This window comes from Embiotoca jacksoni, unplaced genomic scaffold (genome assembly GCF_022577435.1).
Source record: "Embiotoca jacksoni isolate LCO1_2020_lvr unplaced genomic scaffold, fEmbJac1.0.p SCAF_6, whole genome shotgun sequence".
In the NCBI taxonomy this organism is placed as follows: Eukaryota; Metazoa; Chordata; class Actinopteri; family Embiotocidae; genus Embiotoca; species Embiotoca jacksoni.
Window position 1 is genome coordinate 4910001 of NW_027185414.1, and position 138206 is coordinate 5048206.

Below are 138206 nucleotides of genomic sequence, written 5' to 3' on the forward strand. Positions count from 1 at the left end.
GAATGATTCATCAAACTTATTCTCACAAATTAGCGATGATAGAATGTCTCCTTTTTGCCACAGGCTGATATCTACAGTGTAGCAGATTTTTCCCTCCTCATTCCCCCTGAGTAATGTCAGGCTGCCAGAGTACCTGCTAAATTGCCAGTTTATCATTGCTTGTCAATACAAGCTGAGGTGAATGGTTTCAGAGTTAACACATAGATGGCGAGGTTGTCTTGACTTACCTGGCGGTTACCTCTCAATGCTAGGTCATCATTCCTTTGTGTTATTGTAAAGCAGCGAGTGTAACTTGTCTTCGTGCTGAAAACGTTCATGCTTTATGCTTTGCTTAAACTAATGCGCTCATTCAAAATGTTGTCTCTCTGTTTCCAGTGTCGATCAGCTAGCCTGCCTTGGAGAGTCGCGCAGCCTTTCCGAGCTCACCCTGGATGGGAATCCCGTAGCCCTGGAGACATGGTACAAGCAGGCCGTCCTGCGCTGTGTGCTTCATCTGAGACAGCTGGACATGAAGCGCATCACAGTAAGATTCAGCTGTTTAACTTTGTGTTTACAAGAGATGAATAGGCCACCGGCTAAATGCTATGAAATATGGCTGCGGCCGCTAAGTTTCTAAGATTTAATTTATTTGCCATTCAGATTTTTTTTTCATGTTTCAACATCATGTGAGGGTTTTTATTAGGCTGTATTTATTTCATCAACATAGATGCACAAAGGATTGAAGGCAGCAAAGAATCAAAGGAAACTTTGGTCCATGTAAGAAGAGGATGACTCAGACAATTATTACCACAACTCACTGCTACACTGCGCTTCACATTCATACAAGCCATGCCATATTATGACATGTTCAGCGAATGGTCCAAAACTTTATGTTGCTCTCTCAACACATGTTCCTGACAACATTGTACATGTTGATTCTTGAGAGTGACTCTGTCTTGACATTCACTTTATTGTGAGTACAGTTCCCACAGTGTCTCATTCACTTGTTCTCTGAACTAAGCATTTATAATACACATAATCTAAATACAATCTAACAAAATTGATATAATTTGTACACTGTGCCAACAATGTGCTAGGTGAAATATCAGTATGCTTTTAGAAGCTGTCAAGCACGGAGCACCCAGGTCTGAGCTTGTACTGTTCAAGGAATCTGTAAGTCACACACACCTTGCCCTCAAAACATACTGCTGATACGGTGAAAAAAAACCTCCAATTTCAACAATTTATTTCAAGTTTTTACTTGAATTTTAAGGCACATGTGGTCCTTAACAGGTTTCAGGTTCAGCAAGTTTCATGATCTGCAGGATTTCATTAAACCTTTTCTGACACAGTCCGGCCCACGGCTGCCAGTCCTGGGAGCAACGCTGCTGTTTTATTTTTTTAGAGAGGTTGCATTTAGGAGATGCAAAATATTTACATGACAACGGAAATGTCAGCATTAAAATTGTATCATGATATTGCTCAGGGGGAAAACCTTGTATTTGCTAATGAAGGTCTAGATTTCTCCTCCAAATGATTTGGAATAACGCCCTACCCTCCGGTGCACTATGCTGTCACTTTGCTGTCAAAATATACGTCTCACTGCTTGTAGGTTGGCTATTATTTATGAATGAAGCTCGAGTTAACACTACAAATGAGGAGAAAGTTCAAGCAACACACATAAAATAGACTGGAGCTTCAGTTCTCGATGAAATATATAATCGGTTGGCTTGGATTAATTGTTAATAAAACACAGTGTATGTGATTGGATTATTTACCTGTAAATACATTTAATATGGCACACAGAGCTTCTTTAAAGCCAACTATTATGTTTCCAGGCAAAAATTTCATTATGTTTGAAATGTGTTGCCTTCAAAGTTGGAGTAATTAATGTAGTTGACTGAATGCTCATCGGCCAAATAAATAACTTAATAGACTTTGTGGCAACAGCCCAAACAACGACTGTGTTGTTGCTGAAAAATAACACTCTTTGCAATCAGTAAGCCTGATTAGTTTAAAAGAGAACTGCTTATGTACTTTGGTATTAACAGCTGTTTGTTTGTTTTTTAGCACAGAATTAGTGCAATATAGTGACATTCAGGTCTAGGATCCCGATCTTTCTCCACTGGCTGAAATCACTGACTTGACTCAGGCTAGCATTTTTACTCTGTTGATCAGAGTGAAGCGTCATCCTCGCTAGCTGAATATCCCCCTGCTCTTAGCCGGCACACTCAGATTGTGTTGTCAGCGTTGCATTCTGGGAGTTTTGGCTTCCCCCAACAGCTGGGCTCAGTTTATCTGAGACTGAAAATCAGACAGATAATCCTGTGATGCAGCCGGCTGGTGTGAGAATTTCTCTGAGCCTCCATAGTGGTCGGTTTCTGTTGTAGAGAGCTGTTTCCCTGACAGCGTCTTTTGTGGTTCCCCTATCTCTTGAATAATTCAGAACTCATGAATGGAGCGACACTCTGATTGCACGAGCTATCTTTTTCAGGACGAGGATCGGCGCATGGCAGGTGTACAGGCTCGAAAAGAGGAGGAGAAGAAGAGGGAGAGTCACAAGCAGACCATTCATAAGGTACCACGCTGATCCGATTTGCTGTTGTCGTCTTTGTCTGTGTGGGTTTAGTGCTTACATTTAGAGCACATCCACATTACGGACTACATTTCAGACAGTAGATTAACAATTGTTCACTGAACGCAGTGCAGCCTTTCTCTTAAACTGGATGTTGTATGGTTCGGAAGAGCATGATCGTGGGGAAGGTTCAAACTACTGAATGCAGCTTTGATAACATCAAGCATTTTAGCATTCAGAAAACACCACATATTAATTAGTGAAGAGCTCTGATTTGTGTTTTACTCATCTGCTGAATGTTGCATATTGTTTAAATACAAAACACATTACAGTATCAGGACATTGAAATGATTAAAGATTCAGAGTTAAGTGTGTATTTGGACAGCAACCAACCTCCTTGGCATCTCTTTTTCTTTCTTTTTGTTCAGCTTGCCCGTCAAAACTAAACCAGCTCCCTCCAACTACATATCACTCACAACTTTAGTCTTTGCTGAAATTACAGTCTAGAAACCTTATTTGCATTAAGGTTTGCTCAGCCACTCTACATCCAAGCCATCCCACCAAGCCAATCAGCCAAGTGCGATCACATTGAAGTAGTTCCAACAATGGCAGCAGTGGTCGAGTTTTGATGCACAAATGACTATGTACGATGGTCAATGCCGATCGGTTAAAGGATGCAACAAGGGAAAACAATCCTCAATGGAACGTGACCAGACCGTCACATGGTGAATCTAAGTCTGATAATAGCAGGCTGCATCAAACCAAATTAAACATGAAAGCTTAAAGATATTAAGGTAATATGTAGGATGTTTTCCTCCAACTTTGTCCCTTCTTTTTATGCGTCTTCTAACTTATGTGTCTTGGGATTGATTGATGAGTCTACTTTAGTCGGTCATTAAATACACTTTTCGGATGCTTTATGGACTGTAATTTTTCTACATGCTACAACAGCCCTTTGGGATGGGGGAGTCCACTGTCCACATGGGTACTGTATTTGTAAATCAGTCCGTAAATTATACATTATTTCTTTAACTGATCTAAGATGCTGTGTCTTGCACATGCATCTGCGTTGCAGTAAATGTGATCTTGTGCATATGCCAAAGCTCCTGCTGTGAGATGAACTCTGTGCAGAACTCAGTAACCTAACTCTCGCTAATCCCCAGTGTTGAGAAAATGTTATATTGAATGGCGCAGCCTCGGGTTCATGAGGGCGAAGGACTCACTATGAATTGATACTGACTCACCCCTGCATCGAGGAGTGGCACATTCCATAGTCGAGCCTATCGAAACTACAGCTTGGCAAAGAGGGAACAATTGAAATACAGCAGAGAGGCAGGAATCTTCTCTCTGGCGGGGACGGATGTCACTTTTTTTCTGCTGCAAGAGCCAAATGAAGTTAAATCACAATGTTGTACTGATGTAACAAAAGCAAATAACTAGAAGTAACACGTGCCTTTACGATATCAGACTTCAGTGAGGTAGTATATCTGCCTCAGTAAAATCAGTGAGTAGTTTCAAAATACACAGTGAGGTTCTATTAGCTGAGTTTCTGCTCCTCTCTGTGTCCTCCTCGGGAGAATTGTCACTTGAAACCCTCTCTGTCTCCACGTGTGTGTATGTGTGTGTGTTCTGTTCACCAAGGAGAAGCGGCGTCTGGCAATCCGTAATGCAGCACAGCAGTGGGAGGGCGTCAGGGCCTCCCTGGAGCTGCCGCCTACAAATGGCACGAAAGAAGAAGTCAGTCCAGAGAACAGCCCGGCTCACAGCCCTGCCCAGACCAGCCCCGCCCAGACCAACGGCCTCGCACAGGAGTCTTCTCCAGATGAACCGAGGTACAAACAAACTCCAATGGTCACTGGTTGATATGACACCAGTGTTTTGTGCGACCTTGGGCTATATTTTAACGATCCAAGCACAGTCTAAAGTGCATGGCTCAAGTGTATGTAGGGTGTGTCTCAATCCACAGATAATCTGAGCGCAAAGGAAGGCGCATGGTTCAAAGGGCTTGTACTTGGTGTCCCAATGAATCGTAGGTGTGTTTTGGGGATATCATGAATTAAATCTATCAGTGTCATCTCCCATTTCTTTTCAAATACAGCTGTGCTTACACCTTGGTGGATTGCTACTATAACGGCAGATTTGTGGACTAGTAGGAAATACTTCTCTGCAGAGGGAACACATCTATTTGTGTGGGTTAGCAGATATCTGCACACAAATATAATCTTTTTATTTTTATTCTTTTGCATTTTTGTGCGCTGCTGTCTGCCTCTGTGTGTGAAACAAGCAGAGTGTGCATGTGTTGTGAACACACATATGGTTTCATATTCATCTTAATATGTGCCTTTAAAATAGCAGTAAAATATCTTTGACTTAAAACCAGAATTTTGCTGGTCATACCATTCTGCTAGTTTGATAGACAGCTGATGGAGAAAAAAAATGACATAGTGTGTGTATGTAAGTGAGAGGGAAGCATATGTGACAGTGAGATGAGTATGTCCATTTCTTTGTAAAATTCTGTGTTGTGTGTGATGCATTTGATTTCTGATCCATCCTGTAATGTGTGTACATTTGTAATTAGAAAGCAAAGACACTATAACATTTATCATTATTTTTGTGAGTCTGGTTATTTTAGAATATTGTTGCATTGTATTTCTGAATCTGAGAGAGCTTTTAAAAGAAAGCTTTTCTCTGTTGCTGAGGACTTTTGTTTATTTTTTCATCAGACGCGTAAGTCCAGGTTCAGGACCAGAGCGACCATCAGGGGGAACAGAGAGCAGACTTCGCACCAACAGCCGTCCAAACAGCCCACGAGATCCCAAGTAAGCCAAAAACTTTCTAATGATTTATTCTATCTGTTAGATCAGAGCTTCTCTCTGCACTTGATGATCATACAGTACCACAATGAACTTGCTTCCACCCCCAACTGCTCAAAAGATCTTTTATTAATGCTGTTGGTTGGCTCTTCCTGTCACTGATATTTCTATGCAATGTCTCTGGCAGCTGCTCTTCCCTCATTTCCTTATTAATGGATAGCAGAATGGCCTAGATAAAACATGGAGAGACAATGTAGGAAATTAAGGGGAAAAATACACTAAAAAATCTCCTTAAAAACTGTCATTGAGGGGCAACATTTTTCCCCAAGATTGTGAAAAATGTATTGCGTTTACAAATTTAGCCGTCTCCTAATCCTACATTAAACCATCATTTTATTTTCATTCATTCCATTTAATTTTGATTTCTCACTGTAACACACACTCAGACAAACAGCGCTGTTGTTCACACTTGGTATGTAAATAACTCCAGGCAATCCCGCATTTGCAGCGATGAAGTTTTCAAGTTATCCATTAACTTATGCATTGTACATACAGGAAGGCTATTAAGAGCTAAATAAAAGCATAAATAGTTCGACTTGTCTCCTGCTTTCTCTCATACAGACAGATGTTATTCTAGACACATCAGGATGATTACACACCTTTCTTTTGAACAGCAATGGTTGTTTTCTTATTTACTCCTGTTGACACAACTTGTTGATTACTGTATATATTTGAATCTGGGCTCATTTTACATTAAAAAACTGCAAAATTATTCACTAATTAGGCCTCTATTTTTTTAAAAGTGCTCCCAAAATTGTGTAAATGCCCCAACTTTTTAGACAGTGGGAGCAAAAGTTGCCCAGAAATATTTTGTATGTATCCTATACTGTGCAGTGAAACCATCTTGGTAAACTTCTTCAGTTGCTGCAACAGCTGCTGCATCAAGCATGACTTGAAATATTCTTGGGAACACAGTGACCCCTTTACTTTCTGCAGTGACATGGGCATTTGCTGCTCCTGAGCTATGTGAGATCTCAGCTGAAATCAGTACATTCATGTTTGAAATGTCTGAAAACAGTTTTGTCCTTCCAGTGTTTACAACACAATGATGGAAGGGTTAATGTGAACGTAGAGGTCTGATAGCCTCTCCCACTCAGACTGCTCCTTGTCTGGATGAGTTATGGGGGGGAGGACTGAGATGGAAGTTTGGGGCTGTGTCGAGGGATATTATTACATGTTTCAAAGATGGCATGTCCTTCCTGCACCAGGAAATGAAAATATCCCCTGAAGCAAAATGCTTCAATGCAAATGGCTTTCCTTTACAGGGTCTATTGTAACTTCAGTCATGTGGCTTAACAGGTTAGAGTGATGAAGAGGACTTGTGCGATTCAGTCAACCACATTTTTATGATTTGGGAGTTGTCTTACATTGGCTTGTATTGAATGACAAAATACCAAAGGAACTTAGAAACCAGGGCAGCACCTCTAACCTGACAGAGAAAAAAACAACTGTTCTCAAATGCTCAAAATGCTTAGAAATATAAACAGTAGGTGGGACATTTAAAAGTCGTTTTGCTCACCAGTGTGTGGGTTTATAGAAGGGTTATAATGCCCACACAGTGTAGTCCAGATTACCTCAGATAGCTGTTGAAGTGCTGCACGCTGAAAAAACATTACACCACCCTCCCCCATAGAGAGCACACAGGGGCAGATGATGGATGAACCTGTCTCTGACTCAACACTCTTACTTACTTCATGACATCACATCATGACATCAGGTCCGAGGGGATGTGAATTCCCAGGAAATCCTAAGAGCAGGAGATTTACCATGAAGAGACAGTTTATGGTTTGTTACAAGTCATCCACAGTGCTGCGACTCCAGAGCTGCCAGGTCGAGGGTTACACCTGCACATCCACACATCTGGATCAGGTCTGTGGGAGGCAGGAGAACAGGGCAACCACTTGGTGTGTGTGTGAGAGTGTGTGTGTCTGTGTGTGTGTCTGTGGGTGCATTTCTTCCTGGGAACTATTTCTTTAACTCCAAACCTGCTGCAGAGAGCTCAAATTTGAGAGAAAGCTTCATGATCAACTTGCAGGTTGTTGACCCCAGTGAATTGTTGTGTAGGAAAATAAAACAGGAACTAGACTTTTGAAAAAATATGTTCATACAGTATATGAACTTTAATAATTTTTTGAGTTGTTTTTGTTTCATAGCTGCCTCAAAAAATGTGGTCTTGACGTGGTCACAAAAGGGAGAGCGGACATGTTTATCAAAAGGAAATATACAGTGCACCCGGAAAGTATTCATAGCGCTTCACTTTTTCCACATTTTGTTATGTTACAGCCTTATTCCAAAATGGATTAAATTAATTTTTCCCCTTCAAAATTCTACACACAGTACCCCATAATGACAAAGTAAAAAAAGTTTGTTTAAAATTTTTGCAAAGCTATTAAAAATAAAGATGGAAGAAAATATAACACGTACATAAGTATTCACAGCCTTTGCTCAATCCTTTGTTGAAGCACCTTTGGCAGCAATTACAGCCTCAAGTCTTTTTGAGTATGATGCTATAAGCTTGGCTCCTATTTTTGGGCAGTTTCTCCCGTTCTTCTTTGCAGGACCTCTCAAGCTCCATCAGGTTGGATGGGGAGCGTCGGTGCACAGACATTTTCAGATCTCTCCAGAGATGTTCAATCTTGTTCAAGTCTGGGCTCTGCTGGGCCTCTCAAAGACATTCACAGAGTTGTCCCGAAGACATTCCTTTGTTATCTTGGCTGTGTGCTTCGGGTCACTGTCCTGTTGGAAGATGAACCTTCGCCCCAGTCTGAGGTCCAGAGCGTTCTGGAGAAGGTTTTCATCAAGGATGTCTCTGTACATTGCTGCATTCATCTTTCCCTCCATCCTGACTAGTCTCCCAGTTCCTGCCACTGAAAAACATCCCCACAGCATGATGCTGCCACCACCATGCTTCACCGTAGAGATGGTGTTGGCCAGGTGATGAGCGGTGCCTGGTTCCCTTCAAACATGACACTTGGCATTCAGACCAAAGAGTTCAATCTTTGTTTCATCAGACCAGAGAATTTAGTTTCTCATGGTCTGACAGTCCTTCAGGTGCCTTTTGGTAAACTCCAGGTGGGCTGTCATGAGCCTTTTACTGAGGAGTGTCTTCCGTCTGGGCACTCTACCATACAGGCCTGCTTGGTGGAGTGCTGCAGAGATGGTTGTCCTTCTGGAAGGTTCTCCTCTCTTCACAGAGCAACGCTGGAGCTCTGTCAGAGTGACCATCGGGTTCTTGGTCACCTCCCTGACTAAGGCCCTTCTCCCCCGATCGCTCAGTTTGGCCGGGCGGCCGACTCTAGGAAGAGTCCTGGTGGTTCAAACTTCTTCCATTTACAGATGATGGAGGCCACTGTGCTCATTGGGACCTTCAATGCTGCAGAAATGTTTCTGTACCCTTCCCCAGATCTGTGCCTAGATACAATCCTGTCTCGGAGGTCTACAGACAATTCTTTGGACTTCATAGCTTGGTTTGTGCTCTGACATACACTGTCAACTGTAGGGCTCCGAGCACCCATACCGTAATACTACGGATAGTCGCGCACTTACAATCCTCGCGGCGGTTTGGTTCTTGCACATGAAGCGGTGCTAAAATCTTAAAAATACATGAGGGTATCGATATATTTTTTTCAGCAGATATCTTACTTACAACAAGATTGAGCGAGCGAAGTAGTTTAGTGTTTCTATGTGCTGTAGTTATTCAGTTTGAGAAATGATATCTGGAAAGCAATAATGCGGACTAGATCTCGTCACTGTTGCTAGGGTCGTTGCTAGGGGTCGGACAACTTCCTGCAGTGGTAAACATTGATACATTACATTCGCTTCTACTGAGGCGACTGATTGTTTTCCAGTTGTTAGTCATTCCCCATGTATTGCCATGGAAACGGAGCTCCCGCTAACAAAAAAGTTTTATATTTTGAGAGCGAATTGCCCTACAATATGAATACATTTAGATTACATATTTTATTTAGATGGTAGCTAGTTGTATAATCGCAATATTACACTGGAGGGTGAGCTTTAACGTGATTATTGGCAATGATGACAATAATCACGTTAAAATACACCCTGGAGTGTAATATTGCTTAAGTCTACAATTTTCGCATTGTTGGAATTCTAAAAATTCCACCTCGACAAATGTCACGTTGTTCAGATACCAGGAAAGAGGGAGACATGCAAACACTGCAAAATATAGTTATGTTCACACATTGTTCAAGGTGTGATTAATGGATTATTTTGTATTTTATTGTGTCATGAATAAACATTATGGCCATATTAAAAAAGAAAAGAAAAAAAGAAAAGGTTACCCAGAGTAACAACAAACATTTCAAGTGATTCAAAACCAAAAGGAACCCCCTGACAAGCTCTGGCAATAACAGTAGCCAACTTATATATGTTAAACCTAAATAACCATTTTGATAAGAACAATACATGAGAAAAAAGGTTATGGTAATATTAATTCTCTATAAACTATATAAACAAAATAATTTGTGTCACAAAGGGGTTAAAAAACATTTACAGCTAAATGTCATAACTCCAGTGCAATGCAGCAGAACATAGTTACATTTTTTGAAAAATGGAGAAAATGCTTTGCATCAATCAGTGTTTTTTAATTAAATCAGTTTTCAGAAAGCTGGAAGTTCAACAGTCTTTCTGAAATAGTGCCACTTACAGTCACACCCTTCAATATTTCACAGGACCTACCATGGCAACGTGATCCTTGGCTAACTTTTAACAACCACACGTAAACCTAAATCCCCTCATAGTCCATAGACTATGAGCGAGAGCTAATGTCACTTTAAAATTGTCTTTTCATGGAGTATGTGATGTATTGACTAGATGGGACCATTTGTCTTTTTATACAAAGAAAACACATGATGTCATCTCTGGTTGACATTAGCAGCCCCAGTTCGGTAACAAATTAGAACGAGAGTGAAATGAATCTTTTAGCTTGATAGTGTCAACATGTGTCTGAAATTTATGGGACAAAAGCTTGTTTCGCTGCCAAACTGTGACTGTGATGCAGCCCCAAGTTTATTCAGTTGTGAGCAATTAAAGATTCACTCAACTTCATTTCCCGTTAGACGTGAAAGAAGGGATGCACGGCAGTAGAGGAGTTATTACCCAGAAATCCAGTAGTGGAGCTGGTCACTATGTGAGGACGTGGAACGGCCTTTGTACTGTTTCATGCTTTTATTTAATAAATAGGTGTTTTTTCAGCCACATAAATCAGTGAGATTTCTGAACAATAGTGAGAAAGAAGTTTAGTTCCGTCCTTGAATGAAACATGAAGTCCGAAACCAGCACACGCTGTAGGAACAGTTTACATTAATAGCCTGCAGGACTCAGCACCCAATAAGTGCAGTTGAACCACTTGTTTTCACTTTTTAACTCAGTGAAATGACAGAATGCTGTGTCGCATCATTACCTCACAATATTTAACAACATGTACAAGCTAGGTGACTTCAGTAGGATTAAGTGGGATAGGCCTAATTGAATAAAATTTTGAGTCTAATTGTCTGGAGCAGGATCCCCTTAATTGTGACAGATTATTCTCTCCTCTCAGCATGTGTTGGTGTCATGAGGGGAATCAGGGCCACCTGGCAACCTCTCAGCCATGATTACGAGGGAACAATATCTGACACTCTGCAGAGTGTGTTGATGGCATGCGTCCAGGCGCACAGAAGTTACTCTCTTATCTACATGTTACGCTCCATCTCCTGCACCACTCTCCAAACTCCATTTGATTTACTGCAGTTGGTGGCTCTAAATTGTGGCTTATCCTTATCCTGATTAATGTTGTTCAATGTTTCTTCCCATGACACACTTGGACTTTGCAGCTTCTTCCCCATCAGTTCTGGTTTGAAATCTTCACACAACATGCCTGCTGTTGTTTCCATTTGAATTAATTTTGAGATTTTTTTTTTTTAATCTGGAAGAGTGTACCCACCACTCTCTCCATTCAAATTTTAAAGAACAAAATGTGTACACTTACATCTGCTTTCGTAGCTGCATTCATTGCCAAAATGCGCTTTTTTGAATCCTTTGTATGTCCGTCAGTGTCCATGTCAGCTCCTGAAGTGCTGAAATGAACCAGCGTAATAACTGACCTTGTGTGTTGTTCAAAGTATGCGGTCAGCTGTTGCGATCATGGCCCTTGAGGATGTGCTTTCTATGGTTTCAGGGGACTTTTTTAAGTTGGAGTTCACTCGTTGGCCACTCGGAAAAAAACTGACAGCAAGAATGACTCTGCCACGCCATATCCATTTCTTTTAGTACATCTGTGGGATCCCCTGCACCATGACCATCCCTTAACATTTGATTAATAAGGGCTTCCATACCGGATTCATGATGGATCGCCTTATCTATACTGGCAGCGTAAACATTTCATGTCGCCTGTTGGAATATTCCACTGTGATTTCTGGTTAGTGATCATCCATCACCACTGTTTTCACCTCTCAAGACAATCAACTGAATACAAAGTAGTCATCTCTCTTGTTATTTATTTCTGAATCCTTTAATGCATTTTATTCAAAAGAAGAATCTTTGGCTCTCAATTGTGGATTCAAGGTTTCTTTGCCTTATGTGATAGTAAATTGATTGCGGTAGCTTTGGGCTATAGACTGCAAGTTAGACAAAGAAATAGTTTTGAAGACACCATTTGGACATAAGAATATAATGAAGGGCAGTTCTTAGTATTTTCTGTCAGTTTTGAAGCAGTGGTTAATAGATGAATCGAGAAAATAAGAAGCAGGTGAATTGATCATGAAATATTTGTTAGTTGCAGACCTAATCAACAGTACATGACTATGATAACCAAACATACATTTAAGCTGTTTATCATAATGAAAAGCTTCAGCACAATTAACATGTAATTTTGTATGTTGTTTTTTTTTTAACTCACAGTCTAAAACAAACGTTTTTGGATCTTAAACTACTCTGAAAATCAGTATAAATACAACCTGTTTACAAAGAATAGCAGTTTTGTCTGCATCACATTTCTTCCCTTCTTTCTTCCTGCTGTTTTTCCCTCTACTTGGTCCTCCTTGTTTATCTGATTGAGACCCCAATCGACTCTCATATATCTCTCATTTACTAATCCAGTTGAAAGATTTGTTCAGTTTACTCCAAGCCTTTGATCGCCTCTTTGCCTCATTTAGGAGAGCTCCTTCTCTGCAGTACAGAGAATTGACATCTCGGCAGGGTTAACCTCACCAGATCCAAATTAATTTCGTGGGTCTGGCTAAGCTCCATTGTTGTTTTTTTTCCAGTCGTTGCATATTATTATGCGTAGACATTTTTTTTTTTTTTTTTTAATCTACTGGAGAAGCCTTTAACCAACCGACATTGATCAGCATATGACGTAATTGTTTTCCAAAACTCACTAAGCTGTAAACAACAGAGGCAAGGACCAATGCTTGAATTTTACAGCTAGCAAACTTTTGGATCATTCTTTAAAGGCAACAAATTCAAAGTGTTTTTGTGTGTGTTTGTGTTCACTTTGCAGATTTGTGGAGACAGGGAGCGGCAGCATTCAGAGCCTGTCCCTATCAGACAGTCACCTGGCGGAGCTGGATGGAGACACCCTGCGTTTGTTTGGACTCGGAGCTCTGGAGGCCCTGGAGAGGGGCTGGGGTGTTCAGACGGCTGGTGCTGTCACTGTAATAACCTTCCGCTACATCAACTTTGATGCCATCATACCAACACTGCCGCGAATAAGGGTCAAGTTCCCAAATCTGTCGGTGAGGCCACATACTATCATAAGCAGTGGTACAGCACTGACATAAATTCCTCAAGAGGAAAAAAAACAAAACTGAATGCTTCCTTTGAGCTTCACATGTGTTTACAGTAAACTCTGAATATCATCTAACTCCAAACTGCCATGACATGACCATGACACAAAGAGGGAGGACTTTGGAGGTCTTGATGGATGGAGATCTGCCCCCTTGCAGCCCGGTAGCACTTCTTTGCTGTCCAATTTTGCCTTCATTTACTGAACCCTTCCCTTTTTTAGGCAATGTACCTTGTAGAACACCACGTTAACCCAAGTGTGTTAACCCAAGTGTTAACCCAATGTACATTTTCCCAGGCTAATCTAACACCATCTTACTTAGGTATCCTCCTGCACAAAAAACAAAGATGTTCTTTCCCTGCATAATCATTAAAAAGTTGCCATAGTGCTTTAGTACAGAGAACTGACACTGAAGAGTTGTTTCAGTAGTCCAGGGTCTCTAATGTCTGATGCATGTGTTTCTTCTACTTCAGCCATACTAGCTCCAGAGCATTCCCGCTGCTGAGCATGAAACAAATTGTTGTACACAAAGAGGCAGGTTTAATCATGAGCGACACGGGTATGTAAGCAGGGTACTCCACACTGAGAAACCAAGACCTAGGGAAATTTAGAAGAATGAAAAACTTTGCCCACGTATGGGCAAGTGGTAAGTGGTTGAACATTTATATCCAAAACACCATTAGGTGTGTTGAAAGCTCGTGTTCTAGATCTATGAAGACAAACAAAGCCCCCTACCTTGTAAATCTTTGCCATATTCAACTTATTAAATTGGAGGCATAACTAACTTATAATTTGACCTGAGACCAACTTCTTTCTGTTTCTGTAGCACCTGATCTTCATGGAAACCAACATCAGCCGTCTGCTGCAGCTGGCCGCCCTGGCTCAGGTGAGGCGTCTAGACCAGTTGACCATCCACCCAGAGGGCAACCCAGTGGTGAGCCTGGCTGTGTGGCGCTCCTTCGTCATCTACCGCCTCTACCACTTCAACCTGCAGAGGATCAATGGCCAGGAGGTAAGGGCTGGCTGGATTTTGATTGCAGTCTTCCTCCTGTATACGATGTAATGAGTCATGTTGTCTTTGTAGGACAGAAATCTAATGACCAATAAAAAATTTTACTCAAAGGTAATTAAATATATTTTTTTTTCTAATGCACAATGAAACAGAATTTGTTTGATATGCCATTTTAAGAGATTTAGATGAGCAGGTTGATACCGCTCTCCTGACTGCAGCAGGTTAGTGTAGAAGCTGGAAACAAGGAAAATGTAACGGAATAAAAAAATCTTCATATTGGCACCTCAAAAAATGTCTCCTTTACATTTTTATATCTTGTATGTTTAATCTGTACAATGTTGTATGTCTTGACAATGATTTGTAACTTCCTGGAGTCTGTTGGTTAAGTGGTAACTTGCAGCCTGGCTCTGCCCAGTTATTGCACACATATTCAGTCTTCACTGTGATAACAGTCTGGAAACTCTGTTTGGATTAAGGTTTGCTCAGCCACTCTGTTATGTGGGCCAATCAGCGACCATTGGGGGTGGCTAAATGTGATAACATTGAAGTAGTTCCAACAATGGCGGCGGTGGTAGAGTTTTGGCTCACAACATTCGGTATATGGTGGTTAATTGGTTAGAGGCTGCTCCAATAATTTTACAATTAACACAAGGTTGACACCAGTTAGGATGTAATGACTGGAAACAGTCCTCAATGGAGCGTTGCCAAGCTCTTATATTTACGCAGTAAATTTTAATATGGTTATACCAGGCTAAATAACTAAATAACTGGATCCAAGAAAGAATCTGACACAAGTTTAGCCCTTAAAACAGCAAACTGTCATTTTCAAACTTCTGTTTTCTTTTGAATTTAACATGTAAGACAGAAGTGTGCTTTGACCGTGCTGGTGTTGATTTTCAACAGAATCATGGGAGCTGTTTCCAGTTTTTTTTTTTTTTTGTAAACTATCTGGTGTCTGGTTGTAGCTTCATATTTAAAGGACAGATATGAGAGTATTGATTTGTTTTTCATCTAACTCTGCACCAGAAAGTGAAAATGTGTACTTCTCAAAATGTCAAAGTATCCCTTTACTCTTGCCACCCTTAAATTATAGGTCTATGTTAGCAGGAATGTCCGACCTGAGGACATTTCCTCTCCAGTGGAACTCCTTTCAGACTTGATTTGATAAACGATCTTTAGATTAGTTTCACCTGCTGCTTGTTTCCATTGTATCAGCTGTTGTTTTTATGTCTTATCCCAGAGTTGAATTATTTAGCCAAAGCAAGAACAAAATTTACAAAATTGCACCACCCATAACAAAAGCTGTAAGTCTTGATTTGTATTGAATTACACAATGAAGTGTCTTGTGTGTTTGTGTGTCGACCTCAGGTGACCATGAATGATGTGATCGCTGCAGAGCGTGTGTTCGGGACACTGGGTCATATAGCAGCCACAGAAACGCCACGTTGCCGGCTGCTCCTGCTGCTCGAGGAGTCCAGGTGAGGATTCAGATGCGTAACCACAACATAACATTAACTGCATTTTAATGACAGGTGTGTGCTGTGTCCTGGATGGTGCATGTTGTTTGTTTAAATATGTCAAGAATGTGTGGATTCTTCAATGTATAAATGTGAGTTACAGCTTCTCAGTGTGTAGACTTCTATACATGTGTGTGCATGCCTGTGCGTATACACTTGTGTGTGTGTGTGTGTGTGTGTGTGTGTGTGTGTGTGTGTGTGTGTGTGTGTGTGTGTGTGCAGGTTTGTGTGAAGTGGGGAGACAGAGCCTGGCACTGAGGAGCCAGGGGAATTAGACTGTGTCTTAGGGTAAGGCTGGGTACTTGGCACTGAGACAGAAACATTCCTCTCTCTCTGCAGCCAAAAAAACCTCTTGAGGTCTGTCACTCTGGGTCAATGAAAAACATCCTTGCAAAGCAAAAATCTGCTCAACTTGTCACGCACAAGAATATTTTTTAATGGTTTTAATAAACTTTTTAGTTAAGTGTAAAGACTAAATTAAGAAAGGTCAAAAGTAAAACTACACACTATATTAGTGTTACTTGTGGAAAACTGTCAGGTCAAATCATCTGACTAAAAACTCTATAACATGTATTTCTTTTCCACTAAACTTCCATCGTATTCATTAAAGTTATTTTGTTATTTCTGTAAGCCGCAGATAGTGACACTAATGTGCAGATCTAAATGTACATTTTGGTGTTGCAGAATAAAGCCAATACATATTAAATAAAATATAAACAAAACTTGCAATACTTTTTGATGAGCAGTAGAGCATAGTGTGAGGTTACTACAGCCAGGAAATATTGACAAAACCAAATAGAACGATATTATTATCAAACATCGATATTGCGACGAGATTGTGGGAATGAATGCAGGTGCGTTCACAAAGTATTTAACCCATGAGATTTTTTTTTAATAAATAATCATCATGAATGTGGATATAATGAATGAGGAAAATAATAAAACGATCTGGTAGGTTCAGAAAATGACATGACTTCACTGTATTATAGCTTTTTAAACCAGGAAAAGACAACATGCCGTATTATGATATTATGACATCCAAAACCTAAGACGATATGAAGTCTCATATCATGTTATCAATCTAATATTGCTATATTGCCCAGCCTTAGAGCCTGGTCAGGAACTTAAGCTCCATGTTTGTCCTCAGTTGTTCTTTTAGAATCATGTTGAAATGAACTCGTAAACTTTACGACAACTGTCTCTTTGCTGCATCTCGCCCCCTGATTCATACTCATCCTGTTTTGGATAGATAGCTCACAACAGCTCAGGGCCAAAGATCATTTTCATATCAGCACTGAAGTCTTAATCACTTTTATCTGCATGCAGCATCTCTTCCCTCTTAGTCAATTGTATGTTTGTTACACTGGCTGCTGTTAGATTTGACTTCTAATTTCTGAAAACCTTACGGCTGTAAATTATATGTTGCATAAAGTGTATGTTTTGGATTAAATTTATTTGCACAAAGTATAAAAAAAATAAAAAATAAAAAAAAAAAAAATACAGGAAAAGGGAATTATGAAGCAAGTAGCCATATCGAGAGAATATGGCAAAGTAATGTTGAGTTCATTTTCCCACATCTTTTTTTATGTTCTTGTGTTGTTCAGTGGGTTGTGGGGTTGATGCAAAACACTGGTGAGGTGTCAAAGCCTTTGTGCGTCTAAGATATTGTAGTCAAAGATCACTTCACCATAAAATGTGGAACTAATGATCTCATTTGAATACATTCCTGCAGTTTGGTAGAGTTCACTGTGTCCTGCAGTGTAAGGAGCGCGAACAGAATTGCCCTGACAATGTAAACCCCACATATGTGGCAACATTGATCTAAAAACTGTATTTGACCCACATGTGATGTCATTTATGTTGCATGTAATCCTTAACTGTGTGGTTTTGGTGACATTTTTCTCTTAAAATTTAGTATTTTGCCAATTTGCAGTCACCCCATAATTATGCTGCTGAGCTAATCTCACTGATGTCTTATTTTCATGCAAAATCGTTACTTTCGTTTGAATCAATGTGGCAGTCCACAGACTTGCCAGGTGAGACTTGTTTTTCATTTTTGTGAAGTGCACTAAAATCTTTCCTCCTTCTCCAGCTCCTCTTGCAGGGTATACAATACTATCAGCATGAAAAGTATCCCAGAAGTCATCACAAAATGAGGTTGCATGTAGAGCCTGATATATCAGCTGGCCAGTTTTTATGGCCGATATTGGTCTTTCACAGATATACTGTATCAGTACCAGCAAATATGTTGGCCCATATCAGACAGCTTAAAAAAAAAAAAAATGCAGGAAAAGATGCCTGGAGTCTATTACAAAATTTAACTTTTTTTAAAAAGTTATCTATAATTATAAAATTCTCAGTGAAGTTTACTAATTCAGTATACTGATCTCAGTGAGGACAATAAATTGTAAAATATATGTATCCATTACATATCTTTGTCACAAGAGTCCAACAGTGTTATATATATATTATATATACTTTATATATATAGTATGTATATATAAAGAATATCAGACAGTATGTTGCTATCAGATGTATTTAACTTGTTTAATATCAATTGAAGACATAGGCCCCCCAAATGCAGTCTCGTTTGAGTTCTAGTTGTATTAGTAAAATGCTGCGGTGTGTAATTCCTTTGCTTTCACTGGCTGTTTATTTACAATGCGGCGTTGGTAACAAGTTGTGTGTGAAAAGTAAAGGCTTTCAACCTTTTTACTAGAAAACGGTTATCATGGCAGCACACATGTATTGGCTGTCGGGGGACTTTGATTTCTGCCTCAGATGATTTCTTGATCTTGACAGTGAGAAGAGCTCATGTTTAGGAAATGTAATCTCTCGGCACTTCACGCACATCAAAGGAAAACTGTTTTAATGTGGAACTAAATGCACTCGCTGCAATGTTTAATGCTGTTGTGTAAAAATCTTACTGCACAGGAGCCGTAAACACACATTATCTGCTTTGTGTTGGTAAAACAGACAGAAACTTAAGGATCATTTTGACTTTTGGCTCAAACCCAAAGTATTGTCACAGGTTTTTGATCAGACGTTATATATTGTTTTTACATGAGCCGCTTCACTCAGCTGGACCTGCTGATCATAACTACTGTTTTATCACAGGATTTTTTTTTACACAACACTTTTCCTGATGACACACACACACCCACATACACACACACACACACACACACACACACACACACACACACACACACACACACACACACACACACACACACACACAAACACACACACAGAAGTACACACACCGGTCCAGCTCCCTGAAGCCTATTTTACCGTGTTACTCTGCAATATGTGTGACTGGTACACATTGATGAGTTTTGGCAAACACACACTCTCCCACACTTTACAAACTATTTTATCTCACAAGAAATATTTGCCTCCAGCCTCTTCTGAATATTTCGGCATCCTGGCACTGACCTGTGGAACATGTCGGTGCAGTCGTGCATCATGAGAGATTTCATACTGATAGACTGCAACATTTGATGGAGCTTACATCACTTTTAATGTGTGTGAATCCTGCTGCTATTAGGGAAATGTATTAAAAAGAAATCTATTAACATTCAAATACATTCAATGTCAGTTTGATTGCTGTCAGCTCATGAATTATGGTGTTTTTACGGTTTATGGTGCTTCATCTGCTGTCAATTCTGATGGATTTCTTAAACGAATACGTTTTTAAATTGTTTCAATTCACTTGTTTCACAGTATTAAGGTGAGAGAGTGCAATTTGATGGACAGGAGCATTACCTTTACTTACTTTGTGCCGCTAACATTTACTGTTTCTCCACTGGTGTGTTTCGTCACGCTGTGTCTGACTCATCCTCCTCTCTTCTCTTTGCTCACCCTGCAGGAAGCGGCAGCTGCAGTTCTTGTTGGAGGGGCGCGGCCGGCGGGCAGGACTGAGTCCAGAAGAGCTGCGAGATAATGGGAAGCTTCTGGGAGAAGGCCTGAGCAGAGCGCTGTTTAACTACCCAAACCGAGACTGCAACGCAGAGAGCCCTGAGGTTAGTTCTGTTTTATGACCTTCATCGAGGAGGTTACCCGTGTTTTTTCTGTCTGTTTGTCTTCAGGATTACAGAAAACCTACCAACCTGATTTTTTTTTTTATTAAACTTGGTGAAATGGTGTAGCATTGGCCAAGGAAGAAGTCATTAATTTTGTATTGAATTCGAAACACAGGGCGGATCCAAAAAATATTTTTCACTTTCATTAACATTGCCAGATTGGACATTTGGCCATCAAAATGCCATACATCCATAAATCCAGCAGATGGCAGTAAAGTTCAATACTGACAAAACATAGGCCATTCTTGAAATACGATGACTCCATATCACAATCCACATGAATGGGTACCAATAATCCTCTGGGTTACACATGCAGCCTATTTCCTCAAACTCTATACAGCAGGTAGTTGTTATGGAGCACTCAGGGACAATGGTTTCGTTTTAGGAGACCTGAACCAGTACAACAACTGAAATGTGAGGCTTCAGCTAGGCACGAGCATATTTTGTTCTAATAGTTTTGAAAATAAATTACTACATGTATAGTGGTTGCAGTAGCTGATTTGCATATCATAGAAGAGTGGACTATAGCCTTGGTGGAGGCCTGCGCACTGTGAGTGTACTTCTAGTTCACAATAGTTTCACAACACCACAAAAACTACTTCAACTCTTGAACGAGATGGAAGTTACTCGTTTGATTGCCACATCAACCATTAACATTTGTCTACTGATAGCTAACAAAGCTTTCTTTAGTTTCAGAGTTGGTGCCCTCTGTACATCAACCTTTCTGTTTTGTTGCCTTCATACAGAATCTAGAATCAGGTGTCAAAAGAGACAAAAATAAAAACACAAGTTGTGACGAGAAAAGGAATCAGTTTCTGGTGTCATTATTGACATTCACACACTGGTCATTAATACAATATGAGATAGGAATTACCATTTGACATGTTGCCTTATGACAGTTTGGATCTCACATGCGTGACCATGTGATCACCTGCCCTTCCACATATTTAGCAAGATGCACCATGTCAACACTGCATGTCATTTTTCCCTTTTACTATATTGTGATTTCAAGTAAAAATAAATCTAAGCAGTGCTTTACTGCAATGTATCCTTAGAACAGTTACATTAAATGTATCATACTGCTATTTTATGTATACAAGTATCTGGCAAAAAGAAAGTGACCTGCCAGAAGTGTGAGATCATCAAAACTAGAGAGTGAATTTCATGAAAGTCATGCTTCTATTTGGGCGGCGAGAATCTATCTCAGAAATGGAATTAGTCCCACAAGTAACACCAGAAACTGCATTGGCTGACATGGCATATAAACCCAGGGATCTCTAAACCACTTTAGAGATCCCAAATACAGCGAACATGATTACACTTGGGCTCAATCCTCGTCTTCAATATACATCTTTACTCACACTAATAGATAAAGGGGATTTGGGATAACAGCCTGCTCAGCAGCTGAGAAGATTCATTCTATAGCTAATAGCCTCTTAAAAGCGGGCAGTCACACTATTGCAGTTTCATCCCATTTTATTTGGGTGCAAACTAACCTTCATTCACGTGGTGAATGTGACATGTTTGTGTAAATTGGGCACTTCTGCCTGCTTTGGCATGATGTTGCTCTTACTTCTAATTCCCCCTGCTCAGGTCACCTCATTCACTTAGTGACCAAATAGGGGATGAACATATTTCATCTAGTACAGATTTTCAACGACATAAAAGGACAACTTTTATTTCAATCAGTGGATCAGGATGTGATTCTTTTGGCTTTTTATCTAATCGCATGATAACATCAACACCAGCAATGAAATTCATTGAATAGCTTATACTACATGATAGCATTTTCAACTCCTGTTGAAACTTATGACAATCTGAGGTTTGCCAAAGAGACACTTCACAGTGCTGATTGGAATGTTTTATGTAGACTGCCGTCATCAAGGGGAAAATAACTTATCAAGATATCTTAGAGGATAACATCAGGGTGGGTGTCTGCGAGCTGAAGCTCAGTGGAAGTTGGATGATGCAGCAGGGCAAGTGTGGCCCAGGGAGAGCCCAGACCATACAACAATAGAGATACTGTGGAATGAGCTTAAGAGAGCTGTTCACACCAGACATCCGAAGAATGTGTCTGCGCTTAAGAGGTTACGCAAGAAAGAATAGTCCCAAATTTCCTCCTGAACATTGTGCAGATTGGACTAATTACTGAATTCGAGGGTTCACTTCCTTTTTTCACCAGCACTGAGGATGTGTAATGGATGTGTTCAGTGAACACATATAGGATTAAAACTGTTTGTCTTTTTAGCTTAAGGTCATTGTGTCTGTCTATACTTGTGATTTAGATGAAGATCAGATCACATTTTGTGACCAGTTCATGCAGGAAATGAGGCAGTTCCCAAGTTATAACGTGTTTTTTCCCTACGAAAATGATATTGTCTTGTTTGTTTGACAGGAGGGCACTGTGGAGTCATCGGAGCGCGCTGCCATGATAGAGCAGTACCTCCAGGAACTGGTCCAAAGGGCGTCAGACACCAATCTGAAGGGCGAGGCTTTACACAAGCTCTGGCCCTCCATGTTCGCGGAGATGGTGAGAGACTGTGTGTTGGAGATGAGGGACCGAACGGCCTTCCGCCAAGCAAGCCTGGCAAAGCTCTCTGAGACCAAGTGAAAAAGGACCAAAGGTTCACTCTTAGACCACACACACACACACACACACACACACACACACACACACACACACACACACACACACACACACACACACACACACACACACACACACGTAGACATAACTCTCTTGGGCACCTCCTTTGCGTGATTTTAAACTCCATCTAGTACACATCATCACTTCTGTCAGTTTTTAAAGTCTTTGGAAACTGAAGAGTGTATTTCTGGAGTTCGATGTATTTTAAAAGATGACAAAGGCATCTTGACTGAATGTAGATTTTCCCTGAAACCACACAAATTGGATTCTTCCGAGCTTGGAGCTGTATCATACTTGGAGAACGTTAAAGAGACTTGATGACTTGTGATGCATTGTGGTCCCTACGGAGAATCCTCTGCACTTTAAAAGCGTTCTGAATGACCCCTCTAAACCTTCGCTATCACTAAAAAAATGACCCGTGTCTCGTTTCTTGAGGCTAGAATGATTTTTTTTCTGTATTAAAAGTTGCATTGCTCTCTCACTTCCTCCTGCCTGACATAAAAAGAAATGGCACAAACAACGACAAAGTGTTTTCTTTGTTTACCACTGATTTTCTGTATTATACTTAGTATTAAAAGATTCTGCATTAACACTGAGCTTGTGTACATGGTTTTCATGGTTCCTAGAAATGTCTCCGAAGGAGTCAGTTCTTCCAGGCATCCAGTCAGATCAGTTTTATTTCAGGTGCAAACCTTCTCCTACAGCATGAATCCACCTGTGAAGCATGTTGTGTCTTCGAGGGAGTCTGCAGTCACTTTGACAGAAAGCATAATCGACACCTTGTAGACCACTGGTCTCAAATGAGGCTCTGTGTGCGTGCTAGGAGGTCCAACAATTGTCTTCTAGGTAGTGTGAGCTCAGACTGAAATGTCCCTGGAGGTGTAGAGGCTTCAGCGATTTCTCACCACCTGTTCATGACCCCCCTCACTAAAACTATCCCACAAAAAAACCCCAACGTATTTAATCAGACATGTCAGCGGAGAACACGGGCCGATCCCTGGAGGAGCAACCGCAGGGCGACGGAAGGTCAACAGCTCCACACACACACCGAGGAACTGACAGCTGCTGCTGTCCTGTGTCATCCGCCCCACTGGAGATCAATGCCCTGCTCGCACGTATTTGACTTGAAGTAGACAACAATGTCAGGTAATATAGTAAAGACTTTTTCTTCTCAGTGGTGGGTGGTTGTTTTCTCTTTTTCCGGCGGCACTCCTGATAAATACCTCTGGAAGCATCATGTTCATCTCAATCCTCCAGGTGGCACACTGTCTCCAAACAGATGACCGCAAACCGCACTTTTATACAGTCTTGTGAACGGCCTCTGTAGTTCAGTACTTTTGAGTTCTCTGTCCAAACATGTAAACATATATTTTTTTAAACAAACATCTAAGCATGTTGTACACAACAGAATAATGTGTTGCTTTTCGGGGCACCTGTCCCCCGAAGACCTCACACGACGGCCTCTTGTTGATATCAAAGATAACCACTCACTGCAAATGTCTGCCATCAGAATGCAGCTACAGCTGGTTTGTCTCGCACAGCTCTGATAAACAGCATCGCTTTGTGCTGACACATTTTGTCAGTTTATGGGAGTACGGCTGTCAACATTGCGAGACGAGTGTAGTCCCAAAGGACTGACAGAGCTCAATGACTAGTGACAGCACGCAGAGACAGACTGTGAGAAACAGTGTCTCAGTCCAGACAGACCAATCTTTCCTGAGGTCCAAGCAGTGAAGGTGGCTCAACACATTAACACAAGTCCATGTGTCATGATGAGGAATAACAATCATCCTGCTGCTCATTAAAAATACTCCAAACTTGTAAAAGGCCAACACAACGTCCCGCTCTACTCTGTCCACTCAGCATACAAGAGTTTCACTGCAGTTTCACTGCTCACACAAGCCTGTGACATGTGTACCGGGCAGATATTATATGAATATCATAATCTGAGACTACATACCGTCTCTGATTTTGGATATTATAATATTGTGGTATGGTCTAAGTCTTCCCCTGATTCTATGGGCTGCATTGCATTAAACTGATGTAACTTTGTCAACTCAGACTGCTCAAGCTACGATCTTTAATATTTTGTGCAAGCACCATGTAGTCCTCCCTACAATATTGTAACAATATCAATAAAGTTATAAAGGTATTTAATTATTACAGTGTTTTGCTGTCTTTTTTTTTTAAAAGACTCTTTGGGCATGCCACGCATGCCACGTCACTAGTGGGCAGTAACGTATAGGTGATCGGTTACGTCACGTAATCAAGTGATAGATAGACGCAGGTGTGTGAGACGCGCTACGTGTCAACGTGTCTACCGCAGAAATGGTACAACATACGCGTATACATTTAACTGACACCAAACAATTGCCCGTTTCCTTAATATTGAACAAATATTAACACAACAATGGAGCTGCAACTGCGGCAGGAAAGAAGTGGCAAGCGACAAAGGACAAACTCCAGGTACGCGCGTTAAGAAACACATTTTGCATTTACAATTCACGACTAATGGATCACAACGAAGATGTTTAAAAACTACAAAAATAGTAAAGTATACAATTTATACGATGTGTACAGCAATGCACATCGGTAAACTGTACTTTTTATGTTTGGTAGTTTATGTTTTCTGAGCTGTTGTCAGAGAAGTAAAACTGCTGTAAGTCTCCAGCTGAGTGCAGCTCCTCCTCCTCCGGTTGTTTCTGACATCAAATGTCAGAACTATCCTCTAAAATCAAGCTGTTTTCATATGAATGTCATATTTAAATACTTATTTGACTTACTGTAGGATTTTTCAAGTTTAAGGTTGGTGTCTATGTAACTTGGACATTATGCATCTGGTTACCTGTTGATAACTGACACTGAAGAACTGAGTGAATACAGAGAGACAGGTTTGTTAGCATTGTCCATATCATCAAAACTGTTGCTGTTATCTAAATTAACAAACTGAACTCTTGAACTGAAATCAAAGCATTGTTTTGTTTCCCCCTCCATCACAACATCACTGTAGGTCTCGGCTGCCAGGGCACAGCGGAGATCGGCCATTTCACTTTGTCAGTTTTTCAAATACTTTTTTTTATTATAACCCCTGGGCTACATGCCTGAACTCAGTCAGCTGTTAGATTTACAGCTGTCTGTTTAACACTGTACTGTTGTAATCATAATTCTGGACATATGGCCAAGTCACTATTTACACACAACATATGTTGGCTAAATTGCTGTACACCATCACTGAATTTAATTGAATATACATAATTCATATTGGTCCAAATCTGGAAATGCCAGTGGAATATAGAGGAGGTTAAACTGATTCCAAAAAGAAGTGAAGTAAAGTGAGAGCATTGCTGTACTGGTGTGGATTTGCTGACTAAAGTCATGCAATATTATCAACATAATCTGTGTTTGGGTGAATGAGAAGCAATAAAGCTAAGCACCGGTTTGGAGGCTGCAGTGTTGATGGGCTCGACCCTCTCATTGACTTTCGTTCCATCTGTAGACATGGCTGCCAACTCGTTCTACCTCACAGGACCAATTATTAGTCTCTCCTGGAATGAACCAAGTGTATTGTTTATTGTGAGCCACTCGCTACAAACAATAATCATCTGAGACTGTGATTTCACTGGTTAGGGAGTCAACAACATTTAATACATCAGTTACCATTACTATTAACTTTTAATCAAATAAACCTTCACTGCAATTTAGTTACATTACAACTTTAACTTTTTTTTATTTTGACAAATGTATACTATATTATATATAAACATAAGGAAAATTAGCACAGTACAGTCCTATATCTTATCGTGCTATTATGTAACTGTAAGGTGGATATTACTTCCAGTGCAGTTTATGTGCAGAGGCAAGTCATGGTGCCTTTTCATCCTGCGTCAGTCAACAGTGACTGCCCTCTAAATCTCGGCCAATGAGGCCATCAATTGGTCATCCGGAACAGTAGTTCATTACAGAGGCCTTAATTGGAGGCCTGTTTGCCTGTGAAAGGTTTGGAAACATTGGGGTTAAAGGCAAATTCCTGAGCAGTATCAACATCTACGCACCAGTGACGAAGGTCAGCGGGGGCAACACCAGCACCAGCTCCCTTGCTGTCCGCACACATACTGTATACATACAATACAGTGCAGTGCAGCAGTACACGGATCACTTGATGGATCTGTCGGTACAGACATGTTTGTTTAGACTTGTTTAAATAGATGTCACAATATTTGCAGACGCGGCTGCCTGCAGTATAATGAAGGTCTTGTCCTTCTAGCATGTTTACAGACAATGGCTATAATGAGCTGCTTTGATATGAACCACTGAACTATGCATAGCTCTGTTTTGTTCTTTCACAAACAAACAGGCCAGAAAGATCATTAAACTGAGCTTTGACGTATAAAGCATACAATGTGAGTAATTTTAGCCCAAAGCAAAAATGTAGCTTCACCACTAGGCTGTATACATGTACAGAAGTGTAAAAAACGTTTTGACCTCCCTCATAAATTAGGAAACTTTTGTCCTTTTTCATCAGGCTTAAAACACTTTAAGTTTTACAGTTTTGTTTATTTGCTTTTGGACGGTAAGTCGTGTGAGAATCCAAGTGTCAAGATTCCTCTTGATGAACTCTGTCTGCCTGGCATCAGAATTGATCGTTAATTGAACTATGGGTTAATTGGAATTTACTAATTGCTGCAGTGGTTCTTGGTAGTAGACTATGATAGAGCACTGTAAATGTTCTTCCATCTGTTTGGTGGATAAGAAAACAATACAGCTGTTTTTAGCTCAGTCGAAGAAAGTTGGTGCTTTCAAGAATGATTTTCTTCAATGCACTTTTGGATTATAAAATGATCAGTAACCCACTTTATCAGCTTATATTTAGAGGCTCATGGATACTGTGGCGAGATAGTTGTATCGAGTAGGAAGAATGGGGGCCGTATATGTACTGTACGTTATCATTTGGGTGAACTGGCCCTTTAATTTTAACAGCAATGAATCAAACGCAACAGAAAAAGAAAAAAAAGTATACCGATTTCTTTTGTCGTATAAAGTTAAACAGCGGAGAAGCTGATTGCAGTTCGTTGAGGTCATATCAGGATTTCTGTTTCATGACTACAGTTTTGTGCCCACTATCAGTGGAGCCGAGCAGCTTTGAGTTTTGGCTTCACTTCATCAGATAAATGAGATCGTTTACCTCGGATGTCACTGTGAGCGAGGAGCGTAAGGGAGAGAGACACTGGGGCTGAGCATTTAAAAACTAATGCTCTCTCTGAAGCGCGCCAAGGCACTCACGGAGTGGGGAGAGGAGGAGACTCTCCTCTTTATATATATATATGACACTACCGCACACGCCAAGACAAAGTAGTAGTCGCGGCAGGGGGCGCAGCAGAGGTTGTTTTCTGTCTGCCGCGGCGTCTTCCAGCTTTCTGTCATTCGGTGTCTTTGTGCGTAAAAGCAGCTACGCCGGACTCACGGCGATGACCAGGGACCGGAGTTTTGCATTTTGCCTGGGTTTGATTTTCAACTCTGAGTAAGGATTAACTGATATCCATGACTCGAGTTGAATCAAGTTTCTGGAGGGAAACCCTGCATTTCTACCTGGATTAATGTTTCAGCCACGAGGATACCTGCGCTTGAATAGGACACACTGGTCAGAAAGTACAGTGAAGTAGCGAATACTTCACCTCCCCCGCATCAATAACCTACAGGTACGCTGTCATAATGATATATGGGTTATTATTGTTCATTATTTTTGCTTTAATAATGACAGTAATACTAATATTTACATGCTAAAAGATTCGATTTTTGTAGAGATTTATTATTAGAAGTCTGCAGGACCTTTTGACCAACTTGTTTGGTTCACTGAACTTAATTTAGACAAGGTGCAGAGTAGGGCTGAGTTATGGTGAGGGGTGAAAGTCCTCACTGAACCTCAGACCTGCTGTCCAAGGGGTTGCAGTTTTTCAGCAGGGGGGCTCCTTCATTAGGAGCCTGGAAGGTCAGAGGTCAACTCACATGGTCAAGTAAGGAGAAGCCTTTTTTTTTTTTTTTTTCCCCCAGAAGACAAATGAAGAAAATAGTCAGGATTTAGACATTTGGATTTGTGACAGATGCTGCTACTAATAAAGTAAAATAATTTCCATTTTTATACAATCACTGTTTGTCACCCTGAGTACATCAGAGTATATAGTTGACTATTTTCTGTCGATGGGTAGTGATCCGACACAGTCTATTCCCATGGAGCCTCTGGACCGTGGCCACACATGCTGCTGTGTTGAAAATGTCACCACCACTCAGGTGTCTGCTAAAGTAAACTTCTCTCTTTACATTTAAGTGTCCAGTTCCAAGAAAACAGGAACTATGCAAGGAGACTGTTTCTGGATTATCAGGTAATTTAATAGTTTCTGCTTTGATCTGTATTGAAATGCAGCTGAATGTCTGCGTTCCCATTCTGTTGTGTGTGGCTGTCTCATTCTCTGATAATCCAGTTCAATAATAGCACTATTTGAAATGCATCTGTAGATTCAAATTTATAAGCCATTTGAGGAAAAGTACTTGTGTGAACAGTAATCACTTTGGGTCTGTTGCCTGCAGAGTTTTGCTGCTGCTGCTGCTTCATCCAGACCCCCTGGACAGCCAGCACACTGCAGACCACAGGAAGGTGAGCAGCAGATGGTGCTGTTACTGAGAAATACATCTGTGTTCTTACATGTGACCTGTTTGATATCCTCACTCTCATGATGGCAGACCATCAATCCCATATTTCCAGGAGTTTTCCTTTTTGTTTTATCTGTCAGTCTAATTGTTGGGTTGGCACAGGTGAGTGGAATGCTTATCTCCAAAGATGGCATGCATGATTATGTCTTGTCAGCACAGCCAAATGCCACCCTGAAGAACAAACGAGAGTCTTGCCAGGGAGAACCTGATTAGGGTGGTAATCTGTGAACTTGTAGCGAGAGAGAGTGAAAACGTCTGTTCATGGCAGTAAAACGGAGACTGTAGAGGGCTGATGTCAGCTGTCAGCCAAGCACCTCCTGAACCCTGCAGCCACACGAGGAGTCACCCTGAAGGAACTTCAAGTGGACCAAGCTGACTGACACATCAACAATCCTGTCAGTCAGTAGGGGGTCATTGTGAGGCGGCTCCACGTGTTTCCGCTGGAGGTCCAGCTGTGTGACCTGTGGCTGACCCGGAGATGACAGTGGCGTTGAGTTTCAAAAGCTGGAGCAGTAGAAGAGGTGGGGTGGGGGGGTCCGTGGTCTCTCTGAATAGCTGCACAGACTGATTGACAGCAGAGGAGCTCCCTGCCAACTCTCTCCACTGCTTCTGTATTCTCTTTCCATCCGCTAAAAGTCAAAGGCAGCTGAGCTTTTATGACGGCCATGTGTTTGCCCAGAGAGGTTGCTGTGAATGGAGACAAAGTGCTCCTTAAAGAGCAGGATTTCCACGCGGCTCCATGGATAAAGCCGGCTTGGCACAGGACTCCTGCTGGCAGGTTCCTCAAACAGAGAGCGCAGTGATCACTGCTAATACGTCGCTGGCACAGTCGCACAGAGGGATAGAGTCAACAGTGAGAAATGCAGGTAGCCAATAGGGGATAGGCCACTAACAGACACCCACTAATCAGCCAAATCAGGGCTTTATAAGTGTGAACAGAGGTCTGTTTCATGAACAGTGGTGGGGGGCAAAAGAGTACGATAGTCATGGTGATGAGATGAGGTCACTGACTTGAGCGTTTATACGAGGCCACGATCTGCAGAGATTAAAGTCTTGTTGATAGATGCTTTCCATCTGTCCTTAGCCTCCATCAGTCTTGTGGCACTCTCACTCTTCTCTGCACTTTGTGATGTTGCTAATCGAGGCCGTTTCATCTCCATACAGGTTCCTCAAAGGGCAGAGCAGCAGGAGTTCAGGGCAGAGCACGGAGAAATTCGGGGCTCCTGGGGCACCTGGGGGCCCTGGTCAACCTGCTCACGGACCTGCGGAAAAGGGGTGCAAGAGCAGACCAGGCCCTGTCTGGCTGTGTACAGTCCATCGCAATACCCCTCCAGAGGAGCTGGAATACAGCCTCAGCAGCCAGGCCATGTCATTTCAGCCCTGCGACCGACAGTTCCACTGCACCGTGACGGTTTCAGAGCCTCCAACAGCAGCAGCCGAGGAGAGCTGAGGACGGAGAAGGAGACCAGGCCTGGTGGACGCAGGTATCATCCTGGCCAGAGGGTGGAATTAGCAATGTGCCAAATCACTGTATTTAAGACTGGAATTTCAAAACTCTCCAAGATCTGTTTTGGGTTTAGTTACGGCTGAGTGACGAAAGAAAAAAACTGATAGTGGATCAAAATAATGAATACAGGGACTTCAATATAGGCCTCAAGGAGTCACTGATGAGGATCAGACTACAGGATGTAATTGGCACTTAGGTCAGGAGCATCATCCTCTGCTCTAGTGGTCTAGGTACTGACGCACCAGGACCACTGCTCAAAAAAGCATTTGTAATTCAGTTGCTGATTTTGATCAAGTGTTGAAACTTAGAAACTTGGTACTAACTCACGAAAGTTATGGCTCCTTTGTGCTCTGTGCATGTCACAGTGCTGTGCACCATTTGCGCGCAACAGGAGCAGTCTCTAAACCTTTTGATTCCACCTCGTACGTTTGCTCTCGGGCAAGACACCAAACAAAAAGACACTCCAGAGTGTAGTGTGCCATGTCTCGTGACTGAGTCACTGCAAAAATGATCACCCCATGATTGTTTAACGTCACACAGTGACCATCAACAAAGACCAACACTCTACTTTGATTTCTTTCCTTTAATCTGTAGTTAATTTTTTGCTTCCTCCAAGCAGAAACGTGTAAACTAATTTGTAATTATCTGTTTAAAATACCATGTCTTTGCCTCTTGCATTTTATTTCACCATAATAATGATCAGTGAAGAACATATTGCAGCTCTTGCCTCCGAGATCTGCACGGCTGTGCTGCATGCTGAGCAGCACAGTCTAAAAGTGACTCTTTGGAGCCATCACTGTGGGCCATCTGACTGCCCTCCAGTGGAAGGCTGCTCTTTTATAGTTAGAGTCAAAGGCTCGGCTTGTGCTTGGCAGCTTTGTGACCTCCTTCCTGTTGTGCTTGCCTTTAAACAAATAGCACTGACAGCTGAGTAGTGGGGGGTCGTTTGAGTTGGAATCTAAGGAGCCAAATAACAACAAAAGCTCCCTGAATTCTGCTACTGGGATCCTGGAGCTTCTCAAAAGTTTTAGTGTCGGATGAAGGGCCATGGTGGTGTCCTCAACAATAGAAAATGACATTTAACTAAAACGTCCGTAAATAAAGAAGAAATGAATCCAAATATACTAGTTGCCCTCAGCATTACACTCCATGGATGTTTTTTGGAAGGTAGGTAGGTAGATGATATTTTCTATATTTAAAGCCAGTGTTGATCTCCTCATGTTTGTGTTTTCAGGAGGGTCCCTCACATTGTCCCAGGGAGGTACGGCTACGGGAGAGCGCCTTATGTTGCTCCCCTGCAGACGGATACAGGGCGGGGCTCTGACACACCTCACCACCACAGACAGAGACGCTCTGCTGCAGCGAATTCCCACCACCCCACTGTTAGAAGCCACGGCGGCCACAGGTCAAACAACCTGGACCGCTCCAAACACCCCCATCGCTACAGCAGACCCCACATGCACCCCAGGGCACAGCATCCCCAAAATAACCAAGTCTGGGCACCGCTTTACCAGCCTAGTTCAGCAAACCAGGCGGAGGTCCAGCAGGGGCTACAACCAGGCAGCCAAACCCCCGGCCCTCAGCAGCATCAAGAGAGACCTTACAACCCACTGCCTTCTTCTTTCTGCACGGGGGAGCCCGCTCACTACAGGATCTGCAACAGTAATGTAAGCAGTTCTTATTCTCAATGTGATCACATGCAAAGTGTCGATTTGTTCTATTGTTTAAGCTTTGCTGATTGAAAATATACATTTACATGAAATCCACTAAATTTTTAGAATAAAAGATAAAAACTTAATGATCTTTCCTTTTGTTATGGCTCAAATTAGCTTTGATAAGAAGAAAGCATTTATTTAAGTTTATCATTACCTGTATTGATTAAGTATTTTAACTGTATTGTAAAGGAAAGAAGGAATTTGAAGGGTATATTTAAATGTCTAAGTGAAGAAGCGAACTGTCAGTCATTTATTTTATAGCTTCCGGAAATGGCTTTTGTTGCAAAGTCTGCACTGCAAATCTCACTAGAAAACAAAGTGTACATTCTGCTGTTGAATTGTTTGTGAAGCTCAGGAATAGATTTGTACTGTAGGTTCTTAACAGATGATTGGGCACAAGGTCTAAATGGATTTGTGTCTCATTTCCAATTCCTGATGTATTTGCAAACAACCTCCATCAGCTGAGTGTGAGGTACACCCTATCCCGTACACTGGGACACATCATCTCTGGTCATTGGGTGTCTCTGAGACCGATTACATAGGAATTGAACAAGCACATGTCTGTGCTGCCCATGCTGCTGCTAAGCTAATAACAATGTTCTGTGATCACTCTTAACATATATTTTGTTTGTAATTAGACAGAAATATTAACTGTTTAAAAACAGCCCTCCCACTTCCCCTGAGTGGAAAAAGAGCAGTTATTATTGCATATATAAAGTCTGTATAGTTACAGAATCTCAGGACAATATGCACACCTGGAATAAAAACATATTGCATGTAGTAAGCTTCTTCCCATGGGCCGCCAATCAAAGAGAATAAGGTGTGCTACAGAATGAAACAATGCTGGCATTGTGTTAAATTCTGATCCTCATGTAAAAGTAATGATACTGTAACATCCAGAAAAGGAAAAACGGTAATTAAAACCCACACAGGTTGTCGCACACTCGACTTGGCATACTTTCTCTCCCTGACATTTTGAGTATTTTACAATTCAACATTTGGTAAATACTGACTCTAAATACGCTCTACTGGCAATGCTGAAGCTATTATCTGAGCTATTATCCAGTTAAACCTCAGGTTTAATGCACAAGTGTGAGGATGAGCTTTGTTTACTGGATGTGAGGTCATTGAATCGATGCCATACGTTATGTAAATTCAATGTCTGGCTCTGTATATTGTCTCTCTGGTGTGCGATGCCACAGGAAATCAAGGACGGTAGAGCAGACCAGAGGCCTGTTTAAACCAAGGTTATATGGAGAGACTTCAGGGAGGTCAGATTTCACTGGAGAGCCTTCACAGTACTGGAACCTAACTACTTTTGTTCGGAAAGACGGAGCTACAAATGGAGAGGGGGCAGACAAAACAGGAGAAGTTTGACATTAGCTGTCGGTCGGTGGCTACAGAGAATGGCAACTACTAAAGGATTTACCTTTAAGACTTTATGTAAAAATGAATGCATGTGTTTGTGTTTCTCTGGTCCATCTTCAGGCCTGTCCTCCATCCAGCAGACACATCAGAGCTGTCCAGTGTTCTTCTTACAACAACCAGCCTTTCATGGGCAGAGTGTACGAGTGGGAACCTTTTAATGAGGGTACGTTGTATATACTGTATGTATGTACAGCAGCCTGTGTGTATATGAATGATTTATTATTTTAACTTTGGATTAAATTCAATGTTTACCTGAGGAACTGAGGAAGAGAAGCTGTTGTGATGGTGAATCTTGCAGGAATCCATGAAATGAGCAAAAATCTTATATGCATCTTGTAATAACATCTTTCTACTGTATCTACTAGCATGTTTGCAATACTTTACATGCTAACATTATCTAAATAATACTAAATACATTGTACAGCTGATGCTTAAGGGAATATTAGTATTTTTACAGGTATTTGACCTGATGATCACACTTAATGAAAAGCTGAGGGTTTGCCAACGGTTCATCCTGAGGGTGAAATTATTGACTGTCTGAACCAAATTTCACAATCATCCAGTATTTAATGTCAATCTCATCGTGGAGGAGTATGAGTCAGGGATCACTAGAGTCAACAGGCTTCATCCTCTGGACGCCTTGAATGTTCAAAATGTTTGACACATTAACTGATCAACAGGCCAACATTGCCAGCCCTAGAGCCAGACTGCTGGCACGGCTTAAAGAAAAAAAAAAAGGAAAAACAAAACTTCAGTGTAAAACAAAATGAAATGTAAATGTAATGTTAAGGTCACACACATTTCACAGGAAACTACATTTTTAGTCTGTTATGTCTTCAGCTGCCTGACCTTTGACCTATATGATGCCGTATGTGCTGTGATGTGAGGACTGCAGTATGTATGCAGTATATTTCCTGTCCTTAGCTCCCTGTTTAGCGCTCACTATACAGACTCGGTGACCTCACTCACCTGCGGTATCTAGGCAACAGTCAAAACACCTGATGCTCTGTCATTTGTCCGAGAACGCTAATGGTAATAACAGCCTCACAATTAATATCCTGTCAAACACATGTAGTTTTGTGCTGCAGCCCTGACTGACGGGTAATGCAGATGTAAGATTAAATAAATGTATGAGGCTGAGTCTGGATCATTTGACACCCATCTTGAACAATACTTAAACACTCTTGTACATGTGTCTAAGAATTGCCTGGCTTTTGGGCTTGTTGTGTATCTAATTGAAAAAGCATATGAACAAAATGGAGAGCAGGGATCAGAATGCATAGTGGCCACTTACTGCCATTTTTGTGACATCAAACAGAATCTTTTATTAGTATTAAAGAGCTTTTTTTCTTTTCTTTTTTTTTAAAAACACTTCACAGTATCCGTTTCCATTCATTGCAGTTTTCAAAACAACCACCAAGGTTAATGGAATACTGTTTGAGTGCTTTGACAGACTGAAATGAGAACAGAATACAGCCGCAGGGTAAAATGGCAGACCTGCATCTTGATTGTATTATTAGCATGTTAACATCATGGTTTACTGTACCGTGTGTGATTTAATTCCTCTTGGGAAGTGAAGTAATTGAAGGTCTGTGCTTGAATATTCCACTTTTATTATGCTACAAAACAGGTTCACTGTTGTCTACATATACAGCTGTTACTTATATTTGACATCATTATTAAGTCATTAGTTTAATGTTAATATGCACAATAAATTTATATATATGACGACAGTATGTGTGAGGCTATTAACTCATGACATGTTTAGATTCAATGATATCATAATGTGTCTATCATGTGTCTGTGATTGTCTTTAAGCTCTTTTAATTTCTTTTGTCACTGTGCATTGTGAAACCAATATATTCTCAAAATTTTGAAATGTATACGTATCACAAGCTCCTAAATCTCCTTTCAGTTCCAGAAGAGCAGCATTGTGAACTCCACTGCCGGGCCATTGGGTTCAGGTTCTACGTACAACAGTCCAACAGAGTGATCGACGGCACGCCATGTGGACAGAACGAGACTTCTCTCTGTGTGGCGGGAAAGTGTACGGTAGGCCAAAACCACAGTTTTGTTTTTAGTTTTTTTTAAATGTCACAAAAGAAAACTATCCTGGAAAGGATTTAGTTTCCTTTATCAAAACCATGTCTACTTTTGGCCACTGCACTGCTCCACTGATGTACAGGGACGGGCAGATTCTCTGCACCCTACAATTGTTCTCATGTAAGATCCATGATGTATCATGTGACCATGTACATACCTTAAAATACTAGAATGATCTTCATCAAGCTGTATTTTTATCATTGTTGCACTGTTGTTGCGTCCTTTATGACCTCATAGTGTATCAGTACTTTCACTTGAATTTTTGGCATGACCTTATTTTCTAAAGAGGATATGGAGGTGAGTAAGATGTTGGACAATTAATTTGTGGTTTGAGCATAATATAAAGCTCAAGACAGTAGATCTGATGTAGTAATGGCTGTGAGCAGCAGAGGGCAGCACAGCACAGCACAAGAGTGAGCTCTACCTTTGGGATGTGCTGAAGGAAGTTTTTACCCTCTTGGGACGGAGCAGGACACTGTCACTGTGCGGGCCTGCTGATGGTTGGCTGTGTATTCAGTGTGCTGGATTCACTTTAACATTCGTTTGATCAAGGTTTAGCTCCAAGAAATGTGTTGGGAGAAAGAGCTCATTTGCAGTTGGTCATGCTGATTACACTCTGTTAACCCTGTGTGTTTCCCATGCACTTTAATCCCACAGAAATCTTTGCAACATTACGATTTAATCAAGACAGAAAGCCCTCTGATCTCTGACTTTGCCCTTGATCACATTTCCATTGAGTCACACGACCCGTGGTCGAAGTGAATTATTATCAACGATGGAAACTAATTGTTATTGATCTTCAAGTGCTAATCATCTATTTTCCAGCCTCAGATTTTTCTAGCTCATTATTTGAAGATTCAAACTCGTGAGCAGTTTCTCAGGAAAGGGAGATTTTTTTCCTCATCTCTTTCCCCTCTGAGATTTTCTCAGCTGGTCCAGCCATCTGAACAGGACATCCCCCCAGCTACAGGCCAGGATATAATGTAAAAACATCTGGATAATTTAATTTAATCCAAACTGTCCTCAGGATTGGAATTAAACATTATTGTATGTTAGCAGTTGGCCCTGCAGGTTTTGCTCTCCTCTCCAGGAAGTAAGAGGACCCTGCAGATACAGATCATGACATATGGAAAATACATAACACTCAAAGCAAGATATGTCATTACAAGTGTATTGTTAAAAAAAAGGGGAGTTCTGGTTCTGGTATAGGGAGTAAGCAGCACAGCCATTCATCTTTAGCAGCAGCAGCAGCATGGAGCAGGAAGGAGCCGTGGGGAAGAATGAGGAGTTGGCAGCTGAAACAGATTGTTTGAAGTGTCAGTCATCATTGGTGCTTGTTTGGATCAGCTGACGGTCAGCTGGTTTGGTGCACTCTGCTTGACCTAACATGATACTTCTTACCTTGTCAAAATATTGTAATAAGTGATGGATCAAAATGTACTGAAACAAAATTTATAAAATCTGTCAAATGAAATTTTTACACTTCAACTTTATCAGAGGTTTAATATATTTTTTATCAATGCCAACACCACAGCTCTATGAGCCACCATCATTCTGACTAAAATATCTGGATTACCATGAAATTTGGTGCAGATATTCTTGATCCACAGACGATGAATCCGTCTGGCCTGAACGTGGTCCTCTGACTTTTCCCTCTTGTATCATAGTGGGATTGATTTTTGTGTTCAAAGACAAATATTTTGACAAATATGATGGATTGATATGAAAGCTGGTCAATATACTCAGGACCCGTAAAGGATAAACTGTAAAACCTTATAACAATGCAGTGGTTTATAACCAAATACATGCAACATCATCATCCTCATCCATCCACCACCCACAAGTGTGTTTTGTGCTCAGTATAGTCTTGCATAGCCAGCTATCTTCACCATGCTGTGACAGTGCTGGAGAATGGTCTGGCAGCTCCGGTATGTCATTCTGCTATGGGGCAAAAAAAATTACTTTTTTGTACTTCTCTAAATCACAATAATCTTGGGCGACATTAAGCCTGTGTGATTCTGTGAAGGTGACTGGGTGAAATGGTGTCGGGGGAACTTTTTTTTTGAAGGAACATTTGCACGTGGGTTGGCGAGCCCTGCCATAAAAACGTCAATATCCCCACAAAAAGCTGAATAGAACCAAGTAGGCCTGCCTTACTGCATGATCCAAATCTTTGTCAAAACTTGCCATTTTCAGGGTGAAGATTTTTGCTCTGACGTTGTTGTGTCCTGTTATGATTGGGTTTTTGAAGTAAGTAACACACATAGCAGAAGGTGAGAACACTGGTGACTGACACAGTCAAGTCAATGGCAGGTTTATGACAACATTTTACATGAGGTGAGTCAGACTATGTTTAGAATGAATTACAAGCAATTCATGTTTTCATTCTTGTGTCTGCAAGGATCCATGTGGGTCTGCGTGACATACATTTTGTCATCTGTCCAAGTCTGCAAAGGTCCACACGGACCTCTCTATGGACGTTCATATGCCGCTCAAAATTTGTGACTGTACACTGTGCAAGCGTGCCGCCTGAGCATGTACCAGGAAAACAACATCTCGAAGAGGCCTGCGTGGAAGGAAATAAAGTATGAACGCCAAATGCTTGCCCATGGAAATTGGATGCAGAGGGTTCATGCCAAGAGCCTGGAGCCTGGAGCTGAAGCCCTCGCCACATTGGGTATTGGGGATAGGTAAAAAGAAAAGCTAGAATCGAAACCACCAGTGCAGCAAAACCTCAAGTTGGCTTTGGCTCAAAAGAATAAAACTGAAGATTCGGAGGAAGCTGGACACACCAAGCGAATTGATCAACCTCTGCTGGGGCACCTGGGTGAGGGAGGAGCTATGATGTTGAAAGACCCAATACTCCAAATGACCCTTGGCACATCACTACAGATGTGTCCATATGGCATAAGATAAATTTGCACACCTGCTAAACATCAGAACGTAACCATTTTCATTGTGTTATTGGCACGGTTGTGTTTTGAGCTACATGTTAATGTCAGCATGCTTTAAGTACAAATGTTACAGAGCCACTCTTATCATAGACTCTACAGTCTATACTAAAGGCTTGTTAAATGATGCCATATTAATGATCAACTGGTAACTATTGTAATGCATTAAACTGACAGGTTGATGCAAATTGTCTAGGTGCATTTTGTAGGTGTAGGTTTGATCACATTTTACACCCACTTTGAGTGATATTGGATCACCACAACTAAAACTTTATTACATCATGCAGTTTTGCTGAAGTTAGCTTGTCAGCTGCTCACCTCCAGGCTGTAGTTTTTGTGGCTGCTGCAGCAGGCAGGTACCATGTGGAATAATTGCTCTGCTGTTGTGATGTGGCCTGCGTGGCTTTCAGTTTGCCCAGGAACCAACCAGCTGCTCTGTGGATGAAGGAGGAGCACTACAGCTCAGTCCACTCTGTGTCTGCTGGGTCTTAAGTATAAAGTTACAACAGGATATCGTATGAATCCTGTGGTCTATGCAGAGTGAGCTTGTTCACTGAAGTCTCTTTGTAATTCAAGCTGCATGAGTGAATGTTACAACTGGGTCATTGTACCAGATTGTATTTTACAATACGTTTCACACATTCATAACTTGGAACTGCTGTTTCCAGTTGTTGCTCCGTGGGAAGGCCAGACTGTTTACTCCTTTTGACCTGACAAATAGTGAAAGGATATTATGTTTTTGTACAACTTGGCATGGAAAAATCAAGTTTGATCTAGTAGTTTGGTTGTTAAAGCAGTACCACCATCCTCTGGTTTTTAAAATTTAAGCTCTCGGCAGCCTCTTTGTCTCATTTCCTTCTAAGTCTGCCAGAGTTTCTTTTCTTTTTTCTTTTTTTTTACCTAAAAGTGGTTATGGTGGTTATTGCCCAGAATGAAAACAGTAACGAAGTCAATACTAATATGCATAATTTTATTGGCTCTATATATCTTAAAGAGCTTAATATGAGTACAAACTACAGCAGTCAAATAACTGTAGTGTGTGTGACTGAGTGCGTGTCTGCAGGGGAATTTTTGTGTGAAGATACAATATTAACCTCATGCTAATGGAGCATGTTATGTCATGAGCATAATTTGACCATTGGACCTACCCACATACAGACACACGTGTCACATACATGTGTTGGGCTTCTTTCTGTATTACCAACGAAAGAGGTGAAAGGTCATGGAAACACTACAGCAGTAAGCTCGCAACTCTTTGGTGTTTCGTCTGAGTTATTGTACTCTGCAGTGATGTCTGGAGATAATTTGAGTTTTGGCTTTCATGCTGGTTCCATTGTGGTTCTCTGCTGTGGCAATGAACTGATTTTTTTTTATTTTTTTTATACTTAATCATAACAAGGAAAAATGAATTCAAAACATTTGGACTGTGTTTTTGTATGAGAGGGAAATGTGTCTCAATCATTATTGTTATTTCATCTTTTTATATTCAAACCATAGAAGTCGTGCGTTCGCCGTGTTGGTAGGTAGGTATTTACTTTATTAATCCCCGAGGGGAAATTTTTTTCTGCACTAATGCACTGCATTTGACGCACTGTAGAGGAAACACTGCCTCCTGCTACATAGCCCACAGTTTGTGTGGTTCCTGGTACTTCTCCCTAAAACCTTTCATGGTTCATCTATAACAACCTACATCTCCCTATTTGACCTTTGTCTTCTGGTGACCGTGCAGTCCTCTTTCATGTTTCCGGATCTTAAGCAGTGGCACCCTCAAATTGGTTTGTTGCAAAACGTGGTAGACGTGCATCTCTTTAACAAGCCAAGGTCAGTTTAGACGAGTGCTTTAAAGTTTTGTGGGATTTCATCTGCCTGCATTGAAACTGCCTGCTATATTGACACTTGACTTCTTATTCTGTGTAACTTTGTTATTCTCAGAAAGCAACCATAGGCTTAGTGGTCAGAGTCCATCAGCATGTTTAAAGCACACAAAACATTTGGAAAATACAGTTAAGATTTCAAGCTAACACTCTTTTTTTGTTTTATTTTGTCTATGTTGGTGCTCAGTTTGCTCACGCACAGTACAAAAGCTTCCCAATGTTCTTTCATCATGTTACAATGCCTGTGCTTACTCCCAGAGCGTCGACAACCCTAGCTGTAGGAGTGTCAACTTTAACAATTGCTCACTGCTCAGGACACTCGGCTGACTTTGAGATATATGTACATACAAGAAGAACAAAATCTATTCTGAGGGATCTGTAGGGCCCGGTTCAGAGTGTTGGACAAAACCATCACAGTAGCTTCAAAGCTGTACTTTATTATAATGTATGGGTGAGTTACTGAGAGCTCATAGAATTTCAAACACTTTTCCCTCACTTTTAGGGTGGCTCTGTTTTAGCACTGTGGCCTCACAGAAAGAGGGTTCTGGGTTTGAACTTCGACCGCAGCCTTTCCGTGTGGAGTTTGCATGTTCTCCCTGTGCCTGCGTGGGTTCCCTCTGGGTTTTCCAGCTTCCTCCCGCCCTCCAAGGTTAATTGATGACTCTTAATTGCCCGTAAGTGTAGCAATAGGTGTGAATGTGAGCGTGCATTGTTCTGTGATGGACTGGGGACCTGTCCAGATTGCACTCCACTTTCGCCCAAAGTAAGCTTTGGGCGAACTTTGACTTTAGCCCCGTGATCCTGTTCAGGATAAAGCAGGTATATATAATGCATGTATTATCAAAACGTATCATTGTGTTGAGAGCAGCAGCCCACCTGCCCTTACCCCTGCATCTGGCAAATCAGAAAAATAACTAATCAGCCTTAAACTTATGTTGTAAATACTTTTTTATTCCATTACGTGACAGTATGTGTATTTTTGCCTCGTCTGTAAGTCTTATTGTGTATAATTTCATTTACATTAAAATTCATTTTCATTGCGTTATATCCTATATTGCATATAAATTAAAAATCAAAGCACTGCATCGTTTTAGTGAAAATATGTTTAAGCATGATTTTTGAAAGTGATGTCCAGTACATTTAGTAGCCTGACACCCTTCGATCATTTTCTTTCGATCACTCTGTGTTTTAAGAACATTGAGCATGATCCACATGTGCACGTTAGAAAAACCAGCTCTGAGCCACTGAAACACTTGAATGCGGTCACTCATTTCAGATGAACGGAGAAAGAAAAATCCCTTTATGGTGAGACTCCCATTCAGCTGTGACTTATACCGGGGAAGTGCACTTGAGAAGGGTGTGTGTATTTTTTTTTAAGGGCGATCACTGACCACACACTGGTGGTGGTGGGCACAGCTGAGGGTAAAAATCAATCTTGCCCAGACTATTATAGACACAGCAGTGTGTTTGCACAATACTTCCTACTGCTCAACGCAGTTAGGTGGGAGGCAGTGATGAAATGACAGGAAATCCAGTGATGAAGGCTGCAGTTTAACTCCTATTGATGTGGACGTTTGATGGGCTGTGAACTGTTTTAATTCAGGCTCTATTCAGAGTAATGCTTGCTGATAAGCATTACAGTGTTGACCTGACCTGATTTCAGCCTGGATTTTGACGTATTGTTCTCTCCTAATGAAGATGACAGAATGAGACCGACCCAGCGCGATGCTGAGATCTCAGCCTCAACCTTCCCAGCCCAGGCCGCTCCTCACTTCTTTCCTCCTGACAGCTGCATCTGCTTTATGCATTCCCTGCTGTGGTGAACAGGCAGACTTGTTAAAAGGGGGATGAGTGCTCTGATATACAGCCTGCCTGGCACAGACTGGTGGAGATACCTCCAACCCATCACTGTCACGACAAGCCCCAGCTGCAAACTCACAGGGTGTTCCCCATCATTACCCACTGCAGATGGTTATGGGTTCATGACAGCAGAGCCTGCCTCCACTCAGAGGACATACAGAAACAGATTTGATGAATGTTTGCTGAAGAAAGATGCGGCCTTTACCACAGAGTTTTAACTCGTGTGACATGCGTGTTGCTTTTCTAATGACATTTTTAGCCATGCTCGGTGTTCAGCTCCAGCTGAGACTCGTCACAAACCTGCAACGTTGGGGTCACGTCACCAGTGGAGACAGCCATCAGAAATAATAGGATATTTTCTGGTTGCTTTTCTACAGTAGCTTGTCTAATCATGTTGTAGAAGAAGATAAACAATGAAGAACATAACACAACAGTTTACAGTTACCACGGTAAAGTTTCTTTGTTTCAATGTAATTCAGTTTTCACTAACTGATTAGAACCACCCAAAGATTTTATTTAATTATAATTTATACAAAGTTATCGTGAGGAAAAAAAACTAACTGAAAATTGCAGCAAGCTAACTTCCCTCCATAACAGGGCATTTTATTCATAATGTTAGTGTTCATGCAGACATAACTCCTACTTTATCAGATTTAGAATATCACATTAAGATTCTGATCTGATTCTGACTTTTTAGTTTGGTGGGTTTCCTGTTTTATTTTTTAAATGAATCAAATCTTTTTTGTTTCACCTCTGCCTCTAGTGTGTGTTTTTCTTCCTATCAGCTGTTGGGCTCATCTTTGCCTCTTTAGTCTGTCAGCACTCGCTGTGTTTAGTTCTGCATCTCCACCTTTTCAGATTTGAAACCGTCACGTCCTTGTTCCTCTGTATTTTATATTACTTCTCCTGTATGACTTGTATCCAATTGTTTTTTTGTTGTTGTTTTTTTTCCATTATACCTGGCACCTGCAGAACTAGGTAGTGCATTTTTTTTTTCCATTACAGAGCTCTCCCTGAAGTTCTCAAGCGTGTGCCACCCACATTATCCCTGCTGAAATCGCTATGTTGACATTGTCATTGTGAGGTGCATAAGGACGTTTGCATTAAGCTCCTAGTTTAGGTACCCTGCAACATTAAACTAGAATATATAATTGAGTTTTAAAACGCTGTGATTTGATTTCTCTTAAAACTTTTAAATCCCTTTTGAAAGACCAGAATATAGACTCTTTGGATATCAATGCTTGGATTGATATTGGAAAAAGAGATTTTTAATTTCAACAGGACCTCGGTCAAAAAAGAAAGCGCAGCCTATCAGAGCTGCTGTCGTGGCTGTCAACTCTTAGTGTTGTTGAATTAAACTTTGATGACGTCGTTGCTAACTTCACGCAACACATCTTTGAAACAAGTGCAAGCAATTTCTTTGACAGTGCCAAATGTAAGAGAAACCAAAATTAATTTTTATGAAAGATGTGATTGAAAGATAGAGAAAGAAAGACAGTGATTCTTGTACCTCTCATACCAGAGGGTCAAAGATCAGGTTCAACCCTTAACCTACTAGATATATAGAGACACACTTGTTAGGGCACTTGTCGCTGTCAAGGGGTCTTGAATACAGGAATTCCAGTTGGAGGACAGTTAAGACAAATGGATGTGAAGACGTGAGGGAGATGACAGATTGATGTCTTCGTTTGGCCTCAACTTCCTGGACCTTGATGGACCCTGCTGCCACCCCCCTTCCTTCCATGGCTCTCAGTGGCCCAAGTTGGCCCTCGCTGGCTCTGTGTGACTTGTGCAACTCCAGTCGGCTGGAGCGCTGCAGGTTGGGGGTCAGACACTTGTTCTGCACTGCCACACCTCTGCTGGGCTCTGCTACAGCTCATAAAGTCTTTCTACAGGAGACAGGGGAGCGTTTAACCTCGTCTGTGTGGAGCGTGCTTCAAGCCGAGTGAAGGCAAGGTGTCTGCAGTTGATGGGATCTTCTTTTGAAGTGTGGTCCTCTGGTCATATCCTGTATTTTACATTTGGTCTCTTCATTTTCTGTAAATAATGGTTGTATTTTCACAAAAGAGTGTCTGTATTGTTGGTTTCTCTTTAGTTATTTTTGCGGATAAACAAAAATTTATGAACTTGTGTAAATAAATTGTTTGAATAACAGTCATTAACTTTTGAAAGTAGGAATTTCCACTGACTTTAGGAAGCTTACTTTTCCTCCAGTGCCACTTTGTGGTTGGCATTTTTGATGTTTTAATCAAAATCTCCTGTTGGCTATCGGACTGACTGCCATGACATTTGATAACGATATCCAGGTTGACCAAAAACTTCTGTGATCCCTGATTAGTGCTGCCCAAAAGTAGACATTTTTGGTTCAGAGTAAAATGTTCAGACAACTATTGCTTGGATTGCCATGACATTTGGGACATAGTCATTTCCCCTCAGGATTGTTTCTAATAACTTTGTTGATTATTTAACTTTCTCATCACGTACCATCGTCAGATCACAATTTCAGTCCAGATTTGTGCCTGAATTTAAATGTACACTAATGACAATGAATCAGCCTCATCTGTACTTTGTGTTTACTGCTATCCAGGTGGAAACCCACCTTGATGTTACCCATAGGTTTGTGAACTGCTGTTTTGAAGCCTCCAGTGTGGCATTTTGGCCGTCGCCATATTCTTTTTTATTTCATGCCAGAAGTGACCATATTTGGACGAGCTGGGGAGGAGCAAGGGGTGGGTCTGACTGAGAACCCGAGGGCACTATACCCGCACACCTATACTGAAAACCTGACTTCATCTCAGGCATGTCAATCAAACCATGCAAGTCACCAAACATACCTCTCTTTGAGGTCTAATATCTAATTAATTACGAGACACCAGAACACTGATCAGATAGAGTAGATTTAACTAATGCACCATCATGACTTGTGGAACAAATCTATTGATGTAGTATTTCAATAGTAAGGTGGACACTTTTTGAATGGGAGACTATTGGAGCCAGCCTCATTGGCATTGCACTTTAAGGGACTTCTGCGTTGGCATCACTTTTCAGACTGAGAGACCACGTCCATTTTGATTTACAGTTTATGCTTCCAACAAGAGAACGTTTGCATTTTAACAGGTCAAACAGAAATGGTGAGTTTGGTAAGCAGCATGCTATCATTGTCACTGTACTTTACAACTTCATAGACACAGACCTGCTCTTGACTCCTGTTGCTATGTTGTTGGGGTTATTTTGGTATGGTACCACACAGGACTGTATGACCACAGGAAGACCAAAAGTGTTTGAACTTCCATTTCCTGATCATAGTCTGGCAGCTCTGCTAAACAACAGCTGGGCCAGCACCTCCAAATGTTGGTGTCAGCACAAATAAAAGATTTTCACAAACAGTTCTCCTCTTAAAACACCCAGTTGCACATGAAGGAAGCAGTTGAAGCCGACTCTGATGACGTCAGCATCATATATGCTACGTTAAATCACATGTAATTATTAGAGTTTTGTCTGTCTGCTGGATCCACTGAACAGTAGATCTCTCATTCTGTGATGTTTTTCCATTGTCAAAGATGCATCGCTCACTGCATGCTGACTCATGATATGATCATGTCACCATCAACGAAGCTGCAGGCTCAACATGTGTGGTCAAGCAGGAGACTGGAGAGAAAACAGAATTTCTCAACAGCTCGATTGAGAACGTTTTGTGTGTGGAGACTGGGCAGGTGGACAGCAAGGCTGACAGATGTTGGTGGTGCAGTGGTTAGCACTGTCACCTCACAGCAAAAAGGTTCCGGGTTCGAATCCGGTCCTGGGCCTTTCTGTGCGGAGTTTGCATGTTCTCCCTGTGCTTGTGTGGGTTCTCTCCGGGTTCTCCGGCTTCCTCCCATCATCCAAAAACATGCACCTCAGGTCAGGTTACCTGGCGCCGCGCTAGTGGCAGCCTGCTGCAGCAGCTCCCCCCTGAGAGCCCCCCTGCTGTAGTGAAGAAATTTCCCCTCGGGGATTAATAAAGTGAATAAAAAAAAATAAAAAATATGTGACTGATCAGATGGATTGATGTTAGTTGGGTTGTAGGTGATGTACAGTGTGTTGGGTGACTGATAAGCACACGTTGAGCTCTTGAATGGAGTGTACTTTGAGAGCAGAGTGCAGCGAGTCCTGGCGTCCGGGCCCTTCAGATTTATGAGGGTATATCCTATACGGATACGAGTTTGTATTTTTAGCACCCAGTGGTCACACAGGTCTTCCTCAGACAGACGGTTGTTGACAGTGATTGGCTGCTATCTGGGTGGCTGTCAATTGAAGAGACAGTTGAGAGCATTTTATGCCTCATCGGTTTGTTTGGTATGTCAGTGATCTGGAGCTCTCTGTGTGGTCAGCGCTCGCTGGACGGCTGGTATTTACGGTCCTGTTTGAGAATAAGATATGAGGTGTGAGTGTTTGTCGGTGGATGTTTCACTTATGCAATAATAATATTTTGTGCTGCTACGTCTGTGTGCACAGTCTTAATTATAAATTACTTTAGAAATGTTTGCGGCTATTTCTGCATTTGTGTGTGTGCTTGTGTGTCAGCAGCTCTCTGCTGCTCAGGGTCAAACCCCGTTGTAAATTAGACTCTTATCTGATGGCGTCAAACAGCTTTATTAACAAAATGGCTCCAGCTGGTGTATAAAGTCATTCAACACCAAAATAAATAAACTAACAGAATTTATCCACTCTGTCGCCTTGTTAGTCATTCACAGTTTTAAGGCTTTACAAAAGCCTCCTGATAAGATCGGGAGTGTTCGTCACCTCAGCAGGCCTCAATTGGAGACTTCAGTCAACTTTGATAGTTTTAACCCTCCCGCTGTTCTCGGGTCAAATTGACCCGCAGCTGTGTTCAACCAAGTTCTATTTTATTTTTACATTTTATATTGTAAATTGTCACCAATTATCCCAAAAAGTATCAAAATAAAATAGAACTTGGTTGAACACAGCTGCGGGTCAATTTGACACGAGGACAGCGGGAGGGTTAAAAATGAAGTTGTCACTGCTGAAAAGCATGACACTGTCGAGGCTTTTAACTAGCATCCTTTAGCTTTAAAAGTGGACGTTCACATTGTTTGCAACATGATCGTCTTTTAAAACTACACAGGGAGGCCTTTGGTACAGATTGATTAATGGATAAGCTTGTCGTTGGTTTATGAACAGAAATGTAGATTTATATGCTTTCTTTCCTTCCCACTTATTTATCATGGTATTGCTCGACCTATGAAAACAATGTTGTCTTCTGTGTTGGATTGAGTATTTAGAAGTTTGATAAAAACACAGGCCATCTTTTGTTTATTATTTGAATGACTACAAGTTTATAACAGACAGCCTTACTTATACATTTTGGGTGTAGCACTTGAGTGTTTAAGTCAGCCAGGATCGAATGAGAAACTTTTATCAAATTGCATTATACCTCTCCTGCTTCTCCATTCTTTTCTTTATGTCTCAGGCAAGTCCACTGGCTTTATGAAAGTGAAATACCAAACAGAGAACCCATTTATATCGTGATTGATCTCAGATGTGCATGCCGTGGCCTCCTACCTCTCTATAACCGATAGTTCTGGAAAAACCTCTCTAAAACGAGTCTCACAACAGTTGCATCCATCAAGTGTCGTAGTTTATTTATGTATTCTATTTGATTATTTTTCCTATCTTTTTTTTTTTTTTTTTTTAACTTGTTTAAAATATTGAAACTATTTACTCCACTTAAGTTTTGCCATCCAGATATGACCACTTGTTAGTAGTATATTTACAAAACTGTTTTTTGTCCAAGATCCAGTTGAAATTAATTTACATTTTGTAAGGGCTTGAAGTTTCAATCATCTCTACAGCATATGAGAGCCAATAAAAATAAGTGCAATGGTCAAAGTATTGATATGTGTATATTGACCTTCAAGCCTTGTTTTAATCTGCTACTGTTTGTCGCTACCGATTTACTGCGTTACGACTTAATGCCAACGCAACACTTGTCGTATCTGTTTCAAATTAAAAGCCCTCTAGTGTTTCTGTAGATAGAAACCCTTCATTTCTTAACGAGGCTTTTATTCTAAAGCTTTTGCAGGAACGTGTTGTGACTGAAATCTGACAATCATACTGTAGATGAGTAATCTAGAGAAAAGAACTGGACTATATTGTTGACTTTCTTGAATTAAAGTGATGGAAAATATAAATAATTGACTATTGTATGTGAATATATGATAACTTATATCATCAATTCAGCTCTCCCCTCTGACATTTAGTTTGACAGTAGATGTACAGTATGAAGCTACAGTGCCAGAGACGAGGATGATGTTGAGCCAAACCGCACAGACAGAGATGGGTGACTAAAATTGGACATCAGCTGCTTTAGTGTTCAGGGGAAATTAAACCATACTCATGAAGGCACATGGTCGGAGAAACGTCTGATGTACAGTAATGTCTGTCGATCACAGGCCAAAGACAAACAGAAAGAGGAGCTTCCCTCGGCCACACCTTGCCCCTCCCAGCCCAGATCTCCTCTCGACCTGCTTTATTCATTAACCCGTCCTCCCCCGCTCCACTCCTGCCTCCCTCAGTCAAACACATTGCTTCGAGTGAACAATCATGGGACCTACATGTCTGGCCTTGCTGACTAATATGTTTCCCAGATTGTACAAAATTCATGTGTTTTCTCTTCTTCCTATTTTCTGCCTTTTCTTACCGTTTACTGATCAACTTAACAGGACTGTAAACTGTTTAGAGGATCACAAGAAGAATTAATGGATTTGAGATTTGTCAGAGATTTTAAATATGTCTGCCTTTCAGTGTTAGCATGCATGAAGTATGATTTAAGGGAGACAAATTGCACAGATGTTACATCTGCCAGGTAGAGTGTTTCCCACAGCCAGTGACCACACTTTCTAGAAATGTTTGCAGTAATGGTTCTGCTAATGAGCTTTGGATTTAAAATAATCACCAAACAGCAAATGACAGGAAAGGCGCTCAATGCAGCTATTGCATGAGCGTGTGTCTACCAGACCCGGATAGTGTACATACTGTGTGCAGTAATACAGAGGCCACCTGCATGACTCTGGCGTGTGTGGACTAGAGACGGGAGGAATCGGCGCCTGGAGCTAAGGTCGCTTCAGGGCCTGACCCACTTGCAGGAGGAGACCAAAGACCTTGAGGTGTACTGCAGAGTCAGTCTGGCCCCACCCGACCTCTGGGCGCTATACCTCCATAATGAGATCTTTCCAGATCAGAGGCACATCAGGGGAGAAGGAGACGATGTTGATGGTGACGGATATGCTGCTGAAAAGAGCTGTTCCCCTCCTTCATGTGTGCAGCTGTGTTTGACTGGAGAGACTGTCGTCGCTTAGCGTGCATACTGTACATGCTGCTTCATGGTACACACACACACACACACACACACACACACACACACACACACACACACACACACACACACACACACACACATGTGTGTGTTTCAGCTGACACTGTTCCAGCACAAGCCAAACCTGATGTAGGTGTGGAGATATATTCTTTTCTTGCTACTCTTCCTTGCACTCGCTTGCACTCCCTCTGTGAAACCACTTTACAGAATATTAGGAAGAGGTGGAAGTGCGTGATTTATTAGGAACAGTGCCAACATACATATCATTATCAAGCAAATATTTGGCAATCTCCTCAGCTCACTTAACACATTTAAGTGCGCACATAAATCTGGAGGCCCAGACTTCACAGTAGCTAATAATTTTACTGGGAGCAGCTGAACTGCGAGCTGCTGTTTAAAACATTGCAAATTTGCAGTTGCATGTGTCAGAGGAAAAGGGAGTCAATTTATTTACGCACGCCTGGTGTGTTTATGCATCTGTCTGACCATTTGTAATTCTTCTGTGTAGCCATTCATCCTTCCAAAGAACTTTACTGTAATTGTGGTATGCCCTGAGATTGCATGTTTATTTGTAAATACCGCATATGCAAGTGTGAAACTACATTTGTTAGTCAGCTCCATTTGGAGCTGAATGATTAATTGAAATTTGAAAGTGCGTAATTAAATTGTAAGAGCTACAAATTTAATTATGTTGTAATTGAAGTGAGTGTACCAAAGTATAACTCATGCAGTCAAATCTTATTTGAATAATACTAATAATAATACATTATATTAATAGTTTTAAAAGTTTTAGTTTTTTGAAAAGATCTGATTTGCCTGCAGTCTGAACAAAGTATGTGACACTGGACATGTCACCCATTTACAGCTCACTTGATAGTGTACAGTCTAAATAGTCTAAACAGCATAAATGACTGACTGATGGCTGATATGCAATGTATACTAAAGCATATAATTTACTGTATACACATCGCACAAAAAGTGATAAGTCATGAAGTCATGATGTCACCAGGAAAGACTTTCATCAGCTATATTTCTTCTTTATATGTTTTCATATCATTCAGTAAGTCCAGCTGTCTATCGTCCTCCTCCTCTCCTTGTATTCCCATCATGTATTCCCATCATGTGTGCCCATCGCAGACGCAGCCTCAGTGCATAAAGCAGAGTGTGCTGTTGTGGTCTCCCTGTGACACTTCAAAGCAGGAAAGTTTTCAATTATCTCGTGCTTATTCCGGGCTCCTGCTCGCAACAGTCTGTTTGTGCAGAAACAAGTCCTGCCACAATGTCCCCAACGTGCTCAGCCTGTCCATATAATCTTATGAGAAAACCAACTGTCAGATGCGAGGATGAGGAGTGTACTCCTTCCCTCCGTATGTCCTGCTGAATTAGGATTTAATGTTGCGGAAACAATAGGAATAGGAAAGACATATGATGAATCAAGTCTTTTTGGCCGCAGCAGTTTTGCTTCCAGCATTTGCAACGTGCCTTGAGCTCCAAGAGAGCAGATGAATGTTGTTTGTCAGCAAAAATATGTTTTTCATACGGGGCTATTTCCACCTCAGGATGTCTGCTTTTCTGGTGTGTTGTTGTTGTTGTTGTTGTAGTATTACAAACAAGCATGGAGCATTTTTATTGGCATCCCTTGAAGATGGCATGCCCACCTGACATTTAGCTCGACATGAAAGTGGTTTTGCTTATCCACTCATTTCAGCTCAAGAATTTCCTTCCTGCCTTTTTTCTTCTTTTTTCATCACATTGAAAACATTCCCCAAAACGTCCTCTCTGACTTCCAATTTGCTGTCAGTAGTAGCTGCCACACTTTACTTCTCTGCCTCCCCCCCAGCCCCCCTCTCTCTCTCCAATTCATGCTCTACCTCTCACTGCCTCCTCTAAAAAAACCCGGTCCCCCTCTACCTCCCCCAGCCGCACCTCCCCCCCAGCTCAGTTTACAAGGAAAGTTCGTGGAGATCAGCTCTGTAGTGTGGCATTTTCAGAGCAGCAGAGGCGAGGAAGAGGCTGACGGGAGCAGCCACTGGACTCGTGTGGGAAGCCCGAGTGACCGCTTGAACTTTTTGCGTGCCCACATGAGAGAATGCTGTCGGGACTGGCTCTCCTGTTGCTCATCTGCCTCCACATGCGTGTGCAGGGGAAGCTGCGGTCACAGGTAGGACCCGCTTCACCTCTGCTGGGTCCTGGAGGAACCTGGGAGAGTGTGGGGATTCCCATTGATGCTAACACTCTGGCTGTGAGAGTTGCATTGCACAGTTCGCTGCTCAGTGTAAGTTTTTTTTTGGACTCTCTTCACAGTGAGGGTTTGGAAGTTGCTGATATGCTGCTACATGCGTGGCACTGAGAGAAATCATATGTTAGTTCCTGGACTTGGTGAGTAAATGAATCCATGGATGTGGATGCAAGTAAGCCTGGTGCTCCATTCAAACCAGCTTCTCATGGTTGTGCGCAGCACTGGGCAGTGTCACTCCATAACTTGGACTGTCAGCGCTATCCTGTGATCCTGTGGTCCATCTACTGACTAGAAGTATTTACAGTATGGCTTTTTTCACTGTGGCTCTTGCTTGCTCTCTGAGCTGTTTATTTTTCCACAGAACACTCACTGGCTGCTTGTAGGATTAGATTTCCCTCCTAGTGGAGGACTCTGAGTATATAGTTTATAGGCCTGTCCTGGGCCTATAAAGATGTGCTTGGAGCTCTATTAGCTTCAGACTGTAATCCTGAATTAGCCCGTCGCTGCTTGTGACTCAGCTCGGCTACATCACCTGTGTTTGCTGATGATTGATGAGGCTGGTGTGGGAAGCCTGAAGTTGTTAATGTGAACTTATAAGTGCCACGTTCTTAATAAGGATGTCTGTGCCAGTTTTATATGACTTTAATGTACATGCCTATCCAGTTTATATATCCAGGATAACCTGTCAGTACACAAAATGACATCCAATCTCAGTGTCAACAATTAAAGTCTAATGACAGCTGACATCATCTTACAAAATAGACTTCTCTGGAGGGACTGGCATAGTGGCAAAGTACTGACAACACGAAGCACATTTAGGCATCTATTTAGATAGAATATATAAAAAGTCTAAAAGCAATGTTTCTAAAACATGTCATCAGTTAAAAAGAAAAACTCATTTTTTGGAACAAATTCTTAAATCATGAGCATTTTTTTAATAGAACAATTAGCCATATCTGTACATGTTTTTTTTTAGCTGTTGAAGAAATCCAGGAGTCTCCAGGATCCTGAACAGAATATTAACGCAAAACTGTTGTATGCCCACATGTGTATCACTAGCACACATCACAAAGTTGTGACAAAGCCACAGTGAGCGCAGCCCCTGTCATCAGTCTGTCTTTTTGTGCATGTTCCCAGTAGGAGTCAGACCTGTTAGAGGCCCAGCAGAGCCCGTTCCTAAAACAGTCCCTCCGAACCAGAGCAGTGATGTCAGGAGAAACCCTATGCGTTTTAATGGCTGTAGATTCACCGCATTCAATGCTATTTCGGAGTGTTTTACAAGCATGGGAGCCTTTTAAGCAAGACACCGTGGCCTTTGCCCTGTGCTGTGAGGGCAGCTCACGGTGTGGATGAGGCCTCTTTTTACTGTTGGGATCAGAGGTCTTGTCACTCACTCATGCCTACATCTCTGTCCACCACTTACAAAGCTGCAAATTTGCTTGCAGCCTCTTGGATATCACGTAGATATGATAACCTGATTTCAGCGGTGTGGCTTTTTAAACACTGAAATACAATTTGGGAAGCTGCTTATTTACCCATTTTAACATCAATGTAATGCAGTTTGTTAACTTTGTGGACCACAGCTGCCCCTTGTTATGACCTCAGCTCATCTCCTGTGTCACAGTAAATAATCCCAGCTTGTCTGTGTTCCCATTTTGGTTTAACACATGCTGCTATTGATTTCAAGAGATGTTGTGTTGTGGAGAGTGCAGGGCTGAGTGATTACGATCCAAAACACCAGAACTTGGGTCTCAATTTGTGGTTGCAAACCACAGTTAGTCTTGTAGTTAGTGTTCCTATAATACCAGAGCCAGAAGGGAAATCTGAGGGGAAGAAAAAAACACATTGAATGAATGTGAGTTTTGAGCTACTGATTAAGTCATACCTCTTTCATGTTGTATATGGTTAACTGGATCGAGTCAGTTTGATTCTTCTTGGAGTCACCTGTAATAAAAGGCTGTGTCTGCATTGAACACTATTATGACAGATATGTTATGGTAAATTGAAATTATTAAAAATGTTGGTTTTTTTTTTTTTTATACAAATGCCTTAATCAAATTTGTCAGGTTTAATTAGTGTTTTATCTTTGTTTGTTTACACTTTAAAAATGGAATCCAGGGTAAGAGAAATATTGTGCATGATATGTAGTTGCAACTGACCATTTGCTATCCACCTCCCCTCCCTTAGTTCCCGATCATACTATACTACTATAATGAAAGTCTAAAACAATAGCAAATGTACTGGCCAAAATTCTTCATACTTTTTGAAATGGTTAGTAAACAAAGGCAGGCCTCATTTCCAGCGACCACTTAAGTTAAAGCACTGCTTTAAGCTCTGGTTATATTTAATGTTCACAGCTGGCTTGTTTTAAAAGCAGGTTCTTGTAAAAGGGTTATTAAATACTGTGTTGATGGATGCGTACATGATACTGTGGTAAAAGACTCCCAACAAAAGTTACAGGCACCAAAGTCTGATTTGTGTAGGAGACATGGCAATGAAAGAAGATAATTGCTTTTGAATCCCAGTGCAGAAGCAAGTTTGATAAGTAAACTAGAATTACAGCCTAGTGTTTGTACACCTCCTCTGACCAGTCAAGTCCAAGTTTAAAACCATATCAGTCTAGACTCGTATTTAGTGGAGACTTCGAAGGAATTGAATCAATAAGGTTGATTCTGATAGACACACAGTTGCAGCCATGACAGTAGACGAGGCTTCAAATATGGATGCTGCTGCAAAGAAGCTACAAGATGTAAAACGTAGAATTTCAACCCAACAGCACAGTAATATGCAATCAGCACATTTTCAAGGTGGACACCCAAGATTAGTATCACCAATTGATTTTTGCAGAACATTATATTGTCACATTGAAGTTGACCTTTGACCTTTTGTATATAAAATGTCATCTCTTCATCATTTTACCCGATTAGACATATGTGTGGAATTTTTTTTTTTTTTTTATCAGAATCTGTGTATGAATTCTTCAATTATGGCCAAGAGTAAATTTTGTGATGTCACAGTGGACTTTGACCACCAAATTCTAATCTGTTCAATCTTGATTGAACGTTTGTGCCAAATTTGAAGAAATTTCCTCCAGGCTTTCCTGAGATATATCATTCACAATAATGGGACAGACGGAAGCAAATCGGAATGAAAAAATGTGACCTGCAATCCTCAAGGAGAGGACATTTTTCTTAAACTTTTCACTTTAATTTCACACAGGAAAGACAGTAAATCCGACCCAGCCAATGTTTCAGTCAGTTTATTAGAAAGAATGTCACATGTGAGCTTGCTTCCACAGATACAGATGTGTTTGAAGTGCTGACTGAAGTAAAAGCGGTGTCGCCTGCCCCTGCTCATTAAAACCACAAAGTTACGCAGCATCCCAGCATGTGGGAGGCAGCTGCTGGTCGCCGTGGCAACCGCAACGTGCACTTCAAATACAAAAGAGAAGCTTGTTATCACACCAATATTTAATCTAAAACTCTATTTAAGATCTCATTTAATAATAACCTTGTCGTAAGACCTGAATAATGTCATTTCCAGACAACATTACATACACTGTAAATTCTTTGTCGTTGGGATGATCTGCCTCTGTGTTCTCCGCCTGGAAGTCAAGTTAGAGCTATATTGCATTACCAGATGAGCACGAGTGTCATGATAACTACTTTGGCCATTTGCCAAAGAACTTTACAACCTTTCTATGTGTGAAGAGCTGCAGAAATCCCCAACGTGCACAGTAACAGCCCCCTTTAACCTCAAGCTCATAAATACGTTTTAAAATGCTGCACTGCATCCCAGGATGCATTTTTACAGTAGGAGTGCAGATCATAACACAGGCTGTATATACAGAGTTGTACAAGAGGAAGCAGGAGCAGGAACCCCTCATTATTATAAAGGATCTTATTTGTTCTTTTTACTTACAGAGGTGTAACTGTTATGGTACATTTGAAGACAGTGAAGATGTGTTTTGAAGGAGACAGCAGTCCATCTCTCTGTGTTGTTTCTTTGTTTTGCTTTTAGCGGTTGGTAGGAAAGCTGACTTAGGTTAGGAGGTTCTGGTGGGAATCCAGCAGGGATTCATGTGGATTAAGACTCAGGGGGGCTGAAACACTGCTCCATCTCCAGACTAAGAAAACATCCTTTTTATTCATAACCTCCATTACTTTTTCTTTTTTTCTCGCTGCGTTTGGCCGATCTACATGAAGCCCTGTCAGTTATTTGGTGCAAGACGGTCAGACCTGAGAGTGGTCATTTTTAACCCAAACTGCTGTGATGCAGACTGCCCTGAGTAAATATCCAGGTGATGCCTCAGCACTTCACACTGACTCCTTACACGTTGTTCATGTTTAAATCCTTTCATCTCTGCGAAACCTGGGAAAGACACTGATATGAGAGAAATCACATAAACTTTGGATTTGCACTGAGTTCTGTCTGTCAAACCTCATGAAGAACTGAACTCATTGACAACATGTTTTAGATATTTTACATTTTGATGTAAATATAAATGTTTGCATATCTTACAGTATTTGACCAAAAACACACTATTTGATGCAGATTTCTTGTCTGATATTGAGCAGTGGAAAGTAACTAAGTACATTTGAGTTTTGAGTAAAATTTTGAGGTATTTGTCCCTCCATTTGATGCTACTTTGTGCTTTTCACTCCACTTTATATCAAAGGGAACTACTGCACTTTCCCCACTACATTTATTTGACAGATTTAGCTAATTTTAGGAGGATTAAAATCCAACACATTGCTTTTTGTAATACATCAGAGGCCAAAAAGTCTGGAACCCGTGGTTTCCTTTAACAGTGTGCAATCCGAGTCACATTTCAGATGCCTGAGTTGTTAACACCTCCATTTTTTCCCTCTAAACTTCTCACATGGTTTCATTTCAATAAATGTTCCAATGAGCACTTTTTCTTATTATTTCCTCACCCAGTAATCATTTGACAACCCCTCACATTTATCTGCTGTACCTGGATATAAAACTGGATATATAGTAGTTCAAACTAGCTCCACATGCAAAAGCTACAACAGTAGCATGCTGCTAACACATTGATGCTTCGCTTTGAGCAATCTAATGAGGTCATGTATAATAATATATCATTCAGAGAGGCTAAACCAGTATTCTTACATCAATGCGTTGACTACATTTTGCTGCTAATGTGGGATTTGTAATGCAAGACTTTTACCTGTATTGGAGTATATTTTCTTTGCTGTATTAGTACTTTTACTTGAGTAAAGGATATAAATACTTTTTTCCACCACTGGTTTTACATAACAAAGAGATCAGTGTGTTAAAAAGTTAAAAAAAACATCAGAGTGAGATGAATAGCAGAGATTGAGGCAGCAGGAGTCAGAGATATTGAACCATATGCTTAACAAAGTGTCCAGTTTCCTGTTCTGGTGGGTTTAGTTTGTGTCTATAGACTAAAACAGCTAACCACATCTGGATGCTGCTGATTCTGAGTAGCTCGGTGGTCCCTCCAGAAGCATCTGCTGCTGTAAGTCAGTCTGTCAGTCGCAGATTATTCTGTCTCAGCAACCTGAACACTGGCGGACAACGTACACGTTAGACACTGACATTTTCTAGTCGAGCTTGGTTTTTAGTTTTTAAACACATTTTGCACATCTTCTTATACCGCAGGTCTTAGATACCAGACCCCTGGTACCCATCAGTCTGTTAACAGGGGTCACTGTGAGCAGACCAGATCTTCTCAATAAGGCACCATGAATTACCCCTCTAAATAAACGTGTCATCTCAGTTCCAGAATATATTCCTTCAGATATCTTGATTGAGGTTCCAGGCCTGTGTGACAAAGATGCCTGATGATACCACTTCATGAAATACACAAATAATGTTGTCTGGCAAACTCTCATAAAAGACTGAGCTGCTACAAATGTAAGTGTACGTAGTGTACGCAGAATCATTCAAACACCCTTCTGCTTTGAGATGTTCCAGCACCATCTCAAATGTGATTTACTACAGCAGAGAGGATATAAAAGCCTGCGTGCCGCATCTATGACTGTTGTTAATTTCAGTATGATATCATTGTGAGCATCAACTTTATTCACATTTACATTCCTCATGTGGAGACACAAACCAGGCCTCCTACATGGATAAAAGCTTTATTATTTATTATTATACCAGAGCTGCTGGGAAGAAATGTAGTTGATTTGCAGCTCTATGTTTTTACATTGTGCATGCTGAATCATACAAATGTCTGATATTTGCTACTTTGTCTCTTTCCATTCTCTGATATTGGCTCTGACAGTTAGTCATTGCCTTTACATCTCTATTTCAGAGAGGAGATGCCTCAGCACAGATGTGAGTGAAACAGCAAACTGGGAGTAATTTCTACAATCACGCTCTTAAAGAATGATCAAGGGAACTGTGCACGTCATTTATTTCTACACTATAATGAGAAAGTCTGTTAAGAATGTGACATATATACAAATCTAGAAGCAATAGTTGCTGGAGGTATTAGTCACAACTTGCGCATATTTATTGCTTCTATAACTGAGACATAAATATTGCATTTTGTCCATAAATGTCACCAACACATTTGTTGTGTCACACTAATCAATATACTGATTGTAACAGTGGTTCAAATGAAACACACTACATGGCTCAGCAGTTCCTTTCAGCTCTACAGTACTTTGACTCTGTCATCAACCTCATTTCCGGGTGGCTTGTTAATATAAATGTTTAGATAATTCAGCCCACGATCCCGCCAAAGCATATTATACACCCCTCAGTTCACGAGTGGTGACCGTGCCGGTGTCACATTTTGCCTCGCCTCGGCATTAAAAAATCAGGTATGACCGTCAGAGAAGGAGGTCATGTGACAAAGTGCAACGAGTGCTGAAGTCTGCATGAGGAAGAGTTAAGGGATGGTTCAGTGGAACAAGGCACAACCATTATCTTTTAATAAACCTTACCACGTGGTTTTTGGTGAGTAAAGCTAAGGCAGATCGCCTTTCATGCCCTAGACCGGTTCACGATACTCAGTAACAAGTGACCAAAAATCTGCAAATACGGCTCTAAAATGCTATTTTTATTTGATGAAATCTGCATCAACATGGCCAAATGCAGGCATTTCTGAGTAGCCTGAGGACATGTGTAGTGGTCATGCCATAAGCCTTGAGGTAAGGGAAGTGAAAGAGAGCATTGTGTCCAAGAGGTTTAGCAAAATACAAGAGGAAGCCCACTCTGCCTGTTTTTTTGTTTTGTTTTGTTTTTTTAAGTTCCCTGAATTCACCCCACAAATGAGATGTTTTTATTTTCTTAAATTTAAGATCAACACAGTCATTTTATGTGTTACAATTAACGTTTAGTCTGACAATCTACATTGCACAGTTCACTTGGCAACTAACCATAACACAGAGCATCAGGGGTCCCTGCTTTATTTTCAGTGTTCAAACGTTAAGGCTGCACAGAGAAGAAGTGCTGTCATCATAGAAGGACTGAAACTCAACTCTGAGGACGTCTGTGTCTAATTCTGAATGTCTTGTTGTGTTTTCTGGGAGGAGAAGAAATCTCCAGTGACAAGTGCCTTTGGCAAAACTGTGTGAGTTCAGTCTGTTGCAAAAACTCTGCAACATGATGAGTTTAACCCGGCTGCATTGTGTGGGAAAATACCATCAGGATCTACTTTAAGATGTTGTTTTCAGCCCGCGTGGTTTGACTGGGAGCTGACTGCACCGTCCTGACACATGTAACTGTTTCCAGATGAAGGTGGGCTTTAGCGACATTTTGTAAAATCCTGTTATAGTTCCACTGAAAACAGGGTGATTTCCCTCACCACATGCCACAAGCCACCCACAGAGAGAAGGTGAAAAAAAAAGTGTCAACGCGGTCCAAGACCAAGACTCCGACACTGCCTCCTTATTTATTAGCCTCTCTGAGATTTCTGTTCGAGCTCTACTGGGAGGTTTGTCGCTGAGCTGTTGCTGCGCTCATGTGTCCTGACACCTCGTCTTGATTGATTCACAGTTAAGGTCAGAGGCAGCCTGAAGGGCAGATGTGACAATTTGTGAAATTATTCAGGGACAGTTTATGATGTGGTTTGCGCAGAATGCTACTGCAAGGCTAAAAGGCTCATCTTGACAGTTTAGAGGTTTTAATAGTGCAACTGTCCAAATCACTTGATCTCAAGTGGTCCTTTAACTTCCCAATGCTTCCTGCGCTGTAGGTGTGAAATCTCTTGGCTCTTTCCGTATCACAATAATGAAAACGCTGTGTGTTTTTATAACCACAGTCACAATATATTACACTGACAATTCATGTAATAAATTACACCGCCTACTTTCCACTCCTACAGTACCGTGTTTTGATTCAGACACTTCCCCATCCAAATGGCCACAGATAACCTCTCACTGTGTCAGCGTCTGTTTTATGAGGAACACCCCCCGCCCCCTCCCGCTTTTTTTTTTCAAGCAAACACCATCTAGCTGCTATAATGCCGTTATATAATATACCGTAATATGTTGTTGTTTTAGGATGAAGTGATTTATGGTGAAAATGAGATGCAAAGGAGATATTCTCTCTGGTAGTCATGCTAACAGCCAGCCCTACATGACAGCATTTTATATTATGCATTCCTTTATGGCTGGACTGTAGCTCCTGAGTTGTTTTTTATATTTGCTGATGTGTAAAGTGATATCATGAAACGCAGCACTGCTTCCCTGAATGTCAGTGCATTATGTTTCGTGATTTTGATCCAGAACTTGATCCCAGCTCCGCGCTGCACTGCAACATAACTCCACGCCGACCACAGAAGCATTTGGCAGTTTAATTTAATTTTTTTTTCAGCACTCTTAGTTTGCTGTTTTTGTCTCCCATCACTTATTTCCTGTGTGGAAGGAGGCACTTCATGTTTGTTTTGGCCCAAGTGGGGTCTTGGCCAGGAACAGGGCGAGCTGCGATGGGTCGGCGAGAGCCAGACTCTCCTCTTGACTTCACCCCAACTGCCTTAATCCACCCTTGGCCACCGTCCCTCCCTCAACCTTTTCTTTCTCCCTCTTTTTGTCCCTTTCCTGTACCTTTCTCCTCCTCTTTCCACTGGTGTATAGCTAAATTTATGGCTGCTCCAATACGGCAAAATCCATGAAGATGAGCCCATTTTTATGACCTATTATACACTATCTGTGAGTTTGTTTTTAGAGTTTGGCACCTCATGACCTCATGTAAAACTCTGAGGGAGTCATATTTAACATGGTTTTTTTTTTTTTTTTTTTAATTTTCTTAATGTTAGTAAGAAGAGTATGTCAGCTGCAATCAATGGATTTATCCAGCAGCCAGATGAGAGCTGCAGAAGACTTGGAGATTGTCTGCTGTCCAATTACACTTATTGGACTTACCTTGGCACCACAGCATGTGGCTACCGCAGCATGTTTGAGTGCATGGTAGCTCATTACAACCAGTTTAGGCTCTGGGACCACCTGTTTGCACAGTGAGCTGCTTTTACTGCTGGTTTGAGTCAATTTATGGACTGCTGATGTTAACTGTTCTATTTTTACTGTGTGCAGGTTTGCTGTAATTTATGACCACCAATGTGACACAGAAAACTCACACCCGAGAGAAATAGGAGGGAAACTCTGGGATCAGTTTAAAGGCAGTTACGCCAAAATGATGCCTTCTGGAAACTAACAATATTACTGCTAATTAGTTATTCTGTTGCTGTCGTTAATACTGTGATTTCATTTAGCAGGTGCAACTTGGTTTAGGTTTGTAAAATATATATATATTTTTAGCCTAATTAGCTTTTTCTATTTGATTAAGAATAGTTCATGTACTTACACGCACACAGTCAACTTGAACAACTATTTAACTGAAGACTCCTTGTGCACACTTTATTTCTGTACCGCCCTCCACTCTTCATCTGTTTTGTTCACTGTCTCACAGAATCTAGGCTGCGATGAGTATCTCGGATCAGGAAAAGTGATGGATAAGTGCGGCCTGTGTGGAGGCGACAACTCAAGCTGCAGGCTGGTGTCCGGAGTGTTCAAACACAGTTTATCCAAGATCGGCTATCACAAGATAATCGAGATACCCGAGGGCGCCACCAAGATCAACGTCACAGAGATGGTGAAGAGCAAAAACTACCTTGGTGGGTAGTAAAAACTCTCCTCATGTTGATAGGGTGCTGCGTTTTCACAACACAGAAACCTTAGCGAAGCAGAGTCGTGGTCTTCTTCCTCAAGACTGGATTCCAGCTTTTTTTTGTGCCTCCACACTGAGAGAACATTACGTTTTCAAAATGTCTGTCTTATCTCAGGAATGCTTTGAGTAAATGTCTTCAAATCTGGTACAAAAGTTCACTTGGACTCCAAGATAAAATGTTTAAAATTTGGTGTCAAGGTTAAAGGTCACTGTGACCTCACAAAACACATTTGTGGCCATAACTCAGAAGCTCAGATGTTAATAATGACAACATGTCACACAAATGACTAATGGGGTGAAGTGATGAAGTGAAATATATCCATAAGGTCAAAAGACAACGCCACTGTGACATCTTAATCTTCTGTAAATGCACTTTTAGAGGATTTGCGACCATATTTCATATTTAGTCGGATACTGAATTAGTGACATTAATCTTGGGTGTCCATCTTAAAACTATGCCGATGGTAGAGACCTGCTGTGGTGTCGGATTGAAGGTGTGTTTGAAGAATACATTTTTACAGAAACATCCATATTATAAGCATTGTCTACTGTCGTGGCTGAAACTTTGTGTTCTATCACATTCAGCTTTATTTGCCAAATTCCTTCAAAGTCTTTACTACATATATTACATGAATCTGGACAGACATGCATGTAAATTGCAACTTTTTGGTTGACATACACTTGCAAGGCTGTAGCTGCTGTTTTACATCTGAGTGAATGGTGCTACTATTAACTAATAATTAAGTTTACCAGTAGGAAAACCTTACCATTTGACTTGGAGTAAAAATATGTTCATTCATTTAAAAGCCTCACTGCGTTTGCTTGAGTAAGCGTTTTCCTTAACAGCTAAGTGAGCTGTCTCCCAGTGAATAGTGTTTCAGTTTCCATCCTGCTTAACAGTTTCATTTGTTGCAGTTGACTGCAGAGCTTTCATTCCAGCTCTAAACATATATCGAAAAAATTAGAACCTCTATGGACCAAATGGAGTATGATGTTACAGATTAAATGTATGACTCCAATGAAAAGAAAGCTTCTGAGAGGTCATGAAAGAAATTAGGAAATGATGAATGCATAAAATGTTTGTCATTGGATACGCTAACATCTGACAATTCTGCTAAATCCAGCTGTCCAGGCAGCAGCTGCCTGAAAAATTAATTACATTTATCTTATGAAAAGGCAAATAAACGAGGGGTGGTGTCTTTTTTGTCAGGATTTCTCCAGTGTGCTGTCTCTATTATCATCCACTGCTGAGATGCAACCTTTCAGTGGAGCCCCACACTACCTGGTAGATAAATGGTGTCTTTAAAGAGGTGCAGCCGTGGGACACAGTAGCGGGTTATTTTCAGAAGTGACTGCTGGAATGTCAGACATTGTTTAATGAGAGCCAGGCCCCAACTCAGCGGTCGGTTCGGAGGAAGAGGGGAACGGCCCTGATTTTCCCCCCACGGCTGCTCCCCTCGAGGAAAGTGCATCAACATGCTTTCATTAGGGGATCTTACCCCTCAAGCCTCACCATCCTTTTTAATTAAGATGAGGAATTTCACCGCTCTGTGAAAAAAAATTAAAAAAACAAGACCCAGGAACATAGTGTGGATGGTTTCAGGACCTACCTTTCAAATCCCAACCACTCGGATGCCAAGTACACTCTGCTTTCTTTAATTTCAACTGACCATTTATACACACACGCACGCACGCGCACTTGTATACATTTAAATGGTCCTACTGGAACATTTACACACAGTCATTCCCTTTCACAATAGAAGAAACTGTGAATCGTCTCTGGGGATAAACAAAAAAACAAAACAGCAACTACGTAAAAAGATATGTATGTAAAAATTCCAGGCAGCCACATGTCATGTGTTTAAAAATGAAAACAAAAAAAGAGACGAGGACAAGAATCCAACAGGAGCCTCACCACATCCCTAATTTTCTCTCAATAGGCCTCTGTGCTATGCTGTGCATATCTAATAGTGCTTTTAGTTGTTCAAACACCCTTTTACAAGCCTGTATAATGTTACACTTCTAATGCTTTTCTAATGGCCTCTTTAAATGAGTGGAAAACATCAGATTTTGTTGCAGGGTTTGCATGAAAGATTTGCCAGCACAAACAGATTGTCACGTTTGTAAAAGGCATTGCTTTGAAAGTGCACGTGAGAGTGTTTATTCAGTGAGCTGTAATTACCTTTTCTTTCTTTTTTGGGGTTTTTTGAGTGGAGAAACTCGGCTTCAGACCTGCTTTTTATTTTTCTCATTATGTCACAATAATTTTACATTAAACAATAATTATGTGGAAGAGGTTGCTGCCATATTTTCCCCTTTTGTTTCAGTTCAGGGTTGTCAGTGGTGATTGTGTGGTGGTTTTCTTCGTCTCTTTCAGCTCTGCGAAGCCGATCAGGGCGATCTATCATCAATGGAAACTGGGCTATTGATCGACCGGGAAAGTACGAAGGGGGCGGGACCATGTTCACCTACCGCCGACCCAACGAAATCAGCAGCACAGCTGGGGAGTCGTTTCTTGCCGAAGGTCCCACCAATGAGATCTTGGATGTTTATGTGAGTAACAAATCAGCTTTCACCTGAGGGAAGTTAATGTCTTTTTTATTCATAATGGAAAGTTTGACCTGAGAAAGCAGACCTCACATTTTGGAAGATAAAAGTGTTTTTTTAGGATTGTTGACTGAGTGCCATCTGCCTTCCTTCAGATGATCTTCCAGCAGCCAAACCCCGGTATTCACTACGAGTACATCCTCCCCTCTGAGAAGACGGTTGGTCCTCAGCAACCAACCCACAGACCAGATGGTAAATAAGACCCACTTTCTACTCCCTACTGTCTGTTGCCACAACTTTGTCTGATTGCTCAATAAAATTTATAGACACTATTAATGGAGAAAGTAACTGTCAGTTCATAATAAAACTGAGCTTTAGTTCAGCCCTACTTGTATCCTTCTCCTCTTACAATCATCTGACCAACCAAGTGTTTAATCTTCCTCGCATATTTCATTTTAACTTTACCCATCATTCAGCAGTGAGTTATATTCCTTGGTGTGTCTGAACTCTGTCTCCGTGGCTCAGGGAACACTGTGAAAGGACATGGTGGATACGACCATCACAGCAACTCTCAACAGGAACATTTTAACTCAGCGGGTGGTGGGAAGTATCCCCCTCCTCTCCCTGACAATCAGGTACCCGCCGTACAGCCGCCCAGGCATGAGAGAGAGTACAACTGGAAACTGACTGGTTCTACAGAGTGCAGTGCTTCCTGTGGAAAAGGTCAGACAACGCAGTTCGTGTTCAGTGTTTACCTTTTTGGTTTTTAGTTATAAATCAGTGCAAAAAGGAAAGTAAACAGGAGTTTTTACAGTTCCAACATGAATCAAAATGTATTTATTGACAAATATGATCGACCCGTTTACTAGTTATCCAAAATATTCAAGTCTTCTGTTAGGTAACTTCATGTAAGTCTTCTACAGGCTACTTTATGTGTGAATTTTCAAATCAAAAGATATGAAGTCTGTCTTTTCCAAAAATAAACCTTTTCACATGACGCAGAATACAAAAATTAACAAAGCACTAACTTATTGTTACTAAAACGACAATCATTTGGTCTTTCCAACATTTTTCAGCACTTCTTATAATGGCCTTTCTGAGTAAAATGTATTAGTTTACAGAACCACCAGGTGCTTAACATGTGACCTTGACATTAGTTTTCAGGAGGAAGTGACCAAATCAATTGTCTGCTTTTTAGGTTTCAGATATTCTGTCTTTCACTGCGTCCACCGGCTGAACCATGTCCAGGTATCGGACACACTGTGTGACAGCAGCAGCCGACCGACTCCACAGGAAGAGGCCTGCAACCTGGAGCCCTGCCCCGCATTGTGAGAGATCTCTCCTCTGTTCAAATTACTGATTACTGCTGAACATCAAAGGCTTTCTATTCAAAATATATTTGATCTAATAATATACAGACTACTATTACTCAATGATATACATAATGTTTTGAAAAATAATCCTGTTTGATTCAAAAATATGCTGGTTTATTGTTTCTGCTATATATTGCTAAGTATTTTGTGTTCATGCTCTTTGAAGTCTTTACATTCCTATGAAACTGTTTGCAAATTATCACTCAAATTAGTATTTTTAAAATGTGATAATCAAAGATTTCTTCAAGAAAAACATCAACAAAAAGTGAAAGCGCCATTCCTAACACCAGCTGTTGTGACTTTCGCCCGGGCAGCTGGGATATTGGAGAGTGGTCAGAATGCAGCAAGACCTGCGGCCTGGGCATGCAGCACCGGCAGATCCTGTGCCGCCAGGTTTACGCCAACCACACCCTCAACGTCCACACGAGCCGCTGTCGACACCTGGAGCGACCCGAGACCGCCAGCACCTGCCAGCTGAAGATCTGCAGCGAGTGGCAGATCCGCTCCGAGTGGACCGCTGTGAGTGGCAGCCGTCAGTCTGAATGTGACAGTGTGTTTAACATCACCTGTCTGGGGATGCTACGGCATCCCTGAATGATATAAAGCTTTAACAAATAGATAAATGTGTGTGTAACATTCAGGATCCCCAACGTCTGTGTCTTAAGTTTTCTTTTTGTTTGTATTAGTGATGTTCACATGTGTTGGAGCATCTTTTTGCCTCCCTTTACTTTTACTCTGTCTCAGCATATATTCCAAGTTACTGAAGGGTAATACATACTTTTATGGTGCACTAGATAAAGCTAAAAAGCACATTCATGAAAAAAAGAAAACTTTCCTCCAATGTAAAGTATTAACCCTGTGGCCTGTATCTCTATAGTGCTCAGTGCCGTGTGGGCTGGGTCAAAGGTCACGAGAGGTACGCTGTGTAAGTAATGTGGGCGACTTTGTTCCTGACGAGGAGTGCAACATGAATCTGCGGCCCATCGACGTGGAGAACTGCGACATGGGAGCCTGTGCCAAGAGCTGGTTCTACACCGAGTGGGGCAACAGGGTAGGAGTCCAAGTCCAGCAGAGACACAGCGACTCTCATTCATTTCTAATAATAGAGGCAGTCATTGCATACTGTAGGTCTGTCTTCGTCACACAAGTAACCAGTTGAGATATACACCCTTAAATGTAGATTTTGACACAGTGAAGAACGGACAGAAGATTTCACTTACTGTAGAGTGATCATAATGAAAAAATATGAGAAAAGGCTGTTATATAATAAGAGCTAACAAGAATATGGATTTCTGAAGATGGCAATTATTAGGATGAGAAAACAGAGCATGTGTTCAGGGACCTGAATCTGAGAGAGTACTGCTTGTTTTTTTCTTTGCTTTCAGTTAACATCACTTCACTGTTGGTCAGCTGCACAGTTCAGAGTAGAAACAGCCAGGAACTTACTGCAGGGAAGGAAGAGCTCAGCAGAACTTGGCACATGTTTTTGTTTGACAGTGATGAAACCAGTTAGCTGTGCAGCATTATGATAATTCAATGAAACTCAGAGGAAAAGTGAATGACACTGATTTCAACAAAAATAGTTTGAGTTGTTCAAAAATGAGAAAAGTTCAGTCCATCTTAAATGTTGCCTCCAAAAACTGTCATACCAACTTTACACACATTTGACTTGTTTTCTACTTTATTTTTGTGAAAACTACTAAAATAATGGGCCAAAAAGCACAGTTTAATTTAAGGGCTCTTAAAAGCCAAGTTTCTGGTTGTTGAACCACCTGAGCTATAAAACACGTCTTTCTCCCCGCAGTGCTCTGCTGAGTGTGGGATGGGTGTACGAACCCGGGGAGTTCGCTGCCTGACCAACCACATCAGCAGCCTCCCTCTGGAGGGCTGTGGCAGTGAACGGCCCGCTGACTCTCAGGTCTGCAACAACGGCCCCTGTGAGAATCGTATCGAGTGGTTCACCGGCCCCTGGAGCCAGGTATGAGGTCGACAGGGGGTCGTGCTGGGTTTAAAGGTTTACTAATAAGTTGTCTAATATGTGGGATTTCACAGTGACTTCATAATGACATATTACGTGTATTATTCCCTGTCTCCTCTCTGTGATGTGTAACTGAATCCATATGGTCTATGCTATTGTTTTTTTGTGAGCCAGTGCTCTGCAGAGTGTGGCCCGGGCAGCCAGCAGAGGTCAGTAGTGTGTCTGATGAGGTCAGATGAAGGCTTTACCGTCATGCCACTGTACGAGTGCTCCTCTCTGGACCGGCCTCTCAGCCAGCAGAGCTGCAACATCAAGGCCTGTGGAGCAAAGTGGTACCACACGGACTGGAGTGCTGTGAGTAAGATGTGAAACCGTATCCTTCACCATTGTTTAGACAATTGGACCACTAATCTGGGCAATTCCTGTTGACGTGCGGGAGAAAGTAGGTCTGATAAATTATCGTTCATTTGCTAAATACTATTATTTGCCATCAGTGTTGGGACGGTTGCTTTTGAAATGCAATAGGTTATAGATTACTAGTTGCCCTTTTAAAAATCTAATGAGTAATGAAACTATTTCAATTACTTCAACAAAGTAATGTAAATTTGTTACATTTGATTATTATTTCTAACATATGATTCAAACTAGGCGGTGTAAACCTCCCAACAGTACTCAACACTGATTACTGGCAGACTTTTAGGTACTTTATTTTATGTGACCTATTCAGATGTTTCCTGAGGTTTGACATCGAACATTTCAATGTCAACATTTTCACTGCTGGCGAACCAGCTTTACACTGTGTAGTAATGTTAGAGTCCTTCTCTGATGCCAGAATGAAAACATTCTTGGATTTCCAGCACTAAAAGACGTTCTTGTCCAATAACACGGCCAGCTGCCTTGATGTGGTTGATTAAACCGATGCACATTGCAGACGAGAGGCAGAGCTAACTCAAATAAGTCAAACAAGGGAACCAACCAACAACAACAACAACAACCAACAAAGCTCAAAATCTGAGTGCACACTGCTCAAATGAATGGAGCCTGTCCAGACATAAACAGAAGGCACAAAGCAGCAGAATAAAAAATATATTCTAAATATCAGCTTTCTACCAAAAGGGATCTATTCACGTTGCCCCTGTATAATGAACTAACTGTAATTTCATTGTTGTTTTTATCAGGAAGTGTAATGGATAACAATGACACATATTTACATAACAACTAAACACTGTTACATGTAACTAATTACTCCCCAACACTGTTTACCATGCAAGATACAACATCAGTGTTTGAACCTGAAATGTTTCCGTTATTCTTAAGTATTTCCCTCTCACATCAAAGCTCATTTCTAAATTTGCTAAAATGTATCAGATCTTTGTTAATTTGCCTCCTGGGGACTTGGGTTGATCAGATTTTACTGACAGTGACCAAACAACCATTCATCATCAGGGTTTGATTCTAAACTCTGATTGGTGCCCTGAAGTACACCTTTTTTCTAACTGAGCCCTTTATCCACAACGAAAAAAGAAATCCAGCAGTGGCTCATGAAATAACCAAACCTGTTCAAGGTTTGACAGAAAGTCCTGTTTATGTTGGATCCCGTGTGCCCTAGTAAGAGGCTAACTGATAAAATATGTTTTCAAGGCCTTTTAAAGGTTCCGATCGTAACATTAAGAATGTTTGCAGTAGCTGCGGTGCCAGCAGTCGGCCAGCTCTTTGACTTTTATTACCGTGAGACTGACTTCTGTCACTGACTCCTGCCCCCGTCCAGTGTTCAAAAACATGTGAGGGCGGTTTCCGTGTGCGGGAGGTGCGCTGCCTGTCTGACGACATGCTGTCGAGCGACGGCTGCGATAAGCAGCTGAGACCAGCAGAGAAGGAGGATTGCAACCCCGAGCCCTGCATACCTCACATAGGTCAGTCAACTTTTATCATGTCGTCTGGAATATTACTGACCTGCAGGAATGTTTCCTGATGATCTTAGCATCTTTACCAACACAAAGTCATTATAGTGGAGGAATGTCCTGCCCGTCACCCTGCAACACTTGGGCTCGTTTGTCATATGATCTCATTCATCTCTTGGTTTAAAAAGTATCATGCAGTGTTTGCTGGAACCAAACAATACAAAACCAGCGCTTCTTTTTGTTTCAGATGAGAACTGCAGAGACAAGTACTTCAACTGCAACGTGGTGGTCCAGGCCCGCCTCTGCGTGTACGATTACTACAAGACAACGTGCTGTGCTTCATGTTCACGAGTGGCCCACAAACAGTCTGTCCATCGGGGCCGCAGCTAGCACTCTCTTATCAGTGGCCCTCAGCTCCATGTTGGGTCGGACTCGATACCCGCCGGAAGCCCTCTAGTCCTGGACCAGTGGGGACGAATAGACTGGCCGGACCTTGCCTAAAATAGACCCTTGTTGTGTTTGCCAAGGATGGAAACTGAGAATGGAGCATTTTTGTGGGTTTATTTGGAGACAGCTGTTGTTAGAGAAGAATCGTTGGGGGACAGGAATCCAGTCACTGGATAAACACAGAGATCAGGGGGGGGGAATCCAAAACACTTTTTGGGTTTGAACCGTGTCTAATTTAAAGAATCCACCTTCTTTGCTGCGAGAGGAACAGTCTGCAGCTGCTTTTTTACCAATCATGTGGATTACTCATGAAGAGGAGAGCACCTGTACACCTTTTAATGTGGACTATGTAAACAAAATATTATGCTCTAATATGTTTTTTTTTTATGCTACAATGCTGAGATTTGTGGCAGGATGTCACCTGTATTCAGTTATTACACGTCCACTGTTGACCAAAGATACGTAGCCTCATCAAACTGACAACAGTTGCAGATCATCAGATTCTAAAACGGTGCAGCAAACCCTGCGTATTCTTTACGTAACGTAGATTTACACACGTCAGAATTAGAAATGTTTAAGATCCTTCTGGCAAACCACGCTTTTTTTCTCCTTCCTACACAGCCACGAGATGTAAGAGCAGCTGATGTAATTTGTATGTATATATGTATGTATGACAGAGTGAATGATAAAGGTTGTTTTTAAGTCTTCTCAGACAGTTGTCCTCCTCTCCAGCAACTGAGAAGAAAAAATCTCCGTCTTTATTTATTTGTGTGGCTCCCCAGGGAGAACGCTGGTTTATCGGCAACCGGTGGCCCCTCGTGGCTGTGGGGATAAAACCTTTGCTGCCTTCAAGCCAATTCCAGTCTCTACACTGAATGTAGGCGTTCCGCAGCCTGCAGGATGGTAGAAGCAGATGGTTGGAAATACTCAAGTATTTTTGGTTGAGTTGAAGAAAACTGTATATATATATTTTTTTTTTTTTCAGTGGGATATGATCATTCCACGATTGTACAATTCCTGATAATCATAAATGTTGAATTATTCATAGAATGTTATTTGACTGTAAAGATAAATCATCACGGTATTTTAAAACTCGTCTTCATATGAGATTTACATCTTTGTAAATCTGTTTATGAACCTTTTCTGCCACGACACAGCTGTTTTCAATTTGCGTCCAAAACTGCACACAGTACCTCTCAGATATTCAGCTCCTGTTGTAATGTAGCTTTTATTAATTCCCTCCAAGCATTATAAACTTACCTCGGATCCACAAGTACTGTATACTGTATGTATCAATGTTTAAGTTCTGAATGACTCCCGTATGAAACTAATTCAGTCTCTAAGAGGAGGAAACATCCTGAATGCCAAACATGACTCTTCACCTTTTTATCAAAACAATCAAACAGAATCTTCAGTGTTCAACTTATGACTGCACCTAATAAAATATCTGCATTTGTCTTATTTCAGGTTTTCGACTTTCTGAAATATAACACATTATTTCAGCACCGGTGTATTTCTGAAGCTGATTGGCTTTTACATCAGAGACAATGAGGAGTCTCTGACTCAAGTCTTCTATCTGGAGGATGATGGCGGTATTACAGGGGCCAGATTTTAGAAGTTCCTCGTCCTATTTTTACATATTCATTTAAAGGTTCTTTGTCTTAAAGAGCAACCATCAGGAAAAGAGGACTTACTGTCTGGTTCACAGAAACTTTGTGGTCCAGTGACCCTATCTGTCATTTTTATGAGCAACTTGGCTTTAATACAAAGTAACAACTAAATCAAGAAATCTACTGTTCAATGTTTATTTCATTCAGTTTCACAGCATTTTTTTTGCCAAATGTTTACAAAGAGAAAAATATAAGAATAAGAGTTATTTTTTAAAAAAATTAAAAAATTAAATTTCCCCAGAGGCACATAAATGTTGCTAACCTTTGTCAAGTTTCAAAGCTTTATGCCAATACTGTCAGAAATGGAATTTCATGTAATACTAATCTTGATTATGAATGTGTTGCATGAGAGAGTAATAACTTCAGTTTGACTAAAGAGTATCTGCAGTAATAAATGACAATGCAGCGTATAGCTCAGAATTTCTCACTGTTTTAGACCGGGCTGAAAGCTTTTGTGGAGTCGGCCATGAAAGCCTCAATCTCCTCCACGGTACGAGGGACGCAGGTCAGCAGCTCCACGCCGTCCGCCGTCACTGCGATGTCGTCCTCAATGCGAACCTGCACACAGCAGTGAGGCAGAGGTCAGTGACGCACATCAGTCAGCGCAAACATGTAAACAAACAAGAATTCAGATGTTGAATACGAGCGTGTGAATGTACCACAGCCTTAAAAGAGAAATTCAGACTGGAGCACCGTTTGATAATATTGACTTTCATTCATATTATTTACGGTTACGGCTGAATGGCTGAGATCAGTCAAAGTAAATCCAATAGAGGAAGATACATGAGCGGTTAATGAAAGGCTGCAGACAAATCATATTTCTTTAAAAGTGAACATGAAACTGTTTGAAATGTCTCTCGGGTCTTGTAACGCTGCTGTGCTCGGCTCACTGAAACTACCACATTGACAGATCTCATCATTTTTGTGATATAATTCATAAGGCAGCGAGAAGGTTACAGTGACAAGGAAAACCTTTGCTAAACCTTAGTTTTTCTACTTTTGGTCTTTACTTGACATTTTTCTGCTTAACGTAACAATATTCCATCTTTACAGCTTTCACCTTCACAGCTGTACATTTGGCCCGATGCAAATCACGAAAGAATATCAATGCTGTCATTCTGTAGACGATGTAACAACTTCCTGTTGCCCTGCAAGCTGTCTTGTAGCATTTATGCCCCGCCTCCTCCACCCCCCCCCCCCCCCTTCCCGGTGAATCCAATCCAACAAATAAACCAAATATAACCGTGTGGGCACACTGACCCCTCCAAAGCCGCGGAAGCGAGCCAGCACTTGGTTGTTGATGAAGCAGCTCTGGGCCGGGTTGGCCAGGGCCTGGTCCAGCAGGTGGTTGATGAAGTATATGCCAGGCTCCACCGTGAGGACCATACGCTCCTGCACCGGGCAGCCCATCCGGAGACTCCTTAGTCCAGGCTCGTCAATACGCTCCACCCCCTGGACAACAGGATATAATAATGAGCACTTTTAGACTAAATGGAGGCTGCTCCCTGCAGCACAGGCAACAACTACATGAGCACAGAATATCATTTTAATTCTTTGCTTTTTTTTGAAGTGTTAAATATTTATTGTGAATTAGCTCCTTCCAGCTTTTCCTTGGACTGTTTCACTGAGACTTAATATCATATCAGCAATTTTTTTCCCCCACCCGGACAGGAATAAAACTGATGATTGGAGATGAATGAAGTCACTTCATCGAGCCATCTTTTATATGTCTCCTGTTGTGTTTACCGCAACTGTCAAAGAGCATCGTGTATTCTCAACTGAGCCCTGGTTCATCGTGTGTTTCCTCCAACTGGTAACCTGCTGGTAAACACTCAGCAGATCCACTCTGGGTTAACTGTTGTCTGTATTTACTTGTCAAAACTGTGTACCAGTACAAAACCCTCCACCACAGCATGAAACCATCTGTGCTCAAAGTTGAGGCATTATTTCACCTTCCCCTCGCTCCCCTGCCCTCATCCTGAACTTGTTCCTGCTGCTTGGCCTCTTTTTGTTCCCCTCTCACTTCTGCACTAGCAGTCTCTGTATTATTGATGACACATCAATATTGATGAACAGGAATGTGCCTCCTCCTTCTACTGTCTCTAGACTATTTAACTACCGGCTGCTTGTGATGTGGCTCATCTCCTGCTCTTACCTCAGGGTAACCCCCCACGTCGTGCACGTCGATGCCCAGCAGGTGTCCCAGGCCGTGGGGCATGAAGACGGAGCCCAGGTGGACCTTCAACATGTCCTCCACGCTGCCCTGCACGAGGCCCATCTTCACGAGCTCCTCCAGATGGACCTTGTCAGCCAGGCGGTGCATGTCGGTCCACTTCACACCTTCAACACAAACATCTTTGTCAGTGAACAACAAACATTTTTTGACCTAAACTTTAAATTTAAATTCTCAAACCTGGTTTACATTTTACTCAAGACACCACCAGCTCTAATTGATAGTAAAAAAAACAACAACCTGTAATTTCCTTGGAAACTTGCTTTTGTTCTGTTTAATGGCCATTGCTATGGTTTGCTTTACAACAACAAAAACCGATTTCTATATATGCAACATAAGAAAACATAAATACAAGGACGTTTTATCAGTTTAATTTTTAAAGTAAAATATCCTTATTTCAGACTAAATAGATGGTAACCTGGTTTGATGGCAGCCATGACGGTGCGGGAGGATTTCAGCACAGCCTCATAGATGGCCCTCTGGTCTGGAGTGAACTTGCCGTTGGCCGGGAAGGAGCAGGTGATGTCTGAGGAGTAGCAGTAGTACTCTCCACCCATGTCGAACAGACTGCAGGGGACATGACATCACAACCGATCAGGTCAAATTCATTCCCAACAAAACCTAACAAACAAACAAACTTAAACATGTTTTACAAACACAGTGGAGTTTGCAAATACAAAACACCAACAAACACTTTTTTTTTTTACATTTCTTTTACAACGTAATGTTATTACATCATGCTTCAGAAACAATTGTGAAAAAAATATACATATTTCATTACTTTTGTCATAATCTTTCTGCAGCAATAATGTTTAGTTGAGTCGCAGCAGGAATAACTCAAAACATTTGTTAGAAAATCTCCATTACAATCAGTGTAAAGACTTCTAAAAGTGATGCCTTTACATTTGTCACTGTACGATGTACATTTATTGTACTTGTACAACATGCTGTATTTGTCTCTGAAGTAATGTATTAGAAATAAGATGTTTATTTGTTTGATAGGGACATTTTGTATTTACAAAATAAAATGCATTAATTTGTTAACGGTGTTTTGTATTTGTAAATCACAGTTTGTTAGTGAATCATAAAACATAAAAAATGTTTTGTATATATTTTTTGCCTGCAGCTCTCCCACAAACCAGACATTTATCTCTCATGTATCTCTATTATTATTATTATTATTATTTCCAAATACTCTTTTACAAAACACGTTTTAGATTTTGGCCATTTTTAACCATATCTTTTAACTGGTTACAGATTTTAGTTATTGAATGTGTGGATTTTTTAACCTGGATTACAAAAGGGTACGCAGTCGGCCTCGTGTTCCTCTGCCAGAACTCTATCATAAATAGAACATTTTATCCAGATTTAAGTCACTTTTGTGTTATACTTTTAGATCCTGGTTGTTTTACCTTTTAAATGTTTTAACAAGGTAAACGTTTTTAGCAACAAGACATTTTTAACTGTTCAACTCAGACGCTAACTTTCGACTTGTGCTGATTTACTGTGGCTATTTGTTTTTCTTTTTAATTATGAAGTGTTTTAGGACCATTTTGCAAGATAATTCTACCCTTCAAATAAAACTGAACTGAAGATCACAATGTAAACAAAACGGTAACAATGCTGCTTGAGGACATTACGCAGACACTGTAGAGGTTGTGACAGTGGAGCAACGGCTCCTCCTTTAGGAGAATCTGTGCAGTTTGTGAGACATAAGCCAATACCACGATAAACTACTCACCACATGTCTCCATCCATAACCGTCTTGTCATTAGGAGCCCCAGCATGGCCGTAGTGGAGGACAGAGGAATTATTGCCGCTGGTGGGAATAAACAAAGCGTCAATGGAAAAAAACAAACGCTACAACTAACAAACTACGAGATATAAACTTCTTTCAAGGTGATCACTTTGAAGCATCGAAGGTATTCCAGTTTCATGTTTCAAGCTCCTAATTTAAACAGGAAAAGAACTTGCATCCACTGACCACTTATCCCAAGGTGCTACTTTATACACATGGCCTTTATCACAAAAGGTCAAAGCATGATGAGCAACAACGTCTAACAATTCTTCATCCATAATGATGCTGCTGGCTAACAGTAACCTTGATAGAGCGAGGAAGGTAATGTGAGCATGCTTTGTTTTGGCTGATAAGACATCCAGAATAAAGCAGAGTGCTGCTTCCTCAATTTATTTTTGAATCTTTAACAGTGTCATAGATGCTTAAAATATATTCTGCATTAATATTGTTTGTACTTTTAATTTTCCCAAGAGCACTCCGTCAAACAGAGCGCTGTTAGAGCATCAAATGCTTTCTTTTACTTCATTAGTATCCTTATTATACCCAGGGCGCAAAGAATCCTTGATAAAGCCTTACCTTCCACAGATACAGGTGTACGAGGTGTGGCGCATCCCTCCTTTGTTGTAGCAGTAGTGCTGGAACAGACTGCAGAGACACAAAAAGCAGTCGTTTGGTAAAAGAACCCCGGGAGGAAAAAGGAAACAATTTCAGCACCGCAGAGATTAGATACAACACTAATTGGCCAAAGGACTTTGGCTGCCCTCTTCCTGACTCTGTGCTTTTTAAGAATTCATTCAGTACTCATTTTTTAATCATCACACGGTCAAAGCACATCAAACACATTTGACAGATCTCGACAGCATCGCGGAGATGTGTAGGACGGCTGGCACAGCAAAGGCAAACGAGGGTGACGGACAGCTGCTCTGACATTACTGAAAAAATAAAAGGTGGCCAGAAATCCTACCAAAATATAGACAGAAACAAAACAGACAGAAATATATCAAATCATGATAAAAGTGACTTATGTTTTTGTTTTGCTCAAAGCCTCTTGAACCGATAAATTATCATTTAAAAAGCTGCAAGCGGCCAGTTCAGAAAATGTCACTATTGTTTCAATGAGTCCAACGTGACCAAAACTAAGTAGTAGTTCAATATTTTACAGATTTTTTTTTTTTTTTTTTTTTTTTTTTTTTGATACCTTGCAGAACCAGCTGGGTGTAATCCAAACTCTCCGATCATCATCCCGTGCTGCTCATTTCTCATGTCAAATTTACAGGTTAAACTGATCCAGTAATTATATTTGCACAGAACTATCACGGTGTGCAGTAAAATTGCAGGCACGACCTTGAATGACCCAACTCATCTGTCCGAGGTCAGCACTTTAAGGAGGGCCCGGTCAATCCTGGCTGTTCAAAGAGTTCAAGTCTGGCTCTCAACATAGGGAAAAAAAATAGACTACAAAAGTCATTTGTTCCAGCTGCCATTGGCCTTCTAAATAACTTCAATAACTCAGTGATTTGTATGCTGCCTTTATTGTCTGTGGGTCTTTTGTCTAACCCTCTGGGATTTCTATGTTGTCTTTATTGTTTTCTTGAGGGCTGTGCTGTTACTGCTGACTGTACAACACATTGCCCCTCGAGGATAAGAGATATTGTTGAATCCTTGTGACCAAACACAAACCTTTACATCTACTAATAGAACATTTTTTATAAATAAGCGCCACTGAAAAAAATGCACCACTTACCTCTCCATTTCATATTCTTTCTGTCCAGGTTTCACATTCTTCATTATCTACAGAAGAAAAAAGTGTTGTTAGCAAACACAGAAATTCTGAGATAAATGTGTTACTGACTTGTCTCAATGTCCACTGTAAGCAAAAAACCCTCATAACTGTTTTCTGTGTACCTGACAGCAACATGGCACAAAAGTAAGCTCCTCTGTGATGTCACACACATCACTTTGTAAATGTAGATTCAATAATCATTTGCTTTTCACTTACGCTTTATATGCAAAATAGCTTTCTGTATTTTTCTAATGAGCTAGCCTACTGTTCAACTTGATGCTTCCGATGTCATCTCCACTTTTAACGTAACACCATTGTGAGGCTGCAGTGTAACATACTTGTGACTGGCCCAGGTGCAAATATCTTATTTGGGCCCCTGAACACAAGCGTACACTCATGCACATTCACTCACACATACACATTTAGCCTATACTGCTAATTTCACAGCACACCTGAAGGGTGTAACTGGAAATCTACCATAAATGTGGTTAATGGGGGCTCATGGGTAAAAACATACCCGTGAAAACCAAGTCTGATGATCACACTCGTAACAGTGGGGGACCAACAGGTGGAAAACAACACTGAACACTGTCGGTGAGTGATTTCAGAGGACAGATAACATTGGGACTTTAACTGCTCCTTAACCCCTGAAGAGCTTTTGTTCATGGTGATGAACATGAAAGTAAAATATTGCTTTAATGTTCTGCTTATAGGTCAAAGGCCATCTGGGTTAACTGCTGACCTCCGAGCTACTGGAGGAGGTTTAAATGGATGGCATTTAAACTGGTTACTGCTTCAGAGGATCCTGACAGCACCAATGTTTTCGGTGGGTATAAAGCCTTGTGATACTTTGGGTATTTAATTTCATGCTCTGAACTCAAATTTTTTTGTCTTCCTTTCTTTGATATGTTTATTTACAAGTTGGAGCATTCTTACAGATAGTCCGTCAGACTGAGGAGGATTTTACCATTTTGTGGGCTTCACTGGAAATCCTGTTGGTGTAGCGAAGGACCTCCAGCTCCATGTCAGTCTTTAAGAGACGGCTGCAAACACAGACAGAAATGAGTCTCTCACTCTCACTCTCATATAGAATTTAGCTAAAGCAATGTGTAGGTATATTTGGTTTCTAATTCATTTTCTACTGTTGCAGAGCCGCTCATGTATTTATGTGCACCTGAGATGGCTTGATACTGCAGAGACTTAAAGACTTCTACAATAACAGAACCTAACAAATAACAGAAAGCAGTGGTAACCAATAGCAACACTAATGAAAGTTAAAAAAAAGAAAAAGCCCATTAAAATGGAGCCATGTGAGCTGTGACAAGAAGAGGGGAAGGGGGGGGGGGAGGGGCAGGTTCAATCAAGCCCTGCTCCCCAGGAGGTGTGGCTGAATAGCATTCCTCCTTATTTCAGAAAATGTCAATTCATCTGGAGGGTGCAAACTCTAATGCCAAGGACAAGCAGGCAGGCACGAAGTCCATTACATCCGTGCAGACTGACTTCTGACTCTAAGAGGGAAGGGAGGAAAAAAAAAAAAAAACAAAGAAAAGCTCCTCGTTGCTGATACACAATTACCAGACTGGGCAGCTGTAATTGGCTACAGTTTGGTAAAATTTGACTGAAATTTTTTTTGGGGGGCAATTACAATTATAACACTAATTTCCATTACTTACCATGCCACAATGACTGGGTGTAAAAGAGTGTTGTTCACGGTGAAGCTGATAAAAAAATAAATAAACACGACAAGAAAGAGCACCATTATACATATAAATGTAATTTGATGCAAATTGTTATATTAGATTTGAAATAAGTATATGGGACTTTTGTTCAAAAGCCGTTAGGGTCAGATTAAGTATATGGTAAATATATGCAGTTAAGAAAAGAACAGAGCGATGCTAAGGACAACAGGGACGTTGGTATTAATTGCCCGCTAACAAGCCAAAGCAAGATTGCTTGTTTAATTAAATTATATTCAGAATTAGGTTAATCAGCAACAATCAGCACGCATAACAGTCTGTTGCATCCTTGGTTATAAATGGAAAGAAAAAAACAACTCCCCAAACAAAGTATAATTATGTTAATGCAAATCGATGCCAATTAAACATACCGACTAATTCCTTCGAACGAGGCTTCACGGCAGATGCTCCCACTATCTGTGTTCTGTCCTCGCTGCAGGAAAAAAAAAAAAAAAAAAATCACAAAAACAAGTGATTAGATCACCATCAAATGCATTCAAATGTTGATACAGGAGATTGAATTGATTTGTGGTATCTACCATTAGAAAAAGGGATTGATGTTTACTCAAAATGTATTCTAAGCAGCGGATCGACACAATTATCAGGTTTTTAAAAGCTGACAATTTTCAGTAGCAAATATATTTTGTGCCAATATTTAACAGCAAATGGAAAGGATTCAGTGATTTTATTTTTAACATGATGAGTGAGTTGGCAGCTAACAGAAAGCAAGGTGCAGCAGGGTGATTAGGGTGAAGCTGCTGTTGTAGAATACTCCCGCACCATCACTTCAAGAATTGGTTCTATCAGGTCAATTAAATGTTATCTATATAACGCTAAATCACTGCGAAAGTCATCTCAAGGCACTTAACTTACACTTAATAAACATACAAATACAACACTTGTTGTCCAAGACTTTTATGCACACTAAAGGTTTATTCTTTTCTCAGATTTTGTTCACAAATTCATTAAATTCCATGTTCACTTTTGCAAAGATAATCCATCCACCTGACATGTTAAACAGAAGGATTATTGCACAGATGTGCCTTGAAATGGTCACAATACAAGGCCACTCTAAAATGTGCAGTTTTATCTTGAAAGCCAGTCAGTATGTGGTGTGACCATCATTTGCCTCATGCAGTGCAACACATGTCCTTCACAGAGTTGATCCGGTTGTTGATCGTGGCCTGTGGAAGACTGGTCCACTCCTCTTTAATGACTGAGCGAAGTTGCTGTTTATTGTCAGGAATTGGAATACGTTGTCACATGCGCTGAGCCAGAGAACATCCCAACCCTCATCAATAAAATGCACCTGTTTGTTTGTCCATAGCTTATGCCTGCCTTTACTATAACTCCATCACCACCATGGACCACTTTGTTCACAAAGTTCACATCAGCAAACGCACTGATGTTGGGTGGGCAATGATGGTGTCCAACAGTTTGTGCAGAAATCCTTCAGTTGTACAAAGCAACTGTTTCATCGTGTGTGTGTGTGTGTGTGTGTGTGTGTGTGTGTGTGTGTGTGTGTGTGTGTGTGTGTGTGTGTGTGTGTGTGTAGCATGTTGATATGCCAAAGTGGAAGAGAGAAAAGAACAGCATAGAAATACAACAAACAAAAACCCTGGGAATGTTGGCGAGGCCAGTAACCCCAGATTAGTACCCATCAGTCATCAGATATTCCAAAAATAAAACATACATCACAAACTATAATTGGGTAGGACTGAGCGATGCATACCAGAGTGAGGAGGACTGCTGGGTTCAGATTGGTCAGGACATCAGCAATCTGCAGAAATGCAGACGGAGAGTAATTAGAAGAGTCAGACACACAATGAAGCAACAGTTTCTTTCTAGTTTCAGGCAGCGTAATAAAAGGTCACCGGCAGGCGTCATTGTGCCTCCGTGGCCTCAACAGCACACTGAATAACAAAACTCAAGAGACTTTATTACTCCTCTGCCAACAGCCCAAATGTCACATAACAGATCCCAGACTCAGTGCTCAGACACTGCGGTGATATTTCAGCACCGTTACTATTATTAATGCAACTCCAATTCCTTTCACTGTGTTGTTTCTGAAAAGACAACACCTAAAAACTAAATAGAAGCTTGATTTTCTTAAAATAACTGCTAAGATTGAAGTGATTCCACATTGAATGTGACGACTGCTTAAGTCAGGCCTACTCAACCAACAAGAAGCTCCCTGCAAATCAGACTCACCCAAATACATAAAAGGATGTAAGCAAGTAGGAGCGTGCAGTCACAGACAATCTATTTGGATAACCTTGGCAACAGGACAGCGTGGGGATGAGGGATCAGGGAAACCCCATGTGTGTTGACGACAGGATGAGCTGTGATTGACTGCAACAGGATTGTTTTCTGGGCTGAGAAACTCATGTTAGATAAACCAACAAGCTTTCAGCATGTTTCTCCCGCAAGTAAAGAGATGCAACGTTAACTGTCAAAATTGCTAAATCCAGAGTGAATTGACTGATGGGTATTTTACTGGCCACAGCAAGTAATAAACCAGTGTTCTGGCTGCTGTCTGCAATTTGTTAACATGATACCACTGAAGAGAAAGGAAAGGGATGCACATGACTAATTTATTGTATGCAGTAATACTTTCTTTTATTTGTTTTACACTATTTGGGCCACTTCTGAAGTTGAATAGTCCTGGCTTAAATGTTTTTAATGCTGCTGTGAGTGCATTGTTCTCACTTAAATATATACAGACATTTATGACTGAAACAGGTTTGTTGTGTTTGCAGTAGCTGTAAACCACAGACAAAGTCAGATTGAGGAACTTTGAAGTTTGCATAACAGTGAGGATTTTTCTGGAATATGCATTAAAAAAAACAATGCGAATACTCTTAGGTTTTATTTTATTGAAGAGCTTACTTGCAGCCGAACAAGGCGACATGGTACATGTAACTTGTATATAATTACAATGTTCCAAATATATTGTCTCAGATCCAAAATATGGAAATCAAGAAAACTCTGGCAGCAATAAAAGAAGGTAAACATGAGTCGGGTACTTTAAAAATATGAACCTCAACGACTTAAAAAGGTGTGAATTGTTTGCATGTTAAGCAGCATAATGCTGAGAGAAGTGTGTTTGCAACAAGACCTTCCAAGTTGGAGTGTTTGAAAAATAGAAAACCACCTAAAATATTCATGAGCTGGTTCTGATGAGACACAAATGTTGTTTTCTTTTAGGTCTTTCTGTCGGCAGATTTGCCACCAGAATGCTGAACACCTGCAGCAACTGCTTTCTTTTTCTTGACTGGATGACAGTATTGGTTATTAGTAGGGAGTAGCAGCATTTAATTTGTCTAATTTTATCCAGCAGAATTGAGGTGCTGCTGCTTCACATAGGAATTGGCTGCTGATTTGCATCTTAACCGGTGACTAATTAGGAAATGTAACACCTAAACAGGTGCGGGGGTAAAACTACCTGAAAGATCATCAGCAGGATGAGTCGGCATCAAAACAACAAAGCGTTAAATATAGAAGTGAATGTAAAAATATATGTGAACATTTCAAATAAAGACTTTTTAGCGATTTGTTGGCTGGTGAGAGCTTTTATATTTTCGTCTGAATAATTTATTTTGATTTGTGAACGTGCACGCCTCCTAAGTAGCTCTGGAGCTGTCAACCTACCAATGAGGCTCCTCTGGGAATCTGCTGTCAACACTGATAGACGTAACTGTTCCCCCAAACTCACAAAACAAGCAATTATCAACAGCTGAACATGTGTGGATTTTTCAGACCTGCCTGTTAAAACCGAGCTGCAGGTTAGAAATTTAAATTCAAATTTTGACTTCTGTCACAGTTGTGCACACGTGAGCGGTTCTCCCAAACGGATTATCAGTATGACGCTCCACCTGCTTCGGGTGAGCTCGAACACAGCCAACAGACTCCCCACAGATTTAACATCCTCTCACACAAATATGTGCACATGGCCCAAACATCCAATCAAAGTTGATCTTATACATTCATTTCTATTTTAACTCATTTAAATAACGTGTTTAGTTGAAGAGATGAAAGAAAGAATACAGGACCTGGACGAACAGTGTGTCAAATCGCACCTTCTTCTGCAGAAGGTTGTAGCATACATCTAATATCAGTCATATGATTTGGTACCACAGATAGTAAATACAGTTTTGTGGCAAATAAAATAATGTCTTGAATCTGTAAAACAAAAGCACTATACAGTTCCTCCAGGATTTCGCAGAGATTTTTTTTGTGATTGTTGTGATCTAAAATGCTTTATTTTGCAGGGCCTGTTCTAAAAAATGTTGATGCAATTCACAGAATTTGGAGATTTATTTATTTATTTTATTTTTTTGGTGGTAACATTACAAAAACCTATTAACGGCAGGGGCATATTTAAGAAATGTGAGAAACAGAAATATCTACACCTCCCTGAGTCCAAAAAATATGCAGCTTTAAAAAACAGCCTCTCACTGCAGTACTGAATACTTAGATCTTTGGTCAAAAGTGTTTTAAATATTTGTATATCATATCAATTAAATGGACATTGAATGCACCAAAACAAACTGCAAAGTATAACTCCAAGTCTGTATAAAACTAATGTAATGTAACACTGTTCGATTTGACGCAGGGAAGTGTGACGGTTGGAAAGTAATTGTCATAAGATTACATTTCCTGTGAATCCTATTACTTCCTGTTTTGCTACTTTTTCCCAGACAGAGCTGATGTGGTGATGAGAGGAGAGGAGAGGAGAGGTTGAAGAGCCTTGCTGACTATAAATGAGGAGTTGTTTTTGTTAATAGAGGAAGTTTCGTTTGGAGGGGTTTACTTTGTGCATAACACCTTCCGCAGAGCTCCAACAAAGGACATTTATTGTGGAGAAATCATCTGAGTTTTGCTAAATTGTGAGCTTCCAATCAATATTGTGGAGATCATTATCTTGTGATTTCCTGTAGGGACTGACTAATTTCCTTTCATCTAATGTCATGGCTCTGTGACTTAACATCAAGGTTCAATTACTGCACAGAAGGAAGGTCAGACCGCAGCGGCCGCAAAGAGCAACAGACAGGCAGACTTACATCACAGGTGTATTGCACCTCATCCACAGCATATTTATCCTTGAAGTGCTTTCTGGGAAAGATCCTGAAAAAAAAACAACACAATAGATTAAAAATAAAAGTGAATAAACACTACACAAAAAAACCTACATAGTCGTTGGTCATTTTATGAGGCGGGTTATGTTACAGTTGGGAAATATTCAGGACAGAGTTCAGATGGAGGAAGCAGAACTAATGAAAAACCTGACACCTTAAAGTGCTGACCAAATAACTCCCGAGTGAAAAAGGATTTTTGTAAAAAATTTTTTTATAAATGTCAGATGACAAAAGAAGCTTTGAGGTTTATATGAGAGGGGAAGAGCAAACATACGACGTGGTCAGGAGCCGACAGGTTATTTCAGGATCATCACGTCCACTGATTTCTCTGCTGTATAACGCACAGTCAACAATACTGAGGAGTCTGGAACATGTAAATTAGGATTACCTATTGGTAATTTTGTCATTTTTCAGTTTTATTTCACAAGACGATTAATAAATACAATTGATTTACTTTGTGTAGTGTAAACTGGCAATACAAGAGAAGGCTTTTGTATCATTATAGTCAAACATGTCACTGAGGGTGTTTGGGTGATGACAAATATATTAAGTCTTAAATGTTTCCTGGCTTCATGTACAATAAATGAAATACAAACAGCATTTAAAAAGGCGGAGAACATAACCGTTAGCCCTTTTTAGAAGTCACAGCTCAGAGCGGCGGACTCGCTGCTGATAACTGTTGGCCTGTGTGCGCAGCTCTTTGAGGATTAGTGTGACTCACTCGCCCATCCAAGTAGCATGGCTTTCAGGCAGTTTAGGAACAAAAAGGATGGATTTCCCAGAGTCAACATCAATGGCTCCGTAGCAGTCAGGCTCAGTCACGCCGAAAGCCCAGTGGAAGAAAGACTCCTGCAGAAGGGCAAGAATCAGTCGCAGCACATGAGACATATGACAGGTTTCCTTTATTCTGGCCGGTTAGGTCAAGAGATGTGAAGTCAGGGGACAACATTAAAACAAAAACTTCAATGTGAGGATTAATTATTATCCACAAACTATTTGTAGCCATGAGCTTGTGTGGTGTGTGACAGAAAATTAACATCATAGACACGGGCGTGGCAGAACGACCTACATATATGTGACAAAGAGAACAGACCAGATTCTGAGCGCTAGAGAAGCTCAAAACTTTGACTTTGACCGGGTGACGTTTTGTGCACATCTGGCCACTTTACCCGAGAGATCCGGCACAATCAACGGAAACAAAACTAGACCAGCACATAAACTCACTGCTGGCTTGAGGATAAATGATGGATAAAAACATTTTTTTAAACCACAGACAACCTACCTGCCTGAAGAGGAGGTCTGTGTCCGTGCAGTACCTCTGCTTCTGTTCTCCTCCCTGCAGCACCACCACCGAGTTTGGCACCACGCCGTCGCTGGCATTCAGCCCCTGGCACAGTCGTTGACGGTTCTCAGCAAAAAGGGCAGCGGACACCCTGAGGGTGTCATTACCCAGCCAGTAGACAGATCTGAGAGGACGGGGAGACAGAATAACTCAGGGAGGCGTAGTGGTTTGAGAGACTGGCAGTTATTTGGAGGGCTCTGGGTCTAGATTAGAATAGGTTTCTCATAAAGAGCACAAGCCACACTGACCCTCATCGTTCACATCATCCTGGTATGCTCTGATATCCTGACATTCATGAAGCACTTCAGGGCTCTACGCTAACCTTTTGCCAAAGACTAGAAGTGCTCCTGAATTAAAAAAATTGGAGCACACAAAAAAAATTTAGGAGCACGGTGAAAAATGTTCAAGTGCCACAGAGTTTTTTTTTTTTTTTTTTTTTTTTTTAATCTGTACATACATGTAGTGAACTATCAACATTTGTTCAACAGCACATACCACTAAAAATCCCACAGTGGTTCATGCCTACTGGACACAAAGGCCGCTGCTTCATATTAAATACAAAACATAGCATACAGCTGGACCGTGTATGAAACTCCAGAGGCTTTTAATCTGAAACAGTTGATGACAGACACTGCAATGATCCAGCCAAAAAAACCTTTCCTTCAGCAAACCAGTTTTACTGTGAAGTAGCTCCAGGCAATGCTACGTGTTTGAATTTTAGTAAAACACGGGAAATTCTGACCAACCAGATGTTTTGTACGGTGGCACTGAAGCCGGTTTGTGTTTTTGCACGTCCAGGCTTGAGGTGTATGGTTTTGTACAGCGTGTTGCATCTGCACCTCAGGACCCAAGGTTTGTCCAGGTATTTGGCATTTTTTTCTTTTTGTGTGTACGTGTTTGCACTTCAGGACGGCAAGTTTAAATGGTTGTGTTTTCCTTTGTGTTTGTGTTTTGCACAACAGTGTCACTGTAATTTTAGGCTGTTCTGTAAGCAGACCGGTGGTCAATGTATCTACAACCACTGGTAACAATTATGATCAATGACACAGTCAAACAAACAAGACTTTGCATTCACAAAAATCTTAAACAGCTGCACTTTAAAAAAAATGTAATGCAAAGTCTTCTGATGTGTTGGCCTGTGGTTTTAATTTACTGCAGAGAATTCGGTTGCCAAGAGACACCAAACTGTTCCATTATGGCAGCACACAGTGGAGTCACATGCTCAAAAAACTGTCCATTACAACACTGTACATGACCTGTTATTATTAATATATTTCAATAACCTGACAATTTGACAGGTGAAAAGGATCGCAAATTTGTCAGTATCCTATCGGCGCTCAGCTGGGAGAGAGGAACACTTATGTACTTCTGTCTGGAGGTAATCCTCAGGAGTTGGTGAGTAGATTTCAGCCTGAAGAGGAGAGTGAACCACGGCCTAACCTGCCCTCAAAAACAGCTAAGACATAAGATCTGGACTGATAGACAACCTCGTAACTGATAGGTCTTGGATATAAATCTTGGTCTCTGGCCGAGGCTTTGCTGATAAGAGATGACATATCTGATTCAACCTGAGCCGTGGCAAAGGTTAATCCATAACTTCACAGAATTCTATGGCTCAAGGATTTCTGCGTCATTCCCTGTTGGCTGAGTTTACACGTCTAACTGTGTATCTGTGTGGATAAATCATGAGAAATTATGCTGTTATTGAACGAGGTAGATATAGAAATGTACTTTACAGTAATCCAAACAGTCTACACAGTAATAGTCAGGAATCGCAAAGATACCTTGTTAATTGTGTAACTGCGTCAGCTTGTTACTGATTAAATGATGGTAATTAGTGGGCAAAGTTTCTGCTGTTGTAGTGGATTACATAATATTGTAAAGTGTATCTCTCAATCTCTGGCAGAGATCACTTTACTGACTGCTGACATTTTTCAGATTACCTCAGCAGATTATTTTATCTGGAAGGCAGTTTGGGCTGTCATGTCACAAGAAAATGAAGGATATTTTATTGACATCATCATAATTACTGGAGGTCATGAGGAGAGCATGATATGTTCTTTTAAAATTCATGACAAAACTAAACACATGGTTTTACGGTTGGACTTGCACACTTTTGCAGTGAACCGAGGATGCTCTTCATAGTTGTTATTCATTAATTACTTCTAAGGTTTTTGTGTTCTCACCATGTGATCCAGACAGACCACATGAAACCAGATTATGTTTCTGTATGTCCTCATATTGTAGTTACATCCTCAAATATTTTATTAGCTTCTATCTTATTTTCATAACTTCACTCTTTATACGCACAAAACAACAGCACCACACGCAATTAAGCACTAAGACCGCATTAATTACAGTGTCAGACAGGCTAACTTTATATAAGATAACGCAAAGATGGTGCTTTAGTTTTGGCCAATATATTCAAAAGTTAGTAATTCACCAATTGTTTTTATCTCAATCCGGCCGGTTGCATGAATCTGTTCTTTATTAATTTCTCATGGATGCAGTTAATAATATATGCACGGTAGCTTTAGTTTAGAAACTGCCCAACGTCCTTGTGAAACTGGACTTTAAATAAAATATTGAGGTATTTATCTTGCTGGTTGACGACTATGTGACAGGGGATCTGCCTGGTAACAGCCCGCGCGCTCAGCTGATTCACATCTGTATGCAGTAAAACAGAAGAAGCTAAAACGACCCTTTTAGTAATTTCACACATTTATTTTTCATCAGTCAAAGCGCTGTCAGAAAACAGAAATGTCAACTCACTGTGGTGCTGTAGCCATGATGAAGCCAGAGTCCCGACTGTCACGTGTTGATATGAGTCACGTGAGTTTTGTGCAGCCACGGAGCTAAGTCAGCTGACGTGGCGTTATGCTGCGTTCAATGCTACAGGAAATACCAGGTTCGACAGTGAAGTTGCACTCAGAGACTTTGAGGTTGTTTTCAAAATGCTGTGTTCACCAGAAGCAAATGTACCATTACAGCAGTTTAAAAAAAAAAACACGTATGAGAAGAAAAAAAGGGAAGAAAGAGGGTCAAAACAAACTTCTGAAAAATCTTTACCTTTTAAATAATCAGCTAAATTGTATCTATATAGCACATAATCATGATGTGATCACAAATATAAACATAGGGAAAAGACAATGATTGACTTTTCATGGAAAACAGCAAGACTTTCTGGGTAGTAACATTTGTATCCTTTTAATATTCTTTCTATATACATTTGTATCCATTTTATATTCACAAATCCAATAATATGAATGTGAAACCATAGGTTTTGTGCGCGTCATAATGTTTTTCTTTCTTAAATAAAAGCCCTTACATAAAAGTCATGAAAAATAAAAATACAATGAAACTTTTTGTCATTATAGAAGAGTATGATTTACCAAAAAAGGGGCATATAATCATATATATAAGGGATATAATCATCCAACTCTCAGCAATATGTGTTTAAGCTGCATCTGCAGTCATGCATTATACATGTTTAATTAAAAAGTGGAATAGCACGATTAAGACATGTGACCTTGTAGAGTTACTCTCAGATTCTGCTTTCCAATCTTTTTTTTTTTTTTTTTTTTTTTTTTGCATCGTGAGGAAGTGAGGAATGATCTTCTGTATGAATATAAATGAGCCCACACTAAGAGAATCTGAATCTGTACATGATCTGGGAACAGAAATGTTTGCATGCATTTGAGGTGGGGGGCCTATCAAACAATTGTTTGTTCATAAATGTTTTGCTGGTGTATGAGTTGTGACCAAAATTGAGTAATTTTGACAATACAGGATGCCCTGGTTCAAGTTCCAGTAAACATTCCCTGTTATGTAATTCTACCAGTCCATAAGGAGAAAGAAATTCAGTTACTACACATGATGATTTGTTCATATCAAAATCTAAAGTGAGCTTTGAGACCTTCAGAAGCACACACACACACACACACACACACACACACACACACACACACACACACATCTTTGCAGTGCCACGGGTACTCTCTGGTCTTTTTGATTTGACTCTGCAGTGGTGCAATTACAGTAAAAACAGTAGGGGGAGATGCAACTCTCTGTTAACACGACGCAGGCCGAGCTCGAGAAATAATTAATTATTACGAGTGACTGCAGATACATGATGCAGGAAACGCCACACAATGTCTCAGCGGGGACAGAGCGGGATGACAGACTCTCAGGAGGGTTGACACACCCACCATGAAACATGAGCAGAGATCGAAGGTCTGACGATAACCAGACATTATGATTGCGTCCTCTTTTTCTTCTGAAAGAAGTTTGTAATAATTTCATAAATACTTACAATCCAGGTAGATGGAAGTTATTTATAGAGGTGAACAGGGGTTTATTATAAACTGTTGGAATTTGTGGATTATATGTATATGTATTTGGAAATGTCTTTTGTTCATGTTTCAACTTTTTAAAGTGCGTACTTATTATTTGGAAAATGAACACTAAACACTTGTTCACATTTCCAGATATCATTAATAAGACTTGTAACCTTTCCAGCACCTTCTCTGCCAGTGTGGTCTCCACTCTAAATGAGGCCATTGCTCTCAATAACGTGTGCCTAATTTGAACTACAGGTAGGTTTACCCAGTACTCATTAAATTCACGTGCATGCATTTGGCACTATCCAAAGGCCAAAGCATAATCCAATTAAAAGTCACCCTTGTTTTTCTTCTAAAACAAATAAAACGTACAGAAATGTCAGACGAGTTCATGAACCAACCAATGGCCTGCTTCACGCTCCGTCTTGTCACACCACAAAAATATATCCACATTTTTCACGCTCGTGATTTTGTTGTTCCACTAACTGGCCCCCTGGCAGGGAGGAAGTGTTTCTGCTGGTAGTACAAAGGGAGACTCCGGGACACCAGGCGTCAAGCCACCACTGTCTCTGCGGACTGCGTGCCAATTCCCCCTGCATCCCCAAATTTTATCTCTAGTGCCAGTTGCAAGTTGTGCTGATACAGTTGAACTGCTCAGCTTTGAACGTGAAACTTTGCTCCTCGCGGGCTTTGGACATTTGCAATGGTAGGCGGGGCATCTTCAAAGACACTTAGACTTTGAGGACAATAACAAACAAACAAACACATACATGTGTAGGCCAGCAGGAAAGTAGAGTGGCTGAGAACAGAGATTAACATAAAATCTATGTTGAAGGATAAAAGAGGTTTTACAGAAAAAAAAGATTTCGACAACATGACTAAAAAGTGGAAGGTTTGAATACTCAAACTACGTCAGACACAAATATGGCTTTATCCACCTTCCCTCAGTGACAACTTACCTTGAGCAAGGTGCTTAAATTTTAACAAGCAAAAACTGAGATTAATGAAGGCAGTTCGAAGATAACAACCCATGTCCAAAACATTTCTACATGTGAGCTCTTCTTGCCCCATGAAATAAAGCCTCATAAGTTTCTCTATTTCAAAATAAACTAATTGGTTAAGTTACCGTATACTCAGAGAGGCAAAACACTGGTAACACTTCTCTCCTGAAGAAAACCAACACGAATGCAGCAGGAAGAGGAATAGCAATTCTACCCACTCTTCTAACTTTAGAAAAATATGACCATGAGCATATTTTGTATGTGATATTTTTGATCAATATTGGCACCGTGTCACTAATGGAATCCCTCACTAATGTAATTAATTCAAGGTGACCAGACTACGGACCTTTAACAGAACTCTTTTCAAGCTAATAGAGGGCCGAAGGTTTGAAGATAGAGCCGAATATTTTCAAGTTTCCTCGACCCAATCCTTCTCTTACAAAAATGTTTCAGTCAATTAGGCAGATAGTGGAGTGAGGCGACAAGCACTATTGACTCCGATGATTTACTCTCTTCAGATGACCAGAAGAGGGTTTAATTAAAACAGTAAAAGTTGCCTCCAGGCAGATAGATTCTGCTGAGTGGGTTCTTACTGTAGTACTTTGTGGTGAGTGTCTCAAACACAAGAGCAAACTTCTGCAAGCATTAAACCAACACGTAAACAAAAACCTAATTATTCAAATACATATCATTTCTTCAAAAAAACCCATTTGTTTTCATGTTAGTGGCATGACAATTTTTATAGTACCACAACTTGTAGATAATAGTTGGTAAACTGTAACACAGATTGCATTGGGCTTCTCTTCTTTTATGGGCTTTATTGAAAAAATATAGAACATTTTATTTTAAGCTTTGTCTGTGTCTTTACAGTCATACAATCTCCCCCGTAGACAAAGGGATTAAGTTTATAAGATTAATGCAACGGCTGCATTCCAACTCTGATTTAACATTAAATCACTTCCTTTAATTGTATATGAAGTGTCTGAATTATAATATGGAATAAGGATAATACGAATTCAGATTTAGATAATTAAAAATGCATATGAAAAAGTATTTAACTGTCACTGCACATTGCTTAACCAAACTAGGATTATTAAACAGAGTACAATGAAGCATGGGATGTTCATAACAAAGCTGTGTCTTTCTCTACTGTGTAACCAATGTGCCTTCAGCAAGTTTCATTTATTCCGTCACAAATTTAGTCATACTCCCAATCTCTCAGTTTTAGTTAGTGCATGACCATCAGGTTGTAAGGCAGACAGCTAGTTTTTTGTTTGCTTGTCTGAAGTAGCTGGTATGAAGCGTAAAGTTTTACATGTTCCAGAGAGCTCAGGTGTGAAAGCAAGTAGGAATATGACTTTAAATGAGGAAAGAGCCGAAGAAGAAACAAATGCACAAAAGTCCACTTTAAACTTGAAATAGCTGGTGGGCATTTCTACTTCACTCTGCTGTGAAATAAATATTAAAAAAACCCAACTTTTGTTAATTGAATTGAGCTGTAATGTCATCAGAAGCTAAATTATTTTGAGATTTAGCTCAGCCTGTTAAAGGTCAATTTATTAAACAAAAGAAAAAGTCTATCTGAAATTACATTAAACTACAAGATGTAAGGTGAGGAACCTTTGTGTATATGATGGGAGCTGTTTAAGAAAGTGACCTCAGAGCTCTGTGATACATGTTCATCATCTGGGGAACTTTCTTCTTTCCTTCTTTTCTGCTGCAGCTTTAATATGTTGTGTTCTCTTATTGTAAGTGGCCACATCAAACACTGTTCTGGCACTCAAAATTAACATATGTCTTCCACAAGATGTGAATAAATGTGCTGTTCATGTCTGGTCCTTTGTGTTAATAAAGCTGTAGAATTTTTTCACCAATCCATGACTAAAGTTTTTTTTAAAAAATTACATTTGTCAATTGATGCTATTCTGATGTAGCCTGATATCCCACCAAAGTGTGTAATACACCCATCTGTCCACTAGAGGACACCGTGTTAGTGTCACGTTTGCTTCGCCTGGGCGTTAAAAATAGGGTCCCGGTATGTATGACCAAAGTAGGAGGTCATGTGACAGAGGTCATGTGACAAAGTACGAAGAGTGATAAAGTCCATGCAGGAAGAAGGTGGGTGGTGGTTGGACTGGAAAACGGTAGTGGCGTCCGTAAGAAAACAAAGTCAATGAGGATTTCTTTAAAGTAACGTTAGTCAGTACGTACTTAAACTTACATAACAGAGCTTAAGTGATCTGCATTACTGGAAGACTCCACCAGAGGGCACAGCAGAGAAACAATGACACCATTACCTTAGTGACACTACTTTTCTAATTCTGAGATCACAAGGGGACAAAACACGCCGTCGGCTCTGTCCACACTCCATATTTTCAGCGTTTCCAGCTCTGTAACGGTCTCGGACTTATTTCCATCTAGTTTTGCAGATCCCTTGACCCTGTCACATCTCCGTACTATCCCTACACCACCCTTACTGGTCACGTGTATAATGCATCTTGCGTACATGTTGCGCTAATTTTTGAGGACGTGTGCAAGCAACGCTCCAAACAAACGTAAGATCATCATGTGCAAGCGAACACATACGTTAGAGAAAGTATATATTTCAGGCATAATGTGACGCTGGCATTATACCCTCCAGTGAACTGATGGGTGTATTACATGTTTTGTCGTGATACTGGGTTGTCTGATGGGAATCTACAAAACTGCCTCTTGACAAAGTAAGGAAGGATATGAATGTTGGTTCATAGCTCACGGCATAGCAATTTATAGATTAAGTCTAATTACTGAGATTAATTATTCTAATAGGCCTGTTCATACAGCACTAACAGTTTCATTGTTCACTGATTTCAGAGCAAGAATCTGCTCCACTCTGAAAGCTCAAGAGTTGTGTTGATTTGAACATTGTATTTTATAATACATAGAGCTCAACCTGCATGAAAAAAAAAAAAAAAATCGGATTACCATTTGAACAACCGCACGGAGGGATGTGTTAACAGAAGGGTGGAAATTGTGGCTATGGCTGCCACAGCAGGGGGTCTGTTTGAGGTATGAGTTGCGCTGATTAGTAGCTCCTGAGGCAGATGAGCAGTCGGCTAATTACTGCAACACCTCCACCACAGCAAGAAATAAAGCCAAAGTTAGTTTGACTAAATCAGATATATGAAAACAGCATCGGGAAAATCCCACTTCTCAGTGTGAGGGGGTGAAGCTTAGTGGAACAATGAGTATACTAGTAGATTTCCATGGTCTGATCTCCATTTGCTGTTACTTTTTGTGTTCTGTGATTCACCCTGTGGATCACATTGATTTAGAATCTGTTGAGAACTTGGTTGTCACAGGGTTTTCACAGGATTCTGGACTTGGATTACAAAATATGGCATGATATTGCACTGTCGATTGATAACAAAACCATCTAACTCTGCTTTTTTGACATATACAGTTGAAATGTGTCAGAGAGGACACTTTATGGATGAGTCAAATTTGTTTTGAGTCCAGGTTTTAAAAGGTTCAAACAATGATGAGGCTTTCAGGGTCGTGCAGTGCTGTTCAACACATTTTTAGGCTGCCTCTTTCACATGGATGCTGGCTGTCTGTATGATGGCAAAGATTATTTGTGGCCACTTGTGTGAGAGCCTGAATCAATCTTGTTTTGGCAGGTGGAATTGATCTATTGAGGCCACATGTACACTGCACCACCGTCAGTGTGTTTCCATCTTAATACACCCGCACAGAATCTCCCGTTTCCCTCACATTTATTTTGTTATAACGTGCATTAATATGGTTTTACATTGACATTTTTTCAACACAAAAAAGACTATTTATTTAGACATTTATTATAATTTACAACTATTACTGAGGTGACCTTGTCATTTGGCAGCTGGAATACATGAACAGACACCCCTTACTCATATTGTTTTCTAAAATATAAATATCACTAAAAAGGTCTTGAATTTAGCAAAACTGTACGTTTTCTTCTTTACTCTACTATATGACTTCTATCCTTCAGAGTTTGACAGTCACCATGGTTGCATCCCCATGGGTACAATGTTGGTGGTGCAAGTATGATGTGCCAATTCCTTTCCATCTGCCGAGATGCCAGACCGAGAGATGAATGGTCCAGTAGAGTCGGCTCTGCTTGTTTCCATCTTCTTAATATGCCTCTGAGAGGCCCGGCGATAGTCAGGGGACTAACTAGAGGCTGATCTCCAGAGAGCTGAACAAGACAAACATGGCTGTGGAAGGTAGTGAAGACCTTCAGAGTAGCGTAAATAACCCTGAAGTAGAGGACACGCTGTTGTGAGGTGCTACTGTGCGATAAGCTGCATGTCAGCAAAGAGTCAAACAAGCAAATCAACTTCTAAACCAACCTAAAGATGGATCAGGAAAAGAGCAATTCATCATGTCCTCTCTGTGGCCATCTGATCGGAAGTTGACTTTCCGTTGCTGTTTGAGGCCTGTTTTATTAGTTGGCCACTTTATAGTGGGAAAGCAGCAGATAATTGGTCAGTGAAGGGTTTTGGGTAAAAGCGGCTTCCCGCAAATTCCTGTGAACTAGCAGTAGTGCTTTACTGGACCAACATAATGAGCTGCAAGTAGCGAAAAGCTGCATAGATGTACAAACTGGATTTGTGCTCATAAGTTGGCCCGACAGCAGCCTCACAATAGCATGAGTAATTTGATTCAGTGTTAATGAAAACTATTGTTCAGTGTAAGTTTTAATTCAAACTGATTTAGCTCTGTAACACACAGACTGAGCAGCACATTATGTATTGGAAAATGAATTACAGTGGGAGGCAGGTTTCACACCTTCAGCGTGGCCAGTATATAAGCCTTATACAGCCAAGTTGGATCTGTCATTCCTTAACATTTCAATAAAATTAGCCTAAAATGCCTATTTAAGGCATAACAAAACTATACTGAAAGCTGTTCTTGAATCATGTGTTGTGCATAAGTGTTGTCTGTTTTGAAAGGTAACAACTGAAGATTTTTTTTGCCAACAATCACAATCTTTGTAAGTGTTACTGGCATTGAGTTATATAAGTCTCTACCTGATTTTCTTCCCCAAAGAAATTGCAGCAAACACGAATGGGACCACAATATAAAGCCTAACCTCATTCAGATTAGAATTAGGTAACAATGTTAGAGGAAGTGGTACGGTGAAAAAAGTATTTATATAAAAGTAACACTTCAATATATTTAGAAGAACACAGACAAACACCACAAAGTTTGTAAAAAGTCCACCAGGCATTGTTTTCATGATAAAAAAAAATTGCCAAAGGCATATCTATAAACCCGCCTACTGAAGCCTCAAAGCTTCATCCTCAGAATTTTATTAGCTCCACAAAACGTGACTCATCACCAACATTGTTTTAGACTGACTGGTTCTGTGAACAGCAAAAGTGGGTGATCCATCTCCGTTTAACACAAACTCTGATTGGCTGTTGTCAGTTTGGAACAGGACATGGAAGCTCCTATTGGAACGTAGGGGTGTCAATCAAACGTGCAGGTTACATTAGCATGCTAACTCAACTGCTGAGAATACATGGGAAGTTATGTAACCAAGCTGGATATTTTCAAATGCTGCAGCAGCAGATCCTGTGTACTATGGATGTAATAAGGTGTTTTAGACTACATACTTTATTTTATTGGATTTACTGGACCTTTACCAATGTAAAAAGGCTGTTATTGTTGGACTTTTATGGATTGTTGCGGAACTAGGAGGCTTTCCGGGTGAGTTACGATCTTAATTGTTTGTTTCCCGGTTGTCTGGCAAAAGTGTTGGTTGTACCTGCTGTGTTGATAGTATCTTGACATGCTTTACATCAATCGAATCACAAGAATGGTAGCTTTGTAAACACAGCATCGTAGAGTTGCGTATAAACCGAAGAAAACTAAAAATAATTAACGGCCCGCGGGCGGGCTGTTGGAATTCTACTGGTGCTGTTGTACAAAGCTACTCTGTGGCAACCTGTCAGTATTAAACATTTTGCTCACAACATGGGGAACGTTGAATCATGTCTGCATTAGGCTTTAGGGTGTCTGTGTGAGACCTGAAACAAGTTTAAATCATTTTATTTTACATCCTAACTTCGTGTTAAACTCTGTAATTTAATTTATTGCCAAATAAGAAAAACTACCATTTACCCTCATAGTAGGAACTATGTAGATTATTTCTGAGCTGTTTCTGATTCTTACTTCTCTACACACCACATCTGTTTATCTGAATCTGTTTATTCTCGTTTGTAAAGTCTTTTCAAACAGATTTATTTTAATTGAGGAAATCATGATAATTTTAGACATAAATAAACCCAGACTCATGACCAGCTCTTTTATCCAATAATTCCTTTATTATATGTTCTTGAGAGATGTAAAACATGCAATCAGCCCCTAGAATAATTACCACCTCAGGTAAAAATGTCTAGTTTAGGTTGAGATGCCTACTTTTGGTGACATAACTCGATTGTGTGTTTGTATTATTCTTGTGTTGAACTGCATCATAACAGAATGTGTCTGATATTTTGTCCACTTCATTTTTATGTACAGTATGTTCAGGGTGTTCAGTACATGTTAGAAACACACTTTAAAAGATAAAGTACTAGAAGCTGCCTTAACTGATAGCTGTTGTACAGATAACGATCTACCTCATTAGTTCTTGCTCTTTTCTACCCACCAAAGGGGTGCACTTCGAAGTGAGTTCAACGTACCCAGGCTTTCTTTGCCTGAGCTGGTTCAACAAAGCTGAAACTCGCCGTTAGAGATAATCAGTAGTACAACAGTGGTTATCAGAACTGGGGTGCAGTTAGGTTTCTGCTGTAGATGGACCGGCGTGATGTCCTCTGGTGCCCAATTAGATTGAGTCAGATCCACTGCTTGCTCCTCCCCAGCTCACCAAATATGGTCACTTTTCGCACCAAAAAAACAAGATGGCACCAATGGGTGACGTCATGGTAGCTTGCCACTTGGTACAGACTTGGTACCATAGTATCAGTTCTGGTGTAATCCTAACTCTGAAGTCATAATAGGGTGCCTGAGTGTTAAGTGTTTCCAGCCATCAAGTCATATAGGGTGGTCATTCAGATTTTCACTGATAAAAGGCTCTCATATGCAAGTATATCATGACACAGTAGTAATATCAGTAATACCCGCAGGTTAGTGGTTTCAGTCTACATTAGGCTTCTGTCAGACTAAATTTGATTCAAAAAGACTTTTCATGCTGAGACATGGTTTGTATGTCATCATCATAGTACAGACTTACAAATCCTCCCATTTAGTCTCGGTGTTAAGTGAAGCTATTGCAGATCTTTTAGAGCACTACATATTTTCAATAAGTCCGGAAGTGGAAACCTGCACACCTGAATACTGTGTCTTATATTTATGAGCTCTGTCAAAATGGCACAGTATAGGTGGTCCTCAGGGAATGGTATGGGAAATTGCATAAATCCAGGTAAGCTTTTAGTTTAATAGCAGCATTATTTGAGCTGAATGTAAAATAGAGAAATACAGAATATGCCATAAGACATTTGTTGCTGCCTGAGTGGGGAATAAATACAGCAGGTTAATGTTCATATTTTTTTTTAACCCTGTGTATGTAAATTCACACCTGAGGCTCTTCAGGGTAAATTCCCTATTTTTTTCCCTGTGCAGTCAGCAGATGGAAATGGGTGTAAGTGAGAATAACTAGCAGGTCACGTGTGCCTGCTCAGTGAAGTGTGGTTTAAAAAGCCTTAAAAAAAAAGGAAAATAACTTGTTGATGACTATTTAGCTTTTCAAATGTACTTGAAAAACAGGAGTACTAAAAATATGACAGATGGTCGGGAAAAAGGGGGAATCAGGTTAGGATAGACAGAGCCAAATCCAGATCAAAGGCTGCTCCCTCAGCAGGTTAAGCAACAGTCACATCCATAACCCAGGACAGCTGTTTATGGTTGAAGAGGATTAGGGACAGCGCACATATTTCATCAGGATTTATTCTCATCAAATTCTAAAAGTGGATTGCTCTAAAGCCACTCACTTTAGCCGCTAAATAATTTCAATTATTATGCAACTTCTTTCCAGCGGAGGTCAGCTGTGCCGGCGTCCCATGCATTTGGCAGATCAGTCATTATTACCCTGCAGTGTCCTTCAGGTTTAAAAGTGCAGAGGCAGAAATTATGGAAGACCATCTGCTTTCATTTCAAAATGACACAAATGCTTCTCTTGGACGTACAGTCAATCAAAAATGAACATAGAGGGACTTAGAGGTAAGCTGTAGAAAGAAAAAAAGAGTGGTGACCCTGAATCTGTAGAATATAAAGACCCTTTCAGTGTCCACAGCTGTCTGACTGTTCAGGGAGAGACATTTGATTAGGCTGATCGAGATAACCCCAGAAAATGTCCCTAGGTATATTTAATGCCGCTATAGTCATCCAATAACGTAATAACTCACTGAATAATGGTGAATGCTTTTAACCGGAATTGACGATTTTTACTCTTTAACTAATTTAAATTAGGTCTAAATCCAATATTTCAAAAATACAGGCGGACATTTCTGACCAGAAATATAAAATGAGGAAGCACAACTTGAACATTACATTTGAAATATATTGGAACAATCAAATGAAAGACCTTTAACTTATGTACTGTATCTTATTTCTGTCACTCTTATGCTCAGATCGGAGGTGCTCTCTGATTGGTTCTCCTTTGTTGTGATTTGTTGAAGTGCCAGTCAAGTCATTTCTGGCATTGTATGTTATTTAGGCTGGTACCATATCACAAAAAAACCAGAATGCCCAAATCTTAATTTAGTAGAACCGCTGTAAAAAAAACCATTTTGTGAGAGCTCAGCAGCTGATGTCGTATACCTGCAGCTGTTCTATATAAAAGCACTGTACCTACCTACATAACACCATCTGTCAGGGTCCCAATTGTTCCCATGATAGCACCATAACACCTCCTTTTGGGGGAGCTTGTCCCATGTTCTGATCATATAGTCTGACTCCAGACAAACCACACTGCAGTTCATTGAAAGGGTTGTGACAAACACATCAATTTGGGATCTATCGGAGCCGATCAAGGCGTTTTTATAACTGATCAGTATCAGCTGTCCCGATTTATATTTACCGCTGATCCTTTCTTCTTAATGCCAACTGTCACACAGGTGTCATAAATGGAGAGCACAATCTGTGTCAGGATGCAGAACTTTATTCTGACATGTACGTGTAATTGCAGCTAAAGTATGTGGAGTATGAAAATATTTTAACAACAAAAACAAAAGCAGCACAACATTCACTTGTAATGTCTGCACTGAGAGCATTGTGTGAGGCGGTAGCGACAAAGCTGCGTTCAATATGACAAATTTGATATGGCAACTAAATAACAAACAATTAATGAGTGTTATTGTGATTTTTATTTGATGGGACTGTGACTGTAAAGCCCAGTTCAGGCCAAAGATTCAAGACAAAACTGTTTGGGAAAGTTGCAGGGAAAAGTTGCAGCAATGTGACCTGGCCTGTCTCACCTGAGACTCAGCTTATCAAGTTGACGTTGGGCAGTTTTAGACCCTAAGGCACTATGGTTCGTGCTTTTTCTGCTTATTAGAGGAGACACAAGCTCCTCTAAATGACGGAACTGCTCCAGAAAAAGATAAGAGGAATTGACAAAACAGAGGTGTTCCTGGTATTTTTTTATTTAAATGAATCGAGTTGACAAAATATGAGGAACACCTCCATGTGTATCCCAGTAGGGATGGGTCCTTATTCTTGAATTTTTTTTAAGTCATTAAAATATGAATAAAATCAAATGATTTATATGTCTATTGTATTATTTTGCTTGTTTTTACCGGCGCGTGGTAGTAATCCTTTCAGCCACCAGAAGGTGGCGATGGTGTATTCTTCGAATAATAGTTGACTAGTCTCTAGCAAATATCAAATAGTAATTTTGCTTGAACTGCCAATCCTTATAACCCAGTGCAGTTCCGCAGCACTCCGAATCATAGACACCGAAATGGCATTTTAAATAAATTAACACCTCTCATTCAAATCGAATAACAACCAAACATTATAATCATTATAAATGGAGCATTTCTTGGTGGCCTACTGTAGTAATGCTTCACTTGTTAGTTGTATCAATGTTGTGGCTGATAGGTGTACATGCAAGCATTGTTAGTTATGTCTTCATGGGATTGAAAAAGGGAGAGAATGTGACGTTAAAAGAAGCAGATAATTTAACATCCTGGGAAGTGTAGCAGTCGTGAGAACTGAGATTTTAATGTCACACTGCAGAGAAAATTACACCAATTGGAATTGATTAGTGAACGCAGTGTCAAAACTGAAATGAAAACTGAAAAAGGTAAGAGGGAAACGCTCCTCGCTGCTTTGTTCTTTAAGTGGGATGCAATTTACAGACCAACACACAGGTGAAAGATGGCTAGCTGGGGAAAAGCTACAAATGAGTTGGGATAGGCTGATACGTAATAACTCTGGACACAAGTGTGATGAGTCAAGGCAATGAGACGTACCCTGAAATATATTGGAAGAGCAGCACCACTGCAAAAGATTTCACAAGCAGGTGCCCAGAAGCTTTGCATTACTTTTGCATTTGGAAAATAATGTTTGCAGATCATACCGTTACTTCAGTGCTATATTTAACATCAGCACTAGTGCAAATATGTATGAAAACATACTGTATGTGTAGCTTGTTATATCACAGTGGAGAGTCCTGGGTCATAAATACTCATTAGGTGGAGATAGTGAGAATGTAGGGAGACTGGCAGATTAATGAGAATAATGGAGTCTGTGTGTGTGCCATTGTAATGAGTTGATAATATGCCTAACCCGGCAGAACAAACACAGCTGATGGAAACTGTGCAACATAAATGTTATTTACGCTTTGGAGAGGAATAGAGGGTAGAAGTTAATTGTGGATATATTGGGCTTTATATTCACACAGTGATGTCCCTTGTCCTAAGCAGTGGGCTGGTTATTCATTTAGCAGTGACACTCCATCACCACAAAATAATTGCCTCTCCTGCCAGATACAATATGAGATTAAAATATTAATATAATTTAGCCAGATAATGCATGCGAAAAGTTTTCCTTCTTTTGTTTATCATCACGAAGGAAATATATTTTTAGTTGTGCAAACAGAAACCAAACCAGCATGTGTAGAAAATTAAAGAAATTATCATGGTTTTGGTTTGAAATGAATTCATTAAATGAACCTATTTTATGTCAGTTGGACACCACAAATATATATCGTTTGCCGATTAATTGATAGGTAAATCAACAGACGTTATTGTTAAAGGGAAAATGACAATAAATTTGTTGGTTCCAGCTTCTCAAATGTGAAGATTTGTTAATAGTTTTGAGTTTAAAACGGTTACTTAAAAGAACTAATTTAAAGACGCAACGTTGGGCTCTTGTGAAGGACACTTCACAATTTTCAGACCTTTTACCATTCAAGCAATTAATTGTTTGGCAGATTAATTGACAATATAAATACTTGTTACTTGGAGCCCTTAGATATTATTTTAGGTATATCAGACACATACTTAAAATACTAAACATAAAACACAGTCTTACATTGACAACATAAAAAAAAAACAAAAAAAAAACAGGAAATGAAAATGGTGCCAAGTTGAACATCTTGTACAGTTTCTACATTCATCTGTAATGTCACAAAGAGTAGGATGTTTGGCAGACATTCAGCCGTCAGGAAAAGGTGACAGCAGCAGAATATAAAATACATTTCACTGTCAACCTCGTCCAAATCACACAGGTGACACTTTCTGTCCCTCTCTGGGACTCACATTTCCACAGCCAAACACAGGATGATGGAACATAAATCAGCATGCTCTGTGTAGACCCCTGTTCTCTGGCTGTGTTACAGTATGTATGGTAAATACTGTATGTATGTAGCTACTGCCAGCAGTTGGTTAGCTTATAGCTGAGCATAGAGACTGGAAGAAAAGAGAAACTAGTATAGCTTGGTAGAAAGATCAAATGTAACTACTAAAATGTAGATTTCCCATCACCTTGTTAGGTGCTGAACATTTCTTGGCTCTTGAGTAGCTGCGAGGCGATCGACAGAGACGCCAAGATAAGACTGGTAGCAGCCAAATACTATTCCAGCATATACTACAAGCCTCTGTTAGATGACATTTTCTTTTACACGATAAGAGATATCAAGCAAGTTATTCCTGACTAATATTCTCATCTATCTGCCAGAAAACAAATTTGAGTATTTCCCAAAAATGTGTCACTATGCCCACCCGCCTATACCGGCAACAGGCTGCACCCTGCATGTCAATCAAACCAGACACGCCCTCAAACATACCTCTCTTTGAAACCTAATATCTGAAATTATTTTCAGAAAGACCACCAGAACACTAGCCTGGTGCGAACCCAAATTCACCTGCCGAGTCCACCAAAGTTTTTTTAAAGTTGATTTTTTTTTGTAGCCAGCCCCTATCGGCTTTCAATGGTATTGCACTTTTAGATGCTTTTGCATTGGCAAGGATTAAGTTCATTTTTATACACAGTGTACGTTAAGTAGTGACATGTTTATCTGATTGATAGTATATGTTATGTATGTTACGTTGTGTAGCCCTTCATACTCTATGCTGAAAACTGAAAAATACAGCTTGTAGGATATGCATTTGCTTGTTCATGTGACATTAATATCCACAATGACTGCAGTAGTAGTTTGTACAGTACTCAGGCAGGAGATTGTAGTCTATACACACTAAAAACATCAATAAATTGCTGCTCAGGAATGCATCTTGCGTCATGTGTCTCATGTCTACGGAACAAAAGTGATAGTGGTTTAATGAAAGAAGGTGAAACCAGCTGAGAACCAAAGGTGGGTTGCAGGATTCCCAGAAAGATTTCTAATTAGACAAAAAAAAAAAATCCTGGAGATCTGCCTTGAGCTGACAGAGGAGCAAGAAGCTGCAAAAGTCCACCTCAACTTTTCATTCTTTGAACTTAATCATGCTGGATATAGTGTAATTCCATGTTTGAAGATATAGTATCTTTTTTCAACAGACTTTTTGCCTTTAAAGATGAAAAAAAACCTTGACCTTGGGTAGAAGGGACAATCCCAGGGACCAGTGGGAAAGATTATGACTTTGAAGCTGAAACAGTTTTGAAAACCATGAAATAGAGTCTTTTTTTTTAGGACACACATTTGTAATCAGCTTTTTAATTTAGGGGGGAAAAAGACATCTGATCTCTTAAATCTTTCCCCAAAATGCTTTGAAGTCAGTGTCTATGCAAGTGTGTTGTACCCTATGGAAAGATCTTATGAAACAGTTTAAAAAGGGAATTACGAAACAACTTAATGCAATTCGAGGGCATCTCAAAGTGAAAAAGAAAGTATCTTATCAGCGGGACGAAGTCAAAGGAATGTAGTGTAGTTAATATGAAATGAATGTGTGGGCGGAAACCCTTCAGCAATGCAACTGTATACATTATCTACTCCACTAGTCCTTACATACAAGCACAAAACACTGGGAACATTATGATCATCATTGCATGTAATCAATACTTACTTACTGGACCTTACAAGCTGACAGTGTAGGGTATATCCAGGCAACTGTCATTAATATTAATTCATAAAATCCAAATGTCATTTAACTTTTCCCGAGGAGCTAGGGAGTTCAGAGCTGTCAAAGAGAGTTGAAAATTACTTTGAAAGACATCCGCCCCCTCTAAACCTTTTGGGTTGATCATAAAGCTCCTCCAGAGTTTGTTTCTGGGAGGCAGCGCTCTCTAAAGTAGATGATAGGAAGTGATCCTGGTAGTTACGGACTGGGAATCAGCAGGGGCAGGAAACTCACACAGCCTTATCTTATCTCGCCTCCCACTCGCATCATTACTGGGCTATATAGCTGATGATACTCATTGCCCAGAAGTGCAATGCCACACTGATCATCCGTTTGCATGCCCTTGCTGGCTGCAAACCTCCATAGTAAGTGCCCTGGCATGCCACAAATCAAAAGAAAGCCATGACTTGTTATCTCGTCGCAGCTTTTCCCTAGTCTTTGCTGGGAAGCCATATCTCTGGCTTTGAAGTCGGAGCCACTGGCAATGTCTCAAGCGCTGCTGCCATCAAGTGAGCGCCTCTTCATTAAATCCTTGAGCTGCTTCTAATTACGGGCTGTATCGGGAGGCCCTCGGTGCTGGGCACTGGGGCAGAGAACAATGTATGACACAAATGCCAAAATCACAGTGGAGGCTGGGACCAGAGTCTTAGCAGTCAAGAGGAAGTGTCCACCGCTTGCTCTGTTTCACGACTGAACTTTAAAACTGCAGTGTCCCATAAGTCAGTAACACAGCTCTTGCCTGAGATTTCAGTCGGCAAACGGGGACAAGAAATAGAAATAAAAGCGGACGATCTGATATTCAGGTGTTCTCATATGCATGCTTTAAGTGATGCAGCACAGACTTCGTTTTGTCGGTTGAAGTCTGCCTGCGCCGATGTTTCCCTGTAAGTTCTGCAGATCTGCAGCAAGGGATTGTGGGGCGGATGTCATCTGTGCCTTTCATCCTGCAACTCTCGGTTCCCTTGTCACCTACACTCCTGCGCTATTTATAACTTGTAACCATAACAACTGGTCTTTTCTCTTTGCCAAACGAAAATAATTCCTGTCACTAGGTGTCTTTGTGCTTCAGATAAGAGGAATGTCACAGCATAACTAAACTTTCATCAGCGCCGTGAAAGCCTACGCGACTCTCCCAACATGTTAATGGTGATAACTGCAGCTGTTAACAAGGGTTTATATTATTATCTTAAAGAGAGACCATCCCAATTAAATCAGTGTCTTTTGAATCCCAAGAATAAATCTGGAGCATTTTGTACCTGCTTGATGAATAAATTGTCAGTGCTGAAGGATGATTGGCAGAGATGAATGAGACTTTGAAGAAGAAAATAAGCATTGTTTTCTGAAAAGTTTCATATACTTTGCATCAGTTTTTAAAGACATCAAAGAGATCGTTTTTAAGCTCAGATCTGGCAAATGTGCTTTCGTCAAAAGAAATATGGAAAGAAAAAAGAAAACAAGTTCAATGCACGTTTAAGAATTTGATTAACAAACTGTCACGTTGCGGTTCATGGGGGGGGGGTAGATTTTATTTTTAAAATCCTCCCAGAGTGAGAGGACACAGCAAAGAATCTGAAATCACTGGTGTGTGCAGCTGGTGGAGGCTGGTAGTTCACCCTCTCTGGACCCGAGGGTAACAGGCGTTTAGCTGACGAAGGGTGAAGCCATTGTTTGACATCTGGCTGCTCCCACCATCCCATATCCTTTAGTGAAAACTAATTGCTCCCGGAGGGACCAATCCCATGGTCACACATAAACGAACTTGACCCAAGTACATTGTGAGGGTGGGGTGAGATTGTCTCCTCTGTCGAAAAATGTTGAATTCATCGACGTCCTCGTCACAGATTCGAGATCAGCTAAACAACAGGCTTGTGGGGTGGGATGGGGTGGGATGGGGTAGGGTGGGGGGGTTGAGGCATTAATCCCCGTACCGACAGAGGAAACCAAAACTGTTTATTTGAAACGGCACTAATGGAAAAAAAAATAAACAACGCAATTTGTCTTGTGGTGTAACAGCAGGGGGGATTAAAAATGATTATCGAAATCTTATTATTTCCGAAAGTGCTCTGACCTTGTTTGTAATGTAATTTGGAGAGCCTTAAAAGATTATGTGGAGATGAGTCACATTCTAGTTCTCAAATTAAAGGACAGAGGGGGCCAGAATGAATGGTATCCTAAAAATAACGATTCAGTCCATTTCAATGCCAGTACAAGGTTGAACAGTTGAGGGCCCAATCTGTCATCCAGAAATAATTACATACTGCGATTAGTTCAACCAATTTCTTTATTTTAGATGATGCAATGTTGCAACATTTCTAATGCAAAATACAAAAACTGCTAACCAAACACTTATCTCCAATATATGAAGTCCGATGGACTGATACAGGGGTCACCTCTACCAAGTGGATTGGTCACAATGTGACTGATTCATATACAATATTCATTGTGTATCACAGTTTTCAGTCTTATGAACTTGATCTTTGACTTGATTGTAAATACATTTTACCTGACATGAAAATTACTGTGATGAGTTTTATGTAGTGTGGTACACTGATTAAAAAATTGTGTCAAAATTAATTGAATTTGCTCCTAAAGTCAGCTGATTACAGTGTCTTCAGAGGAGGAGGTCAGGGGTGGTTGGACCAATCAAATACAGGACTTTTATCCAGGAGTCTGCTGTTTGAGTCTGTGAAAAAGGAAAAAGTAACGTATAATTATTTTAAGTAGGTTACCTTATACAACCTATTTGAGTTCTGTAGTGTACGTAATAGAACTTGCGTTATGTGCCCAATGTTACTTACATATGTAATATGCTTATTTTAAGGTAAGAAGGTAAACTTACATAGCACATTTAAGTAACGTAACATACGCCACTCAAGTTACGTACTTAACCTTAAATAACCAACGTACATATTTTAACCTAAGAACGTAAACTTGTAAAGCATATTTAAATTAGATAACATAGATCACGCAACTTAAGTTACGCATCTAATGTTATTTATGCAAGTCAGATACTCATTTGTGGACCGGGCCATTAAACATTTTGAAATGAGATTGTGTTTCCTTATCTTAGATTCTCAAAGATGTAAAATCTCTGTTAGAATTGAAATAGCAGGTATTTCAGCTTTACCAATATGTGCACAAATCTGGTTGCACAAACATCATCACAGCCACTTTTTGGCTTCTTCTATGTAGTTTATCCAATGGAACTACAGCTGAGATGGTTTATATACTGGATTCACATCATGTTCAAAGTGTTGTTTTTTTTCAGATACTGTGCTCATGGGAATTTCAGCAAGTGCCCCAAAACAACATAACGTTTTTTTGGTTTTTTTTGCCTAAACTTAACCAAATTAAAATGTAAACTTAATATAAAATGTACTTACTTAACAGTGATTTCCAAAGAGGCATTGAAATAATGTAATCACACCTAAAGGGGTGCCAGATAAGTCATTCTAAAGGTTGTTTTTATTTTACATTTGCAGTGTGAGAGTAACACCACATTGCAGCAGGGGAATAGTACAAACATCTGATCAGACGTGTTCAGCCTGTCATCAGTGCAGAGAACAATAGCGCTAATAGTTTTTAAAGCATTGTACCACAGGTGTACGCACACAATAAACTAGTTCAATCACACCATCACCTCCACAAAAAGGGGATGAAGAAAATAAAAGACGACGTGAGCGCAGGTCTCTCGATTCTTCTTATTTGATGCTTGACATGAAATCTGTTGGGAGATTTTGTTGGTAACTCCATTGTTTACATCTGTAGAGTTAAAAAAAAAGGACAGGTCACATCAAAACAGACACATTCTTAGCAGGCTAATGAGAGCTGAAAAATAACTACTTTTCAATTCATTTATGCTTTTCAAGAACATAGAGAACGTATTTGTGGAGAAGCTGAGCTGGAGGGGTGTAGTTGAGGCATCGGCTTTCTCGTCTTATCTGAGAGCTCTTTGTTTGTTTGCTGCAGGTAAATAATCTCCGCTTTGAATTGTATCAGTTTAAAATGGAGCAGCTTCCAAAAATCTCCCCCTTTTTTTTTCTTTTGATTTGATTTCTCTCAATGCTCTAAGAATTGCTTCTGCAATAAACACGGGAGATGACAAACAGGATTACTTAATGTGGGTATGCTGAAAATCAATTCCATACTGTTTCAGTTGTAGCGGCCAGCAAACGTGATTTATTTTCTCAGAGAGCCATGCATACTGTTCATAAGCCTTCCAAAAAAACAAAAAATTGGCAATACCCCTCCTTGTAGCAAATGGTTGGTCTTATGGTAAGCACATGTAAGCCACAATGTGCGAGTTTACTTTCATAAAGCATGCAGTGTGTTTGTTTTAATAATGTGGAAAACCAATAGTCAGTCCATAGCATATCTTTTCCTATGTTTGTTCCCATTGTGAAGTCCTGTTGTCCTCTTAAACATGTGAATCAATCTGGACTGAAATTTTTTATTTTTATTTTGAGTTGTACTATTTGTTGGCTATCACAATTTTACTGAGTACATTGTTATTATTATGCATCACCTTCTTTGGGGTTATGAGCATTGGATATATGCATATATTGTCACACATTCTGCCCCTTCAATTTTGCATCTCAAATCTGTTTACACTGCGTGAGAAAAGCTCATATTCCTGCTCTGAGAAACCCAAATAAGACAACTGGGATATGGAAATATTAGTTGGGTTACTGGGGCATGTTCCACCTTATGTCAGGGGGGCGACAAACCGCGAAAGTGCAGTTTCCATAGTTACACTCTGGTTGAACCACTGCTACTCCCTCCTGTTTTATCTAATCGAAGTGGTGTTCTGTGGGTTGTTTCCCATGTCCATAAGTGGACTCAAAGTGAATGGTTAGGGTTCGAAGGGATAAACAAATGATGAACCATCCGCTATGTGACATTGAACTCTTGAAATGCACAATTTAAACTCCTGATTTCAATACAGAAATTCTTTAATCAAAGGACAGGAATACACACTTTAACCAATTTTTTTTTATAATTAACGTAGTAATTCTAAATTGTCAGCCATGGCAAGTTTATTTGTGTAGCACATTTCAACATTGCAATTCAAAAACTTAAAAGGCATCAAGGCAAAATGTAAAAGTAATTGATAGAAATTATAGTTAATTAAAAAAAAGAAAATATTTAATGGTAAAAGTTACAGATCAGTGTACAAAATGAGCAATTATTTGATTTAATAAAAGGTTTTGGCAACCAGAAAAATCTTTAGTCTTGATTTAAAAGAACTGAGAGTTGCAGCAGACCTGCAGTTCCACATATGTGGAGGATGAAAGCTGAACAATGCTTCGATCCTGGAGACAGAAAGTCGACCTTTGCCAGACAACCTGAATGGTCATCACAGCTGCCTGATTGATTTTGTTTTTAGAGACCTGTAAACAGCATTATGGTAGTTGAGTTGACTGAAGATAAACCACAACTTTTTCCAAATCCTGCCGAGACACAAGTCCTTTAATCCTCGATATGTTCTACTGGTGGTAGTAGGCTGACTTTGCAATTGTCTTAATGTGGCTATTAAGATTCAGGTCTGAGTCCATGATTACACTGAGATTTCTAGCTTGGCCTGTGGCTTTTAACTTCACCGACTGAAACTGAGCGCTGACTTTCAATTGTTCGTCCTCATCTCCAAAAAACAATCACTTCAGTTTTATCTCTTGTTTAATTGAAGAAAATTCTGTACGTGACCTGAAGGGCCAAATCATATTCTCAATTTATATCTAAGGAAGCAAAATGAGCCTGTAGTTACTTTTGTTTTCAAGGTAATTTTTTTTTAACTGAGGGATAGCCCATAGTTACTTATGTATTTTAATATGTTTTTATATAAGATGCTAAAAAATAACTGATTATTCGTCGACTCAAGTCCTTATCCTGTCTCATGTGTTTGGTGCAGTATATAGTCCCTAAAAATGATGGTAAATAATAGTACCAGTGTTAGAATTTAACCACACTTCATTTCAAAGCTTTTTTCTGTAATGAAACATGGCAAACCTCTGGTAAGGCCAAGGAACTATTAGATCTTCACAGCAGTATTTACTTAATTTGCACTGCAGTATATTTGCTCCACAAGTCCAGAAAGCTTAAAAAAATATTACATTAGCACATCAAACAACTTCAAATGAAATGAGCACCCACTACAGAACCCCTCCAGGTAGATCTTGCAAAAGTTTGTTATCAGGGCAGACTGACTGCTGAGAACAAGAATGTAATGAATTTATCCCATCCAGTATGGACCAATACAAATGATCAACATAAAACGGGAGCAAACAGCCAGTACACTTTTCCATTATGAAAATGTGAAGGCAAAAACACAACCATGTTTGTTAAACCATGAAAGCATCATGCAGCACAAAGACAAGCTTTGATTCCTCCTGTGTTACTGCAACAAAACAAACATATTCCTGCTATTGTTGATGAGACTGAAAAATAATCTAGGGCTTGAGTCCATGCGCTCTACATGCGCTGCTTGTTATCCTTTCTGTGCACAGCGATAGAGACATACAGGAAAGAAGGAGGACACTGAAGGGATGGGGAGGAGGGGGGCTGATGTGGATCACAGAACCCAATCCAACACAACATGTATGATGCAGCGTGAAGAGGAAAGGCTGCGGTTCTTGAGCCGAGCTGACATGCAGAGACTCGGTGTGCCCTTACCATCTCCGATAATAACCATAAGCTGAGTACTCAGTGTGACATTGACGCAGTCATCAAAACACACCGAACTTTCCCTGCCTCTTGTTTCAATACAGTTTCAGACAGTGATTCTTGTGTTCATATAAAAATGAACCTGTCTAAGGCAAATCATTGCAATTAACAATTTGTGTCTCACTGTTCATTTTATGCGACTATAATAGTATAAGCCGAGTCATAGTTTACCTACACCTTGTGAGGAAGAAGAGCTGTTCACTGGCATTGAACATTGGAATATATGAATAGCACCTTTGACTGCCCTCTTTTTGCTGAAGATTTGACAAATGTCCTCCTCCAAGTTGTCAGACTCTTCTTTTTTATTTGGCTTAAAACCAAAAGGTTCCTACTGTGATGCTGTGGTGTTTTGGGTCTGCAACCAGATCTGGGATGCTAATCAAAATACAATTGTCGAATATTAGAAGTTATGAGCATCGAGACAAACAGTTGGTGGTGCAATTCTCCACTCATGACCCTTTTAACCACAGCAGAAGAAGCACAATGAGATTAATTCATTAAAAGAGCGCCAGTCATACCTCAAACGGTGGAAAACGATGTGGAAATAGTGATGGAAATATGACATTTCTGTTAGTTTCATGCTGCTTATTTTAGATGAATGGAAATGATTAACAATAATACAAAATGGTTGTGGCCAGCTCAAGTAATTGTGATCAGGTGACTGTTATAATTGTGACAGGCCTATCCAGATGTAGCTATGCCAACACTATGTAGGCTTGTTGATTTAAAAATAAAAAAAAGTCATAGGTTACATGGGGTTATGATGTCCCCCAGCTATGCTGTTGTTGTGTTGTGCTGTCAAATAGTTTTCCCCTAGAGTTACAATTATGTATCTTGCAGCTCTTGTGCTCCTGCGCGCACGTGTGAGTGTGTGTGTGTGTGTGTGTGTGTGTGTGTGTGTGTGAGCATGGGAGCATGTGTGTTGCAGGGGTTAGAGCTTAGACTTCATCTCCATCAAGGGTTATCTTCAAAAAACCATACAAAGTTAAAGTTGTGTTCAAAATTGGGGTTCGCTAAGGGCAGATTAATATCGACAGGGGAAAAGACTTAGATGTCCTTTTCACAAATAAATAGTTTTATTTCTTAAAAAAAATAAAAATAAATTATAGACAAAATATCATTCTAAGACTTAGATGTCCTTTTCACAAATAAATAGTTTTATTTCTTTAAAAAAATAAAAATAAATTATAGACAAAGTATCATTCTAATTTATATGTCCTCGCACCAAAGGATTGAGGACTCAAATTTCTGTCGGGCAGACATTCTTCATTGCTGTGGGAGAAGTCCTCTCAAACCCTAGCAGACGTTTGAATATAAATTCCTTCAAAGTGGAAGAAAAGGCTGTTTGCTGTTTGCTTAGTGAACCACACTAAACTGCACTTTTGCTCCAGCCCCAAGAGGAATTTCCATTCAAATCAATTTTTGCTTCTCTGAGTCAGGAAGAAAAACTGGCCAGAAAACTAGTTCTTTTTAAATGATGTGTTGGTTGCAAAACTTAGAAACAAATAAAAGCCGTACTCTGCCAGTGAGGAATGAATCCACAAACTGGGACTTCTTCATTGGTGAACTGTCAAAACTTGAAGCAAGGGCATCAACCACCATCAGGCAACCACCATCTTCCCAACTCAACCTCCAAACAGAGCATGAATGAATAATTAGTTTGAGAGTAATTATATTTTCCAGCTCTGGTGATGACGGAGACCCGACTGTGATCACTCAACGCAACAAAACTCATTAATGAAATCGGCAAACACTTTCTAATCTCGACATATTGAATCCCCATGGATAATAAATGTCCTACCCTTTCCCTTTCCTCATTGTCACAATAGAATCAAACAACATCTTGTACAGCTCAGAAGGTGCACTTCCAAATTTATTGGCTTGATTGCCATTAAAGCCCACCATGACTTAATGCATGCAGTTGAGGGCTGTAGCTTTCTCTCTAAAAACTCTTTACTGCACACACATAATGCTTAGTTTTCATTGCTTTCATCTTTGAAGCAATGCTAGGCATGTTTTAATTCCAAACATACCGCAAAACGTATCAGCCAGAATCACAGATTAGAGCTGCAGTACAGAGAATCCTCCCATCCCCACCAACTGAGAGCCTGTGGAGTCACTCTGTTCGCTTCATCCGTACTTCTCTGCATGAGAGGGCTCGCTGCCGTTTACTTTAATCCCATGCAGTGAAGTTTCCAATTTTCATTAACTTGCTTCTCACTGTAATGAAGGCAATTCATCGTTAATATAAAGAAAACTCCATTTGTAAGTTAAACAAATGTTTTAGAAATGGTCAAGCTTTTATGATGTTAGTTTTGTTTCTTTTGAATGCAAGCATGAAGGACAATTTGGAGAGCTTATTCCTCACACTACATTCAAAAGTAAAATAAGATATGAACTGACAGTTCTGGACTGCCAACATGGTTGGTTTCGGTCCAAGACCACTTTTGATTCCAAATTAGACCTCTTTGGTTAAGAGTTAAAAGCTTCTGCTTGCAAGCTGATTTGGACATAATGGGTACGATCTACACAAATGGAAGAGGCAAAACTTTCGATTACGAAAGAGGCTTGATTCACAATAAAAACTTTGTGTGATGCAAAAGAAAACAAAATTCTCAACAACACTGTTAGGGAGAATTCGTTTTTTTTTTTTTTTTTTAATTCAGATGATTATATTTTCAGTTCATGTGATTTTACTGACAAATTGGATATTGTATTGCGAGTATAAAAATGTGCTCTCAAAACTCTCGAATGTTTGCATTAAAAAGACACAAAACTATTTTTTTTGCCATTTGCTGAGTTGAAAGCAGGTCAGAAAGCAGGTGTGTCCTATGAAAGGTGTGCTCAGCAGAGCGTGGTGTGTCAGGACACTCTGAGAGTGTTGGGTCACTGGCTTTGTCCTCGTGTCATCTGCGATCCCTCACAGTGCGCACACAGCTGCCTCGCATGACCTTTATAGAGCCCTGCAGTCGCTCTGTGTCCACAATACTTCTCCCTCAGCTGAACCTTTCTCTTCCACGTCCTCCCTGCTCTCTCATTGCTGCATCATTAGACCTCTCAAAGTAAAATATCTCAGTTCTTGAATCCAACTGATGAGACATTACGAATTCCCCCCTACCCCCTGCTGGCGATGTGCCTTTTCTTCTACAATCATCAGCCCTCAGGTCAAATGCTGAATCCCTACAGGATCACAAGTACAATAAGAGAAACAGATAGGATCATGGGTACAATCACATTTCATAATGCTCCATTACACAAGCAGCACAAGCTGAACACAAGTTAGAGTATACGACAACAATATCAGAGGAGATTGCTCAGATCGTGAGGTGAGACGTGCAGCACTGAGCCGTATCTGTGGGCAGCAGTTGCAGTTGAAACACAGCAGATGGGTTTCATTACAACACGGCTACAGATCGACTAAAATACTGGAATCATTCTTTCAATGGAGAAGGAAGGAAGAGGCACCGTGATGGTCTTATCCATGTCAGGATAAATATACAGTACTACAGAACAAATGCTCACATTGGAAAAAACATATTGTTACTCTGATCGGAAAAAGTCATAGTGCACAGTTACCTAGATTGTAAGCATACAAAACTACACTGTGCCTATTCTCACCCAACACTCCAAAATATTTCAGACAAAAATGCCTTCATCCTGCCTAATGTTTTATATTGACACTCAATGTATTTTTGTAATGGCTTACTCTTCATAAAAAATGTTTTTTACGTTCCAGGTGTTAAGCTGGGAGGTCAATTCCTCACTCAGTATATTCTGAATCCCACAACAGAGGAAGCAGTAATTGTTGACAATAGATAGAAGAAACACTCTCGTATTTCTGCTAAAGTCAAACATACTATGGCAGGAAGAACCCAAGCGAGGATCCAAACTTAGATAGTTCTTTCACTCTTTCTGCTGGCATCATTTTACTAGATAAACTTGAGAACAAATAGTTTTTGGTTAATGTAAAGACTATACTCTGTGTCAGTGGCAATGTCCATTATAAACATTTCCCTACTTATTATAACACGAGAGAGGATGCGTGTCTCTGTGAGGATGGTGATGGGAGACCAGACCAGATTATAAAAGTAGCAGTATAGATGTGTAAATCTATAAATGCAGTCTGTAACTCCTCAAGACAGAGGCCAAGTTCTCATATTGTCTTACTTGCCATCTGCTGATGAAAGTGAAGTGGTTAGCCCTGATGTTAGTGATAATGGGAACCTCACAAGGCTCACTTAAGGTGGACTGAACTTTAAGAAGGACCAGCTATTCTCATTTCAGTAACAATCCCAGCCGCTTCCAGCCAGAGAACGGAGGAATGTCTTGCTGCTGTGTTTAGTTTAATTTATAACATTAACTAAAACTAGTCAAAGTCTTCTAAACTTGGCTGCCGACTCAGCCGGCAGCCCCCCCCCCCCCAAACCAGCCGAACCTCCCTCCACCTGCAGCCGAGGCAGGAGGTCAGAGGACAGGAGGTGACTGATACTGACTCATGTCTGAGTTCTTCATTCTTTCCAAACCTCATTTAATATGTCAATGTCAGGAATATTACTTATCTTATTGACAATTTCTTTTTTTTCCCACTGAGCTATTACTGAGTTTAAATTAACTTTGCTGTTGCAGCTGTAGAAACAGTATTTTATCACATTTAATTACATCCTAATCATTTTCTGAATTTAATCAGCCTTTAGAAAAAAAAAAAAATTCTTTTTTAAAACACAATTATATGCATATTGATAATAAACTGGACCAATAAAATTATAAATGAGTTAAAAATATAATTTTATCTGTATACCCGTCTCTATATCTACCTGCTGGATACAGACTGACTGTGGGAGGATGACAAAATCACACATTATGAGCCTTGTGATACAAATGTTTTCTGATTACTCTTTTTTAGGGAACACAGTAAATTGTAAAATAAATATTGTCGTGATATTTTTTTTTTTTTGCCAGATAATTGTCCACTCCTCACCACAAGCACAGCACCTAAGCCCTCCAGAAACCCAGGTAAACCCCAGCTGTAGGTGACAGACAGCTGGAATTGATGCTCTCCTTTTCGTCAACCACTTTAGATGTTTAAGACAGAACGTTGTGTTGTTCTAGCTCAAGTGTCCTTTGAGAAGTTTACCTGACTAACAACATTAGCTGAATGTTTAAAATGAAAACTACAACTTGTTTTCCACCTCTGGTCACAGTCAACATGCCCACCAGTACTGCAGCAGAACAAAAAGACAACAAGAAGTGCTGAGCCATCAGACCTAATCGATTTACCCACTGTGATTGACACGTGTACACTGTTGTCCAGGGAAATGTCAACAACTCTGATAGATTGACCTGTCCAAAGCAAATTCAGGTTAAAAGGACTTTCCAAAGGCAATTCCAATGGACAGGTTTTTTTTTTTAAATTTAATTGTACTGATTGATGGCTACAATAAACCACCACAGTCGCTGACTCTGCATTTTATCAGTTTTGCTTTGTATACAGATATCCTCGCTTTTAATTTTTAGGTGCTGACATAGTGTGTGCGCTCTGTACATACGTTTCAATTGTGAATACAAATTTGCTTTAAGATAACACTGTTATCATACTGTACATTTAGTACCACACATAGTCCATTACAAATCAAGTAAATAAATAAATTCACCAGGTCTGGTGTTGGTCGGCCTTCAAGCAACATGGCATACAATTATTGACCAGAACAAATTGTAATAGCACAGCAACTGCGCTGGTAAAAGCACATATTACGTAGCAGCTATGATTTTCATACAAATGACAGTAGTCGTGACCATGACCATTCAAACACAGCAAGCTTTTCTTTTTGGTCTGTTTTGTGTAGTAGACTACTTGATTTTTAATGCAGCTGTCTTTAAGTGGCACAAACTAGGCAAAGCACTGCAACAATTGGAAAAGGTCTGATCAGCTAGTCCTCCGACACAGCCTGAGCTCCATGATGGCTGAATTAAAGGAAAAAAGAAAAAGGAAAAGGAAAAAAAAAGAGTGACTAGTCTAGGGGGAGAAAAAAAAGGGAGATAGGGAGGAACGTGATCAGATGTCTAAAAGAGGCTCAGGTGCTGGAAACAGAACTTTAATGATGTCCCAAGAGAAGACAAAGCCAAAGAGGGCTGACCCTGTCAAGGCAAAGCCAAGGATAGTTACCTTGCCAGGGCACGGGACATGGTTCAACGAACCAAAATAATCTGCCTCATTAAAGCGTTAGCATAACGAGCAAAGTTTATGGTTAGGAGTGTGTGTGCACTTTTGTTTGGTGTCACAAGTGTTGAAATTGTGGGTCAAAAAGACCATCTGATGGCATCCCAGTAAAATGAAAAGGAGCAGAAGCAGAGAGACATGCCGGTGACATGCAACAGTGTTTCTGTCACTGAGCGCTACAAGCTTTTTCTACAGTGACAGATGGCGGGTCAGCTGGAAAACAATGGTGAAGGACACGCAGCCAAGATGTCACGGAGCGTCCCCGCCTCCATCTATATTGACTTAGTGTGAGTGCAAGTGAGACGACCTCACATTGGGCTTCTCTTATAATGCACTACATCAACTTTACACAGTGTGTATCTCTATTCCCCAGACCAAACCCTGCATAGCACCCTCTCATCAAACAGGTCCAAGGGTCAAATGGCTGCGTAGTCCGCCTCGTCAGATTTACAACATACGAGAGGCCTTGAGACACAATCTTACATTTTCTCAGCACAGTACAAGGCCTCTCTTGGGAGATGCATCTCCATCATCCCCACCGGCCTTGAGGATGCTCCTTGCTTCGCTGCATCAGTTAAATTCAGCAAAAACTTATGTTAACCTCAGACTACATACAGACCATCCCACTGTAGTCACCTTTAACTGTGACTCTTCAGACTTCTGCAGAATTATTTGTGGAGCTGAGATTTAGCACACTTTGAAAGTGAATCAAAGCTACTGCTGTACTGATGTTGAAGGGTTAAGGTGAAAGGGTCAAGGTAGAATTTAATAACTCTTCAGGGAAATTATGTGCGTCAAAAAGAAGCTATACAATCTGACAAATCAAAACATGGAAAAGTGATGGCAACAATATGCTTCAACCGAAGTGCTTCGGATGGTTGAACAGCACCTGACCCCCCATCTCACACGCACACACACACACACACACACACACACACACACACACACACACACACACACACACACACACACACACACACACACACACGTATGTCAGGTCTTTTCAAAACAGCAAATGCATGCAGCAGTTGGCCACCGAGGCAAGATTTAACACTTATTTGAACCTCAGTCCTGTCAGGAATTACATTTTAGACATAAATTATATACATTTTTCTAGTTAAAATGATATCAGCAGTTAGAGGGATAAACAAAACCATTGGTATGACAATACCAATGACAAAACAATGACATTGGTATTAATAGAAATTGTACTTCAAGATACAACTTTGAGGTTACTCGAAAAAACTAAATTTAAGATGGTTGAAACGTATGACTGGCCATTTTAATATGTAGAAGCCAGAGTGGATATGACTTGCATGTCTTAGTAATATAGTTTTTCCTTGTCAAAAGGACGAATTTAGAAATCAACAATGACATTCCTCTTATCCGCAGTTGTCATTTAGGATATCCTTTCAGATGTCATTCTTTGAAGCACAAATGATGTCACTTTGCCATTCAATGTTTGGTGAGCTCTCAGTTCTAGATATCCTCAATTTTCTTTTCAATATACAGAATGAACATTGTGGACATTTGCAGTAGAATGCAAATGCAGAAATACTTCCTTTTTAGATATCTACAATTCACTCGTTACTAGTCATAATTTTCAATTTCATCCAAAATTAAAAAGCTCTTTCTGATATTAATAATGTAATTCTAAGTATTTGGAAATGCACAATTGATATTATGACTGCTAAATGTGCACATATGGTTATATTATATTATATTTACTGTAGTGGATTAAATTCATATTCCGGGCACCACTTTCTGTCCAGCAGAAAGAATCAAGATTTGATTTTGATAGGCTGTATAGGCCTATGTACAAGTGATCAGTCAACATAGTCTGAACCATTACTTCTGCATTCAGGGATTTCTTTCAATATCTTCCAGGAAATACACAATGTGCATTATAGTTTCAGCTTGAATACTGAGTTTGTCATTGTGGAGTTGTAACAATGTTCAGCCATAGGGCAGCAGACATTAGTTGTCTGGATAGTTTCACCTTGTGGGGCTGACGGAAGGGTCAGAGGTCAGCTGGTTCACAGCATGAGACGGAGTCAAACCCTGGCCGAAAGGGGAGAAAATGTTTATTCGGCCTGGTGAGTTTTATGACGTGAAAGGTTTTTGGAGTTTATCTGTAGACCTGTGGTGTCCTGCGTCGTAGGTTCTTGTAACTTTAGGATGACCTGAGGCTCTATGTGCTGAAGAGGATGTGTTGCTACGTTTACTATCACGACAAAAACTTTTGAATTTGTCTTATAAATCAATTTTGTTGATATCTTGAAACAATTTCTGATGACATTGTGTGATGTACATTTGTCATTGATATTGGGGCTATGGTAAGAAATATAATTTTTACATGCAGAAACCTAACTAATTGTGGATAGTCAATTTACCCTATTTGTTAGGCCCTGTCCATTTGTCAGCACATGTCTGTTTGTCTATTTTGTTAATATCTGCAATTGTACTATTATTAATTATAAATCCATATTGACAATATTACTTGTCCCAGCGCAATTTGGACATCTAAAATTACATTACAGATATCTGAAATTGTTTTTTCATTTTGGATATCTGAAATTAGAATTATGACTTCTAACAATTGATATCTGAAATAGGAGTTTTTTGCAGAGTAATAGTTCCATTGCAGATAGACTGTTCATTTTGGAAATTGAAAATGCCTGTGTGTATATCTGTAACTGTAATCTCACTACACCTGAATGGAAAAGTGATGTCCTTTGTCCAATGAAGAATGACGTTGTGGATATCTGAAATGACAATAGTGAACAAGAAGAATGTCATTGTGGGTATCTCTCATCTTAATTTGGCTTTGAAAAAAATTGAATTATGCATATCTGCAGTACATAGTAACTCTAGCTGTTAAATGTCAGAATGGATTGCCATATGGCCACACGTGGAGATGAGAGAGTATTCAGGATTTGAGCTTTTCTCTCATCCTTACGACTAAATATCTGTTTTGTTTGTTTTTGTTAGTCTTGGGCTTACATTCTTTCTGTTCAGACACCAATATTAACAGGGCGACATTATTTGTCTGTCTCTGGAAACATCCCTCAGTTTAAATGACAATGGTTAGGTTTTGGCATAAAAATGACTTGTTCAAAGTTAGGATAACGTCATAGTTTTGGTTAAAATTACTACTTAATTAAGGCTGAGGGACCTTTGTCATCACGGTTACATGTCAGTTGTTTTCAGTGCAGTTTGGCTGTTCAGATGCACTCCTTGATTTTAGTATGATGCTGGCTGGTGTCGGCAATATAAAAAAAAACATAACAGTGGCAAGCAAAAGTCCAAAATGTTTTCAGTGGGTATTGGCGTCCACCAGGATTGTCCCTTGTCACCAATACTTGGTAGGCGTTGTACCCGACTGTTTTGGTGAAGAGGGAGCTCAGCCGGAAAGTGAAGCTTTCGATTTAGCAGTCTCTGTACGATCTGACCTTCTGTTATGGTCATGAGCTTTGGATAGTGACCAAAAGAATGAGGTCAGGGATACCAGTGTCTGAAATGAGTTTTCCCAGCAGGGTTACTCGGCTCAGCCTTAGAGATAGAGTAGAGATAGAGGATCTCCGTTATCCGGAGGGAGTAGAGCCGCTGCTCCTTTGTGTTGAACAGAGTCATTTGAGGTGGTTTGGCCACCAGATTAGGATGCCTCCGGGCACGTCCAACTGGTAGGACACGGTGGGGACATTATATATCTCATCTGTTTTCTCCGTCTGGAAAATGTTGCTGGGGAGAGGGACATCTGGGTGGAGTTGCTCGACCTGTTGCCAGTTCAACCTAACCCCGGATAAGCGGAAGAAAATGGATGGATGGATAAAAGCAGTTGCACTTCAAAATTTATGAGTAACCATATCATTAGAATCACTGAATGGGATGGGAAAAACTGCCGCTACTCCAAACAGTGGATGTTCACTGTATAAGGGATACATCATGTCATCACCTATTAATACAGAACTATTGGACCTGAGAGGAGACCCTCTACTTCTACATCTACTCTCAAAATATAAAATACAATTACTGGTTCTGAATCAGTAACAATGTCCAAAAAAAATAAATAAAGAACTTTGTTCTGGAGAATATAAACAATGAAAGTTCCTCAACATACTGCAGTGCTATGATAGTTTTAGAGGCCTTTGTAGGGAAAATGTCTGAAATGATAAGCAAATGAAGAAGAATAACGAGTTAACATGTCAGATCTCCAAACTGTGGAAATTCAGTGATTGACAAGTTTTCTGAAAAAAAAAAAAAACATACAAAGAATGACAAATTCACTAGAGACATTTGAGGCACCACATGTTGAATATAGATAATTTTTTCACTTCCCCAACAGCAAATTAACTGAAGAGCATTGCAGACGGACTGCTTCAGCATCGATTAGCTTCTGCATAACACAGAGTCCACTGTCATATTAATAAAGCTCGGCTATTCACAGAACGCTGAGTTCGTTCACAGAAAAAAAACAACCTGTATGGTCAAGTAAACAAGAGATCCAGGTGTTAAAGTAGAAATGTATGATTTTTTTTTTTAGATTTTATACACTTTATTAATCCCCGAGGGGAAATTTCTTCACTACAGCAGGGGGGCTCTCAGGGGGGAGATACTGCAGCAGGCTGCCACTAGCGCGGCGCCAGGTAACCTGACCTGAGGTGCATGTTTTTGGATGATGGGAGGAAGCCGGAGAACCCACGCAAGCACAGGGAGAACATGCAAACTCCACACAGAAAGGCCCAGGACCGGATTCGAACCCGGAACCTTTTTTGCTGTGAGGTGACAGTGCTAACCACTGCACCACCGTGCCGCCCTGATGATGGCATGTTTATCCAATTAAGTAAAGAGAAGGAGAAACATATACGGTTTTAATAACATATCACTGTACAAATGAATCACAGTAATTATATTCCTTCTCAGTGACATGCTGCATTTAACAAATCATGCAGTCTGCCTCTTTGGTCAACTCACACTCTTATTTGTGTCATTTTAATTCCCTGAAGAGACATTCTGCTCCGATGAATATGCACACACTTTCCCATATGCACTTGCCTTGACCCCAGACCCTTTTGTAGGCAGCACATAAATCTTTTTTCCTACGTTTAGAATCTATTGGTTTTTACTCTATTGCCGCCCCCAGAACCCTACACTTCTCTGAGAATTCTTGCAGCGATAAAAGAAAAGCCACAGCTGGTGAAAGGAGTGCAGATATTAGTCTTCATCAGACCAGTGGGACAATGACACTTATGAAGACCTATGTCATTTAATATACATCACCAACATAAAATGGAAGTAGAAACCACAAGATAGCACCTCAGGCAGCTCAAGGTTGTATGGGCTAGCCAGGAGGCAGAAGAAGAAATCAGCCTTGTCTTCAAGGCCAACTCCGCAACTACTGAGAAAAAAAAAAAACAGGTTCTTTATTCTCCTCCAAAATGCAACAATTTATGAAAGAAACACCCTCTTTCATTTTTTTCTCGACCTTTAACGTAAAGTGTGTTTCATGTAAAAAAAAAACTTCATGTCCACCAGAATATCTTATGAAAGACTTCTCTTACTTTGTCTCACATAAAACATGATTAATCGTTGAAATTTGTTCGGGCGTTACATTATTCACAATCAGGATCTGCAATAGTGATGTAGCTCAGATTTTTTTTTTTTTCTTCTGCTACCGCCAAATTAAATGTGTTAACTTTGCAATCAGTAAAGAAAGAAAGACAAAAAAAAAAAAAATCTCTGAAGCCTTTCATTAATCAATTTAAGAGCGACAAGCAATTATTTCTCATGGTTAAAGTGCATGCGATCAATCTGGACTGTCCAATTAGCCCATGCTCAGTTTTTAAATGCACATTTCACTTGACCTCATCTACATGACTATTCTTGTTGAAACTTCAACAAAAAAAAGTTAAAACTGATCTAACAGAGCAGCGAGAGGTTTCAAAGTTCACCTCCTATCTCATTATGCAATAGAACTGCAAAATGCATTGGAGATAGCTGAGAGGAGGACAGTAAATTACTATTTGGTGATCACAGATGAGCAAAATATGTATCTAGCCCGGTGAGAAATTCTGTTTTAGGATGTGGTTGGCAACTAGTTTTAATTAATGATTGAGCATCTGATTTGACCTAGAGATAGCACTATCACAACACTAGACAAACATATTGTACATGATCAAGCCTTATTGGGATTCAGTTATATTCCCAACAGTAGCTATGTTTAGATGTTGTCATTACTTTGAGACAGTGGGCTATACACACATAAAACAGGTAGAGAGAGTGGTGGTGTGTATGATGAACAGGCTTACAATGAAGATGTGCCTTACTGAAAATGTGCGTACTGCTGAGTCTTTCTTTGACTTTGTTGTCAACAAAGTTGCTCTGTTGCCTTATCAACAATAAATGCTGGCATTAGAATCTTGTAGGACATAACATAAGCTGAGGAAGCTGAGCATCATGAGTTCTTGCAGTCTTCACACTGTATCTGCATAATTGTCATAGCTTTGACAAGTTCGATTTTTGAGGAGGTGCACATTAGCTTCAGTGGCTCTATGTGGGGGCTCCACAGCTACGTCATATCCTTTAACATACACCCATATATTCATCCGTCCACCCATTTTCTGCTGCTCATCTGAAGTCTGGTCACAAGTTAGCCCAGACGTCCCTCTCTCCAGCAATGTTTTCCAGCTCCGTGTGGGGGATCCCAAGACATTACATAGACTCCAGTGTTGGAGCTCCTTACCTTACCTCTAAGGCTGCGGAAGACTCCCGTTGCAGCTGCTTTAGTCGGTGATCTCATTCTTTCGGTCACTACCCAAATTTCATGACCATAGGTGAGGATTGAAACGTTGATCAACTGGTAAATTGAAAGCTTTGCCTTCCGGCTCAGCTCCCTGGTCATCAAAATCATATGGTACAACGCCTGGTTTGCTGCTGATGCTGCTCCGATCCACCTGTCAATCTCTCTTCATCCTACCATCACTCATTAACAAGACCCTGAGATACCTAAACTTGTTCACTTGGGGCAGGAACTCCAATCCAACCCAAAGGGAGCAATGCATCTTTTTCCATCAGAGCACCATGGCCTCAGACTTGGAGGTGTTGACTCTGAGTGATAATCCTGCTGTACTCGAGCCACAGACGAGTCAAACATGTGAGAAATCAGCAAGAAAGCTGAAAATAATGAAGACAATAAACCTTTTTTTTTTATGCATACATTTTGATTTGTCATAGCAAGAAAACCACCAGTGAAACAGATTTCATTAACAATGGGTCAGTTTTATTAATCAGTGTCTCAGTAAGTAATGCCAGTGAGCCAGCATGCATAAAACTAGCAACCTGAAAAGAGCTCAACGACAAGGAATACAGTTTATTTTGACACTTGTGCTTTTCCTGATAACCAAAAGGACTGCAGAGAAAAAGGTTTATGTGGTAAGTTGTATTGAACATCTTGTTATTCACTGATGGTCAGCAGTGTTTTTTGCTGTGACTTGCCAGCTTGATTTTCATGGATACGTGACATTAACTGTCCTCACCTTAAGTAAAAATGAGTATTCGGGTGCTGTGTTTGTCAAAAACCAAACAGATGCAGCTGGCCTTGATCTCGCCTGTTGCGAAGAAACTGCTCAGTGTGAGTGAACCTCTAAATACAAATTTTAAGTTTTCATATCATATATACTCGCCCAACATTTCCCTGATAAGTAGAAGTTAATAAATACACAAAACCCCACAAGTTAGCTGTACTACTGCTTCGCACACAGTTTGAAGAAGACATTTAATGGTTAATAAGTCTGTATGGCTTCCGGCTTGACTTCCAATCTATTTCTTGCATTTGCACACACCAAAATCTAACAGCCTACACATAGTGCTGTAGAGGATGGGAACCCTCCCTCCCATCTCCTAAATGCTCAGATCATGTTTTTTTTTGCAATGAGTTTGAATAAGGAGCTATTCTCCCCCTGTGGCAGGTTTGTCCAGCCTTGCAAGGTTTTACAGTTTAGTGAGCTTGACTGTAAATCCTGTTAGCGAAGGACCTCCAGCTCCTTATCTGTCTTAATCAGAGGCCGTAAGATACGGACAGCGACAAGCAAGTGTGAGATCTGCTCTCTCTGATCATTACATTAGCTAATACCCTGCTAGCTGAATATTTATCAAATATCTGCTTTACCATGCATGGATACAGCCAAGGATCATGCAGCTGAGCTTTGAATTTAAGCTAGATTTATCTTTTAAAGACTTCCTGCACTGCTGCTGAGTCTCAAGATGTTGGTAACCTTTTATTCCTCATCAACGGATATTCCAAGACATGATGTAAGCCAGAGTAAAAGGTGTACAACAAGCAACAGCATGTTTTCTTCCAATGTTAATTGATAAAATGGATGTAACTGTCACACACTGTGCTTCATTTGTGTGGTTTACAGTTTGTATGTGTAATGTGCAGTATGGTCCAGTGTTTTCAACAGGTTGAGGATTTACTTGTGGTGATGGGTGGTATGTGACTGATGTGTACACAGGGACTCAGCTAAAATGTACAGATGTCCTCTAAACACTTCACATGCAGACTATCTGTAGATGCTAACGTGGCGGATGTACTCTCTAGTGAAAAAAGAGGGAAATAAAGATTTACCTAAGCAGACACTATGTTTTTCCCCTACCATCTCAACCCTCCCCCATGTAAGAAACCCAAGACTAGGTCAAATTCTTGTGTACGGCTGGGCCGTGTTTGAAACAGTTACAATTTTATACAAGGACTTTTAATTTAAAACAAAAGTTGCAGCATCCAGCCAGCAAAAGATGTAACTTAGATCCATCACTCACTCAGTCACAGGCATTTGCTTATTAGGGCTATTCCCGCTGTTGTGGCTCAGAAAAAAGTAGTGTATTTATGATATCATTCATGTGCATCTTTTTTTCCCATGCAGCTCATTGTCAGACTCTCTGCTGTGTTTTCCTGTCATTGCGGGTTGTTCTAGTTTCTCCTCTCTCCTCTTGATGGCAAAAGCAGAGACCACGAAGCAGAGGAGACGTGAAGATAACATTACTTAGATTGATGACACTCGTTACGTCACTGTAAGTGCAATACAAATTGCAATAAAAGGATACAAATTCTAACGATAGCAGAACGAACAGGTGTGCTAGGGGTAGAGTAAGAGGAATTTAACACTCGTTAATCAATTGCTTAATGATGTCGTTCTCCCAAACGGATAAAAACAAACAAAAATGCAAAAAGTGGACCAGCAATAATAATTAGGCCGCCATTAATTTACCTGGGCTGCCCTTCCAAGTAAAGTCTGTATCGGAAACACTTTGATAAAGATTGAGGGTCTTATGATATATGCATTTAATACCCATCTTAGGCAATTTTGCAACTTATAATAATAAAAATAATAAAATAATTAGAAACCCAATACCACAGTTAAAGTAAGACCGAGACAGATATTGCACCATTGATGGCACGTACCAAATGTAATATCTTGGCAAAAGTATCAATGATGCGTACAATACTTGGAAATAAGAAATTTAGCAACACCAATATTCAGAAATACAAATCCAACAGATACAGATTGAACAGAATTAGTCAGACGGAACAAATACTAAACATGACTAAAATGTACTTTACGTAACTTAAAAGCCCATCAAACTCATTTCCCCCCACTTCTGTTTATTTCTTGTAAGTTAATTCAGACATAAATCGTTAGGATATGAAATCACTGCATATATCCCACCTCTGTGATACGATTTATTCTTCAAAGTCCTATATATACCTGTGTGTCGTGTTAACATAATATCAACGTCTCTGTGTTCTTACTTTTCTCTGCCAGGAGGCCTTTGATTCCTTGAAAATGTCAGGGAAATCAGTTGTTATCTTGTTAGCGAGGTGTTCTATCCAACGATCTATCTTTAGTCACTCAGTTATGATTCCTGCTCAGTGATTCTTCAACAGTGACACCGCCTCCGATGACTCACGAGCAACAGACACCAGGGATTATTAATGTTTTTACAAAAATAGTTACACAGAAATAACAGCAGCAGCAGTAACCCATGGTTACAGAGATTACGTCACTCGGGAGTCATTGATCTCTTCCACACTTCATTCTGAAGTTCTAATTAATGTGAGGCGACAACCCGTTGTGTCAGGATGTGTTCATTAAATTCATATAAAACAAAAAACAACAACACGTTTTCAGTTCATTTGCTGCCACCCAACTCTGGATTTATAAGTCAGTGTTTTTTTGTGGGAGATGTGCCTGACTGGGGTCCCGGCTCATTTGAGAAACGTTACATACCCAGATCGGTCCAGCCTTGAACTCTTTGGTAATCCTTGGTAATAAGTGAGGGGTAGAAAAGAAATAGCAAGTTTGCAGAGGAGAGAAGCGTGGCTGTAATGAACCGGCTTCCTGCGGGGTAATAAAGGTCTGCATCTAATGCCAAGGGCAGCCAGGCAAGCACGGAGACCATTACAGCTGAGCGAGCTGGCTTGCAGCTCTGTCTGGGAGGCCAAAAACAGCTCAGAGAAAACCCCTCCACCCCCACCTGCTTCTGACTGCAGACACAATTACCCTGTGTTGTTGCAGCCAATATTTCCTCATGGTGCCAAAGGTGAGTACATGTTAGAAATGTCATTTTTTTTTTTTAATACTTTTTTTCCCCTGCAAAAGGTGGCGAGTACACTCCCCAGAGTATTTCCTCAGGATAACAGGACAGGAGAGAGGCAGAGTAGAGCAGACAGGCCACAAAGAGACAGCGTACTTGTGCTAGTTACAGTGGGTCATGTACTTTCTCAGGTTTCTGTTTGCAGTGTTTAAATAAAGCACATAACTGCTTCACTTTAAAAAATAATTGCTGTCTGGATACTCGAATGCATGTTTTTCACTTGCTTCTCAGTAACTAATGTTGAATCTGTCGTGGTATGTAATGTTATATTAACTGATAGCATTTACTGGAAATAAATCCCCGAGGCCAGCCACTTCCTAAGCTCACGAATCACAAAACATGAAAAGCACCCCAACTTCTAATTGCTGTAACTTTTTTTTTTTTTTTTTTTTTTAGCTGTTCAAGGGAAAGAGATGCAGTGAAGAGTCATACTGAGATCTTTCAGCACAGAGCAAAATTAATTTCCACAAAATGAGATGCAGGAAGTCATTTGAAATGGCACTGAGGCTTGAAGAGGAAAATTGCAGACGGTGATTTGTTAAGAAGTTCCATTACCTCTGCATTTAATTTGCTTGGACTTTGACAGCACACATAGCTCCTGTACTGTATCTCATACTGTTTGGGAGTGAGCCAAAATGGATTGTCTGCTGACGAAAAAAGGAGACTTCATAATATGGAAAAAGCTCTAAATTTAAGTCGATCTTTGTCACTAACTCCTATTTGGCTCAAGGTTGCACATACTAGCATGTGTTACATAATGCTGAGAACTCATGTACATAAAGAAAGGTCACACAGAGAGGTGCCGATGTAAAGCTCTATAGTTCTTGACCCAAACTAGGCAGCAGCTTTAGAGGAAGTATAGCAACGAGCAGGAAAGTGAAACAAAAGGTGAATAAAAGGTTAGTGTTTTTTTTTTCTTTCTTTTTGTGTTTATTGCAACACCACGTCTGCACGATTCCTCTCAAACCACTGTGGTGAATGTAAATGTACTATCACACATATGTCATCATTGTCTTGCTGTTTATTATAGTACTTACACAAGCTTTGGACTGTACTTCACAACATCCTCCAAGGCCTGCTTCATCTGCACCGTGCCCTTTTACGGACTCGAGAGTTGTGGCTGTTTGTGTCCTTCTGCTCTCATATCATTCATTTCAGTCACTAGACTTTAAGTGCATCTCAGTGCACTCGACCGATGCACAGTCAAACACTGGGATGGATATCAACACTCAATCTGTGGAGGAAAGGAAAGCTTGTAGGGATATTATTAGAACTGATACTTTTTGGTAGGCTACCGCTACGTTGGTACCAAAATTCCTAAAGCTATTTTAGGGTACTGACAGAATAGAAGGTAGCAACATGTGGCGCAAGAACAGTGCAGCAACAGGTCAAATGTGACTTATGTTTAAAATAAACAAAACCAAAAGAACTCCAAAGGTCATGTATGAAGATTCTGCGTTTGAGTTGCTGATCAGGGAGGTTATACGCAGCCATGCTTTGCAGTATTTCTCTGTGTTATGCCACCATAAAAACATTAGGTTATTTAAAAATAAAAGAAGAATCAGACCACTACATGCTGCTTAATGAAAAGGTTCTGGTTGAGTTTCAGAGAATCTCTCATCCTCCACAGACACAGGAAGGACTTTAAAGAGATTCAATTATTTTCTGATCTCTGCAATGTGAGCAATGTGATAATTCATCTTTTCTCAAATACTTCCTCCACTTCATGAGGGTACTTCTTTTAGCTTTTAAATACTGACTAATACTTGAAGTGTTTGCCCATTGATATTTTGGACCACATGAGGAGTCACTATGTTTGTAAAATAAAACTCTTTTCCTCCCCTAAAATAACTTCCAGTCAATAGCGTTCTCATTGAGTGTGCTCTTTGATTCACTATAATAAAATTAGTGGCTTGAGAACATGACATTCATTCGTGATGTTTGTACAGGTGAAGTTTTCAGATAGTGTTAGTTTTGGAAAGTTAGCAACAGACAGGCTTGGAAGACAGATTGAGTCACCAGAACGTGACAAGCAGAGCTGTGCTTTGAACTACATGCTAAAGTTGGCATGCTAACAATAATGATACTAACCTGCAGAGGTTCAGCTAGAGAATGATTTCAGAAAAACGTGAAATGACCGTCACCGCTTGAAGGAGCATTTAGGGGCATCTAGTGTTGAGGCTGCTGTTCGCAACCAACTGAATACCCCTCACCTCACCCTCCCCTTCCAAGCATGGTTACCAAACTTGTGAAAAATGCAAAAGGCACCTCTCTCTCTCTCTCTCTCTCTCTCTCTCTCTCTCTCTCTCTCTCTCGTCAGTGATTGGTTTGTCCCCTGTGGGCTACTGTAGAAACATGGCTTTACAACATGGCGCGCTCCTTGGAAGAGGACCTGCTGTGTAGATATGAAGGGCTCATTCTAAGCTAATTAAAACACAATGATTCTTAGTTTTAGGTGATTATATACTCATGAAAACACGATTATATATATTTAATTCCATTTCTGCCCGTAGATCCCCCATAAATCCCCCACACTGAGCCTATGAAACCACACGGTGGTGGCAAAAATACATGCTGGTAATGCAAATACAGAGGCAATTTGTAGTATAAGTCGCACGAATGTGAGTGGAAGAGGTGACAAAGTCTATATAGTGTGAGTTTTTCTTATAGGCACAGTTTTTTAGAATCAATTTACTATTGTCATGACAACAAAGGATGCATTACTTTGAAGAAGTAATAACTTTAACACAACTAATTTCAAATGATTATTTTAACCCAAATCATTCTTCAATCAATCTTTCCCTAACCCCCCAACCAAGTATTGTTTGTGCCTAAACCTTGGCAGACCTTGTGTTTTTATACCAAAAAACATACATTATTGTTTAACAGTTATTGTTATGACTTTGGAAACCAAGGACAGAGAATTATGTGAAAAGAGCAGAACCTCTGAAAGCCCTGTTACTCAGGGGTGACACAGAATTCAACACATTATTCCATCAATATCTATTTCTGTGAAATCAGACTGTAGCATTTTAGGCTATGTTCAGACTGCCAGCCCAAATCAAATTTCTGTCATATCTAGATTGTATCTGGATTGATTTTTGAAAGTCTGAACAGCAAAAAAAAAACATGAAATGAAATGTTTGCAAGCCAGATCCAAACCACATTTGGAGGTGGTTTGAAATGGGATTTGAATTGGATTTCTGCCAATGCGTCTCAGTCCGGACACTTCGCTGGCTCAGATCGGATTCCTGGCATCATTCGCAAGACTAGACACTGTGGCAACGTCATTTTCAGAGCAACAGAGTGAGCAGAATCTATGCTACCGCGAGCAGAGTGCTATCAGAAATTGTAGATTTTGGCGCCATGGAGGACGACGATAACAACACTCCACAGAGAGGAGCCGAATTAAACTGTCGGCTGCCACGTCCGCGCCAGCGGAAGCTGTGTCACTAGCGTAGCTGCAAGTCCGTCGTTACCATAGCAACCCGTGCTTAAGTCAATCAAAGTCAGTCTTGGGGGGAGGGGGGGGTATATCAATGTCTGTCCTACATTTCATGGCAACACATCCACTAGCTGTTAAAATATTTCCGCCTGGAGCAGGGTTTCCGCTTGGCTGTTTTGCCTTTGCTTCTTGTGCACTATTAACAGTAAAGGATTTAGAACAACCAGTCAGCTTGCTTAACACTCAGATCTGCATAATGCATGTTATAGAAGGTGTGATTGCTGGCTCCTCTACAGCCTCTCAACCTACAGTTATCCATTATACCCTTCTGTGCCTAGGTTCTCACATACAATTATATGTTTTTTTGAAGGAGCATAACTTGTGTCATAACTAATGTCCAGTCTTGTGCCAACGCTGCTTATTTTAACCATGATACCTAATAGGTCCAGACTTGAAAAAAAGCCATTATCTTCCTTCTAACTTTAGCCAAATTGTAACCATGCAAAAGGCCAGATTATTTGTTAAATGGAAGATTGGTTATTTTGGAAGATGAGAGCCTTATTTGTTCTTTTGGTCTGATGAGTAGTTGTTAGACATATTTGAAACTGAGCACATATTGTGACAGCTTTCTGTTTTAGTCAGAGATTAAAATGCAAACCAAGTAAAGGTGTCATCAGTCACTGAGAAACGTGTTTGATCATTGTCCACTTACAGTAATGACCTCCCTATGGCATTAAGACATAAATGATTTTGTCGGCTTCCTGCTGCTGAATTAGACTGCTGCTGTATGAAACAAATGATGTAAATTCATTGTAGTGAATTAAAGACCATTTGTGACTCATCAGAGACTCATTCAAATATCCAGAGCCAACAGATTGAACAAAATCATTACAATTTATTTTTTGCCCTGTGAGAAAACTGTGCCTGCTGGTTCATCTGTGTCGCCTTGCTGAGTGAATTGTAGGTGGGGGAAAACTGTGAGGTAACATCATATGACTTATTCACCAGGGAATAATGCTGTTCATTAGAGGCTGGTGACAACTGTGTTATAATACGGTACACTGCAAGGTTTAAAGATTGTGTTTGACCATGGTCATGAGTTCAGATATAAGACCAACTCCCCTCAATAAGGGCTGAAGGCTCTTATTGAGAGAAGTTCTAAGCATGCAGACCTGGAAGAAACTGTGTGACAGATGCAGGCTTTAAAAGCACTTAACAATATGTTTTTTGCAACCCAATGTCATGCGGAGAAGATGGCATGTCACAATTTGCCTCTCCTAGGTGTGAAAAGTAAGTTGCATCAAGTTTGGACACCACACCCCATGGTTAGGTTTAGAAACAGATCATGGTTTGGGTTAAATGTGACATGGTTGCAATTTAGTTAGGCACCAAAACGACTTGGTGAGAGGGTTAAGAGAAGATCATGGTTTGGATTACGTCAGTAATGTTACGTATGTCATGTTATTACATAATGTAAATGTGGTATGTTATGTACATAGTTAAAAGAAACCCACAATAACTTTTGCTTTCTCACAGACTTGAACACTGGTCATCTAAGTAAAAGAACTGTGTTTATTCCATCCAATTAGCCCCAACCTTCTTCCTACTGTTACTTCATCACTCCTTGTTCTTCATCACTTGACCTTCTTCTTCAAACCTGGTCATAAATGCGTGAATTTTTCACATTTAGGCGAGGCAAAATGTTACACTGGCACGGTATCATCTAGTGGACTGACAGGTGTATTATCCACTTTGGTGAGATACTGGTCTGCGATTCTTTTTTTGTTTTTTTGGTAATCAACAGTTTGAGGTTGATAATTGCTTTGTACTGAGCTTCTTTTAATGTATCCAGGTGATCACAGAAATGGCAATATTCTCCTGAATTACATAATCTGTGAGGTGATTTAACGTAGTCCAGTCTGATAACTGAGGTTTGAAATGTTTATTGCAGCAGCATAACATAGTTAGAGTTTGGCGTCTCGGCCCCCGGCCTCGTCACTCCCCACAGATGTGATGAGTCCATTACACACACCCTCCTACACCACAGGTGGATGCTGGAGGTGGTAGTAGGTACAAGCAGCAATACCGATGCAGGGAAGCAGTGCCGTTGACGTGCAGGGTGGATGGACATTTTTTGCAGCTTAGATAGACCTCTAAATTGGGAGAGTGTGTGATTATGGAATATGAAGCATGTTACATGCTTTTAAGCCAGGCAGCTCAAGTTGACTGCCTGAACTAGCTCAAGAATTGCTCCATATGTGACATGTTATATGAAAATCTGTGTTATTTGGAGCATCCTGCTCTGTAATTATATTGTGCATATATAAATATGTATGTATTGTCTATCTGTTGATCCATCCATCCATCCATCCATCCATCCATCCATCCATCCATCCATCCATCTAAACAACTAACATCCTCTAATGTATCTTACAGGCATTTGGGGACAAACTAATCTGATGGAAAGACTAAGCTGTGATTTCTGGCGCTGCACAAGAACGTGTCTCGCATGAGCAGTGATGCAGTTTTATAGCTCCCCTGGCACAGAGCGGAACATTTAAAAGGCACGGCTCAAATGAGCTTAGCACACTTTATTACCCATCTGCAAACAGCTTAAGTGTCAGGCAGCACATTCTTGAGTTGGTAATGTTCACAGGCATACTGAAAGATGAGGGCAATTAGCACTGAGAAGCACACATAGGTGGTACATAACCAAACAATGCAAAGCTCTTGTTCAAACTAAAGGCTGAAACAGTGCTTGGCTGTCCCACACTAAAACTTGCACATTTTAAAAGACTTTGCACAGAATACCTGAACTGTGATAATGTGACTTAAATTATATCTGTGTGGTGAATAGAATTCAAATTTAACCACCAAGCTGTCAATTTGTTTTCTACTGATGCAAATGCTTTCTAAGTACTTCCTGCCACAAGGTCACTGCTACATGATGGTTGTAATGAGAAATAATTTTAATGGGACTTTGCAAGAGGAGAATAATCTTCAGGGCATATTTCACTGCCACTATGCCATGTCTTATTCCTGTATATGTTGGACACAAACATTAACTGTGTGTCTCAGTCATTACAGGATGGCTATCTCACTGCTCGCTCGAGAGCTCCATCACTGTAAAATAAATTGTAGTCAGACCGAGTGCTACAGCGTTCAGGTCAAGATAGTCTCAGGTCATTTTTGTTGAGGAAAGATAAATGGTGCAAATATAAATGTGACAAATGCTGTGGGAAATAAGAAAAGCTAGTTGTGACAGGTCTGTTACAGTACATGTACCGTTGGTGTCCTGCTGTCAATCAGCCAACTGTGCTGCTGTTTGAGTGATTAGGGGACGTACAAGTTGCCCGCAGGCAGTAAAGATAACAAAGCAGTCACAGCTCTGGGAGTGTTTGTGTAGATAGTTTTTGTTTTGAACAAGCAGCAGAAAGTCTGGTTTGTCCTTGAAGTTGTCAGTCCAGCTTCCTCAGAATAACTCCTTGAGTGTGTCACTGTTCAGGTGATAAGTAGCGCTCTTCGATTTCAGTTCAAAGTTTGAAGGTCATAAAAATGTCGTTCTGCCCGTGTGATGAGTGATAAGTTTTTTGAAATTCACGGCGGTATTTTCATGTGGGGCATGTTCCCCTGCACCGCCAAGGACAGCGCCTCTCTGACTCAAAGGTGATTTGTCAAAGCAAATTGAGTTACAGCGGAGACTAATGCCACTTCTTCACTCCTCCTTCAGTCGCATACAAGGAGGAAATAGGTTCTTGAAGTGATTTCAGTATTTGTTTATTTGGACCTTTATTTGGTTCGGGAAAGTATCATCTCCCAATGCCCTCACCCCACTCCTCAACACTCTTACATACTTTAATTAACATCACATGCTTCATCAGCAAAAATGTGAGAATGCATTCAGGGTGCAAGGGCTTGAAATGCTTTAGGAGACTTGGGGCAACACTGTGTGATGTCACATGTTACCTTGACAGAGAGGACTTTTTGCGGCTAGTAAAATTAAGCTCATAGCTGCGTCTCTTGATGTTAATACCCTTAAGAAAAATTGTATGCAGACTTAATGGAAAGTATACATGAAGAGCTAATTTAGTTTGAGCGAAAGCCCTCAAGGTTTTCTTGGTTTTACAGTGGGACAGACCCTGCTCCACACAGACATCTGGGTGTTAAAAGTTTCCAAGGCGTTCCAAAATAGAGAACTAGTATTTTCCATGAACGTTGAAGAATTCATCACTGCCTCCTCGAATTCAATTACTGTGAATGTGGCAATGCAACGACAAAGTCTACATATGGGAGAAGGTTGGGTTGACCATGTTTGTTGATGTAAGTTGCCGTGGTTGTTATCGTAACCAAGACAACAATGGTCCACTGTACACCAAGTGCAGTTTGACTCCCCCTTCTGCATTTCCCTCGCTCCAATTTAATTGTATGTAGGCTACTCCATGAACAACAGCAAAACCAGAGAAAATAAACAAAGTAATGAAACGCATTCTTTGAAGTTCTCCCCCATAAAATATTTGAAGCTTGTTATCTGGTCCAGTCTCTCTACTGAGGAAATTTAAGACTAGACTACAGACAACGTTTTGCTGGTTTGTTTTGTTGCTGGTTTGCCGTGTTGGAGACAAGCAGGCTACCTTTAGGCTATTTGCATGTGCCCTCACGGCATTGTCCGTGGTACTGAAATGGAGTAGAGGTGATCCTATGTTCTTCCTAATTGATGCGGTTTGCTTTTTTTGGTTGATTTTTAGCAGTCACTTTTCACTGTTTAGAATTATTTATAAATTCAGTTATGCATCTTGTAGTTCTCCTGTGAGTGCTGCAATTCCCTAAGTTGTGTGACGACAGGTGTAATACTGGCTTCAATGCTGACCATGTTTAAGTGGCAATCTGTATGATCTGACCCAAATATTCCCATTTCATATTATGGCCACGACACACAAACACATGGAAAAGGTAATGTAAGGAAATGTTTGCATCAAGTCCGCATGCCATGATACTGACAGCAACAGGATGACAAAAACAGAAGTAGACATAACAGGATGATAACCTACTGTTCCATAAAAAAAAAGATTTGCCTCCTCTCCATTGTTAACTGCAGTGTGAATCAGACGTCTGGACAATATCATTCTTGTCATCCATTGGGGCTAAATCTGTTTTCACTTTATATAAGCAAGATTCACCTTATAGCTTGAAAATTACTGTTTTTATGTATTATTCAGTATCAATATGATGCAGTGATAGTTGTCTGTACATTCATTGACTACATTTCAAACAGCTAATATCTAATTTGTCATATTTGTAATGGTGACAAAACAAATATAGGCCACACCCAACTAGCAAACTCCATGGCAACACTTGCAGTACAGTACTTCCTGTTTACATAACCCTAGAGACCCTAAATTAAGGCGACTTTAGTTAGAGTGAAAACATCTGATCTGATGGAAGCAATAAATGGGATTCTGGAGTCTTATTTCTAAGAAAACAAATGAAAAATATTTCATTTTTGGATTCTCAGATGTCCGACCCACAGCAGTCAATGTAACACACCGGCAGCCTTTTCAAATCCCTCATTGCTCCCTTAAATTTGGAGACCTCTGTAGGACCCGCAGTGGGCTTGGATGAAGCAGTGTACGTGAGCACAGAGCTCACCTCCATGTTGGAGGTATTGTACTAGACTTTTAAATATCAACACACTTAAAACACATCAGGGGGTTAAGTACATGAAAAAAATCCTCACTGTTAAGCTGATGTATGAGGGCAGTGATGCTCATTTAATTCTTCTTAAATGAACACAGCGGGATCCAGGTGGAGGCCGTCACCTCATTATGATCGCTCTCATCCTCAGTCTGAAAGTGTGCCACTGTGAGTGCGGCTTAAATCTTTCTCTTTCTTTCACTCTTTTA

The 138206-nt window shown here is 40.4% G+C and overlaps 3 protein-coding genes across 4 annotated transcripts in view; 2 read left to right on the forward strand and 1 right to left on the reverse strand.

Annotated features, from left to right (window-relative positions):
* Positions 1–23070, forward strand: part of LOC138213036 (leucine-rich repeat-containing protein 49) — a 36942-nt gene extending 13872 nt beyond the window's left edge. Inside the window, exons 10-18 of one of the 2 annotated variants that reach the window (XM_069173846.1) lie at positions 376–523; positions 2474–2557; positions 4199–4386; positions 5278–5373; positions 12929–13163; positions 14040–14225; positions 15594–15703; positions 19614–19767; positions 22223–23070. In XM_069173846.1, coding sequence (XP_069029947.1) covers positions 376–523; positions 2474–2557; positions 4199–4386; positions 5278–5373; positions 12929–13163; positions 14040–14225; positions 15594–15703; positions 19614–19767; positions 22223–22438 — 1417 coding nt within the window. In that variant the 3' untranslated portion in view covers positions 22439–23070. Of the gene's footprint in view, positions 1–375; positions 524–2473; positions 2558–4195; positions 4387–5277; positions 5374–12928; positions 13164–14039; positions 14226–15593; positions 15704–19613; positions 19768–22222 lie in introns of both variants that reach the window. The other variant, XM_069173845.1, reaches the window with a different exon arrangement.
* A 4784-nt stretch (positions 23071–27854) lies between these two features.
* On the forward strand, positions 27855–72131 carry LOC138213174 (thrombospondin type-1 domain-containing protein 4-like). Its single transcript, XM_069174097.1, has 18 exons — positions 27855–28170; positions 28797–28851; positions 29057–29123; positions 30344–30663; positions 31921–32353; positions 33890–33992; positions 35745–35881; positions 62141–62345; positions 64776–64951; positions 65101–65197; positions 65471–65668; positions 66144–66273; positions 66633–66837; positions 67196–67369; positions 68123–68296; positions 68471–68650; positions 70065–70209; positions 70445–72131. The coding sequence occupies exons 2-18, from the start codon at positions 28823–28825 to the stop codon at positions 70585–70587; spliced, it is 2916 nt and encodes a 971-aa protein (XP_069030198.1). The 5' UTR covers positions 27855–28170; positions 28797–28822; the 3' UTR covers positions 70588–72131.
* A 304-nt stretch (positions 72132–72435) lies between these two features.
* Positions 72436–89150, reverse strand: pepd (peptidase D). The gene is made up of 15 exons (XM_069174098.1): positions 89117–89150; positions 86285–86468; positions 85724–85851; positions 84928–84991; positions 81597–81644; positions 80236–80297; positions 79802–79846; positions 79096–79171; positions 78090–78136; positions 76922–76990; positions 76289–76366; positions 74966–75114; positions 74470–74654; positions 73575–73766; positions 72436–72872 (listed from the first exon to the last, which is right to left on the reverse strand). Exons 1-15 carry the CDS (start codon positions 89131–89133, stop codon positions 72747–72749), a joined length of 1470 nt encoding a protein of 489 aa, XP_069030199.1. The 5' UTR covers positions 89134–89150; the 3' UTR covers positions 72436–72746.
* Positions 89151–138206: the final 49056 nt, after the last annotated feature.

Coding starts and splice junctions, on each gene's coding strand:
- LOC138213174 (XM_069174097.1), top strand. CDS start 28,823: ATGCAAGGAGACTGTTTCTGGATTATCAG. Junction 29,124..30,343: donor ACACTGCAGACCACAGGAAG/GTGAGCAGCAGA, acceptor ATCTCCATACAG/GTTCCTCAAAGGGCAGAGCA. Junction 30,664..31,920: donor ACCAGGCCTGGTGGACGCAG/GTATCATCCTGG, acceptor TTGTGTTTTCAG/GAGGGTCCCTCACATTGTCC.
- pepd (XM_069174098.1), bottom strand. Junction 78,137..79,095: donor CCAGTGAAGCCCACAAAATG/GTAAAATCCTCC, acceptor TTTCTTCTGTAG/ATAATGAAGAATGTGAAACC. Junction 75,115..76,288: donor GTTATGGATGGAGACATGTG/GTGAGTAGTTTA, acceptor TGTCCCCTGCAG/TCTGTTCGACATGGGTGGAG.